The 134,310-nt window shown below is 50.9% G+C and overlaps 11 protein-coding genes across 23 annotated transcripts; 4 read left to right on the forward strand and 7 right to left on the reverse strand.

Moving 5' to 3' along the window:
- Nucleotides 1-688: 688 nt before the first annotated feature.
- Nucleotides 689-15,913, reverse strand: Ppp1r10 (protein phosphatase 1 regulatory subunit 10). 2 transcript variants are annotated; one of them, XM_041634678.1, is made up of 20 exons: nt 15,781-15,913; nt 14,735-15,250; nt 9,090-9,207; nt 8,412-8,498; nt 8,150-8,285; nt 7,358-7,409; nt 6,438-6,515; nt 6,124-6,297; nt 5,845-5,950; nt 5,647-5,759; nt 5,155-5,255; nt 4,467-4,614; nt 4,209-4,367; nt 3,876-4,122; nt 3,674-3,737; nt 3,379-3,573; nt 3,050-3,125; nt 2,692-2,805; nt 1,874-2,554; nt 689-1,733 (listed from the first exon to the last, which is right to left on the reverse strand). In XM_041634678.1, the coding sequence occupies exons 3-20, from the start codon at nt 9,194-9,196 to the stop codon at nt 1,624-1,626; spliced, it is 2,748 nt and encodes a 915-aa protein (XP_041490612.1). In that variant the 5' UTR covers nt 9,197-9,207; nt 14,735-15,250; nt 15,781-15,913; the 3' UTR covers nt 689-1,623. The 2 variants fall into 2 exon arrangements, with proteins under 2 accessions (XP_041490612.1, XP_041490614.1); XM_041634680.1 differs by lacking the exon at nt 15,781-15,913 and adding an exon at nt 15,462-15,545.
- Nucleotides 15,914-16,064: 151 nt separating this feature from the next.
- Mrps18b (mitochondrial ribosomal protein S18B) lies at nt 16,065-22,642 on the forward strand. 2 transcript variants are annotated; one of them, XM_041634681.1, is made up of 7 exons: nt 16,065-16,187; nt 17,270-17,378; nt 17,487-17,584; nt 17,702-17,770; nt 20,226-20,292; nt 21,105-21,164; nt 22,137-22,642. In XM_041634681.1, exons 1-7 carry the CDS (start codon nt 16,065-16,067, stop codon nt 22,424-22,426), a joined length of 816 nt encoding a protein of 271 aa, XP_041490615.1. In that variant the 3' UTR covers nt 22,427-22,642. The 2 variants fall into 2 exon arrangements, with proteins under 2 accessions (XP_041490615.1, XP_041490616.1); XM_041634682.1 differs by lacking the exons at nt 20,226-20,292; nt 21,105-21,164.
- A 394-nt stretch (nt 22,643-23,036) lies between these two features.
- On the forward strand, nt 23,037-36,064 carry Atat1 (alpha tubulin acetyltransferase 1). 6 transcript variants are annotated; one of them, XM_041634726.1, is made up of 13 exons: nt 23,037-23,162; nt 23,556-23,616; nt 23,696-23,787; nt 23,904-23,964; nt 24,077-24,190; nt 24,321-24,422; nt 29,730-29,775; nt 29,890-29,958; nt 32,118-32,189; nt 32,372-32,615; nt 35,108-35,187; nt 35,274-35,316; nt 35,620-36,064. In XM_041634726.1, the coding sequence occupies exons 1-13, from the start codon at nt 23,056-23,058 to the stop codon at nt 35,801-35,803; spliced, it is 1,275 nt and encodes a 424-aa protein (XP_041490660.1). In that variant the 5' UTR covers nt 23,037-23,055; the 3' UTR covers nt 35,804-36,064. The 6 variants fall into 6 exon arrangements, with proteins under 6 accessions (XP_041490660.1, XP_041490662.1, XP_041490661.1 ...); XM_041634728.1 differs by lacking the exon at nt 35,274-35,316; XM_041634727.1 differs by lacking the exon at nt 29,890-29,958.
- Nucleotides 36,065-36,181: 117 nt separating this feature from the next.
- CUNH6orf136 (chromosome unknown C6orf136 homolog) lies at nt 36,182-41,500 on the forward strand. Its single transcript, XM_041634733.1, has 6 exons — nt 36,182-36,395; nt 37,532-37,936; nt 38,204-38,292; nt 38,465-38,665; nt 41,062-41,131; nt 41,212-41,500. Exons 1-6 carry the CDS (start codon nt 36,324-36,326, stop codon nt 41,323-41,325), a joined length of 951 nt encoding a protein of 316 aa, XP_041490667.1. The 5' UTR covers nt 36,182-36,323; the 3' UTR covers nt 41,326-41,500.
- Nucleotides 41,501-41,520: 20 nt separating this feature from the next.
- On the reverse strand, nt 41,521-52,975 carry Dhx16 (DEAH-box helicase 16). The gene is made up of 20 exons (XM_041634715.1): nt 52,615-52,975; nt 51,065-51,309; nt 50,798-50,963; nt 50,491-50,547; nt 49,842-50,096; nt 49,545-49,748; nt 49,274-49,468; nt 48,883-48,993; nt 48,602-48,717; nt 47,252-47,462; nt 46,984-47,082; nt 46,722-46,874; nt 45,113-45,253; nt 44,811-44,973; nt 44,590-44,708; nt 44,387-44,454; nt 43,965-44,127; nt 43,538-43,699; nt 43,000-43,173; nt 41,521-41,767 (listed from the first exon to the last, which is right to left on the reverse strand). The coding sequence occupies exons 1-20, from the start codon at nt 52,819-52,821 to the stop codon at nt 41,639-41,641; spliced, it is 3,138 nt and encodes a 1,045-aa protein (XP_041490649.1). The 5' UTR covers nt 52,822-52,975; the 3' UTR covers nt 41,521-41,638.
- Nucleotides 52,976-55,189: 2,214 nt separating this feature from the next.
- Nucleotides 55,190-65,290, reverse strand: Ppp1r18 (protein phosphatase 1 regulatory subunit 18). 2 transcript variants are annotated; one of them, XM_041634718.1, is made up of 4 exons: nt 65,168-65,290; nt 62,599-64,169; nt 57,591-57,804; nt 55,190-56,067 (listed from the first exon to the last, which is right to left on the reverse strand). In XM_041634718.1, the coding sequence occupies exons 2-4, from the start codon at nt 64,162-64,164 to the stop codon at nt 56,048-56,050; spliced, it is 1,800 nt and encodes a 599-aa protein (XP_041490652.1). In that variant the 5' UTR covers nt 64,165-64,169; nt 65,168-65,290; the 3' UTR covers nt 55,190-56,047. The 2 variants fall into 2 exon arrangements, with proteins under 2 accessions (XP_041490652.1, XP_041490651.1); XM_041634717.1 differs by lacking the exon at nt 65,168-65,290 and having other exon boundaries at nt 62,599-64,815.
- Nucleotides 65,291-65,981: 691 nt separating this feature from the next.
- Nucleotides 65,982-69,405, reverse strand: Nrm (nurim). The gene is made up of 4 exons (XM_041634734.1): nt 69,223-69,405; nt 67,785-67,981; nt 66,944-67,120; nt 65,982-66,776 (listed from the first exon to the last, which is right to left on the reverse strand). The coding sequence occupies exons 1-4, from the start codon at nt 69,353-69,355 to the stop codon at nt 66,495-66,497; spliced, it is 789 nt and encodes a 262-aa protein (XP_041490668.1). The 5' UTR covers nt 69,356-69,405; the 3' UTR covers nt 65,982-66,494.
- A 1,990-nt stretch (nt 69,406-71,395) lies between these two features.
- Nucleotides 71,396-89,052, reverse strand: Mdc1 (mediator of DNA damage checkpoint 1). 5 transcript variants are annotated; one of them, XM_041634708.1, is made up of 15 exons: nt 89,018-89,052; nt 85,871-86,006; nt 83,931-84,311; nt 83,772-83,847; nt 82,041-83,257; nt 81,851-81,916; nt 81,641-81,730; nt 78,866-79,582; nt 78,716-78,759; nt 75,923-77,635; nt 75,732-75,854; nt 75,473-75,655; nt 75,094-75,219; nt 74,890-75,000; nt 71,396-73,614 (listed from the first exon to the last, which is right to left on the reverse strand). In XM_041634708.1, exons 2-15 carry the CDS (start codon nt 86,001-86,003, stop codon nt 73,447-73,449), a joined length of 5,148 nt encoding a protein of 1,715 aa, XP_041490642.1. In that variant the 5' UTR covers nt 86,004-86,006; nt 89,018-89,052; the 3' UTR covers nt 71,396-73,446. The 5 variants fall into 5 exon arrangements, with proteins under 5 accessions (XP_041490642.1, XP_041490643.1, XP_041490644.1 ...); XM_041634709.1 differs by lacking the exon at nt 89,018-89,052 and adding an exon at nt 88,722-88,839; XM_041634711.1 differs by having other exon boundaries at nt 71,398-73,614; nt 82,485-83,257.
- Nucleotides 89,053-92,588: 3,536 nt separating this feature from the next.
- On the forward strand, nt 92,589-96,047 carry Tubb (tubulin beta class I). Its single transcript, XM_041634724.1, has 4 exons — nt 92,589-92,818; nt 94,132-94,240; nt 94,603-94,713; nt 94,804-96,047. The coding sequence occupies exons 1-4, from the start codon at nt 92,762-92,764 to the stop codon at nt 95,859-95,861; spliced, it is 1,335 nt and encodes a 444-aa protein (XP_041490658.1). The 5' UTR covers nt 92,589-92,761; the 3' UTR covers nt 95,862-96,047.
- Nucleotides 96,048-97,671: 1,624 nt separating this feature from the next.
- Nucleotides 97,672-106,168, reverse strand: Flot1 (flotillin 1). Its single transcript, XM_041634725.1, has 13 exons — nt 105,990-106,168; nt 105,647-105,703; nt 105,323-105,398; nt 105,154-105,244; nt 104,846-104,989; nt 104,623-104,742; nt 104,218-104,313; nt 103,899-104,051; nt 100,194-100,375; nt 100,060-100,105; nt 99,527-99,664; nt 99,235-99,399; nt 97,672-97,937 (listed from the first exon to the last, which is right to left on the reverse strand). The coding sequence occupies exons 2-13, from the start codon at nt 105,687-105,689 to the stop codon at nt 97,908-97,910; spliced, it is 1,284 nt and encodes a 427-aa protein (XP_041490659.1). The 5' UTR covers nt 105,690-105,703; nt 105,990-106,168; the 3' UTR covers nt 97,672-97,907.
- A 414-nt stretch (nt 106,169-106,582) lies between these two features.
- Ier3 (immediate early response 3) lies at nt 106,583-107,829 on the reverse strand. Its single transcript, XM_041634735.1, has 2 exons — nt 107,589-107,829; nt 106,583-107,478 (listed from the first exon to the last, which is right to left on the reverse strand). The coding sequence occupies exons 1-2, from the start codon at nt 107,796-107,798 to the stop codon at nt 107,206-107,208; spliced, it is 483 nt and encodes a 160-aa protein (XP_041490669.1). The 5' UTR covers nt 107,799-107,829; the 3' UTR covers nt 106,583-107,205.
- Between the last annotated feature and the right edge of the window lie 26,481 nt (nt 107,830-134,310).

Below are 134,310 nucleotides of genomic sequence, written 5' to 3' on the forward strand. Positions count from 1 at the left end.
TTTGATGACTCTAGCTGATGTCAAGTTGACATAAAACGGTTAGGGCTGGGCGGTGGTGGCGCACGCCTTTAATCCCAGCACTTGGGAGGCAGAGACAGGCGGATCTCTATGAGTTCGAGGCCAGCCTGGTCTACAAGAGCTAGTTCCAGGACAGGCACCAAAAACTACGGAGAAACCCTATCTCGAAAAATCAAAAAAAAAAAAAAAAAAAAAAAAACAAAAACAAAAAAACCCCTAGCGTTAGGGTGGTTATAAGCCATCACGTAGATGCTAGGAATTGAACTGCGGTCCTCTGCAAGTGCTCTAAGCCAAACCCGCTCTCCACCACCACCCTGCTTTTATTAAAAGCAAGAATCGCCAGGCGGTGGTGGCGCACACCTTTAATCCCAGCACTCGGGAGGCAGAGGCAGGTGGATCTCTGTGAGTTCGAGACCTGCCTGGTCTACAGAGCTAGTTCCAGGACAGGCTCCAAAGCCACAGAGAAACCCTGTTTCAAAAAACCAAAAAAAAAAAAAAAAAAAAAAAGCAAGAATCACTGGATGGTGGTGGCATATGCCTTTAATCCCAGCACTCAGCAGGCAGATCTCTGAATTTTGAGGCCAGCTTGGTCTACAAAGTGAGTACAGGACAGCCTGTTAACAGAGAAACCTTGTTTCAGAAAAAAGCAAGAGTCAAAACACACCAGGGGTTAAATAAGCTGCTTCTCTTTCCACTGTTTATTATTAATGTACAAAATATACAAAATCAAAAGAAAAAACTCCTCAAATCCATTGTGGTTCTAACCCAAGACCCTGCACAAAACCAACCCACTGTTTTCATAGAAAACAACTGATGCCAAGACAGGGAAAGGAGGACGGACAGGACCACTCCTGCTGACCTGGCCAGGAAGCCTCACACTGACAGGGTTCTGTAGGGGTAAGGAGCAAGCCCACTCCCACAGGCAGTGCATGTAGTGCGTCAGGCCTGGTATACCCGGTGAAGCTGATGAAAACTGGTCTCACGGAAATGTTTAATGGAGTCTCTAAAATGGCTGCAGGCAAGAGTGGCCTAACACTGCAGGCCTGCCCTCTGCCAGCTACATTTAACTGGATGTGGCTGTGAATGCGCCATCACTGAACCTAGCTGACCCACAACGACCTGGGTCCTAACAGTTGCAGTCTTCCTTGAGAAAGGACTCACCAGTGACTGGCCCATGCGGGCACAAGGGGGATGGTGCCAGCTTGAGCCCTCAGTGCAGTGGGCTATATGGTACTCCTGTGAGGATATGGACTGTGTGCGAGTGGAGAGCAGAGGTCTCCAGTGTGACCAGCGTTAGGTTCTCAGGCATCGGGGCTAATACTGGAAGGGGTTTGGGGCACAGGGCAGATCTCGCCACAAAGTGAAGCCAGCCGTCTCAGCAGTCCAGCATCTAGAGTGTGTCCAGTCTCTCTCCTCTCCAGACTGGAGGGGAATATGTACATCAATGTGCACCAGTGATCAGAAACCCCCCGGAACCCAACCAGGTAGGAACTGAGGGGGCCGGCTCCTCATCAGCTGGGGAAAAGGGGAAGTGGGCCTCACAGAAGCCATAACCGAGTGGAAGGAGCAAGGCTGCAGTCCACAGGGGCGGGAGGGGCAGGAAGCCTAGGGCAGCGGGGGTCCATTGACCCCCGGGTGATAGAAGGCACAGTTGTTCTCATAGCGGCAGCTGCCCTTCATCATGAAGTGTCGACAGACGGGGCGGTTGGACATATCTGCGGGACGATGGCAGAAGGTTAGACGTCAGCTGAGAGACCACCCCCTCCCACCGCAAACCTCAGAGACAGTGTGTAAAGACAAAGGACAGAAACTGCCCTCCTTATACACAGAGAAGGCCAGGAGACAGAACCCTCACCTCCTCCATGACTGTGGCCTCCATCATGCCCTCGGTGGCCGCCTCCTCCGTGGCCATCATGACCGCGGTGCTCATGAGGTGGTGGCCCTCGATGGTCATGGCCTCGATGACTAGGACCATCATGTGGCCGGTGGCCATGGGGTCCCCCGTGTCCAGGTCCTTCATGGGGACGATGTCCACCACTACCACCCATTCCTCCTCCAGGGCCATCATGGGATCTATGTCCACTGCCCATTCCTCCTCCGGGGCCATCATGGGATCTATGTCCACTGCCCATTCCTCCTCCGGGGCCATCATGGGATCTATGTCCACTGCCCATTCCTCCTCCGGGGCCATCATGGGATCTATGTCCACTGCCCATTCCTCCTCCAGGGCCGTCATGAGGGCGATGTCCACCACCTCCAACCATGCCTCCTCCACCAGGACCCCCGCGGCCATTTGGGGGTCCTCCTCCAGAACGACCTCCTCTGGCTCCTCGGAATGGAGGGGGTGGCGGCGGCTCATTTCCTCCACGACCTCCTCGGCCTCTGTGGTATGGTCCAGGACCAGGTCCAGGACCCCCACGCATTGGGCCACCTCGCATGGGGTCACCTGGGCCATCCCAGAAGGGATCACCTCCCCGAGGGGGTGGGGGACCCAGGAGACGTGGACCCACTGGTCCACCAGGGCCTCCATGGGGACCTGGAAAGGAAAAGACCTCAGTTATCTGTTACATTCTAGAGCGGCCACCTCTAACCTGACCTTGTCCACCTCCTACCATCCCTGGCTGTGGCCATGCTGAAACAATGAAGTAAGCCCATTGAATCCTTCTCACCTACCTGGCATCGGCCCTCCAGGACCAGGAGGGAAATGCTGCATCCCCTTGGGACCCCCGGGGCCTCCTGGTGGGAAGCCGTTGGCTACAGGACCAGGACCTAGGAGTCCATGTGGCACTGCAAATGTAAATAGGAGCCCAACAGTCAGAGAGAGAATTCTAAAAAGAACGGCATGGCCCCCACACAAGTGTGCCCAACTAATCTCAGACCAACCTGCAGAGCCATGCTCTCTGTCCAGTTTCCCCACCCCATTTCTTGCTCAGTGGCAACAGTCCCATGCTTTTCAGCATCTGGAAACCCTGTTTCCCCTTCTACCACAGGGCGTCCTCTCCAGGCCCCTGGGGTTGGCTCTGAGGATTACCCAGCATCTGCTTGAGCTTGTCGGAGTAGTCTGGCTGCTTCAGCAGTTCCTCTGAAGGGTGGCTGTTTGGACTGCCCTGTGAGCAAGCAAAATGGCAGTTCAAGAGATAAAGCAAGAACGTGTATGCAAATGGAAGACAAAGAACTGGGTAAGCTGGGTACAGGGTGCAGGCTGAGTCCCAGACCAGCTTGGGCTACACCATGAGACCTTTTTACAAAACTGAAACCAAACAACATAAGCAAACATATCCAAAAAATCTAAAGTGAAGAGTGGGAGAGAGAATCTGAAGACAACACACGGAGATCACTTGAGGAAGAGGGCTCACATACCATGATGGAGGTGAGGATCTCCTGGACATTGATGCCTCCTCCTCCAGGGCCCTGGGGGCTCTTCCCAGCTCCCATGCTTCCCATAAGATTAGCCAGAACAGGAGGCAGCTTGGAGCCTCCTGCCCCATCAGGTGAGCCACAAGACACTCCAGGCTCCAGGGTCTCAACATATGGTGTCTCATCCATGGAACACTCCTAAGAAGAGAAGAAAACAAATCAGGGCTGTGGAAAACAACACAGAGGTGTCCTCACCCTGCACCGCCGTCCCACCACACTGCTGTGTCCAAAGACTCACCTCATCCAAGGGGATGAGTTTTGGGGGTATAGGCTCATAGGGCTCAGGATCAGGCTCATGTGGACTGTGAGACAGAGAGAAAAAGAATACAATCGCATCAATTCAGCTCCCTGAAGTTCTTAGTAGTTAGTGCCTCCCAAAGCTACCCACCACAGTCCCATGGTACAGACAATCCACACCAGGTACTGACACCTGAACTCACCTCTCCTTGTTCAGGAAGAGCTCCTGAAGGATGCCTTTTTCCCGCTCAGCCTGGATGTATCGCTCCTGGCTATTGCTTCCAGGGATAACGAGAGGTGAGGGTAGAACCAGAGGCCGGGGACACACCCAGGGCACTTTCTCCTCCATGTTGTCGTGGCTTAGTCGTCGGGCTGTCTCAAAAGCATGCCGGTCTGACAGAATCTCACGCTTAGCTGCCTCACCAAAGTCTTTGATCTTGTTCACATTCACTGCAAGGGAGGCAGAGGACGACTGAGCATGAGCGAAATTGCCTGTGTTCAGACTCTAGGAACCTACGCACGGAACCGCATCGCACCTCGCTCAGTTTCATCCAGTTCAAAGTAGAAATACTCTCTCAGCTTGCCCTCCTCAGGCCACGTTACAGTTTTCCTCTTTCTGCCCTTCCGAGTCAGCTGGCTGGGGTCACCAGGGCTCTCCACAGGCTTTGCGTCCAGAGCTCCTGGCTCTGAGGAGGCTGAAAACAAGCGCATTTCAGAAGAGGCTGTAAGCGACCTAAGATCCAGCCCAAGATCCCATCTTTCAGAAAACACCCAAACCAGGCAGAGTAGGCTACCTGCATCCATGAGCTCTGGGACTTCAACGGGCGGCACCGGGGTGCCAGGGCGGTCTGTGTCCATGGGCTCAGCAGGAGGTGCTGGCTCTGGAGAAGAAGGTTTGGCTGTGCTTGGTTCAGTGTTTGTTTTCCCTTCAAAGGGGCTGGGCTGTTATGAAAGAGAAAGCATCCAATGAGCTTACAAGACACTCAGAGGCAAGTCCAGGATCCTGGAAGTCCAGTGTCACACAGAACACACTGCTGGAATCACCCCACACGTCCTGTCACTGAACACACTGCTGGAGTCACCCCACAGCTCCTGTAGACACCCCACAGCTCCTGTCACTAAACACACTGCTGCAGTCACCCCACAGCTCCTGTAGACACCCCACATGTCCTGTCACTGAACACACTGCTGGAGTCACCCCACAGCTCCTGTCACTAAACACACTGCTGGAGTCACCCCACAGCTCCTTTCCTGTAGACACCCCACAGCTCCTGTCACTAAACACACTGCTGCAGTCACCCCACAGCTCCTTTCCTGTAGACACCCCACACGTCCTGTCACTGAACACACTGCTGGAGTCACCCCACAGCTCCTGTCACTAAACACACTGCTGGAGTCACCCCACAGCTCCTGCAGTCACCCCACAGCTCCTGCAGTCACCCCACACGTCCTGTCACTGAAATGCGCTGCCAGAGCTCATACCTTGGCAGCAGTCGGCGACAGAACCTTCTTCTTCTTCTTAATTTTGATGCCTGGGACAGGAGCTGAATTGAGAGCATCCAGGAAACCCAGGCCTTCCATAGCTACAGGGAAAAGAGCGCAGTGAATGAACTTCCTTCACAACCCTGTTCCAGTGAGGTCCGCTGCCCACAGTGACAAGGAAGCAGGGTTCACACAGAAGTTCCCATTAATCTTTCTTTTGGCAACCATGACTTTGATCACAGTTTTAGAATGCAAAATTCATGAAACAAGCTGCTGAAAACACCAGAGGGTCCAGCCACGAGGGAGGGAGGTGATAAGGTTATCACTTGAGAGGGACACTTTCCGGCCACCTATCTAACATGACTCTTACGGAAGGGCAATTCCAGAGGCACAAAATTTTAGGACGCCAAGAGATCGAAGGCAAAGTAAAGAAAACTGGTGAAGGGCACACCTTCCCCCACCCTGTGCCGAGGGCACTCCAGGAGGACTCACGCTGTGGGGGGATGATCTTCACTTTGATTTCTTTGGTGGTGTTGGGGGTTGTGTTGAGGGGCTTATACTTCTTCTCTGCAGGTGGGGCAGCATCTCCTGGAGCCGTTGTGGCACTGCAAAAGAGGGACAGTCAACAACCTCCCCACTCTCCCTTTTCTCCAAAGGCCCCTCCATAGGAACCTACACCAGAGCTCATACCTCTGCCGCTTGAGGGGGATGGGCTTCAGATTGTATTTGTCTGATACCACCACAGTGCTGGAGTTCTTCTTCACAGGCACCAAAGATGGGGTGTCCAGCTCTAATCCTGGGGAGAAACATGTTGATGGCAGTTCAACTTTGACCCTCACTGTTGCCCCCCCCAGATGGTCCAGCCTTGAGTTAAGTTCCCCCAGCTCTTCCTTTAGCCTCTTGCTTCCTCACAGCCTGAAGTTACGATCAGACTATTGGCTGCACACACTGATGCCCGCAAAGCCTCACCAGTGGAACGGAACTTGGCATGACTGGGTGCCGTGGTTCGCAGTGACTTGGGCTTCTCCTTCTTTTTCTCTGGGGCCTCCTCAGCCCGGGTCTCAGCCTTCACCTCAGTCAAAGGTCGCTCAGGAAGCGTAGTTCGGCTTTTCCCTTCTTCTTTCCGTTTCTTCTTATCCTTCTCTGTATGGAAAAACAAAGCAGGTGAGAATTTCATTCAATACAGAGAAGACTGCCAGAGGCAAAGAACCAACCTAGGGACACTTGAGAGCTGCAGTCTAAATGGGAAGAGAACACGTGGGGTACAGGGCCGAGGAGCTTACCTGCAGGCTGGGTACTACTCTGAGAGCGGATGACAGCCATCCAGTCGCTGACAAGGACTGAGGCCAATTTCCGGAGCTCTGCAAGTGAAAAAGGAAAAAAAACTACTTAATTAGTAATAATTCATTAATACTTTGAGTAACAGAAAATATGCTTTAAAAATTGTTAAATTTGTTCAATGGGAAAAAGTCTTAATATGGCGTGCTTTAAAACAGAGAAACTAAAAAGCCTCCAAGGGACTACTTGCTGTGGGGAACGGTGAAGTAGGAACACACCAGCAGGCACTCATGCTAAGAAGCAGTTTATACAGAGAAAACGGACACCTGATAATCTAAGGGATATGAGAACTTTTCTGTAGCCTCTCCTGGAGGACGTGGCCACAGCAGCTCTCCTTCGCGGTTCTGCAGTCATGCAGACTCATTTAGCAAGCAACTCTAAATAGCTAAAGGAATTAGAGCGGCGTGGTGTGGCACATGCATTTAATTCCAGTAGTTGGGAGGCAAACTTTGTGAGTTTGAGGCCAGTCTGGTCTACAGTGTTACAGCCAGGGTCACACAGAGAAACCCTGTCTTGGAAAATCAAAATCAAACCAAAGCGTGAGTTCCATGTCAGCCAGGGTTATAAAGAGAAACCCTACCTCAAAAAAAAAAAAAAAAAAAAAAAAAAAAAAAAAAACCAAAGAACCACTCCTATAGAAGTATTTTCTGGTAGGCACATTCAATGTTTAGAAATGAGTAAGTTTCATGTGGAATCAAGATGAAGAGGGACTGGATTAATCGACTTAAATCTTTAAGAGAGAAACAAGTTGGGCAGTGGTGGCGCACGCCTTTAATCCTGCACTTTTGAGGCAAAGGCACGAGTCTCTTGCCATAACATAAAAGAGACACTGGGGAGTCCAGGTCCAGGTGACAGTGGCACTCACCTTCATCCTCACTTGACTTGCTCAGCTGCTTCACGAGTTTTGCTGTGTTGTTCTATACGAGAAGGAAGGAAATGGCAGAAAGGTAAATGCAGGGACTAGAACAAGCTCACTCAGTGCTCACTAACTATGCCACCTTTTAACAATAGTGGCATACTTTAGTCTCCAAAACCTGTAGATACTTGTTTTTTTTTTTTTTTTAAGAAAGGGTCTCTCAGCCAGGCAGTGGTGGCACACGCCTTTAATTCCAGCACTTGGGAAACAGAGGCAGGTGGATCTCTGAATTTGAGGCCAACCTGGTCTACAAAGTGAGTTCTAGGACAGTCAAGACTGTTACATAGAGAAATCCTGTCTTGAAAAAACATAACAAAACAAAACAAAGAAAGGGTCTGTCTTTATAATCTTGGATGGCCTGGAACTCACAGAGACCCATGTGTCCCAGCCTCCGAAATGTTGGGGTTAAAGGCGTGAGAGCCACCATGCCAGCTACAGAAACATTCTTACTTAACCCTAGAACTCTAGTTATGACGGCTGGCAATACAACTCAGTTGGTAGAGGGCTAGCCTAAACCCAATCACAAAACAACTTATTCCCACTTTAGAGATGAGAAACCAAGCCTCAGATATACAAAGGGTTCTGCCACACACCTGATAAAGGAAATAAACCCACATCGAGTCTTCCCACTCCAATTCCCACTTTTCCCTGCCATTCTACTTCATAAATTCCAGACTGGAGTGGTTCTAATCAGTTAGGCTAACCCAGAAAGGAAGCGTGGGTGATGCAGCATGGCAGTACCTGCTTGAGATGGTCCACAGTAAGTGGGAGGTGCTGCAGGGTCAGCAGAATCTGCTGTAGGAGAGGAATGTTGTTGGTCGTCTTTGAATATGTTAACCAGTTGTTCAGAAGCTTGTAGCCACCAACATCAATAAACCTGCAGGCAGGTGGAGTCAGAATCTGTTAATCCTTTCCTAATTTTAGAACTAGCAAGCTCACATGTCTGGTGACCCAGAAACCCTATGCCTCCCCTCCCCATGCCAGCCCCTCCAATCCCACTTACTTGACTAGCACTTCTGGGGCCCGGGTCTGCAGGATGATGTTCAGATATGTACAGCGACTCACCATCTTTCGTGCTTCCTTCATCAGACTGCAAGGAGGAGTCACGTTAGATGCAGAGCGGAGCACCTGCTCTCAGCACCGCACTGTCCCAGTCAGGGTCCTGTCACACTGCCCACGCCAGCCTCCCCTCTTGAGTGCTGGGATGACAGGCACGAGGAATACTATGCCAGCTCATGTCCCACAGCAGAGGACCTAATCCTGGGAGTCCTGGTGCCCCCTGATGACTCTCTTTGCTCCACAGGATGGAAGGTAGCAGTCACTGAGAGAGTATCCCTCCTGTCCCAACACACATTTCCCCTGGGAATCTAAGACTGCCTCAGTAGTTTGCTTTTCTCTGGAAAACCTCAGATCTCCGAAGGAAAAAGACATTTTGGATAGGCACATGACCCCAAACAGAACCAAGAATTCTGTTATAGGTCCCCTGGTTGCATCCCATAACTCTCTTGGGGTTATGAAACAAATCCCCAGCTTCTGTCATGGCCAATGGCCATGTTCCTCTTGTCACAATCTGCCTGCATGTGGCTTCTTCCTTTCCCATTTATTCTTCTCTATTACTGATTTCAACTCAGTCACAAGTAGTCTCCTCTTCTGACTAGAAACCCCAGAAAAGCAGACTTACCTGAAGATCTTAGAAATTCCATCCACACTCTTCACTTCTCCATCCCGAGTAAGGAAGCTATCCAGGCCCTTGAGAAGTTCTTTGGGGTCTATGGGACCTGAACCCATGATGGTGGTTTCTGAGGTAAAAAGAAAAAAAAATCCATAGGATATATGATAGCAAAGACAGCCTCACTAACTTATGCCTTTAATAAATCCTACTGGCATATTTAAGACAAAGTGACTCATCTATGTTCAACTGCACTATTCTCTAGGTCAGTAAAATCAAGTCTGTGCTCACAAAACAGCCTTGGCGACTTAAGCTTGGGGTCAATGCAGGATTGACAGGAAGGGTAACGTGAGTGAAGGCCCTGGCAGCCTACCTCTCATTCCCAGTTAAAACCCTTTCCACAACAGTTACACTTCAGGAGAGTGGGCTAAGACCCAAGATAAGATGCTCAGTTCTTTATGCTTCCAAGGTCCTGTCTCCAGTTGGCAGCTGCTAATTTTGATAAGGGGGCAGCTGTAGCTTCCTAAGGTAATCGAGCCAACCCTGGGTATCTGGGTAAACATTTTCAAGAACCAATCACCCTCTCTCCAGAAATCAATTCCCTTTTATCTTGGATGCTTAAGTCATAAGCACAAGTGGTAGAATGCGTCAGCCGGGGTAGTTGATGAGAAAACAAGTCGGCCCTGACTGAGCAGGGCCCTTCCCCAGGGAACTCAGCAGCGCTCAGAACAAGAGTGACTGAACAAAGTAGGCAGGCTCTCATTAGGCCTGAATAATGCCACTCGCTTAACAAACACCAAACAAGCTTTTATTGTTCCAAAGTTCAGGAGAAACTCGGCTTGTGATTTCAGAAGCAAAGATGCAAACCTGACCTCAAAACTCACCACTGGCCAAGACTCCCAAGAAAAACCCAAAGCCGAGAGAACTGGAGATGGGGAAGGAACCATCAAAAGTAATGAAGGTGAAGTTGTGGAAAGTGGACACCAGATCAGGCTGGGAAAGGAGCGAGTTAAAAGCTACACTCCATGGAAAGGGACCGATTTCTAGGCCAGAGCTCCAGAGAGATTAGGGCTGATATGGCTCTGATCAGGAGTTTTAGCCATAACTCAATCACTAGCTTCAGAGAACCAAAACCATGAGCCTCACCACCAGGCCGGGATGGGCAGGACAAGGCAAGGGTCCCTGTGCGTCTCATCACATAAGCAGCAGAGGTACCCTTACAAGGATGAGCACCAGTCTTTAACAAAAAAACAAACAATAGGATTCTTGCAATATAACAGTTGTCTGTTCTCAAAGCAGAAAAGACGTGTGACAAGTGTGGCTGTTTTCCTGGCTTAGACATGTTTAACCTGATTAAGAGGCTGTCAAAGACAAGAGTGGTTCTCCACATACAACAAGATAAAAATTTAGTGTTAAAAAGGCCCAGGGAAAAGGGGAGGGGGGGGGAAGGCAGCAGTATCTGCTCTGGAGGCTGAAGCCTGCAGGCTCAACACAGGAAGAGGTGCTAAGCATTGAACAAAACCTGCTAACTGCTGTCACCCAATACCCTGGAACCTGAGGTCAAAGGAGAAAAACGGTCAAGAACATTTACAGGTCAGGGGACAAACTCAATGTGTACATGTACAGAGAGGAAACCTCCCTGTCTTAAGACAGCAGTGATTTTTGAGTTTCCGGTATAGTAACAGATTTTCCATCTGTTACACTGAAAAAGCACTGAATGGGCCCAAAGTAATACATTTAAGCAATCCAGCCCAGAAAATTTTTAAATCTTTATACATACATAAACCTATTAGAACCCCAAATGACAATGTATGCAATTTGACAAGTCTTGGATTAAACATTACTTCATTCCAGACCTTCTGAACATGGTTGACTGAAACCCAGAGCTAAAAATTACCCCCATTGTATGTCTATCGAGGAACTAATAAGCCTAAACCAAATGTTCCTTGTTCAATTGTCAGAAAAGAGAGGACAGCCACCTTGCGCGAAACAAAGCTGAGCTGTCTAGTGCCCTCTGATGGAAACGGGACCTAGGTACTGTAAATTCCTGTCTGTATAAACAAAAAGGCACAACAGTAAGGGAAGCTGGGAGACAAAACAAACATGCTAAGATGCATGGTTATTCCCGCTGTTGTTACATCTGGATGACTGAACTTGTCTCCTCACAGTAAAATGTGCATTTTCTTTGTGCCTTGTCCTCAGTGGTATTCATTCCTTATCAGGGACCCCCGAGTACCTTACAACCAGGTCCCCATTTTCACAGGCAAGCTGTAAGGTCTTCCAATAGGAACAAAGGAAGAATCCATCATGCTTGGAACAGGCCTACATTGAAGGCCCAAAGCGGCATTGACCAGAGTGGGCAGGGACTGTGCCCAAGCACTCCCCACGCCTGCTCTGCAGTTTGAAGCCGAGGAAACTTTCTGTAGCCATAAAGAACTCAGGTCATGGTTTTGTTTTGTTTTTATCCAGTTGCTATTCTCCTTGAAGGCCACAGACAAAAGGAGACAAGGGAAGGAAGTCCGTGATGTACCTCCGTCTTCGGAGCACTGGGGAACATTCTACAGTTCTTACTAGAGATATCAAATTCTGAATTTGACTTATTTGGTTTAAAAAGGTAGAAAAGCATCCAGACTGGCTGGTCACTAAACATCTAGCACCGCTGAATCCTGAATTAGTTCAGGAAACAAGGCCCATGCAAGCCAGGGTGCTTTAAATAGGTCTTCTGTCAGAGGACAAAGAATTGCCAGTTCTTCTTTGCTGGGACCTGAGCACCCCATAGAGCAAAATGCCTTGCTTCTTCCCTCAGTGTCTCAAGAGCTGCCTGGTGTGACCCAGTAGTAGAGTGGACTGTCTCAGGTGGTTCAGATTTTATACCTCTGCACAGTAAGGCCCTACTCCTCCCTCATCGTTATTCTTAAAACCAGGTAATCCTGGTCCCAGGAAGATGACTTGGCTTTCAATAAAGATGTAAAATTATGTCCACCACCCTAACCCTCAGGGAAAGCCCCTCAAATAGAACTCTGGCCACGCCCTAAGAATCAGGCTTCCCCCTAAAGCCTTGCTTTTCATCTCCCATGCAAGGAAGGTCTTCTTTACTAATCCCCTGCTCACTAGCGGTCGGGAGCCCCAGTGGCTGGAATGTTCAGCTCCCAGGGTAGATATGCTGCAGAAACACCTGGCAAACTGCTTAAAAGATAAAAAAGACGTGTGGTAAATAGACATATGGAAGAGGCCTTCCCATTCAATCAGAAGTCCAAGTAATAATGAGAATCCCCAGACAGCAGGAAATGAGCCCTGTTACAGCACCCAAGTCACCATAGGACAGGACAAAAGGCTTACAAACTCTGCCTAAAAACTCCACACTCCAATACAGGACTTAAATACAAAAATGAAAACTTTAAGAAGAAACTGTCAAAGACTTGACTTTGAAAAGTTGGGGAAAAGAGGTAAAAGAACCAGACACCCAATACCACCCTCAAGGGTGTGGCTTTTCATGCACCGACTGCCACAGCACTGACCAGGGAGGAGACCAAGAGGACATTCTCTTCCTCAATGATTTAAGGGAATTTCTTTTTAGAAAGGAAGGAAAAAGAAATTCAAAAAGGTGGCTCTTTGGAAAAAAGAAAGGTTGTGAAATGTAATACCAGAAATGTTTTGCTTACCAGAAACCGTAGCTTGACTCCCCCTGCCTCGAGTTTACAACTGCAGCCTCCTTTCCTAAAGATTCACTTCTCATCCTAGTGCCAACATACGGGAACTAAGCAACTGCAGAGGTGATGGCACTGAGCACAAAGAGTTTATTCCCAAACTGAGAGGTGAGAATAAGGATGATTTATAAGAAATCCTACAAGTACCAACCCTCCCCCAGACATTCGGAAGCACAAGGGCTTTGAGCAGAATGGCACATTCCAGCTCCAGCAGGCCCAATTGTCTACTCCAGTTACAAGACCTGTGTCTTGCCCCAGTCTCCCAACCCTAAAGCACAGTTTGAGTTTAGTTTTTCACACCTGTCAATTGAATGAAGCAAGGTGCATGTCCAAGCTTGTGATGAGTAGGTGAAAATAAAAGCAATGGGCTGATTGTTAAACACACAAACTATAACTTCACGATTAGAACAGTAAGTTCTTATCCCTATAAGATACTCCATAAGAGATAAGAGAAACGAAAAGCGTATTCTCCCCAGCAGCAGTCTGCACAGGGAGAGAAAGCAACTGCTCGGGGGTGGAGTTTTCAGAGGAAGCAAGCTGATTACATCACCTTTCAAAGTGGCTCCTCCCCCTTGACCAAGTTTCTAGGACAGCCCTAAGCTGACTGGCAAAAGAGAAAAACAAAGGAGAGGGACGCCATTTTGTTATGGAGAGGACGACTCAAAATTTAAAAAGCCATCCGGATCTGCCGGTAGCTTTACTTACACTATAAAGCACTAAATAAAAAAACAGAAGCCATACCTCCGCCCCCATCCTCAATCTGACCTACTTGAATTCAGTTTAAAAGAGTTTACTGAAAGTAAAATCAATTAATATACAATTTTCTGCGGGTTAAGAATTTGAATTTGCAATTGAAGTTCAATTTGCTACTACCGCCGACCACCCCGATCCTCCCTATAACCGGAAAGGGGGAGGACTTGGACCCCTCAACAAATAGGGTTCAGGTGGGAGGACAGGAGAAAAAGGGGTCAAGACACAACCTGCAACGCCGCTTGGAAGACAAAAGGACAAGGAAAAGTCGCCATATTTGAAGCAGGGAAGAAAAAAACTCTTTTTAACGACACAAATCTAGAAAGCTAGCATTCAATTGCACTAATGGCTTTTTAAAATTATACTTCTGAGCTTTCACATCCCCAACCTTTCCACCCTCTTAACTGTATCCACGAACCACTAAAAAGTATCAAGTTCAAATGTTAAATCACTTTTGCCTTTAAAAAACCTATGCAATCTGAAACAATTACAAGACATTCTTTACCTCCCCAAATGTTATATTGTATGTACTTGATACTAAGATTATTTTGCCCTAAATTTAAGTGTCTTGCAATCTTTATTCCTAGATTGCCACCTATTTTAACCATACAATATACCCCAAGCAAATTACATTAAAATTGAGAGGATTTAACCATCACTTTAAAAGACATAGCTAATACTTCTCTGCCCATCTCCTTACCCTGCAATCTTTATGTACAGATTGCTTATTAATCTGGCAAATTGAAAGGCGCTCTGCTTGTCTCACACACAAAGAAGTGGGACTTCTGGGCCACAAGATCCACCATCTTTTGTATGTGAGCTCATTAACCCTTTTGAAGACTGCTAACCAGAGGAAGGTAACCATTCCTCCTTATAATAGCAAAGGCTTATGCTTTGGCAGTCTGGAAATTTGCTGGATTATCAAGGGTTAACCGTCAATATCCTCACTTGCTGGCCCTCCCTTCACCCTCTCCTTGCCTGCTCCACAGCAGGGAAGAGGCAGGTGGTAGGGGAGAGAGCAAAGACTGTTTAGACCCACAGGACCTTTTTAATGGAGACTTAAAAGAGACCCGATTGGTCCTTCTCCAGTACAATACATTTGTTCTATGGTCTCATTGCTTCCTCTCATTATTTTTGGTTTCACAACGGGAAACGTTGATTTCTTGTTGCAAGGCTGGTTTTTGAAAATTCGACACTTACTATCCAATTTTTTTGCGACGTCAGCACCACGGGCTCAGGGGGGGAGGGGTAAAATTTTGGAGGAAAAAAAACCAAAACAACCAACCAGGACCCAAACTCAATTACTTGGGGGGCCTCATTGGATCAAAAAGTCTCTTAAAAAAGTAAAGACCAACTCAGTATTCACATTCCCCCCACCCAACTCCATTTAGGGAGGGGGGGTCGTTGAAAAAAATCCTGAGTGGATTCCAAAAAGGAAATGCTGGATGAGTGAGATTGGGTGGGTTTGGGCGGGGAGGGTGGTTTTTTTGCAGTTATGTGGTGACGGTCCTTCGGCCACAGATCTCAAGTCCCAAGCAGCGTGGGCTGGTGGGGTGGGCAAATAGGTGGGAAGGGGTAGAAGACACAAGTGGTTGGGCTGGTGGCTGCTCTTTTCCCTTTCCCCCCTCTCTCAGGATCCTTTCATGGGCTTAAGACGTTGCGGAGGCTTGTTTGTTTTCCTGATGGCCGGCCTGTCTTTCTCCGAGAAAATTCAACCTGGGGTAAAAAAAAGAACACAAAAGGAGAAAGGTGTAATCAGTACGGGTCGCCTTAAAACATCCCCACGTGCCATTACTCGTCGTCCCAGAACGCAGCGGCACTCGGCAGAGCGCGGCTGCCGAATAAATCCATCCCCTCTCCGCTTCCCCGGGCCGCCCGTCCTCGGAAAAAAACGTTACCGTCCAAGCGACGGAGCACCCAAACTTACCTCTAAACGAACCCCAGAATGGCGGCCGCCCGCTCGGGCGGAGTCTTTTATACCCGGCCGCCGCCCAACGCACCCTAACGTGATGGAGAAACGCCCTCGGCGCGAGGCATCGAGCGCGAGGCGGAGGCTGATTGGCCACCGCGAGGGCCAGGCCGCCCGCCGATTGGACGCCGCCCCTCAGCCTTCGGGAAGCCCCGGCCCTCGTTGCTCCCCCCACTTCCGTCTCCTTCAGTGCCCTCCGCGCCAGCGCGTGACCGCCGCGTCCGGCGCCGCCCTCTTCCCCGCCGCCACCACTTCCGCCCCGGAGGACGAGCCTCACCCCGGGTTGGTCGGCGCGACCCGGCGCGTGCGCACTGAGAGCGGCCCGGCCCAAATCGCCCTCGAAACTCCTTCTGGGTCATACGCTAGGCATGGCATCTATGAGTCACCGTGACCGGTCCGGGCGAAAATCAATTTCGACGGCTGCTTCGATTGTGACGCAGCTCAAATTCGCGTGACTCCTCTGCCGGCCCCGCCCTCCGACGCTTCCGTCCTGACGCACGTGAGCACCGGCTTCCGCATTGCGAGCCTCCGCCTCGGCCCCGCCCTAGCCAGGCTCCGCACATGCGCAGTCGCTCCGCCTTCGGGCCGGCCGTACGCCGGCCGTGCGTCAAGATGGCTGCCTCCGTGCCGCGCACGCTGCTGAGGCTGTTGCCTAACCTCTTGCGAAGTTCTTATGGCGTGCAGGTAACCCCTCGGAGGGCTTTCTCCGCATCCCCACGCTGTCTGCGCGTTTCCGCCTTCGCCCCGCGGGGAGGACTCAAGGCGCACAGCTCTTCCCGTCTGTTTACGTCTCCGTCCTGCACCACCCTCTGTCCCCCATGGCGCGCGTTTCCTACTACTGAGCCTTAGGGGAAGATCCTGGGTTACAAGTCGTCTTCCCTAAGTACCAGACAGAGGATGAGGTGATTGGATTGCTCCCGGACATGCACAACTAATTTCTAACTTTGTTGTTGGAAGTGTCCTCGTATCAAAGGATCCTAATTTTAATTCCCCCCGCCCCCCGGTATTCCGGAAACTCTCACTCCGCCCAGGTAGACAGGTTGACCTCTTAAAGTGACCTTGAATTCCTGATCTTTCTGCCTTCACTCCGCAGCTGAGGCGTGATCCACGACTCCCTACCCCACCTGCTAACACGTCATTTTCTTACAAGAGCTTGCAGGAGCGTTTAATTCTGCTCCCTGGATCGAAGTTGCCCTCTAGGCTAAGGTACTCACCTCCCTGGAGGTTCTTGCAGGGCAGGGAAAAATAGCTTGAAGGCTTGTCGCGACGACGCTCCTTAAAGTAGGACTAAAGAGTGGTGACAGAGGTCACAACCGCAGTAATAACAGGCTTGGTAGCGTTCAAGCTGGCGTTAGCACTCAGATTTTGTTTTGCCCTGTGGAATGCTGACCTGCAGCATTTTCTAAAACTGGGCAACACAGTGCCTTTGGCTTTTTCTCCCTTGTCTGATGCATCCCTTGCGCTCCATAAATCTTATTTCCGAAAGGTTAGCAATCTTTTCTCTCTTCACCAGATCCAACTAATGCCCATCAAGCACAGATCTTTGTTTGCCACCCCCCTAACACCCTGATTATTCCTTTGTCTGGTTGACTTGTTATTGGAGCTAGAGAGGTATCAGTTTAACACCAGAAGAAATGCTCCAGTCAGGTCTCTTTCTGATGAATTATTCTGATGTTTTGGACACATATCCCTCCTCCCCGAAGAATAATAAACTAAATAGTTACATCCTTTTCTTAACTCACCCTCTCATTTGACTCCCTTTATAGGTTCCCCTCCGGGCACTTTGCACTAAAGATCCTCCGGAAGAAGGTTCTCCATCCTCACTTCCTGTGTCCCCTTATGAGAATGAGCCTTGGAAATACCTGGAATCAGAAGGTACCCCAGATTGGGGGGAAGCGAGAAAAAGTGGGGCCTGGAGTAACTGGCTTGGGAAGATCCATGCCACTTGCATGAATGAATAAACTCATATGGTTTCTTTTTAAGAATACCAGGACCGCTACGGTTCTCGACCTGTGTGGGCTGACTACCGCCGCAACCACAAAGGTGGTATACCGCCACAGCGGACCCGAAAGACATGCATTGTAAGATTTTAAGGTTTTCATGGTGGTGGGATGTGACAAGGAGGCCATAGGGTGGGTGACATCGGTCCTTTCTGTGACTATGTTTTGTGTCTTTAACTACCAGTTTCTTTTCTACAGCGTAAAAATAAAGTTGCTGGGAACCCTTGCCCCATCTGCCGCGATCACAAGTTGCATGTTGACTTTAGGGTAAGCAGAATCTTTTATCCAGAATTGAGACTTGGATCCTCTCTGCAGTGCTAAGGAAATTATCAGGATGTGTCTCCCATGTTTTCGTACCTGTATGCTCACAGTCCCAACGCTGCCATTGTAAAAACACCCCTCTTTACAGGCTTTCACCCTCTGCTGTGGAGTTCCTTATGAGGATTTAGTTCACTCTCTTAAAATTCATAGTCTAAATTCTGAGTAAGAAAAACACATTTGAGCTGGGTGGTGGTGGCACCCGCCTTTAATCCCAGCACTCGGGAGACAGAGGCAAGCGGATCTCTGAGTTCAAGGCCAGCCTGGTCTACAAGAGCTAGTTCCAGGACAGGAACCAAAAAAGCTACGGAGAAACCCTGTCTCGAAAAAATTCAGAAAAAGAAAAAAAGAAAAGAAAAACACATTTGCCGGTAGATGGTGGCTCACTCCTTTAATCCCAGCACTAGGGAGGCAGAAGTAGGCAGATCTCTGTGATCTGTGAGTTTGAGGTCAGCCTGGTTTACAGAACTAGTTCCAGGACAGGCTCCAAAGCTAAAGAGAAACTCTTTCTCAAAACAAAACAAAAAAACACACACATTTGAGCTGGACTCAATGATGCAGGCTTTTAATCCCAGCACTAAGGAGGCAAAGGCCAGCAGATTTTTCTGAGTTTGAGAACAGGCTGGGCTACATAGAAAAACCTGTCTTAGAAAACAAACAGAAAGACATGTATTTGAAAGCAGATTTGGTTAGCATGTCTGTGATCCCACACTGGCAAGGCTAAAGCCGAAGTATGAGTTCCAAGTTCAGGCTCTGTCATCCCCTACCCCACCAGTTACAAAAGTCTAAGTATCCCAAGTGGCCTCGGACTTGTTAGCTATGTAGCTAATTTTTTTAAAAAGATTTTCTTTAATTTTATGTATCTTGGTGTTTTGCCTACATCCATATCTGCATGAAGGTGTTAGATTTCTTAGAACTCTAGTTACAGACAGTTGTGAGTTGCCATATGGGTGCTGGGATTTGAACCCGCGTCCTCTGGAAGAGCAGTCAGTGCTATTAACCACAAAGGCATCTCCAGCCCCACAGCTAAACTTCTGGTCCTCCTGCCTTCCTAAGGGCTATGAGTAAGGGTGTGTGCTAGTGTGTGATGATGCCACACCTAGCTCAGAGGTCAACTTGTTATTTTAAGGGAAAGAACTTAACTTGAAAAAAACTTCCAAAGTCAGGAGGGGTTCAAGGGAAAGTGCCCTATCTACCTACTACAGTTATTAACAGATATATTGCCCTCTTTGGGGGCAGAGGGGGTGAGGAACGTTCCTCCGTTTTCCTCTTTTGAGAAAGGGTCTGTTTATATGGCCCAACCTGAGCTCAGCTCACTGTCCTCCTGGCTCAGCAGGCTGAGTTCTCGGGTTGTCTACTTGCTTAGCTGTTTGCTTGGCCTCCCGTGTGAGATGCTGGGGCCTAGGGCTAGAGCACAGGTGAGAGGAGATTTCCTCTCCCCTCCCCACTTCAAAATGATAAGGCCTGGTGTTTTTGGTTGGTTGGTTTTTTTAAAACAGGGTTTCTCTGTAGCTTTGGAGCCTGTCCTGGAACTCTCCCTGTAGACCAGGCTGGCCTCGAACTCACAAATATCCGCCTGCCTCTGCCTCCCAAGTACTGGGATTAAAGGCGTGCGCCACTGCCCTGTTTTGTTTTTCAAGACAGGGTTTCTCTGCATAGCTCTGGAGACTGTCCTGGAACTCACTCTGTAGACCAGGCTGGCCTCAAACTCAGAGATCGCCTGCCTCTGCCTCCTGAGTGCTGAGATTATAAAGGCGTGCTCCACCACCATATAGGTGCTCATGGGAGCCAAAGCAATGACTGCGCATTGAGGATGCTGGGGATCCTGGATGTCTGTTGATGAGGTTCATGTCCTTCCAGAGCATCACAGAGGATGCTTCCCAGTCTCTTGTATGCAGGAGGTTAGGAAAAGGAGGCAGGGATTAGGCTGGGCATGCTGGTAGGTGTGTCTGCTTCTTCTCTGCTCACCTCCTGTGATTGGTTTGCCTGGTTTTATACAATTAGAATTGTTAAATTGCTCCTAGCTACATGCTGTATTTTATTCACTATATTCGGCATGCTATTGTATTGCTTACTCATTACATACCCGTCTTGTTGTTTCTGGGTAATTTCTAGGACCTTGATGACTGTCCCCAATTTTTTACCCAAAGGTGTACATTTTGAAGCATGCTTCTCCATACCTGAGTGCCAGAATGTCAGCTTTTATGTGAAATGAATTGATGAGGCTAAAACTGAAGGAAGCATCAAGAGACACACAGGGCAGCTATGGGGCTGGCCTCGAACTCTCAGAGAGCCACTTTGCTCTGCTCCTAAGTGCTGGGATGTAGCAACTGTAGGTGTGTAAGGTGTCTGCACGCAGCCTCCAGACCACCTCCTCACGTGTCTGTTCATCTCTCCCATGCAGAATGTGAAACTCTTGGAACAGTTCGTTTGTGCCCACACGGGTATCATCTTCCACGCCCCGTACACAGGTTAGCTTGGCGCTCCTGTTTATGTTGTTGGGTGGTAGGTGTGCGGTAGCTCGTATATGTAGCGCACAGAAGTGTGGTTGCAGCTTTTGGAGATTGTACTAATGAGGATACTCATTAGGCTGGAATAGTTATGTGTGCTCAAAAGACTCAGGTGAGCCCAGCCCTGGGACGGTGGAGGCAGAGGCAGCCTGGTCCACTTAGTGTGCGTTCCAAGACAGCCTGACAGAAACAGATAACCCAGAAGGGACAACAAAAACAACTAAAATAACAGTTCGGGATTGTCTCTACTTTTACTCCCTGTTGGCCTGTAGCCATGTCCAGTTTCTCATGTAGTCCATAGCTGCTTCCAAGCAACAGTAGCCAAGTTGAGTGTCACACATCATAGAAAGAGAAGGAAGGACAAGAATAATCTGAGCTCACTGTTTATGGGAGAACATGGCCCCAGAATTAGGTCCTTTGTGAGGAAGATTTTACTATCAGTCTCCAGAATGGAGAGGAGATAGGCTGATCATTGCTACTCTGACCGCATTCCCTGATTTGAAATCACTTCTTCCCTTATGGGATCTTTCTCTGTGGACTGTCCAAGGAAGCCTTTAGCCACTTGTCCATTGAATCATCATCTGGCCTGTCTGCAGGCTTTCTCAGTGACATCTCTATAGGGCTGGTCATCTGAGCTCGTCTTTTCAGGCAGCTACAGATGAGGCCGATGGGAAACTGGCTGTGCAGGAAGGTCGGGTCATTTAAAGCCAGCTCCTCCACAGTCAGCTAGCTGTCTCTGTATAGAAGACTTTTGCTAACTCTGCTGTCTCTAGGGGTCTGTATGAAGCAGCACAAGAAACTGACCCAGGCCATCCAGAAAGCCAGGGAGTGTGGTAAGTGAGAGCAAGGGGGGGAAGGTCTTCTCAGGTGTAGCAGTGATGTGGGCTGGAAGGCGCTTATGTGCTCCCCCGACTCCTGGAGTTTCTTCGGAATTGGGTGTGGTGCTGGAGCCTGGAGTCCCAGCTGCAGATTGCTGGCTCCTAGGACCTGCTACATCTCACCCGGAGGAAGCAGTGTTTCCTAGGACCTGCTACATCTCACCCGGAGGAAGCAGTGTTTCCTAGGACCTGCTACATCTCACCCGGAGGAAGCAGTGTTTTCTAGGACCTGCTACATCTCAGGGAGGAAGCAGTGTTTCCTAGGACCTGCTACATCTCAGGGAGGAAGCAGTGTTTCCTAGGACCTGCTACATCTCAGGGAGGAAGCAGTGTTTCCTAGGACCTGCTACATCTCAGGGAGGAAGCAGTGTTTCTTAAGACCTGCTACATCTCACACGGAGGAAGCAGTGTTTCCTAGGACCTGCTACATCTCAGGGAGGAAGCAGTGTTTCCTAGGACCTGCTACATCTCAGGGAGGAAGCAGTGTTTCCTAGGACCTGCTACATCTCAGGGAGGAAGCAGTGTTTCTTAAGACCTGCTACATCTCACACGGAGGAAGCAGTGTTTCCTAGGACCGACTCCATGTGACACAGAGAAAGCAATAGTTTTTTTGGTGGCTCTACGCTGTGTATCCTGAATCCTGACAGTCTTGAGTTCTTTGTTCTCAATTCTGTCGTCTTCTGACCTGGCTGACACACAGCACCTTTGCACAGATGAGTGAGCAGTACCCTTCAGCAGTGTGTACAGAGACTGAACGTAGCTTTGCAGGGGCCCGGGCAGTGCTGTTGTCTCCTCCACAGGTTGTGCAGTGGTTGGCCTGAAATGTGCCTGGTACTTTTAGTTGGTCCCTCCATCCTGGTGCCTTTCTCTTGTCCCAGGATCTGAATTCCCCTTCTTCATCCTCCCTTATTTCCTTTAATTCCTTAGGTCTTCTCAGTTACTACATTCCCCAGGTTGAGCCCCGAGATGGTGACTTCCGAACTGTTCATGGAGCTGTCAGTGTTACTCCGCCAGCCCCCACATTGTTGTCCGGCGAGCCTTGGTACCCGTGGTACAGCTGGCAACAGCCACCAGAGAGAGAACTGTCCCGCCTTCGCCGGCTCTATCAAGGAAACCTCCTAGAAGAAAGTGGCCCCCCGCCTGAGTCGATGCCACAGGTGCCCGCTGCACCTGCAGCAGAAACCTCCGCCGAGCAGACGGGCTCCCAGAGTGCTTAGGGCTTATGGGCCGGGAGGGATAGTGTCTGGGTTCTGTGATGGCATGTGTCTGAGACCCTAAGGAAGTGACTGCTGCAGAGGACAAACACGTGAGAAATTGGAGAGGGGTTCGGATATGAACGGGAGTCTGGACTGGTGTGCACTTGAAAGTCTGTCTCTATTTTAAACCTGCTGGCCCAGCGTTTCTACAATAAAGCTGACTCTTCTGTCCCTGGCTTCCGTTGGGCTGACTTTTCAGAGCATGGGGGTGAAGTGTATGAGTTGGGGTGCTGGCTGCTGTGCGGTGGGAGTGTGTTCGGCCAAACTCACCCTGCCTGCAACTCCATCAAGGAAAGGGTGCATGAAGACGATCCTGTCTTGTGGGTCCCCTTAGCTGTTCTCCAAGGGCCAGTCCCGGTGAAATCTGCGTGGTTGCCCTGGCTTCTACCAGGGGCACAGACCGACAAGAGGAGTCCTGTTGCTGGGAGACCACCAGTTTGGCCAGACAAATGGGGTCTTCTAGGCTGCTGGACCCCGCTGTGGGGGCGGGACGATCCTTGGAGGCGGGTCCTGGAAATAAAGACAGGGTGTGCGCTCCTGGTAGCGGAAGTGACGTTGTGTGGGGCGTGTCCGGTCCCGCACAATGGGCCATGGAGTTCCCGTTCGATGTGGATGCGCTGTTCCCGGAGCGGATCACCGTGCTGGACCAGCACCTGCGGCCTCCGGCCCGCCGACCCGGAACCACAACGCCGGCCCGGTGACATTTCAAACCCGCCCCGTGGCCCTTCTGTCCCGGTTCCTTTCCAAACCTGGTCAAGGCACCACGCCCCCTTCTCACTGACTGCTGGCCATTCTTTCTGCATTCACAGCTTGGTTTTTGGTTACCTTTGACCCTGAACCTTGCTGGATTAATCGGCCAGCATCCATAGCCTTTCACCCCTTGGCCCTATGTGGCCTCACCTTGAGGCTATGGGCGACCCACCTTTCCCACTGCCCCACAATAATCTTGACAGTTTGGGATCTGCCTGGAGGGGAGGTGGGAGGGGAGGTCGAGTTCAGGCAAAGGCAGAGAGCCCATGGAGGCTGCCAGGAGTGACTCCTCAGGCCCTGTGACCCAGGCGCATAGCTGACCGGCCCCCTCTCTCTCTAGTGTGGATCTGCAGCAGCAAATCATGACTATTATAGACGAACTGGGCAAGGCCTCTGCCAAGGTACGGGGCACCCCCAGGAGTAAAGGGAAACTGGGTGGCAGATAAGGGGCCGGTAGAGAGTGTGTCTTCATGTCTGCAGGCCCAGCATCTCCCTGCACCCATCACCAGCGCTTCCAGGATGCAGAGTAACCGCCATGTTGTCTATATACTGAAGGATATTTCGGCCCGACCGTGAGTTCTAGTGTTCGTCCACCTGAATCAACCCCTTATCCCTCGCTGTCCTCCTTTCTTTACTGTCTGTCCCAGACAGTTGCTACTGCCCGTTCATTCTTCTCCCCGTCCCACAGGGCAGGGAAAGGAGCCATCATTGGTTTCCTCAAAGTTGGATACAAGAAACTCTTTGTACTGGTGAGTGTTGCTGCAAACTGGGCATTTGTAAGCTTTGATGGAGGAGGATGGGGTGGGGTGGGTAACAAAGAGGCCTGGCTCCTAAGAAGCCGCGTTGTTCTCGGCGCCATAGGATGACCGTGAAGCGCACAACGAGGTGGAACCGCTTTGCATTCTGGACTTTTACATCCACGAGTCAGTGCAACGGCACGGTCACGGGCGAGAGCTCTTTCAGTACATGTTACAGGTACCAGCCAGGTCCTGCAGCCTGCCCCACAGGGGCCCATTTCCCTCGTGTTCCCTTGCCAGGCTCCCAATTCCCCGCTAGCATGCTTCCCCCTCAACCCCCCTGCCCCCAAGTCTCCGGTTTCCTGCAGAAAGAGCGAGTTGAACCACACCAGCTGGCCATCGATCGACCGTCACCAAAGCTGCTTAAGTTCCTGAACAAGCACTACAACCTGGAGACCACAGTCCCACAGGTTAGAGGCTCCACACAGAGGCAGCACCTCGTGGTGCTGGGAGCAAAGCTAGGACCTTGGGCGGGCTATACTTGGTGCTCTGCTGCTGAACTGCATCTCTGCCCCCCTTTTTAGTTTTATTTTTTTTTTAAAGATTTATTTATTATGTATACAACATTCCTTCCATGTATGCTTGCATGCCAGAAGAGGGCACCAGATCTCATTACAGATGGCTGTGAGCCACCATGTGGTTGCTGGGAATTGAACTCAGGACCTCTGGAAGAGCAGTCAGTGCTCTTAACCTCTGAGCCATCTCTCCAGCCCTCTGCTCCCCTTTTTTTAGGAGACCTACATTTCCTTCCTTCCTTCCTTCCTTCCTCCCCCCCCCCTTTCTTTTTCTTCTTGAGACAGGGTTTTTCTGTAGCTTTGGAGCCTGTCCTGGAACTCCCTATGTACACAAGGCTGGCCTCGAACTCACAGAGATCTGCTGCCTCTGCCTCCCGAGTACTGGGATTAAAGGTGTGCGCCACCACCTCCAGGCTCCATTTTATTTTCTTACCGTGCAATCCTGTTCATGTGTAGAGATGAAAGACATAAGAACCAGTTTTTACCTTCTGCCACGTGGGTCCTGAGAACTGAACTTGAGACATCTGGCCAGTCCTACCTTGGGTTGTTCTGTTAGGCTTACGTCATTGTGTGTGTGTGAATGTTCTACCCGCATGTGTATGTGTGCATCATGTCCGTACCTGTGCACACAGAGAGAGGTCAGAACCATTGGAACTGGAGTTACAGATGGCTGTGAGCCACCATGTGCTGGGGACTGAACCTTAGTCCTCCGCGAGAGCAACAAGCACTGAAAACGGCTGAGCCAGCTCTCCAGCCGCTGACTTTTACTTTTTCAAGTAAGTTTGCACTGGGTTACTCTGGCTGTCCTGGAACTCACCTTGTACACCAGGCTGGCCTGGGACACACAATGATTTGCCTACTTCTATCTCCAGAGTGCTGGGATTAAAGGGGTGTGCCACCACCTCAGCTAATTTTTTTTTTTGAGAACTTCATACTCCTGTATCTATAGCACTGCTACCCCTTCAACTTCTCCCATGTTCCCACATTATCTCGTTATTGTTGTTACGTGTGCATGCACACACACACACACACACGATCTGCTGAAGCCCTTGAGTCTTGTTCCCACATTATCTCCTCGTTATTGTTGTTACGTGTGCATGCACACACACACACACACACACGATCTGCTGAAGCCCTTGAGTCTTGTTCCCACATTATCTCCTCGTTATTGTTGTTACGTGTACATGCATACACACACACACGATCTGCTGAAGCCCTTTAGCCTTGTTTATGTGTACTTGTGTCCAGGGTGCTACAGATTTTTGGAACAGGATCTCACTGTAGCTAAGGCTGGCCTTGAACTCGGGGTGACTCTCTGTCTCCACCTCCTGAGTTATGGGATAACAGGTACACCTTGATACCCAGCTGTTTTATTTCTGAAAGAGACTTGCTGCATAACCCCTCCTTTAGCCTGCCCACCTCAAACTGATGATCCTCCTGCCTCAGCCTCCCGAGAGTTAGGATTATGTCACACAGCCCAGTGTGATTTATTTTTACAATTAAATCTTTTCTTCTCACGCTGCCACATGTTCTGGAAACATTCATCCTGTCTTTTTTTGTTTAAAGAATTTTTTTTAAAGATTTATTTATTCATTATGTATACAGTGTTCTGCAGGCCAGAAGAGGGCACCAGATGTTACTAAATATGGTTGTGAGCCACTATGTGGTTGCTGGGAATTGAACTCAAGACCTCTGGAACAGCAGGCAGTGCTCTTAATGGCTGAGCCACTCCAGCCCCATCCTGTCTTCTTGTCTTTTTTCTTTTCCTGTTTTTTGTTTGTTTGTTTGAGATAGGGTCTCTCTCTCTATAGCTCTGACTGTCCTAGAACTCACTAGTAGAACAGGCTGACTTCAAATTCACAGAGATCCGCCCGTGTCAGCTCAGAGTGCGGGATGAAAGGGGTGCCACACGCACAGCTGGTTGTTGTTTTGACAGGCTCGTGTTTGCGAGCGTCTCGTTATGTAGTGTCGTGCCGGTTGGCTGGAACTCTGGGAACTTCTGCTCGTCTGTTTTCAGACAGGTTGTCATTCTGCAACTCAGCTGACCTGAAACTCCCAGTGTAGCCCGGGATGGCCTTACGCTCACAGTAATTCTCCTGCTCCAAACTCCTAACTGCTGGATCACCACACTTGTGGGAATTCATCCTGCCAATAGCACTTACCCACATTTATATGTATTCACTGGTTATTTTTATTCTTTTTTAAGATTATCCATTCTTTATTTATATCTGTGTGTATGTGAGTGTGCCTGCGTGAGAATATGTGTGTGGTGAGTGGGAATCATTGAGGCCAGCGTGCTGAGAACCTAAACTGCATTTTTGCAAGAGCAGTCAGGGTTCTTATCTGACAGACAGTCCTGGAGCTACCTAGGTAAATCAGGCTGGGTTCTCCACCACACCTGGACATGTTGTTCACTTCATTTTCATCCCCAGACTGAAGCAGCTTGTGTTCTCATTTAGTCAGTATTTATGGACAACACAGAAAACAGACATCCCAGCTCCGCAGGGAGCTTGTTTATCACGGGAGTGACTGTGAGTTAGAGATGGGTTACTAATGCGCTCACTGCTGTGGGCACTAGGAGTCCTTAACCATCAGAAGAACCTGCTTCCTAAATGTGGAGCCAGACAAACATAGTGTATTCTAGGGCCAGGTAAGGTGGTGCCTGCCTTTAACCCCAGCACTCGGGAGGCAGGGGCAGGTGGATCTGTGAGTTCAGGGCCAGCCTGGTCTACAGAGTGAGGTCCAGGACTTCCTTGAAAGTCTTTACTGTAGGTAAGGGTAAGTGCTGTGAGAAAATGACACCACTGTTGGTGCGGGTGAGTGAGATACGGAGGACACTGTCACCGAGAAGCTCCTTCATTTGTGCAACAGCGTGAAGAAAGTGTGTGAGGCCCAGTGTCCCAGAGAGGTAGTGGCCAGTACTAAGGCTGTGCAGTGGGAATATGCCCAGGTCGGTGCGGTATGGCTGTGCAGTGGGAATATGCCCAGGTCAGTGCAGTACGGCTTTGCAGTGGGAATATGCCCGGGTCAGTGCAGTACGGCTTTGCAGTGGGAATATGCCCAGGTCGGTGCGGTACGGCTTTGCAGTGGGAATATGCCCAGGTCGGTGCTATAAAAGGAATGCAGATGATGAGAGCTGAGGTGAAAGGAAGGGAGCACACTTGAGGCCCACACGGGTCACGGTAAAGGCTTTGGTTTCTACTGAGTGAAAAGCAAAATCAAAGCCAGGTGGTGGTGGCGCACGCCTTTAGTCTCAGCACTCGGGTGGCAGAGGCAGGTGGATCTCTTTGAGTTTGAGGCCAGCCTGGTCTACAGAGCAAGTTCCAGAACAGGCCAGAGCTATACATACGCTGTTTCCACAAGCAAGTGGAGCGGCTAGCTTGTATGTCAACAGATGTCCTCTATCCTGTGAGCTCTGGCTAAGATTTATATGTAGGTATGAGTACCTGCATGTATGTATGTGTGCTGTGTGCATGCAGTGTCTGCAGAGGTGGGAATAGGACATTGCATCCCCTGGAACACAGATGGTTGTGAGCCGCCATGTGGATGCTGGGAATGAAAGGGCCCAGCAGACCAGTGTCTCCGCTGCCCCTTCATTTACTCTGTGTCTGTGCTATGATCATGATTCTTGGGGATTTTCGTTTTTCCAAGAACCATTTGTTAAAGAAACTTTTGTTTATTCCCTGTTGAATGAGTGATCTTGGCATCTTTGTTGAAAATCACATGACCATGGACATGTAAGTTTATTCCTTCACCTTTGATTCTATTCTGTTGATTGACAACTGTTCTGTGCCACTGCTTCTCCTCCTCCTCCTCCTCCTCCTCCTCCTCCTCTTCCTCCTCCTCCTCCTCCTCTTCCTCCTCCTTCTTTCTTCTACAGGGTTTCTGAGTAGCCATGGAGCCAGTCCTGGAACTCACTCTGTAGATAAGGCTGACCTCAAACTCAATGAGATCCGCCTGCCTCTGCTTCCCGAGTGCTGGGATTAAAGGCGTGAGACACCACCGCCCGGCCTGTTTTGCTTTTTTGAGACAAGTTTTCTCTGTGTAACAGCCCCAGCTGTCCTAGAACTTGCTATGTACCCAAGGCTAGCCTTGGAATCACAGAGATCCGCCTGCCTCTACCTACCGAGTACTGGGATTAAAGGCATGCACCACCACTACCCAGCGTGTTTGGATTTTTGAGACAAGGTTTCCCTGTGTAACAGCCCTGCCTGTCCTGGAACTCACTCTGTAGACCTGGCTGGCCTCGAACTTAGACCTGGCTGGCCTCGAACTCACAGAGATCCACCTGCCTCTGCCTTCCGAGTGCTGGGATTAAAGGCGTGCACCACCATGCCCAGCTGTTTTTCTCTTTAAAAAATATTTAAAATAGATATGTTTTTGTTCATTTGGGTTCTTTTTAAGATTTATTTATTTATTATGCATACAACATTCTCTCTGACTGTATGCTTGCTGGCCAGAAGAGGGCACCAGATCTCATTAAAGATGGTTGTAAGCCACCATGTGGGTGCTGGGAATTGAACTCAGGACCTCTGGAAGAATAGTCAGTGCTCCTAACCTCTGAGCCATCTCCCCAGCCCCTGTTCATTTGTTTTTTTGACATAGGGTTTCTCTCTGTAGTCCTGGCTGTCCTGGAACTTACTCTGTAGACCAGGCTGGCCTCAAACCCAAGAGATCTGCCTGCCTTTGCCTCCCAAGTGCTGGCATTAAAACCATGTGATGCCACTGCCTGGCTAGATTTATTTTATTATGTGTATGAATATCTTGCCTGCATGAATATATGTGCAGTACAGGTGTGCCTGGTAAACACGGAGGAGGTCAGAAATAGCATTGGAAGGGCTAGGACTGGAGTTAGAGAGGGTTGTGAGCTGCCATGGTGGGTGCTAGGAAATAAACCAGTCTTCTGCAAGGGCAGCAAGTACCCTTAACCGCTGAACCATCTCTCCAGCCCTTTGTTTTTGTTTCCTGGGGCAGTGTCTCATGTAGCCCAGGCTGGCCTCCAGCTCTCTGTGTAGCTGAGGCTAACCTTGAACTTGAACTTCCTACTTTCTTTTCCAAGGGCTAGCATAGCAGGCATGCGCCACAGTACCCAGTGTATGTGGACTGAGGCTTGACGCCAGGGCCCCATGGTGGGCAAGCATGCACCCCCTGTGGCCGTCCTGACCCACTGTGTGCTGAGGCTTTGTTTGCTTCGTCTTCCAGGTGAACAACTTCGTGATCTTTGAAGGCTTCTTTGCCCACCAGCATCGTAAGTCTCCTTACCTTGCGTTCGTCTACAAGTTGGGGAGAGGGAAAGGAAAGAGGTGGGCTCTTGGTCCCACTGGGCCCCCACTGAGGGCCACCCCCTCTTCCTTCCTCACAGGGCCCCCCACTGCCTCTCTGAGGGCAACTCGACACTCTCGTGCTGCTGAGGTCGATGCCACACCCGCTGGTAAAGCCTGCGTGGACTGGGTGGAATTAAAGGGCAGTGAGGTCTCGTTTTTCAAGAGGTTCCTGCGTGCGCGGTGCTATCTGCTGCAATTCAGAATACCCTAAAGCCACCCGCGTACCCAGCAGTCCCCTCTATTTGCCTGAGCCCTGCTGGAAGCTCGTGCATTTTATAACTGGAAGGAACTCAGGTCCCGCTAATGCTGAAGCACATGCACTAACTACACTGATCTCGGCGAGGTGCACCCCAGCCCTGTTCTCAGCGAGGCGCACCCCAGCCCCGTCCTTGGTCCGGTGCACACCAGCCCCGTCCTCGGAGAGGCGCACCCCAGCCCCGTTCTCGGAGAGGCGCACCCCAGCCCCGTTCTCGGAGAGGCGCACTCCAGCCCCGTTCTTGGCAAGGGTTCTCAGGAAGCAAGCCCCTTCAGACCTTGGCTGACCACTGATGCCAGCATAGCCTCTTTTCTAGGTCAGCTCCCTCAAAACAGGCCTAAATCAAATTACTTTGTAAATGTTTCAGGGAGGGACAGGCGAGTGAGCCCAACAGTCCTCTGATTTCTGTTCCATGGTGTCGTGATGTGAACGGTCCAAAGATTTAATATGTGTTTTAGAAGAGAAAGCTCAAAATTTATAACATTCAGGTGGCGCACGCCTTTTATCCCAGCACTTGGGAGGCAGAGGCAGGTGAATCTCTGTGAGTTCAAGGCCAGTCTGGTCTACAAAGTTCCAGGACAGCCAGGGATACACAGAGAAACCTGTCTCTAAATAAATAAATAAAAATCGAGCCTGTTTGGCATGAAACTCACAGGCTGCCTCCTGCCTCCCCTGTTCCCTCTGCAGTACATCCTCAGGGAGAGGGCACAGCCCTCACCAGTGGTGTGGTGCTGCATGGCCCAGGCAGAATGGCCTCCTTCCTGGGATAGCCTTGTGGCTAGTTACCTTCCCCTTGGCCTAGTAACCGTGGCCCAAAGAACAGCTCATTGCTCCTTGTTAGTATTAGCCCAGGCTCCCAGAGGCCCCTCATGTCCATGACCCGCCACGGTTTCTGAGGCTACTGTCCAGCAGGCAGTAAGGTTGAGCTTCCATATGGGATGGATGCAGACCCACAGAGAGCTGCTTGGGGTCTCCATCCTTGTTTGTAATGCAGAACCTAAGAAAGGGAGGTAACCCACCCTTGCCATATAGTATTTCCCGCTTGCTGGAGCCATTTTGTAGATGCCCACATTTTTTTTCTCTTCTTTTTGGGGAGGAAGGGGTTGAGATAGGATCTCTCTGTATAGTTCTGACTGTCCTGGAACTCACTATGTAGACCAGGGTGGCCTGGAACTCAGAGATCCACCTGCCTCTTCTTCCGAGTGCTGGGATTACAGGTGTGTTCTCTGAGCCAGGGCCTCACTCTGGAACTCACCATGCCTGTCAGACCTGCCTCTCCCTTTCCAGCGCAGGTACTAAAGGCACGGCCGCCACATTCTTTTTTTTTTTTTTTTTTTTTTCGAGACAGGGTTTCTCTGTGGTTTTGGAGCCTGTCCTGGAACTAGCTCTTGTAGACCAGGCTGGTCTCGAACTCACAGAGATCTGCCTGCCTCTGCCTCCCGAGTGCTGGGATTAAAGGCGTGCGCCACCACCGCCCGGCGCGCCACATTCTTTTATTACCATTTTAAAACCTATAATAAACCTCAGTCTCCATATCTTTTATGTACAGAAAGGAGAGGTTCTGCACCTCCTCTCCCCGCCTCCCCAGAACAATTCCCAATTAACCAAGGGCTTTGTCCATCTCATCTAGAGGGACCCAGGGTCCTCACTGGCCCAGCTGGGACTATTCCACTGCCCCAGAACCCCAGGGGGGCCTGACAACACCCACGGACAGTAAGAGCTCACCTCCCCTCAGCCATCCTCTCCTGTGTTTCCCAGGCCCCAGCCTCCCCTGGATCTTTCTCCTGAAACTCCGTGTTTGGCCTGCTCCTTCTGGCTCCCCCGAAAGTGCTCCAGCATTCCTCCCCGACTCCCTCTGGTGTGCTGGCTTTGCCACAGCACGGCTTCTGTTCTGGCTTTCCCAGGAGGAGCTGTGGTGTCGGGGAGAGGAAGTTTGGGATCTTGGGGAAGCGGCAGGGAGGAGGTGTGGAACGTGCAGCTCCTAAAACTTCTTTGTGTCCCTACCACCAGCTCCAGCGCGGAAGCTGCCACCCAAAAGGGCAGAGGGAGACATTAAGCCATACTCCTCCAGTGACAGAGAATGTAAGGGGGTAGGGAGGGGGGTGGGGAGGAGGGTGGGCGGCGGGGAGACCAGGGGAGGAGCTGGGAGTGGCGAAGGGAAGGTAGCCCGAGACAGTAATAAGCTAAAGGCCATGGCTGCCTCTCCTGCCTGACCTTTATAGTTGTGACTCTCCCCTTTCTTCTCTCTCTCACCCGCTCCCCAGTCCTAAAGGTGGCTGTGGAGCCTCCTTGGCCCCTGAACAGGGCCCCTCGCCGGGCCACACCGCCAGCTCACCCACCTCCACGCTCTAGCAGCCTGGGAAACTCGCCGGATCGGGGTCCCCTCCGACCCTTTGTGCCAGAGCAGGAGCTGCTGCGCTCCCTGCGTCTCTGCCCCCCACACCCTACTGCCCGCCTTCTGCTGGCCTCTGACCCTGGGGGCAGCCCAGCTCAGCGCAGACGCACCAGGTAAGAGGGCCTGCAAGTTTGGGAGCCTCGGAATGTCTAAAAGTCAGGAGCCACGGTGAAGGATAAGACGAACCCCCAGGAATGTCAAATAGTGCAATCTTTACCAGAAACACAAATTTCTGTGACACGGGTCTGCCAGGCTTTATATAGAGCAGGGACCAGAGTGGTATTCCGAGGGTCATCAAAAGAACAGGAAGACAGGATCCATCGGGTGGGGGCCTTGAGCCTTTCAAACTGGGGAAATCTTGGCTTGACATTTGCCAGGGGTAGGTATGTGTCTCACAGATTGGGAACCATTGGGTTCCAGGGATAGGGCCTCTGTGCCAAGAGCCCTTTCAGACAGGCAGGGAGTGGGTGTGTCCTTTATGTCTCCTCTTAGCTTCTTCTTTGCCTCTGACATCTCTGTTTTTCTCTCTCCCTGCCTTCCCTCTCCCCTCCTCCTATCCATAACATCCCTCCACAGCTCCCTTCCCCGCTCTGATGAGAGTCGATACTGACAGCTGCCCCTTTCCCTCCCCCTTCCCAAACCCTGCAACCCACTCTTCCATCAGGATTCTTTTCTTCCCCTTCCCTGAACAGCTAGGTTGCCAGGGTTCTAAACAGCCTAACACTTTGTAGATTTTCTTACTGTAGAAGACACCCCCCACCTACGCCCCACCCTCCACACCCCGGCATATGCTCTCCCACAGGCAGCCCACTCTGCTCCTACCGACTCCCTAGAGAAGCAACAGTCTGCTTACGGTCAGACTCCAGACCATCAGGGAAGGAAGAAGGGCCTCCCCTGCCAGGGATACCCTGAAGGAGTGTCCTGTCAGTGGATACCCCCTCCACAGTGCCCACTGGCAGCTCTAACCCTGCTGCCAAACAGACCTGTCCGTTAGTCTGCTGACGGCAGCCTCCAAGCTGACAGGCTGCCGGGACAAGGACCCCTTGGCTTCCCAGCAGGGTCCTCCCAACATTGCCAAACTCTTACTTTCCGAGTGTTGTGTAGATGTCTCAGGTGTTGCTTTGGGGTCTCTACAGGAGACCCACAGACAACACCACTTACTTCAGATAACCTGAGCCTCTCTTGGCAGTAGATCCCAGCAAACTCCAGGACCACTTAGCTGTGTCTTTGAAGATAAGCCTGATCCATTAGATCCTGGATTCCCCTCTAACCTCCCTGCCTCCCGCTAAATAGACCCGGGAGACTGTCTTGAGATGATGTGGGGATCACCCTTCTGCTGCCCTCCCTCCCCCGCCCTCTGACTGCGTGGTAGATCAGGTGCCCCGCGTGTGTTCCCTCAAGTCCTTGGGAGCAGGACCTCCCTCTCCCCACTTGACTCTTCTCCCTCTCAGTGTTGTCTCAATAAAGTGTGGATTCTTCTGTTTTCTAAATTGACATTTTCAGTGAGAAGCGGTTAAGTTTCATTTATGCCTCACCTACTTTCCTGGGGCCCCTACCTCTCTTCCTCTCATCTTCAGATCTGAGATCTGCAGCTGAGCTCAGGGCTGCCTCCACCCACCCACCCCCTTCTCAGTCTGCCCTGCCCGGTCTTTATTGCTGGTTCTATCCTAGAGTTGCAATAAGTATGTAGACCTCGCTATCCACTTGGGAACCTTAGGTCCTCTCCCCGCCCACGACTTCTACCTCCTTCCCCTGGCCAGTCCTCCTCATGTCTGCCCCACTAATCCCTCAGTGCTCTCTTAAGACAGACGAGTCCTACCTACATCCATCCTCACAGGGCACCGGGCATGGTGGCACATGCCTTTAAGCCCAGCTCTTGGCGAACAGATCTTGATAAGAGTTTGGAGGGAGCCTGGTCCACATAGCAGGTTCCAGTCCAGCCAAGGCTGTACAGTGAGACCCCGTCTCAGTAATAGTAATATAATAATAATAGTCCAACAGAGTCTGTCACCCCCGTGAAAAGACAGCCTTTTCCTCCTAAATTCTGCCTTTTTATTCTGGTCTGAGATTTCTTTTTTTTTTTAAAGATTTATTTATTATGTATACAGCATTCTGCCTCGATGTATGCCCACACGCCAGAGGAGGGTGCCAGATCTCAGTACAGATGGTTATGAGCCACCATGTGGTTGCTGGGAATTGAACTCAGGACCTCTGGAAGAACAGCCAGTGCTCTTAACCTCTGAGCCATCTTTCCAGCCTGGTCTGAGATTTCTTATATCTAAGGGCAACCATGTTTTCCAAACATCAGGTCACATGGTCCAACAAGCTCTTCTCTTGCATGCATGAGTGTTTTGATGACATAACTGGATCACATCACATACCACATCACCCCAATTGGAATAAAGCAAGACAGCAGGGATGTGTCAGAAAATCGTGAGGTATAAAATGAGCCCTCCCCTACCTTTGCTGGGAAAAGCTTAGATAGGATCCTTCTGGGTGACAGCTGCCCGTCGTTCTGTTCCCATGCTGCTCCTCCTCTCTCCAACCCCTCCATGCCACCTTTCCTCCTGAGCCTCTTCCCCATCATCTCCCATTTCTTCTACAGGGGGACTCCCCAGGGGCTGGTAGCCCAGAGCTGCCACTACAGCCGCCATGGGGAAATCCATACCTCATCCCTGGGTACAGGTAAGTGGGCACTCCTTCTTATTCTCCAATCATGCGGGACACACACACACTACTACAGTCTCCCCAGATGCCTGGTATTTCCACAGGCAGCCAAGAACGGAAGCAGGGGGAAGAGGAAGCAGAGGATAGGTGAGGTCCACACATCCCCCTAACAGCTGCCAGCACCTCTGACACCGCCTAACGATACTCTCACTCGCTTCCTCTAAGTCTGTGAACCGGGTGCCGGTTCCCACGCATCTTTCTACCTAACACCGCACTAAGTCTTCTTCCTCATGGGCTGAGCTTTGGTGCTTCCTTCTGCCATGGTCTCAAGTTTGAACCTGTTAATTGTCCCAGTCTGACCTGACAACCCAACACGTCTTCTCTGCGACCTTGAAAGAACAGTAGCTCCCGTTAGCAACTCTAACCTGCTCTCCTCTCCCCGCCCACCAGGTCCAGGTCGCTCAGTGAGGATCAGGTCTTGTTACAGGATGGGTCTGGGGAGGAAGCTACTGCGCACACAGTTGCTCCGAGAGTCCGGGCTCCACCAGCTCAGTCGTGGACGGCGGGTGGGGACATAATCAACGCCAGGTTCATTCGAAACCTTCAGGAACGCCGCAGCACCAGGCCTTGGTGACCACAGTCCCCTGGCACTCTCTCCAAGTCCGTATTATTTCTCCTTCACTACAGGACACAGCCAAAGCTCGGCCCTCACAATGGATGCATTCATTCATTCATTCATTCATTCAACAGGCCTGTCAGCTTCAGATCGTTTGTATCTTATTTTTAACCAGAGCAATAAAAGTATTTATTTTTTATCTCGATAGCCATTGAAACAAGTGACTTGTCGTAGCTTCAGCTCACGTACCCCTCATTACACCACATTCAGCTCTACCTTCGCGAAGACTTCGCCAGGCCCGGCAGAGGCTGCGCAGGCGCTCTTGGAGCACCTCGGTCCGCCGAGCGCAGGCGCGCAACCCGCGCAGCAGCGGTCCCTCGGCGGCTGCGGGCCCACACTGCGCAGGCGCACGGCGTCTCCGTTTCCCTCCCTCGGCCCCGGCCCCCTCCCTGCTTCCCCTTCACGGAGCCGGCCCCGGGGCGCGCTGCCCAGTGAGGAGACGGGACGCGGGGAGGCGCCCGCTCACCCCCAGAACACCATGTACCGCCCGAGTCGGGGGGCCGCCCGGCGCCTCGGGCCCTGCCTCCGCGCCTACCAGGCTCGACCCCAGGTGAGGCAGAGGCGGCCGAGGGGCGGGAAGAAGACCCTCCGCGGAGCCGGCGAGGGGCGGGGCGCCGCGCCGCGCAGGCGCAATGGCCCCCGCAGCCCCTTCCCAGGCCGGCGCCGCACGCGTTAGGGGGCGCGGGCTTGGCGGAGATCAACGGGGTCCGGGGACTGGCGTCCCCGGTGAGGTGCAGCGCCGCGCGCCAGCCTCCCGCCGTTACCTGTGCCTGGAGGTGATTTGAAGGGCAGGGCGGAGAGACCGGAACTGCGGGCCTGCGCTGCACCTGCAGAGCGGTCCTCGATTGCTAGTCTGGCCCCGCGGACCCGTCCGGGCTCCCAAGTGCCACGCCCCCGGCAGGGAAGGCCCCTGGAGGGCAAGGCCGGGCACCGGAGTACCCCTGCCCCTGGGGTTCCCCGGGAGCCAAGGGACCTGGAATCAGTCGTGACCTAGGGTGACCTGCCATCCTTGTAGTAACAGTTAGCGACCGTAGGCGTTCACGCCTCAGCGGTCGGCCAGGATCACGTCATTCCGAGGAGCCCAAAATGATAATAGTTCCCTTATCCTGTATAGTCCTCATACTGTCACTGAGGTGCAGGGAGAGAGTCATGGAGGTTCCTGTAGAGTCGGAACAACATTCGTACCTTTCACCTGCGTGTTCTTTGCCCAGCACAGTTTGAGTCAGGAACACAGATGTGTGTGGGTCACATCATTTCATCCATGCTACAATAAACTGGTTCTTCATTCGTTCATAAAACATATTCTTATTAATTCGTGAAGTCAGAGATGCAAAACTGGCTCCGACTGGTAGGGGGGATTGGAAATGTAAAGGTGCTTTTTCTAAAGTTGGGGAGGTGGCCCTGGTCCTGTTGTCATGTGACTCCCTTTCCTTGTGTGTGCATTGGAGATAGTGATGAGGCCATCCTCTTTCCTCTAGTACTTCCCTCTTCTGCCAGAGGAGCAGGTAGGATGTGCAGCTCGTCAACAGACCAGCTTCAGTGAAGCATTATTTAATTTGTTTGGTTTTTGAAACTAGGTCTTACTGGCTGGGGACTCATGGGCAATCCTGCCTCTGCCTCCCTAATACCACCATGACTAGCTTAGACATCTGATTTTTTTTTTTTTAATTTCTGTTCTTATTCTAGGACCAGCTTTCTCCTCGGACTCTACCATTCCCACCCATGTGGTCCCACTCCACTCCACCCGCTTCTCCCTCTCTTCCTCTTCTCTGGTCACTCACACCCCCACATCCTCCCACCCACCCTCTTCCTCAGGCTCTCCCACCACCTCTCTCTCAGGTTCAGGCTCTCAACTCGTTGTGGGTGGTTCTTCCTCTGGGAAAGAGGGAGGAGGGACCAGGACCTGAGTTGCACAATGGTTGTCTGGATGGGCTTAGGAGCCTTTTTTTTGAGGGACCCCCTTGCCCCTATCCTGGGGCTTTGATACCTTTCCAAGCCCCTGGAGCCTCCCGTCCCTCCCCTGACACCCCGTCAAGAGATCAGAGTATGGAGGAGCACCTGGCTGTCATGCATGAGAAACTGAGACACGAGGTAAGCAGTCCACCGGGGGTGGGAAAGAATATGGAGGCAAGTTAGCCAACTGAAATCATGGCAGCGCGGGGCAGGCGTAGAACTGTGCCGTGAAGTAGCTTCCTGGGGAAACAGGACAGCTAAACTGGAGATGACCTTTTGGTCGTAGGTGGGAGTGGAAGTTAGACCCTAAAAATAGATAACCGAGAAATGAGCCAAACCAGGGTGACAGGGAGAAGATTCCAGGTTCAAGGTCAGACTGGGCTGACTCCATCTTCTTCCGCCTAGCTTCCTACTCTCTTTCTTCGCTCCCATGACTACACTCTCTATTCAATGGATGTGGAGTTCACCAATGAGATCCTGAACATCCGTACCAAGTGAGAGTCGGGGTGAGGGAGGGAGAAGAGGACCCAGTGCTCGACACTCGAGCTCTGTCTCAGAGAAGGTTCTAGGCTCCTTCTCGAGACTCTTTCCCCACTCCTTGGACAGAAGCCAGTTTGGCTTTCTAGTTCTGTAGTCCTGATGCCCCTGTGCCTTTGATTCTCACAGGGGCCGGACATGGTACGTTATGTCCCTGACCTTTTGCCGCTTCCTGGCTTGGAACTATTTTGCACAGTTTCGGTTGGAGATTCTACAGCTGACCCGCCACCCTGAGAACTGGACCCTGCAAGCCCGCTGGAGGCTCGTAGGTCTGCCCATACACATGCTCTTCCTGCGTTTCTACAGGCGTGATAAAGAGGAGCTCTACCGGTAAGAGGGGCCCGAGCTGCAGTGACTTCCCTAATGGTCCTCATTTGGGAGTTGGTCATCTTGTGATGTGCAATTAATAAAAACTCAGAGAAATTGGGGTTCAACCTTAAGATCTGAAAAGCAGAACAGCCAGCCACTGGCTCCTATCTCGACTTCAGTCCAAAGTGGCCATCCTACCTTCAGGAATCTTAGAATAAGAATGTCTGAGAGCTGTCTCCTCTCGTTTTATAATTCTCTCTAGGGCTGGGATTAAAGGTGTGTGTCACCTCTGTAAGGCTGACCAGTGGGGCTGTTTTACTCACTGATCTTCAGGCAAGCTTTATTTATGAAATGCCACTACAATCTTGTTTCCCAACAGTACTTGAGTTATTCTGATTTGACTATAGAGTTCCTGAGGGGAACTGGAGGGGCTGGAGAGAGGGGTCAGTAGTTAAGAGCACTGGCTGCTCCTCCAGAGGTCCTGAGTTCAATTCCCAGAGACTACATGGTAGCTTAGAACCATCTGAAATGAGGTCTGGTCCCCTCTTCTGGCATGCAGGCATACATACGGACAGAACATTGTATACTTAATAAATAAATAAATCTTAAAATTTCCTGGGGGTAGAGACTTTGTCTATTTTTTAAAATTTTTTAAAATTTTTTTAAAAAATAATTTTTTGGGGGGCTGGAGAGATGGCTCAGAGGTTAAGAGCACTGGTTGCTCTTCCAGAGGTCCTGGGTTCAATTCCCATAACCGCATGGTGGCTCACAACCATCTGTAATGAGATCTGGTGCCCTTTTCTGGCCTTCAGGAGTACACACAGACAGAACATTGTATACATTATAAATAAATAAATATTAAAAAAATCATTAAAAACTTTTTTGTGTTTATGTGCATGTGTAGTAAACATATCGTATAAGTTAAGGGTCAGGTGTGCATGTGGCGGTGCACATCATAGCATGTAAGTGATGGTTCAGAAGACAGCTGGGGAGAATCAGTTCTCTCTACCGTGTAGATCCTGGGAATTGAACTCAGTATACAGGCTTGCCTGCAAGTACCTGTACTCAAAACCATATCGATTGTCCAGTCTACTTTTAATAAAATTAATAGATTTTTGTGTTTATTAAGAAACCCCAGTCAGAGCTGGGCAGTGGTGGCACACGCCTTTAATCCCAGCACCTTGGAGGCAGAGGCAGGAGGATCTCCGTGAGTTCGAGGCCAGCCTGGCCTACAAAGTACATTCAGGACAGCTAGGACTGTACACAGAGAAACCCTGTCTCAAAAAAAAAAAAAAAAAAAAAAACAACAAAAAAGGGGGGGGGGAAGGAAGGAAGGAAGAGGCAGAAAGACAGACAGACAAACCCCGGCTGGGTGGTGTTGATAAATACCTTCATCCCAGCACTGCGGAGGAGAGACAAGCAGATCTCTGAGTTTGAGGCCAGCCTAGTCTCCACAGTGAGTTCTAGGTCAGCCTGTCTCAGAAGGAAAAGAAGAAATCCCTGAATTTCAGTTTCTTCTATGCTACTTGGACCTGACACGTGATACATTCTTAATGAACAAAATATTCCCGTTTCCTGGAGGATCAGGAGTTGACTATATGAAGCCATCTCAAAAACCAAATGAATAAAAATACTGCATCCTAAATTTAGTTTCACAACCCTGGGTGAACAACGTGGTTAAGTTTCTGGCTGGTACATCCCCCAAACTTATTAGGCTCAGCCTCCACCATTGTTTGTCAGAGTTTAAATGGTTTCTGGGTCGGTGGATGATTTGGTGGGTAAGTAAAGACACTTGCTTCCACGTCTGACAAGCAGCTCGCTCAATACCCGGTACCCGAGGAGGGGGACCCGCTCCCCAGATCGTCCTCTGCTCTGGCACATGCATCTGCCCGCCCACCCACACGGTAAAACAATGGTGAGCCACCAACTTGGCTGCACAGAGTAGTAATCTAGGTCTTCTGTAAAAGGGGAGTTATGATTTAATTGCTTTTAATTGCTCTGAATCCAACCTGAGCATTAGGAGGGTTTTGGGTTGTTTTTTTGTTTGTTTGTTTTTCAAGACAGGGTTTCTCTGTAACTTTGAATCCTGTCCTGGAACTCGCTCTGTAGACCAGATTGGCCTTGAACTCACAGAGATCCCCCTGCCTCTGCCTCCCGAGTGCTGGGATTAGAGACATGCACCACCTGCACCCGGCAGCATTAGGAGTTTTAAATTATTATTAGGTGGCTGGGCATAGTGGAGCGATTGATGGTCCCAGTATTCAAGCTGAGAGTAGGAAGTCAGCCTGGGATTCAAGATCCTGCTCAAGTAAAGCAGTTCAGGTGATGGAACACACGTGACCCTTAGGAACTCGTTTTAACAAATGCTTAAGTCTCAGGATGACTCGCCCCTCTCAAAAAGCTTCTCCCTTCTCCAGGACCTTTGATGCCTATTCCACCTTCTACCTGAATTCCAGTGGCCTCATTTGCCATCATCACCTAGACAAGGTGAGTGTTGGGACTGGGTGGAGTGGGGTGAGGGGTAGAACCGTCTGTGTACCCCCAGCCTCATTAACCTGTCTCTGCAGCTGACGCCCTCACACTCACCTTCGACGCCTGTGAAAAAGCTGCTGGTAGGCGCTCTGGTGGCCCTGGGGCTCTCAGAACCAGAGCCCAACTTACACCTGTGCTCCAAGGCCTGAGCCCTACTTGGGTGGAGGCGTCATGAAGAGTTTGCTGCGCACAAGAGGAGGTAAAGGTGGACAGGAATGTCCAGAGCCGGCCACCTCCCCTCCACTCTCCTGCCTTCTTCCCATCTCATGCTGTGTAAAGCTGCTGTGTAATTTAATTTGTAAATAATAAAGTTTAAGGAAACAACAAGGTACAGTTTCATGTCACTTTCTCTGGGTCCCAAAGTTCCCACACGCTTCATTCCAAAAATAATTTTATTTAGTAGGTATTAAATAAAGTATGGAAGAAATAGGAAGCTGTGTGGTCCAGTCCGTTCGTCATCTTCTAGCCCAGTTCTTCTCGTGTCTTGCCTATTTTTTTGGGCATTTTCTTAGCATGGGGATCTTCCAGTTCCTTGGCCTTGTAGTAGTGAGGAGCCACCTCCAAAAGCCAGCTGCTCTCGATCTCTAGTACCTAACGAGGGAACAGAGCAGTAGGATTCCTTTACTTCCAGCCAGAATCTTCATTGTGTGGTTAAAAAGGCTTTTCTTTCCCCTCTGACTGAGGCTGTTTCATGCCAACGGAAGACACACCCTGACATGCTCCGGACAGCAGGTGAGTCCCGAGAAGCCTTCTGTCGGGGCAGACGTCATCTGCTTCATTTGCTTCTCCAGCTCCACTACTGAGTGCACATTTTCTTTATTCAGGAGAGGAACCAAAGCTCTCGTGCTTGCTACAGAAGACTGTCACTGAGGTATCCTCAGCTCTCCCTCTAAGTTTCTTCCACATCTAAAACATTGTTTATGTGTATGGGTGCTTTGCCTGCACATGTTTATATATTACCTGCATACTTGGTGCCCAAGAAGGCCAGAAGAGGGTGTCAGATCCTCTGGAACTGGAGTTAGAGGCTGTTGTGAGCCACCATGTTCGGTGCTGGGGATTGAATCTAGGTCCTCTAGAAGAGCAGTCAGTGCTCTTAACTGTGAAACCATCTCTCTAGTTCTATTTCTTTTGATATGTGTGTGTAGGTGTCTGAGTGTGCATGAGTGCAGAGCCTGCAGAGACCAGGCAAGGCTGACGGAGGATCCCCTGGAACTGAACTGGAGTACAGGCTGTTGTGAGCTGCTTGATTTATGGATGCTGGGAACTGAACCTGGGTCCTCTGCAACAGCAGTGCATGCTCTAAATGACCGAGCCATTGCTCCAGACCCACATTCTACGTTACCTAGGCAGACCTTGAATGTGTGTTGTCCTGCCCCATCCTGAGCAGCAGGGACTACAGACCTCTGCCTGTAGACACAGCTTCAACTATTTATTGAATGAATTACAATTCTCAGATCTTGGAAGGCATTAACAATTGCAAGAAAAGATTTTTTATATTTATTTGTAATGGTGCCAAGGACTATCACTGACTACACCCCAAGCATACATTAAATTTGATTACATTTAAACTAATAAACCTTGTTTCAATGTCAGTCCCAGAAATATGAATTGAGCTTAAGATGCCAGCATACTGTCTCCCCGTCTCTCCCCACCTGAGCGAGCGGGTCCCTCACCTGTCTCATGAACTCCGGTCTCTCCCCACCTGAGCGAGCGGGTCCCTCACCTGTCTCATGAACTCCGGTCTCTCCCCACCTGAGCGAGCGGGTCCCTCACCTGTCTCATGAACTCTGGTCTCTCCCCACCTGAGCGAGCGGGTCCCTCACCTGTCTCATGAACTCCTTTGTTGTCAGGACAAGCTCGTGGTAGAGCAGCCAGCGTGGCTGCTGTTCAAAGAGAGAGGAGTTGGGATGGATAAACACCGTCTGCTGCTGCTTCACTGTGCGGTAGCCACTCCGAGTCAGCCTTGCAGTGTGGTAAAAATAACCCGAAGTGATGGCCTAAGGAGCAGGCGAGAAAATACCGTTAGGCACCATCTGGGGGCCTTCCACTTACCACCTCTGAGCTCAGCTTCCTGGAGAACTAGAAAGGTGAGGAACCCACTGACGTACTGTCTAGGCTCCAGTAAATACCAGGAAAGAGCTGAGGTAGGGGAACTGCTGTGTGCCCGCAAAAGTGGGTTTAAGAAGCACATGTCTCTAATCCCAGCACTTGGGAGGCAGAGACAGGTGGATCTCCACCTTTGAGGCCAGCCTGGTCTACAGAGCGAGTTCCAGGACAGCCAAGACTACACAACAGAATCCCCATCTTGAAAAAAACAAAAAGAGGAAAAAAAAAAGACAAAACATTAACAAGAACCCTGACCTTGCGCACACGAACATAGTCTCCTTGGCAGGAAGTCAAGCCGACTTCCACACGCTCCAAGAGCCCCTCCAGCTGCTCTCGCACATCCCGGGCTCGGCGCATGGACCTGAACTGTACGAAGTTCTCATAGCACCACTGGGAAGAGTAGCCGCTCTCAGCCCACTGCCAAGACAAAGGCCTAAGCTTTAACATCAGGACAGAAGGATCCCATCCTTGGGGGCTGGAGAGATGGCTCAGTGGCCAAGAGCACTGGCTGCTCGTCCAGAGGTCCTGGGTTCAATTCCCAGCACCCACATGGTGGCTCACAGCCATCTGTCATGGGGTCTGGTGCCCTCTACATGCAGGCAGAGGACTGTGTACATAATAATAAATAAATCTTTCAAAAAAGAAGTATCCCACGCTTCCCAAATTCCCCTTTCCCAGTGACCTGTGTGTACACATTTAGCAGAACCAGGTGGTCCCCACCAGGGAGGAAGAAGTTGACGCGGGCATTGTCTGCATGGACGACCTTGTCCTTGGGACGGTAGAAGATGGAGTTGTTGACAGACAGCATAGCGGCCACTGTCAGGATCTCTTCTGAGCAGCTGTACCTGGGGAGGGCAGCAAGAGATGAGGTCACAGCCAGACCTCAAAGGACAAACGAGAACGGATGGACAGAGCTCTCTGAGCTCTCTCTGTCTTACTTCTTTGTAACTGCCCTGGCTGCCCTGGAACTGTCTGGCCTTGAACTCACAGAGATCCGTCTGCCTCTGATTCCCAAGTGAGATTAAAGAAGAGAAGAGAGAGGTGGCACTTGAGACCGAGACGGTGTGGCCAGTTTGTGCCAGGAGTTGGGTGGGTCAGACTCACTTCTCGGACGCCAAGATCATTTTAGACAGCATAGGATCCACAGGCAGCTCTGCCATCTTTCGACCAGACTAAAAGAAAGGGAAAGGTGAGGCCGGTTTTCCTCAGGTTTCTTCCACCACTACAAGAGTCCTTGGCAACACCCAGGGGTTCCCAGAGCCTTCAGACTCTCCTTCACTCTGTCCCAGCCTACGCCGGCTCCTCACCGTGGTGAGTTCTCCAAGGTGGTTGAGGGCTCCAAGTGCATACAGCTGTTCCAGAGCCAACAGCAGGGTCTCATAGGGCGGAGGGTCCAGGAAGTCAAAGTGCATCAGGTCATGGATCCCTGGAGAGAAGGGAGCGTGGAAAGGAGTCCTCCCCGAGCTAGAGTCCCCCCCACACACCAGCTCCAGCACCCGCCCCCCACCCACCCTGGCAGCCCAGTCACCTAGGCTCTTCAGCAGTAGCACAACGTTGCCCAGGCTTGTCCTCTGGATCTCAGGAACTGTGGTCTCCTCCAGCTCATGCTGATAGGCCCAGGCTGTGTACAGGCGGAAACACTTCCCTGCAGCCACCCGACCTGCACGGCCAGCCCGCTGATTGGCTGAGGCCTAGAAAGAAAGCCGAGGCAAACACATGGCCAGGGCGGTGTTGACTCAAAAGTCTGGAGTATTTAGACCACTGAACTCTGTCCTCAAATACTCTGGGGGACAATCTGCCTCCCTGGACCTCACAGAGATGCGGGCTGACCTTGCTGCAGGGCGTGACGGTGAGAGACTCCATGCCTGTCCGGGGGTTGTAGCTCTTCTGCTTGCAGAACCCTGGGTCCAGCACATAAATGATGCCTTCGATGGTGAGCGAGGTTTCTGCAATGTTTGTCGCCACAACCACCTAAGTGAGAGGACAGAGTCAGCCAGAGACCAGCTCACTAGACACCTGGGAAAGTTCAATGCAATGAGGGACAGCGTCCAAAGGCCAAGCGATGAGGTGAGGCAGGTCTGGAGTGGCAGTCAGAGGGGCATACCAAAGAAGTAAAACTGAATTTAGGGGTTTTCTTCAGAGATGGAGGATGGGATGTCAAGGACCCTGCGCCACCTCTCCACCACCATCTGCTCCCGCCCTCCGCGCCAGTGATTCCTGATCCCCCCTCTAGCGCCCTCCCGCACCCCCCTGGGCTGCTCCTGCCCTCCATGTGTGCTTGCCCAGTGACTCCTGATCCCCCATCTAGCGCCCTCTAGCGCCCTCCCGCACCCCCCCTGGGCTGCTCAAGCCCTCCATGTGTGCTTGCCCAGTGACTCCTGATCCCCCCCTCTAGCGCCCTCCCGCACCCCCCCTGGGCTGCTCAAGCCCTCCATGTGTGCTTGCCCAGTGACTCCTGATCCCCCCATCTAGCGCCCTCTAGCGCCCTCCCGCACCCCCCCTGGGCTGCTCAAGCCCTCCATGTGTGCTTGCCCAGTGACTCCTGCAGGCACACTCTCCTATGAGATGATCTACACCAGCCTGTCTGTCAGCAGAGCAGTCCTCCTGGACAGCAGCCTGGGCCACCCCCTTTCCTCCACTCCACCCTGGCCTTTGGAGAGCAGCCTCCCTCCACCACTGGAAATAGACTTTCTGCTCTTCCTCCCTTCAGCCCTGATTCTGTTTCCACCTTCCCGTGCTGTCCTGAATCTCTTCACTGTCCTCAGTACAAACTGACACAGACTTACATGCCTACGTCTCCTCCCACCAGACTGTAAGTCTTACTTTGCCTATCGGAATATCCTCCCCACGCAGCAGTCCTGGGCCTCGGCGCCGGGGCCTCATGCATGCTGAGCGCGTGTTTACACTGAGCCACATCCCCAAGCCCTCGATAAATATTTGCTCAATGAGAACCATAAGTCTACTTAAAATCCTTTGGTTTTTAAAATCTGAGTGAAGCTAGACAATGACGGCATAGCCTTTAATCCCAGCACTTGAGAGATAGAGGCAGGCGGATCTGTGAGTTTGAGGCCAGCCTTGGTTACAGAGCTAGTTCCAGGACAGACAGGGCTGTTACAGCTTTGACTGCGGAAGCACTCAAAACCCTCAAACCCACTCCTGACTTCACAGGCACGCCTGCTTTCCTCCGGGTCCTCCCAGCCATTTTATCAAGGGTCACTCAGACCCTATGTCCTGGCAAACAAAGGCTTCCTCAGCCCACTAAACTTGAAGCTTCGCTATCTCTCAGCTACCGCTAACTTCACCTCTCTCCGACCGGAAGGTGAGGGCCTGGCTGCGCCTCAGCTGTGCCCGACAGCCGGGTAAACAAGGGCAGCATACGCCCTGTTCGATATTCACTGCCTGGGCAGCAGGGTGAGGAGCAAAGGCTTCCCCCACTGACCTTTCGGGCCCCGGGGGGTGTGGGCTGGAAGATGCGAGCCTGCATGTCGGAGGGCAGGTTCGCATAAATGGGCAGCACCAGGAGCTCCCGGATTTTGGAACCCAGTCTACGGCAGCGGTCCTGAAGCATCTCACAGGCAGCCTCAATCTCCTCCTGGATGGAGAGCAGGAGGGCAGGAGTCCTGGTCACAGGACCCACACACCAGCCCTGTCCTTCCCTGAAACAGTCCACCCATCCACCCGCTTCCCACCACAGCGCATACCTGCCCTGTCAGGAACACGAGTATATCCCCAGGGGGCTGCGTCACGTGGATCTGCAGCACAGACACAACACAGGCTTCGAGGTAGTCAGCCTCTGGGGCCTGAGGAGGAAGGTTCGGGTCACAAAGGGCCACCAGCTCAGACTCTTCTCCCTCCTCAGCATGTCTTTTACCCCCACCCTGGTGTCACATTAGACCCTTCCCTTGGACAGCATCCTAAACCGGCCCCAGCTCCTCCGCCTCACAGTGACGCCATCCTCCCAAGGGGCACCTTGGTATAGAAGATGTCAACTGGAAACCTGCGTCCAGGGATTCGGAAGACGGGGGCGTCATCAAAGAAGGTGGAAAAACGGGCCGTGTCCAGTGTGGCTGAAGCTACCAGGACCTTGAGCTCAGGGCGGAATCGAGCAACATCCTTAATTAACCCGAAGAGAATGTCCGTGTGCAGAGTCCGTTCGTGGGCTTCGTCCACCATCACCACACTGGGGGAGGAAAGGGGAGAGGGGTGAGGGAGAAGGGAAAGTGAGGGAAAGCAGGGAGCTGGATGGGAGAGGGGCGGGGCTAAGGAGTGGGTGGGACTAAAAAGGAGGAGGGGGAGGAGTCAAGTATTCCAGTCATAGGATTCTGACAGATGCTGAGAAGGGCCAGGGTTCTGTGAGCTATGACCCATCCTGGACTTGGTCAAGAAAAGCAGTCAAGCCGGGCGGTGGTGGCGCACGCCTTTAATCCCAGCACTCGGGAGGCAGAGGCAGGTGGATCTCTGTGAGTTCGAGACCAGCCTGGTCTACAAGAGCTAGTTCCAGGACAGGCTCCAAAACCACAGAGAAACCCTGTCTCGAAAAACCGAAAAAAAAAAAAAAAAAGAAAAAAGAAAAGCAGTCAAGATAGTACGGGTAAAATGATCCAGCAGTAAAGGTGCTGGCCATCAAGGCTGCGTGGTGAAAGGGGAGAATGGACCCCTGCAGGCTGCTTCCTGATCCACTACATATGCCATTGCACACACACGCATACACACATATACACACACACGCATACACATGCACTTACATACACACACACAAAAATAGGGATTTTTTTTTGTTGTTGTTTTTCAAGACAGGGTTTCTCTGTGAAACAGTGCTGGCTGTCCTGGAACTCACCCTGGAGACCAGGCTGGCCTCAAACTCAGCGATCTGACTGCCTCTGCCTCCCAAGTGCTGGGATTAAAGGCATGCACCACCACCGCCCAGCAAAATTTTCTTTTCAAATGTAATAAAGCCAAAAGGCAGGAAACTGCCTAGAAGCAGAAATGGAAGAAGTCAGACATCTCTGGGTCAGTCGGGAACAGCTATTCTACTGCAGAAGTGGAGTGGGACCGTGCCTTAAAGCACACACTGCTTGGCATGGTGGCTCTTTCTCATGAGCTCAGTGTTGAGACTACAAGACTGAGACCAGCTCAGCTTACACAGTGAGCTCCAGGCCTGCCTGGGCTATAAAGCAAAACCGTGTTTCAATACACTAAAAAGAACTGGTGTGTTAAGTGAACAGACAGCGGCCACCCTGCTCCGGGAAGAAAGTTGGGGGGAGCAGGCAGCCCAGCAGTTGGGCCGTGCATCCGCAGAGAGGCAGGTACAAAGCGTACCTGTAGCTTGCAAGGTCAGGCTCAGAGAGGAACTCCCGGAGCAGCATCCCATCTGTCATGTAGCGCAGAACGGTCCGCTCAGACGTGCAATCCTCAAACCGGATGCTGTAGCCAACCTGGTCAGAGACGGCGAGGTGGTAAAGACGACCGACTGGTGCCGAGACGGCGAGGCGGTAAGAAGGACCGACCGACCGGTGCCGAGACGGCGAGGCGGTAAGAAGGACCGACCGACCGGGGCCCAGACCTGAGGCTTCCCTCTCCTGGATCCCTGAAGAACTCACCTCATTCCCGAGCTTCACACCCATCTCGCGGGCCACTCGGGCAGCCACACTCATGGCCGCCACTCTCCGGGGCTGGGTGCACGCAATCTTCATACCCTTCTTCGTGTAGCCCTAAGAGGAGAGGAGAAAGAGGTAATCCTCTGACAGAGATGCTGTCCTGAGCCAGGCAAGGCAGGGAGAAGAGAAGAGACGAAAGATTTAAGTCAGGAGAGAGCAGGTGAGTGAAAACCAGGGCCCCGAGGGGTGCCGAGCCAGCTCCCCCAGCCTGTCTGAAAAGCCTCATGACTGGGTGGACAGGACAGGACTCCGCCAACCATCACACAAAGATCTGCCAGGTCTGACTCAAGGCCTGGGCCCTTGGCGACATTGGGCCTTGGCTGCAATGACTGACCTCCTCAAAGAGGTACTGTGGGATCTGTGTGGTCTTCCCAGAGCCAGTCTCGCCTTCGATGATGAGGACCTGGTGACTGGCAATGGCGGTCAGGAGCTCCTCTCTGAAGGGGAACACCGGCAGGCTGCGGCGCACGGCCTGGATGGATTCCTTCTGCTGGGCCTGGGCTGACGGGGCTGGAGCTGAGGTCGGCTCCTGAGGAAGGGGGTGGAGAGTGAAGTCCCCACCATCTTCAGAGGGCCCTCCCAACATCCCAGACTCCTCCTCTCACCTCGTCACCCTGGAGCTGAGCAGCACGGACAAACTCAATGGTCTCATCCTCCTCCAGCACCAGCTGGTACTTGGGCTCCTGCGAGGCGGCGTCTCGGGCCCCAAACTTAAGAGACGCGGCACCTAGCCGGGCCTCCTCCCAGCGCCGCTGCTCCTCTCCTGGGGCACCCGATTCCTCCTCCACGACGTCCACAGTTCGAGCTGGCTATGGAGAGAGGCAAACCGACGTGCCTGAAGATGGATGGCCCGGACCAGCCACCACAAGCACTTCGCTCAGGAGCAGCAAGGGCTCCCTCACCTGGCCTCGAGTCTCCTTGGGCATATGGTAGCGGTTCGTGGCCTCCAGCTTCTCCTGCTCGCCGGCCGCCCGGTACTCCCGGGCCAGGTCCCTCACTCGTCGCTTATACTTGAGTTCCCTGCGCTCGTGGCGGCTCAGCTCCACGTCCCCGAAGAGGACCTCCTCATCAGCCAGCTCTGCTTCCAGGTCCTCCAGCTTTTCCCGCTCCCGCTTCGCCAGGTATTCTCGGCGAGACTTCTTCCGGAGCTCAGGGACCTGGGTCGGGAAAGACAGTCAAATCCTCATCCTACAGGAGCAGCAACACAGTTCCCTACAAGAGGAGTGTGGGAAACTGGAAAGAGGGCAGCAGTGAGACATTTGATACTAGCTGCTTCGTGTATGCATCAAGTCCTGGGGACAGGAAAAGTCAGATTTTATTCACAAACACTATGACTTGATCTTACAGAGTCAAGAGGGTTTGTCACTTTCTTCTTTTTACAAACCAAGCCCATTCTTTGCTGGTTCCTGTCATCCAGGCCCCCTCTTTTAGAGACTGACCATCCACCCGCATTTCACCGGAATCCCTCTGAAACACTTCCTGCTACGGCCAAACAACTCCATCAGTCTTTCTCTTGTCTTTGGATCTTGCTTCTTGAACACAGGGTCTCACCATGGCTTTCCGGTCTTCTTCAGCCATCTTGAGGCGTTTCTGAGCCTCTTCATAAGCCTAGAAGAAGAAATCAAGTAGAGGGTCATGAGGCCAAAGATACCCACATCTCTGACCATTCCCTCAGAATGACAAACGTCCTTCACTGCCCTTCTCAGTGAGGAGCCTCTGTGATTTCAACCAGGCAGGGAGAGCCCTAACCAGAAAGCCCACAGGACCCTGTTGCCCCACACAGAAAGCCTAGCGACAACCCTTGTCTTTCCAGAGACATCTCTGCAACCACATCCAGGTTTATCGTTCTTCAGCTCACCTTCTTGTCTGACCGCTCCAGAACATTCCGGGTCCGGTCCTTGTCCCGTTGACGAACCCGCTCGGCAAAGGCATCCCGTTCCTCCAGGTCCTGAAGACGCTCGCGCTCCGTCCGTTCCCACTCATCCTCTGAGGCTGGCTTGTCCTCCGCGGGTGACTTACTCCCCCTGAACCCAGCCCAGCGCGTCAAAGAGGGGTATCGAGGAAGCTTATCCTCCCTGCAGCCAAACACCTGCTCCGATTCCCTCTCTCCCCGCTTCAGACTTACCCTGACTTTCCCTTTCCTACTTCGGAAACCTCTTCCTCTTCTTCTTCCTCCTCCCCGTGGTGCTTCTTCCTGAGGTGTTTCCGTCTTCTCCGCTTCTTTTGGAGACTGCTCGCGTCCCTGCCCACTGCCTCCTCATCGCTCTCGCTGTCTTCCAGCAACTTATACGATCGGTTCTTCTCCAGCAGGGCGCGGGCCTCTCGCTCAGCTGCCCGAGCTGGCTTTTCCACCACGGCCTTCCGTGGCACCTGCCAGTAGAAAACACGCTGGTGTGGCAGCTCCTGACTTCACCACTCTCGTTTGCCTTTATCTTTTGTTTGTTTGTTTGTCTTTGTTTTTAGAGACAGGGTTTCTCTGTAGCTTTGGAGCCTGTCCTGGAACTAGCTCTGTAGACCAGGCTGGCCTTGAACTCAGAGATCCACCAGCCCCTGCCTCCTGAGTTCTGGGATTAAAGACAAGTGCCACCACTGCCCGGCTCATTTGCCTTTATCTTAAACCAATCTTCATCATTCTCTGCTCCATGTTCTCAGCTCAACAGGGCCCTTCGCTTCTGAACTTCCTTCCGGGAACCCATCTATCAAATGATTATTAAAAACTACCCTATGGTGGAGAGCGAGACTCAGCACCCACAGGCTGTCCTCTGATATCCACACACAATGGAATTTTTTGAAACTTTAATGATTATTTTTACTTTTATGTGCCTTGTGTTTTTCCAGCATGTGTATCTATGTGAGGGTGTCAAATTCCCTGGAACTAGAGTTACAGACAGCTGTAAGCTGCCATGTGGGTGCTGGGAATTGAACCAGAGATCTCTGGAAGAGCAGCCAGCGATCTTGATCTCTGAGTCATCTCTCCAGTCCCACAATAGAATAAAAAAAAAGGCTCAGAGTTCAAGTAGTTTACATTCCACAACCCACTTTCTTTTTAAGATTTATTGTTATCCATTTATGTGTATGGGTATGGAGCCCTGGCAAAGGCCGGAAGGCGCATCAGATCCCCTTGGAGCTGTAATTACAGGTCGTTGTGTGCCACTAGAGCTGGCTGCTGGGAACTTAAGTCCTCTGGAAGAGCAGCAAGGGTTTTTAACTGCTAAGCCATCTCTCCCAGCCTCCATCCTAACTTTTAATTGCTAATTCCCATAGCTCTGTTCTCAGTGACTTTTTCCCAGGACTTGAAACTTAACCCAAGACTTACTGTATGCTAGACAAGACTCTACCACCTGAGAGACATCCTCAGCGCTGGAGTATGTGGGTAACTAACAAGGGCTCTAGGTTTAAAGACGTTCGCAGATCCCTCTCTCCTAAGTCTTCTCCACAGAGCTGTATGCCCCGCACCTACCACAGTAGCTAGGTAACGGGAGAAAGACAGATGTTTGGCGGAGCCAGGAATGGTGGGTCTCTCTGCAAGTTCGAAGCCAGCTTGTGTACTACATTTTCAAAGTTCCAGGCATCCCTAGAAGAGACAGCTACACTCGGTCTCGAAAAGCAAGATGCGTGTACTTGAAGCGGTCCCCCTGAGCTGCGAGTGGCCCGCCCCGCCCCGGCGGCACACACCTTGCTCCAGAGCCTCAACGCGAAGTCCCGTGCCGGCCCTCCCAGGTCCAGCGTTTCGGTGTCGCGCAGGCGCTGCACAAACTCCTCAGCCGAGGCGCAGCGCTGCGCCGTGCCGATCAGGAACTGCGCGACGTGCCGCTCGCTCAGCCCCAGCACCGAGTGCAGCTCCTCCTGCACCCATCGCTCCAGCCCCGCCGGCGTCGCCATGGCGACGCGTCCCGCTTCGGGCGCGCAGGCTGCAGAGCAGCCAGGACGGCGGCGGGGCCAGGAAGAGATCTGCAGCGCCACGGGCCCGCGCCGGCGGCCGTAAACAATCCTAGTCCAGAGTGCCGGACTGGGTAGCCCCAAATTGGCTTTCAAAGCCGCGAAACCCGGAAAGAGTCGAGCTCTTCCGGATCGAGCTTAACGGTGGCTGGGAGGGTTCAAATCGCGCAGGCTCTTTGCGGACACTCCGGGGACCAGGTTTTCAGACACAAGCCCTCTGTTGCCCCCTGATGGTCGGTGCGCAAATGCTGCTCTCAGTGAACACAAGGCCCTATGTAGGAGACTATCCCATCGCGTGGGATAAAAGGAATAGGTAGGAATCAGGTTTAGGAAACAAGACATATAATAAGGTGCTGGGGAAGAATGCTCGGAGAGCTCGAGTTCGAGTCCCAGCGCCCACATTTCCTCGTAACCACTTGTAACTCCAGCTCCAGGGGGATCCAACACCTCTGGCCTCTACTGACCCCTGCACTCGTGTGCACATACACACAAGCGCATAATTAAAAATGTTAAAAATAATTTAAAGCTACTTAATAGCAATATGTAAGTTGGGTAGGAGTTCTGATATCTTAATTTCAAAAAGTAAGGTGTTTATTTTATTTATGCACCACGTGTGTGGAAGAGCCCTTTAGATCAGGGATATGGTGTCTCTCTGGAGCTGAAGTTACAGACAGTTGTGAGCTGCCTGATGTGGACCAAAAGCAGGTCCTCTGAAGGAGCAGCAAGTGCTCTTAACCACTGACTCATCTCTCCGGCCCCTCTTTCTGATTTTTTGTTTATGTATATATAAAAGTTTTACTTGCAAGTATGTATACCAGACAGAAGCCTGAAGAGGGCATTGGCTCTCTTAAAACGATGGTTACAGATGAGCCACCATGCAAGGAGATGCTCTTAACTGCTGAGCCGTCTCTCTCCCCAGCCACGCCCCCTTTCTCTCCAGCCACGCCCCCTTAAGCAGGGTCTCAGGCAGCACCTGCTGGCTTTGTGAGTACTGCTCAGCTAAAGACAACCTCGAACTCTAAATCCTCCTAACCCCACTTCCTAAGTGTTGGGATTATAGACAGTATCACACTTGGATGAAATATGTAATTTCTATACAAATCAAAAGTAATGAAAGGTTGCTGGTACTGATGTTGGGGAAGAGTAGCCAGTGTCCTGAGCCATCTCTCCAGCTCCTATATGATTTATTTTTTTGTGAATTTTTTTTCGAGGCAAGGTTTCTCTGAGCATTTCTGGCTGTCTTGGAACTCACTCCTTAAACCAGACTGGCCTCGAACTGAGAGAGATGTGCCTGTCTCTGCTTCCGAGTGCTGGGATTAGAGGCGCCACTATCGCCCAGCTGTGAATGTTTTGACCACATGTACGTCTGTGTACCATATGTGTGCGTGGTGCCCAGGGAGGACAGAAAAATGTCTGGTTCCATGGAACTGGATTTACAGACGGCTGTGAGCCACTCTATGGGTGCTCGGGACTGGAGCTTGGCCCAGCAAGAACAAGTGCTCTTAACTGCCAGGTCATCTCTCCACCCGTCCTTGTAAAGATTTTTTTTTTTTTTTTTTTGAGACAGGGTTTTTCTGTGTAACTTTGGAGCCTGTCCTGGAACTCACTGTGCAGATCAGGCTGGCCTCAAACTCACAGAGATCTGCTTGCCTTTCAGAGTGCTAGAATTGATGGTGTGTGCCACCACTACCCGGCAAGACATTTTTTTTAAAAAGCCAGATGTGGTGGTATAAGCCTTTAATTCCAGCACTCTGGAAGCAGAGGCAGAACCTCTGAGTTCCAGATCACCCTGTTCTGCACAGTAAGTTCCAACCTAGAACCTCTGGGTTCCAGCTCACCCTGTTCTACACAGTAAGTTCCAACCTGCCAGGGTCACGCAGTAACACCTACTCTCAAAAAAAGGGTGGGGCGGGGGGTATGGTGAGCTGGAAGCATACAAAACATAATTATACACAAAGTAAGTTAATTAATAAAGAGGAAGAGACCAGGCGATGATGGCACACGCCTGTAATCCCAGCACTCAGGAGGCAGAGGCAGACAGATCTCTGTGAGTTCAAGGCCAGCCTGGTCTACAGAGCAAGTTCCAGGACAGGCTCCAAAGCTGGGGCTGGAGAGATGGCTCAGTGGTTAAGTAGTGCATCAGTGACTCTTCTAGGGAATGTTTGATGCTCAGCACCCAGACAGTTCCAGGGTTCCAGGGGTTCCAACGTCCTCTGGCCTCCACAGACACCACATACACGCAGGCAAGACACTCATTCACACAAAATGGAAATAAAGGAAAATTTAAAAAGAAAAAAGCAGCAAGAGAGTTGAAAAGAGCTCCATTTTATTATGGAAAGTTACAAAAAGAAACAAATCAGGCAATTAATAAAGGAGCAATAGGCGAGAAACGAGGCACCTCCTTTAGTGCCCCCCACGCTGCAATTCAATTCAATGTGAACCACGTGGAGGAACAGAATTAAATAATTCTCATGGGGTTCAGAATTAGGACCCCTCAGCCTTCTCTCTTGGGAGAAACTGAGGCACAGTAATACTGAGCAAAGGTGAAGAAAGCCACACACACCTCCCCAGGTCACTCTCAATAAAACAAGAGGAGGGTAGAGGATTCCTCAGGAAGCCGGGTAGGCAGAGCTTGTAAACCTGGGACTTTGGCAGGCGGGACTGGGAGCTGGTGGGTATGTAAACCAGGCTGTGATCAAGGGAGGAGGAGGAGGCTGTAAACAAAGGGGCAGTGACCTAGGAAAAGGGTGCTTGTGGATGGAGTGGGATCAAGACCTCCCAGGGAGGTGAATGCTTAAATCCTGAGTGTCCCCGGGAGTGGCAGGAAGTCAAAGGCTGTGGGGACAGTGTACCCTGTCATGGGGCTGGAGGTGTTCCATCTATCTCAAACCCAGGTGAACCCTGTGTTCCGCCCGAGGACCTAATGCTCACTGTTAGCTCACGGAGGATGCTCCAGCCCACGTGACCACTCCCACAGGGAACCTTGGGGTAGGGGTAAATATAGGCTACTGGCTCTGCCCCAGAAACGGGATGGGAGAAGCAAGTTGGAATGTGCTCACAGCCCCTCCCTGTCAGGCTCATTGCCAGAGTCTGTCGGCTCTGAATCTTCCGAACTCCAGGATCTTCAGGTATGGGAAGCGGGGAGGTACAGGCCCAGACTGGAAGATGGTCACCGCCGGCAGGACTCATCTACAAAAGAAGGAGTGATCAAGACAGCGAAGTGGGGAGAGCCTCTGCCACCAGCCTCCCCACGTAACCCAGAGCTGAAGAGCGGCAGGTAGAAGTCCTTCACAGTGTGTGCGGTGTGTGTGTGCCTGTCACTAGCAGTTAGCTGCGTATCTTGTTTGATCTCACAATCATCTCAAGCAAAGGTGAAGTAATTTATTATCAGTCCCAGGTGCTTTGCAAAAGCTTTCTTAATTTTTTTTCTTCTGTTTTTTTTAAAAAATATTTATTTATTTATTATGTATACAATATTCTGAGGGCACCAGATGTCATTACAGATGGTTGTGAGCCACCATGTGGTTGCTGGGAATTGAGCTCAGGACCTTTGGAAGAGCAGGCAATGCTCTTAACCTCTGAGCCATCTCTCCAGCCCTCTTCTGGTTTTTCTTTTTTTTTTTTTTTTTTTTTTTTTTTTTTTTTTTTTTTTTTTTTTTAAAGATTTATTTATTTATTATGTATACAACATTCTGCCTCTGCCCGCATGCCAGAGGAGGGCACCAGATGTCAGTACAGATGGTTGTGAGCCACCATGTGGTTGCTGGGAATTGAACTCAGGACCTCTGGAAGAGCAGCCAGTGCTCTTAACCTCTGAGCCATCTCTCCAGCCCCCTCTTCTGGTTTTTCAAGACAGGGTTTCTCTGTAGCTTTGGAGCATGTCCTGGAACTCACTTTGTAGACCAGGCTGGCCTCCAACTCAGAGATCCACCTGCCTCTATCTCCTGAGTGCTGGGATTAAAGACGTGCGCCGCCACCACCCGGCACTTTCTCGATTCTTCCAACCACCTCAGGAGGTAGTGATCTTATCGAATGTTCATGCACTGGGATTAAAGCAGGACACACAGCCTTGTTTGTTCATTCGTTTCAGACAGGGTCTCAATCTGTACAGCCCAAGCTGCCCTGGAACTCATGGTGTAGACCAGGCTGTTCCTGTACTTCTACATCAGCTTGAGTGGTAGGGTGACAGGATGAGCCACCACACTCAGTTCTAGGCAGCGATCTTACCACTGAGCTACACACTCTGAAGCCCAGGACACAGTTACTAACTATATTTTAAAAGAATGACAAAATGCAGCCTGGTCCACAGAGTGAGTTCCAGGACAGCCAGGGCAACCCAGAGAAACCCTGTCTCAAACCAGCAAAGAATGATAAAATGAAGGCTGGGGATATTGATCAGAGCACTCGCCTAAAATGCTGAAAGCCCTGGATTCAATTCCTGGAGTGTGGGCGTGCACACCCCACACAAGATAAATTGAAACTAAGCCCAGATGGATCCGGGATCGCACCGTAAGTAACAGACGAGCTGGAATTCATACTCCAGGCCGTCTGACCCAACTCGGGTATTTTTAACCAGACTGGAGATCTGGAGAACCAGCGAGCTCTGGTTTTGAAATCTGGAGACTCCATCTGCAGGAGAGAATCAGGCCAAGCACCTTCAAAACACCACACCATGGACAGCAGGGGGCGCCCTCCGCCCGCCAGCTGCTTACCCACGATTAGGGCCTTGGTGCGCAGCCCGCCCTGGAGCCCAGGCTGCAGTAGCAACTCCTCTTCCTCCTCCTCGTCGTCGTCATCAGGCTGTGACGCCAAGGGGGTGGGCGCGCTGGGGGTCTCAGGCTCCGGGCCCAGATCCTCCAGTACCGAGCTCTCGGAAGGGTATTGGTACGTGGTCTCCAGGGCCGTCTCACTGAAGGAGATCTTGAGCTGAGGGTGGGAAGAGAGGGGAGAGGAAGCAAGTTCATTACTAAAGCACCCCAGGGAGGGAGGGCGCAGAGAGCAGATTCGAGTGCAGCTGGTCTTAAGCACCCCAAAGTTCGTTGTGTCCACCCCTACCCCGTTCCAGTTGGGGATTCGACTTTCTTTTACAGCTTGATTTTTTTTCCCCCTTCAAATGACATCAAACAAAACAATGGCTCAGGGGCTGGAGAGATGGCTCAGAGGTTAAGAGCATTGCCTGCTCTTCCAAAGGTCCTGAGTTCAATTCCCAGCAACCACATGGTGGCTCACAACCATCTGTAATGGGGTCCGGTGCCCTCTTCTGGCCTGCGGTCATGCACACAGACAGAATATTGTATACATAATAAATAAATAAATAAATAAATATTAAAAAAAAAGAAAACAATGGCTCAGTAGTTAACAGCACTGGACGCTCTTCCAGAGGACCTGGTTCAGTACCAGACCTCTCGCAATCATCGTGTTCCAGAGAAAACACGACTGAGGCCCTCTGCAGGCTCCAGGCATGCATGTAGTGCATAGACACATACAAGTAGGCAAACACTCAGACACATAAAATACATAAGTATTTGTTTGTTTTTCAAGAGAGGGGTTTCTCTGTGTAGCCTTGGCAATCCTGCAGCTCGCTCTGTAGACCACGCTGGGTAGGGATGTAGAGGAGGCCAGAGGATACCCACAAAAAGAGGCAGGAGGAAGCAAAGGACCAGAGAGAGACAGAAATCCTTAAAAACACAGGCTGTCTTCAGAGTCCTTCCACCCTTCCCTTTGCCCTCCTCCCCCGGGAGGACACAGTGGGATTAGCCCTGCAAACTGGAGGGTTTAGGGAGATAAACAGGTGATTCCAGGATGTCTGTGGCCCTTACCCCAGGGCCTCCATGTGACCTCCCGTGTCTGCAAGTCTTTTAGGGGCTGAATGAGAGAGACCTGACACCTCGGTCCCTAAGAAAGGGTCCAAACCCTAACCCTGAAAAGGCTTCTTTTTGGTTGCTGTTGTTTATTTCTTGAGACAGGGTTTCTCGGTGTAACAGCTCTGGCGACCAGGCTGGCCTCGAACTCACAGAGATCCGCCTGCCTCTGCCTCTGCCCAGCTGCAATGGCTTCTCATTTCATCTCACTTTGAACAACATCCAGAGCCTACACAAAGGCAGCAGGGTGATTTCCTTCCAGCTGCCCAGATGCACTTCCGCCTCTGGGCGTCTGGGAGACTCTTCCCCCAAATATCCCCCACACTCCTCTGCTTCAGGGCATCCTGTTTGGAAGTTGCCACACTTGCATCCTGCTCTATGTCCTGATCCTATTACACATACCCTAGTACTAATATTTGCATAAACACTAATCTCCTTACCCGTGAAAGAACCTGTTACTATCTTGGGGGAAGCCAAGCAGCGGTGGCGCACTTAATCCCAGCACTCGGACTCGGGAGGAAGAAACAGGTGGATCTTTTTGAGTTTGAGGCCAGCCTGTTCTACAGAGCGAGTTCCAGGGCAGGCTCCAAAGCTACAGAGAAACCCTGTCTCAAAACAAAACAAAAACAAAACAAACAAGGGGGGGGGGGCTGGAGAGATGGCTCAGCAGTTAAAGAGTACTGACTGCTCTTCCAGAGGTCCCTGGTTCAATTCCCAGCACCCACATAGCAGCTTACAACTGTCTGTAACTAAAATTTCAGGGAACCCGACACCCTCACATAAACATACACATCAATGCACATAAAGAAAATCTGGGGGGGGGGAGTTTATAGTAAAACCTCTTCACACACAATGCCCAAGCGCTCGGATCCTTACATAAAAAAAGGCACAGTGTTGCATATGACTCACGCAGCCACTCCCATACATTCTCAAGTCTATTACGCTTTAGAAACTTTTTTTTTTCCCTCCCTTTTTTGCTGGCATGTAAGGGCACCATGTGCATTCAGTGCCAGAGATGGCCAGAAGAGGGCATCAGATCTCCTGGAACCGGGGTGGAGGATGGCGAGCCACCGCTTAGTGCTGGGACCTGAATCCAGGTTCCCTGCAAGCAGCCAGTGCTCTTAAAGGCTGCACCAACTCTCCAGTCTTTTTTTTTTTTTAATTTTTTATGTCTGAGACTGGAGTTCACTAAATTAGCCCAGGCTAGCCTTGAGCTTGACACCATAGACGGAATTACAAGTCTGAACCACCAGCCTGGAGGGCCTGAATATTTTCGGTCTGTGCTTAGTTGAAATCATGTTTGCAGAAGGCTGACTGTACGTGGCTACTCATGTCCGTGGTTGCCAAGAAAGGAGTTTACAGGTTGTCACATTGCCTAAGGTAAAGGTTTGTCTAGACATCAGGGGAGGTCCCAACAGAGGAGCAAGGCTGTAGAATAGAGGGACAGCCTCCAGATGGCTCACACGCCAGCATCTGGAAAGGGACCCATACTGGTTCTGTTGCTGCCAGCTTTGCTCAAATTTGTAGAAGCCCATCCTCTCTCCTTTCCTAAGCAACCCCCCATCCCCACGCCAGACCTGTAGTTTATCGTTAGTTCTGTAAAACGGTTCTTTTCGTCCCTTCATCTACTTCAATATCTACTTCTGTCAACCGCCCCCCCTTGCCTCACTTCCCCCCAGCTTCTGACTGGGCTTCTCAGGAATGCATAACCCGAATGGGGCGCGCGGGGGGGGGGGTGCGCAGAGAGGGAAGTGACTCACTGGAACCTCTCTCATCAGCTATATAAGGTCACAAGGGGGCCAGGGAAGGAGGGGCAGGTCTCTAGCCCAAGAGTCTGCAGGGGCAGAGCACCAGCTACCAAGGCAGGCGTGGTGTCTCTCGTGGTGGCAGGAATCAGGTTGATGAAGCAGCCTGAAAAGGAACTATTCAGGAAGGGTGAGGGACGAGGGGCGGTGGTCATGGCTGGGACAGCGCAAGGCAGGCACAGTCATCCTTGCTGAGACTGTACAGACAGACAGGGTTGGGAGGTGCAGGTGTGGACTTAGAAAGAGGGCTGAGGGAGGTAGACAGTCATGCCTAGGGAACTTGGCTGCCTCCTCCCCACCCCCACCCCAGTGAGGCTGTTTCCTGATTCTCTCACCACATCCTGAGCACAGCTCTGGCAGGCCCCCAGGCCCAGTGTTCCCACTCTGTCCCACCAGCCTTCCGGCCCCCACCCCAGGCTTCCTGTTTGGAAGGTCTACTTCCGCCCCTCCTACTTGATGACCTAGGTATGGTGACCATCACAGGTCCTGCACCGCACCTAGGCTCCTTGGCTTCCCCCAGATGGTTCCTAGGTTTGGGCCACAAAGCCTTGAGCCTCCCTCTGCTCACTTCCCAAAGTCACAAGCCAGGGAGGAAGTGACTTTTCTGCATGCCTCACCCTGGGAGAATTTCCTTTATATCTGCCAAGTACAGAGAAGAGAGGGCCAATAGGAGCCTGAGGGCTCAGGGTGCACTCCTAGGTGCCACCCCGGGAGGGCTGGAGCTTTAGTGAAGCTGGGACAGAGGTGAGAGAACAAAAGTCATATTCAATAATGCTATCGTGACAATGAATACTCTGTCCATAAATTAAAAACACAAAGATGCATGGGGAGAATCAAATGATCCCTGAGCTCAGCCCTGATCTTCGGGCCTTATGATCTCCTACTGACACCAAACACACGCACACGCACGCACGCACACACACACACACACACACACACACACACACACACACAGGTTACAGAGAATAAGCAGGAGCAGGCGTCACGGGCAGGCCCTGGGAAGATGTGTGTTGGGTGGGGAACCTTTGGGTCTGAGGCGGCTGAGTGTGGCCCTTTCTTTCTCCAGAGATTTTTCTCACATAGAAAACTGATTGGTGCTTAGGAGGCAGGAGCTGGGCCGGGGCCAGAGGGAAAGTTACCCTGTCCAGTGTTTCCTTGCAGGTCTGCATTCCAGTCTAACCTCTGACCCTCTGCTGGCCTCGGCCCCACCCCCGCCCCCAACTCCCACAGGGCCAGGGCCAGTCCGTGTTCAGTTCAGTGCAAGTGAACTTCTCTCTTTTTCTACCCCAAGGGGAGGGAGAGGCCAGGGGGAGGAGGGACAGAGGGGAAAACCAAGGCTGAGCCAGTTCTGTGGGGGAAGGGAAGCCCAGGGAGGAAAGATGGGGGAAGGGACTGGGATATTTTGGAAGAGGAGAAGGCTTTGCTTGTCCCCAGAGAAAAGGAAAGCACTGTCTAACATTTGCCCAGTTGGGGGGGAACAGGCAACCCCGAGGTCACCCACTTCAAATGGCCTCTGTATGCCTTTCCGGGGGGGGGCGACTTGGGGTCTAAAAGCCTCTTCTCTGCTCTTCAGCCAGCTCAGCTCCATCTCACTCGCCCCTCTGTCCTGGGATGTCCTCGGGTAGGTCTGGTCTCCTCTTTCGTGGGGCTGAGACGCTCATTCCAACTTCCCTGAACTTCTTGCCTCAACATTCTCTGCCCTCCCGGGTATATTCACCCCGTTTTCACAAAGGTAGTCTCATCTCTCATACCAGCCGGGCTTGCCTGGATCAAAAGCTCAAAAGGAAAAGGAGGACTGAGCATGAGGGAGGGAGAAGGACCAGGGCCGGACACACCCTGAAAACCACACACCCCAACACAGCTGTTGACTGCTGGGCAGAATCCTTGGTGCTCTGAAATGAATGGAAAGGAGGGATAGCCGGAGGAAGGGTGTGTGTGCAGAGGGAGGAAGGGAGGTGGCAGGAGTAAAGAGTAGAAGACAGGAACATTTAAAAAGCCATCCAGTCAGAGCTAGAAGGAGACTTCTACGCAGTCAGGCGTGGCAGCTTTCCTACCTGTTTGTGATGTCTTTCAGGGGACCCCTTGACAAGGCAGCTGCGGCTGAGACGGAGGTAGCCCCCTAGCACCAAGATCTCCTCAGCAGTTGGGTACCGCTTCTTCCCGGATCCAGGCCCTGCAGCATCAGCTGTAGCTGAGGTGGCCGGTGGGGCTGGGCTGGCAGGGGGCACACACCTCCGTGGGTTGACAGTGAAGGTGTGTCCGCTACGGCGGGGGGCCCCCACCCCCGGTCCTGCCTTCACCCCATAGAACAGACGGCTCATGAGGGGATCCCCAGGGGGCTGGGGGGCAGTTGGGGCTGGGGGTGGGGGAGACAGAGGGGCTGTCTTTGGGGGCCGGGGTTCTGCTGCTTCCTCTTCCTGCTGTCTGGAGCCTTCCGTCCCTGCCCCGGCATGCTCTGGTGGGAGGGGGGAGGGCCCAGAGCGGAGGTTCTGCTGGGCTCTCAGAGGCCTGCTCTGAGCCCCCGCCTCCTCCTTAGCCTCCTCTTCAGCCTCCAAACCAGAAGGCCCCAGGTGCTTCTCTGAAGATGCTGGAGGATCCGGCTTCTGAGTTCGTGTCTCTATATCCCGGAATTCTCGGGCTTTCCCAGAGTTTAAGGTCCATTTCCAGCCTTCTGTGGGTCTTGAGATCCTGTCTCCATCCTCCACAGGGCTAGGTCTCCCCTCAGCAGCAGTCTCCACTTCTCCAGAGATGGTGTCTTGGCCCTCTTTTGTCACTGGAGAGTGTTCTAGGACAATCCCCGGACTCGGTTTTTCTTCCTTCCTCCCACACTCCTCCAAGTAGTCTTTCCCCTCGTCTCTTGAGTTCAGTCTCCACTCTGTGGCCTCCAGCTGTATTGAGCTCTGTTCCTGGGGTTCTTTCAGGTCAAGATTCCATTTATGGGCCTCTGTCAGGCAGGCCTTCTGGTCGCCAGATTCCCCGGGGCTCAGTCTGCTTTCCAATACCTCTTTTCTCTTGGGACTGTCGTCTCCGGGACTTGCTAATCTCAGACTCTCCTCTGGAGTTTCTCCAGGGCTCAGCCTCCATTTCTGAGCCTCTGCAGGGCTCTGCCTCCAGTCTCGAGCGTCCGAAGTCCTGGAACATGACTCTTGGGCTCCCCCTGTCAACAGCCTCTTATCTCTGGCCTCCCTGGGACTTAGCCTCTCTTCTCTTGACTCTCTTCCCTTGGGGCTCTGCTCTCTTAAATTACTAGGACTTGATCTCCGATCTAGAGCCTCCAGAGGCCCAGGCTTCCTATCAGCAAGTACTTCATTTCGCTGCTGCTGCTGCTGCCGTTGTCGCTCCTGCTGAATGAATCGGTTCTGATGTACTGGCCCAATAGCCTCCAAGAGGACAGCGGATTCATCTGGGTCCGGAGGTCCAGCCTCTGCGGTCCCAGGCACAGGGCTCGCCTCTCCAGGAGGCAGGCCCAACTTGGCCTTGCGACGTTCCAGGATTCCCCGCTTCCAGGCTGGCATCTGGGACAGGCGATCCCGTTCTGCTTTCTCACGGCCACGAACTGCTGCCTCCTCCTGCCGCCGCCGGGCTAGCAACTGTAGCTTCCAATCTGGGATAGCAGTCATGATCACTGGAAGTGAAGGAGAGAGCACTGGGGGACAGGAACAGAAAGGGTAGGCTTCAGAGGGGCCAGGGGATTGAGAATGGGGGTGGGAGAGGAGGAAGTGATGCGGGAATAGACTAAGAACTGAGGACAGTGGAACTAAGGATGAAGATAGAGGGGAACAGGGAGAGGAGGGAGGGCAGAAGAGGCGAGAGCTAAAAAAGTGAAGAGAAAAGCTGGGTGCCAAGTTGGGGGTGGGGATAATGGGAGAGGAAGAGTCGAGATTCCGGGCAGAGGCAGCGCCAGATTGGGGGTTTGTAGGCACTAGACAGTCCCTAAGATATGAGAAAGAGAGGGAAGGAAAAGCAGGAGAGAGAGAGAGAAGACGGGGAAACTGGGGCTGAGAAGTGAGCGGGTTCAATCGAGGCTGCCTACCCCCGGTACCCAGGGGAGGTAAGTGGGAAGAAAGAAAAGGGAACCGGCTGGCGAGGGGGCGGAGGGGTCGGAGGGGATGTGAGAAGGTGAGGATAAATGTAGAGGGCAGAGGTCCGGGGGAGAAGGGGAGAGCGGAAAGCCGGCAAGGGAGCGGGCGCCTCTACGCACGGGCCCCGCCGGTCCCGGCTGCCTTCCCGGCTGCGCTCGGCCCCGCCCCTCAGTCCGGCCCCCACCCCACCGCGTACTCCGCCCCAGAGGCGGGTCAGGGGAAATACCCTCCTCGGGGACTTTTGGTACCCGAGCGGGTGTGCTGCCTACGCATTCTCAGAACTCTGGCGTCCACCCGCGTCCAGTCCCTTCAACCTCGCCTGCCTCCCCACCAACTACGCCCTAGGACCCGGACGCTCGGAGGACCCGCTTCATGCCTCTGCTGTCCCCAACCAGGGACCCCGCTCTCAGGGGGACCTTGACCCAGAGGGCCATGCACCCGCGGGAACTGCACGGACATGCAATCTCTGCACAAAGGGGAGGCACTCCAAGGGAGATCAGGAGACACTTCTCTTAAAGTGGGAGCCCCACAGTCAACTTACACGCCTTGTGGTCCCTAGGAGGAGGTGCGGTGGAGCCAGGCGTTGGAAGAGGAGAGAGTCAAAGGGAGATCTGGAGGGAGGGTGGGAAGCAGAGGAGGAGGGAAGAGGGCGCCTAGGAGGAGGGACGGAGACTCAGACGGGGGCCAGGCGGGGGCGGCGACCGCTTTGTCTACGGACAATGGGGCGAGGGAAGGGGGCGCAGGGCGGAGCCGGGCGAAGGGCGGGGCTTCGCTGCCCTCCTTCCCGCGTGGGACTCTCGTGGCACTCCTCTCTTGCAGTGGCAATCCACAGCTCTTCGTTTTCTGTTTCCAGAGGCCCTCACCCACTTCCTCTGGCAGCCCTGGAGAAGCTGGGTGTCCAGACCTATTGCTCCAGCTGGCCGACCCGGGGCGGCGGCCCGTGACTCAGGCCCCCTGAGGGACATGGGGAGGAAGCGGCAGCTGCTTGGAGTCAGACCCGCCCTTCCCATCACTCGCCGCCCCTCCCCGTGCTTTTGCTTTCCCTGGCCAGTCTTTGTTACCGTGGTGGTGTGGGCGGCTGCCAGGCCCCAGAGTCTAAGGAAAAATGGCTTTGGGAGTTTGCTCCCCTCCCAGAGATACTCTGTCTCCCATGGGTTCCCTGATCTCTACGCGGAGAAACTGTAATATTTGGAAGAAGCAGGACTGGGTGACTGGGACATGGGGGCGGGCCCGTGGGGTGTGGCCCCACCCCAGCGGTCGTCAGAGGCTGCTGCCACAAGAACTTGGCCTCAGCTTCCTTCCCACACTTGGTCCGGCGGCTTGAAAGACATGGACAGACAACTGGGTACCATACGTAGAAATTTTTAATTTTTTGAGAGAGCAGGGAGCCCTGAGTCAGCCCGAGTTAAAAAACAGGAGACACCTAGGATCTGTAGGGCAGGACCTATAAGGAGGTAGAGAAATGATGGCAGGAGTGGGGAAGACGCACAGTGGTACAAGAGATATCCACTACCTGCAAACTTTGCGGGCTGGCCCTAGCATAGCTCTTGAAGTGGAAACTAGTAAGGGGATCCCTGAGGTGCAGAACCAATAACAGCACCAGAGGAGGGAGTGCTCAAGGCCTTGTGTTAACCCCAAGAGATGACATGACTTTGTACCCACTCTTGGTTGGTGAGAAATGGACCCTGGAGGCCAGTGACTGAAACTCTAAATTTAGAGTAGGGGATCTGGACCCTGGAACTGAGGTCTCAAGCAGGGGAAGTGACAGCCCCTTCAGCACATGGTTTCCAGCTTCTGGTCTGTATCAAAAGGTCTGGAAGCTAAGGGATTTTTGAGGAAGAACAGGACCTAGAAATGGAGCTAGCTCCTCACTCTGCTTCTCCATCCTGGGGTCTGGAGAGAAGCTGGAGTTTTCTTTGTAACTGAGACCGAAGGTAGCGGAGGTCTTGCTGGTCAAGCCCGTGAGCCAAGCCGAGGTAGAGGGTAAGGAGAAGAGCCAGGAGGAGGCGGTCAGTGCCCAGGGTGGGAACCACCCACAGCACCGTTAGAAGTTCCACACATACTGGGTGTCGAAGGTGGGAAAAGAGCCTCAGAGCCCGAGGAGACTTCAGAGCCAGCGGCTCACCCAGTCCTAGTACGTGGTAATATACCTAGGAGAGAGGGAAGAGCCCCGAAGTCAAGCCAGAGCCTCTGGCCCAGGCATCCTCCTCAAGCCCAGAGACGATCAGAAAAGGAGGCAAGGGACTAGAGAACCAAGAGCAATCAGAGTATGGGAGGGAGAGAATGGTAGACTCAGGCAGGGATGTGGGATCCTCACCTGTTTGAGGCCCATGAGTTCAGCGTAGTCAAAGACCAGAAGGATGCTGAAGATGAGGAGCCAGGAAATGACGTGGAGCACAAAGCAGAGGAGGGGCACCCAGGTGGCCCAAGGTTCAGCTCGAGCCTCCCACAACACTGGGCCCCTGGGTACAGTCTCCCAGTACCGCATCACCAGCTGGGGAAAGATGAGAAACCAAGCATGCCAGTGATCTCCCTGGCTCCACAGTAACCTACCGCTCTTTCCTCTGAGTATAAACAATAAATATCATGAAGAGAGCTCGGGATGGGGTATGGAGGATATGAGGATGATCCATTTCTATACAGGATTTACAAAACGGATGGGATGGGGGCTGCTGGATGCCTACCAAACTAGCCTATGACAAACACCCAGTGAGAAGACTAATTGGAAGGCTTCTTCTCTTGAAGACCTAGGTTTGGAAGACGGGAACTAAGAAGGATTTAAGATTTGAAGCAAACCAGGCAGTGGTGGCGCAGGCCTTTAATCCCAGCACTCAGGAAGCGGAGGCAGGTGGATCTCAAGGAGGCAGGAGGGAGTTTCAGGATACCCAGGGATATGCAGAGAAACAAAGAAACAAATTGAAACAAGACAACATGAACAAAGTTGCAAGGGTGAGACTCCTCAGGCTGTGCTGCGGAATGTCAGAAACACAGGACTCTGCTGATGAATGGAGCATGTGCTCTGGGGGAGCCGAGATTCGCGATTCGCATCTTCTGCTTTCTTTCTTTTTTTTTTTTTTCTTGGTTTTTCGAGACACTCGTCTTGTCCCTCCAGTGTAAGCACGCCACGAATTATGTCTCCCGTGGCCAAGGCCTCATACCTGCAAGGCCAGCGCAGTGCAGGCCACGTACAGTGACCTCTGAAGGACTCCAAAGTACCGGGATGTCCACGCCTTCACTGTCTCAGTTGCCATGAGGCTATGTTGCACCACAAACAATAGCAGAAGCCCAAGATCCCAAGCCAGGGAGGTAAGAACGCTTCGGTCCTGCAAGGCAGCCAACCACCCATAGCGGGCATCTGAGGGAGTTGGTTAGGGAAGACAGGGACAAAGGATCAGTTAAGGCTAGAACATTCCCCTTACCCTCATCTTCTTTTGGAGCCCTATTCCACGTCCCTGAAGTTTTCAAGATCTTGTCAAGGCCAAGCCCAGTTTAATTTCCTGTTCCTTCTCTAGCCTTCTTTGGGGAAGATTCTTAGAATGCCGGCAGGGTCATTATTAAAACCAATGCGGGAGTGCTGGAGAGATGGTTCAGTCCATGTAGTGCTATGTAAGCACCTGAATTCAATCCCTGGCACCCCTGCAAAAAGCCTGGCATGGTGGGGTATGCCGATAATCTCAGTGCTGGGGAGACAGAGGCAGGAGAACTCCAGAGGGGCTGGTGTCATGGATTGGCGGTTAAGAACACCTGCTGTTCTTCCGGAGGAACCAATTTGTTTCTCAGCACCCACATAGCAGCTCACAACCATCTATAACCCCAGATCCAGGGGACCCATCTGACCTAGTTGATAGGCTTCTGGTGTCAGTGACAGAATCTGTCCCCAAAATACATGGGAGGCGGAGGCAGGTGGACCTTTGAGTTCCAAGCCAGCTGAGGGTACATAGTAAGACCCTGTCTAAAATAAGGTGGCTAGACCCTGAAGACAGACACTCAAGGCTCCCTTCAGCTGCACCTGCACACACACAAACAGAAACACAAGCACACACTCCACATATTCTCTCTCTCTCTCTATTTCTCTCTCTCTCTCTTTCTCTCTCTCTCTCACACACACACACACACACACACACACACACACACACACACACAGAGCAAGGTTAGAGAAATTGCCTTTGGTGTAGTTTTCTTTTTTGTTTTTCTGAGACAGGGTCTCTCTACATACATAACCCTTACTCAATAGACCAGGCGGGCCTTGAACTGAGAGATCGCCTTGCCTCTGCCTCTGGAATGCTAGGATTAAAGGTGTGAGCTACCACAGGCCCACTGTCGCGGTTTCCTAATGTTTCCTCCTTTCATCTTTCCCGTTCCTAGTTTTCCCCACAAACGCTACCCCCACCGCGCCCTTACTCGGTCAGTCCTCACTCCCCAGCTTCTACACAGGACGGACTAATCTTGGAGTTTCTGATTTAGCCTTCTGTTCCCTTCCCGTTGGCGCCTCGCAGTTTTGGCCTTTCCCTGTCATTTGTTTCCACGCCCCGCCCTCTCCACGCTGCGCTGGCTCCTCCTCTCCGCTTCGGCTTGCCCAGGATCCCTGCGGCTCACCCGGACCACCGGACTCCGGGATCCCTCCGAGCAGCGGCCGCAGGGAGGTGAAGCGCACGAACTCCACTCCGGTGCCAAAGGCCAGGATGAAGGAGGCGAGGGCCGCTGGGACCAGCAGCAGCGCCGGGGCCATGGCGAGAGCCTAGGAGCTTGCGGAGGAGGCGGGCTCGGGGTTCCCGCGGCTGCTGGCCCCGCCCAGGTTCCGCCTTCGTGGGGCGCTGGCCTCAGGGCGGGGACCGCGAGAGGCGCGTCATAGCGCGGAGCCTGGAACCCTAGTCGTCGTCAGGGCAGCGGCTCTGCAGCCACCCGCGTGGGTCGAACCTCAGTGCGGCCGGTGTTCATGTGGAGTGGAAAGTGAAGACAGAGCCTCCCTTGCGTGCAAACCAGACCTCAGTCCCTGGTCTGCTGGGGTTGCAGGCGGCGCCACTACGCCCAACATAGATTTTTGTTTAGTGGTCGTTTTAGAGCTGTTCGTGATGGTTTGTGCCTGTAATTCCACTACTCAGAAGGCTGAGGCAGGGAGATTTGAAGTTAGCTTAGACTGCACATAGAGACCCGGTCCAAAAGGGCCATAAGAAATAAAAAAGACCAGGTGGTGAAAGGATCTGTCCCCACTGTAGCTATCCGAGTACATGGTCCTCAGAAGACACGAACTTATTCCTTTAGTTTTTTTTAAAAATATTTATTTATTTATTATGTATACAATATTCTGTCTGTGTGTATGTCTGCAGCCCAGAAGAGGGCACCAGACCTTATTACAGGTGGTTGTGAGCCACCATGTGGTTGCCGGGAATTGAACTCAGGACCTTTGGAAGACCAGGCAATGCTCTAAACCTCTGAGCCATCTCTCCAGCCCCTTATTCCTTTAGTTTACAGATAGAGCAGGGCCAGGGAGATAAAAATACCCACGACAAGCAAAGGCAAGGCCCTCAAGTTGAGGGATAGAGGAACATCCTAGCAGCACCCAGCCTGGGCGCTCCCACAGCCTCTGGATCAAACTGCCATGCATTGTAAAGCGCATTTCCTCCCCACCCTGCGCTCGGCTTGGGAAATTTGTACTGAATGGGCTGCGTCCGAGATATCAGTCTTTTTGAGTTTTGAGGAGGTTCTGTCTGCATACTGCTCTCTCCACTTATTTAAATAGCAGAATCTTCATGTAGCCCAAGCTAGTGTCAAACTTGGCAATTATGTAGCTGAGAATAGTCTTGAGCTGATTGATGTTCCTGCCTCTGCCGCCTAGTGCCAGGATTGCACTGGAGCACCACAGTCTAACTCCACTGTTCTAGGAGCTCTGAGCGGTCCCAGAAGGGCTTGTAGGTGGAAAACGAGGATTGCACTAAGCTTTGCGGTTTCTCTTTATCCTGCTTCACCCTTAAAAACATTCATAATTCAAGACCTAGAAGGGGGGGGGGAGCTGGAGAGATGGCTCAGAGGTTAAGAGCATTGCCTGCTCTTCCAAAGGTCCTGAGTTCAATTCCCAGCAACCACATGGTGGCTCACAACCATCTGTAATGGGGTCTGGTGCCCTCTTCTGGCCTGTGGGCATACACACAGACAGAATATTGTATACTAAATAAATATTTTTTTTTTTTTTACAAAAAAGACCTAGAAGGGCAGATGCCTAGGGCTCACTGGCCTAGCCAGCCTAGCCTAACCAGGAGCTTCAAGTCCCAGTGAGATACCCTGTCTCAAAGAAAAAATGGACTCCTGAGGAAGGACATTTAAGGCTGACTTCCGGTTTCCACAGGCACTATATTAATAAAGGTCCAGGACTAAAGTTTAGTGGTGAAACATTTACTTGAGCAATATTGCTGCAAGCCTTACCTTAGATTCAACCCCCAGCACCACCCCCCCAAAAGAAAAATCATAAAGTTTCAGCATATACTTGGGGTATAAATGAGTTGTAAAGCAATTGCCTAGCGAGAGCAGGGCTCAAAACGACGCCTACCACATGGAGAGAAAGCAGGCTATATATACTCCACCAAAGTAGTTTTCTTTTTTTTTTTTTTTTAAATTTATTTATTTATTATGTATACAACACTCTGCCTCTACCCGCATGCCAGAGGAGGGCGCCATATGTCAGAACAGATGGTTGTGAGCCACCATGTGGTTGCCGGGAACTGAACTCAGGACCTCCGGAAGAGCAGCCAGTGCTCCCAACCTCTGAGCCATCTCTCCAGCCCCCCAAAGTAGTTTTCTAACACAGTTCACAGCAGAAAAGTATACAAAGCTAGCAACTATGTTTTTATTGAAATGAAATTCATGTAGCAAAGCATTTAGTACAGTAGCATTTGATATTCTGCACTATGTACAACCACTTCCTCTTTCTGGCTCCCCACAGTGAAACTCTCCCCATCCTTGGAGTCTGGGATGCACTGATGTACTCTTAACTTGGTGCATTCACCTATCCTGGATATTATCACGCAGGTAGAATCAAATGTCCTGAGTGTCCCTGACACTCATCATCAAATACTGGGTTTTTACTTCATGTCTGAGCATTCCTTTTGGTACACACAGCATATTTCATCTTTGCTGGACAAACATCTACAGTTTCTCTTTTTGGTTTTTCAATACAGGGTTTCTCTGTGTAACAGCCCTCTTTGGCTGTCTTGGAACTAGCTCTGTAGACCAGGCTGGCCTCGAACTCAAGAGATCTAACTGCCTCTGCCTCCCAAGTGCTGTAATAAAAGGTGTGTGTTAACACTACCCAGTCATCTATACTATTTCTGTATTTATTTCTGTAATAAGGGACTGGGAATGAGGCATAGCGGCAAAATCATTGCTTATCAAGCATAAAGAAAAAAAGCCCCACCCAAAAAAACAAAAACATTTATCAAGTGCCTGTTTTCCACTGTTGAGTCTTGTAGTTTTAGATTGGGCTACTTTGCTAAGTAGCCAAAGCTGACCTTGAACTTCTGATCCCACTGGCCTCTACCTGGACTGTTCAGATAAGAGGTCAAGTATAGAATTTTCCAATAGGAGAAAGAACAGCATTGCTGGTCATATGGTAAGCAGGTAGGTCAAAAGAATACTGACCTATCGTAAAAATTATGAAAGCTAACCACAAAAAAACATTAAAAAAAAAAACTTTTCAAGGCAGGGGTTTTACTCTGTAGCCCAGTCTGAACTGGAATTTGTGAACTTCCTGCTTCAACCCTCCTAAGTAGTGGAACTACAGGAACTGAGCGAGTGACTTAACTTTGCCCTCAACTTTAAAGGAACTTTTCAACTGTTCATTGCGGAGGCTAAACCAAATACTAGCAGTGCCCAAGAGTTCTATGCTCTCCACATCTTGGAAAGTGGCCAACTCTTAAAAACAAATACAATTTGCTCTAAATCAATGTTGATGAAGGAGTGCAAGTTCAGACTGTCTGTGTTGCCACACCAGAAACTCGCCATCAGGCAGGCTGCGTGAGCGCCAACCTACAGAGACGACCACAGCTAACAGCAAGCATTGCAAAAGCACATGAACACCCTTTCTAACTGGGCCAGTCACAGACCAGAAAACATGCGGTGAGCCACTTGCATCTTCTCAGTCAGGCACTCCTGGGAGCTGCTTTACTTAGTAAAGTAAGAATCCTGGGAAGAGCCAGGCACTGGTGGCACATGCCTTTAATCCCAGCACTCGGCCTTTAATCCCAACAGGCAGGGGGATCTCCGGTGAGTTCGAGGCCAGCCTGGTCTACAAGAACTAGTTCCAGGACAGACTCCAAAAGCTACTGTCTAAAACAAAACAAACAAGAATCCTGGGAAGAAAAGGGAAGTGACAGCTTCCAAAGAACAGGCCCACCAGGGTGCTGGGCCTGGAACAGCAGTTTCACCAGAGCAGCTGCAGGCTGCTGACTGAAGCAGGGCCCTCACCACGACGACAAGTGCTCTGCCACACAACTACCCCCAGCTTGGGTTTGGACAATATAAAACTGGACATCTTAGGGAAAAAAGTCCTTTTTTATTTTTTTCTTTTTCAAAAGCTCTGTGGCCTTACCCGCACATTCCCAATACCTTAGGTCTTTGTGAAGGCCTGAGGGTTTTTTGTTTGTTTGTTTTTTGGGAAAGGATCTTATTATGTAGCCCTGGCTGGCCTGGAACTCACAAAAATCTGCCTACCTCTGCCTCTCAAGTGCTCAGATTAAAGGTGTGGACTACCATGCTGGGTCTTAATTGTGTATTTATGTTTCTTTTCCAAGTGTTTTCTAGGAGTGTTTGCTGGTAGATTTGTATTTTTTAGGAAGATAACATTTCTAAATTGGAGAGGACAAAGGCCTCTGGTGTGGCTTCCTGCTTCAGCACTCCAGTCAGGAGGAACTCAGAAGAGAGGAGGGGCAGCCCCAGGCGAGTGGGGACAGCACAGCAAGGAAGGTCTTCAGTGCAGGTCACGACAACTCGCTGAGGCTGTGAGGAGCAGAAGAGACAGAGTTAGGAAGAAAGGAACCTAGGAATGGATCAGGATGCCCTAAGCAGCCTCAGAACCGAGACTATATATATCTACAGTCATACACACAGACATGCGCGCACAAACATACAAAGCATACATGAAGTACACTGGCCTGCCTATCAAGTATTCTTGCCCCAAAGGTTAACTCAAAACAGATCAGCCTACCTTCCACTTTCTTTTTTGAAAAGCGGTTTCATACTGAGCTGGCCTGAAATTTACTTCGTAGCTAAAGATGATCTTGAACTTCTGGTCTTCTTGCCTCTACCTCAGATGCTGGGATTACAGGCCAGTTTATGTGTGCTAGGCGTCAAACCCAGAGCTGCTATATATGCTACCTAGGCAAGCAGCTGCCATGTGAGCCCCCATTGCTGTTTTTATAATTATAATTTGCATACACCAAGCCGGGCGGTGGTGGCGCATGCCTTTAATCCCAGCACTCAGGAGGCAGAGGCAGGAGGATCTCTGTGAGTTTGAGGCCAGCCTGGTCTACAGAACTAGTCCAGGACAGGCTCCAAAGTTACAGAGAAACCATGTCTCGGAAAAAAAAACAAAAAACAAAACAAAAAAAACCTCCCACCAAAACCAAACCAAAAAAACCCTCCAGCAGTGTCAGAAGGTCGAGAACTGCTGGGTTAAGTGTAAGGGGCTGCTGCTAGATTGAGGCCACCCTGATTACAGACTTTTAAAAAAAAGGATACATGCCGGGCGGTGGTGGCGCACGCCTTTAATCCCAGCACTTGGGAGGCAGAGGCAGGCGGATCTTTGTGAGTTCGAGACCAGCCTGGTCTACAAGAGCTAGTTCCGGGACAGGCTCCAAAACCACAGAGAAACCCTGTCTCGAAAAACTAAAAAAAAAAAAAAAAAAAAAAAAAAAAAAAAAAAAAAAAAAAAAAAAAAAGGATACATAATCGAAACTGCTGAATATGGGCACAAAGTATATGGATTTTTTTTTAATTAAAAAAAAATGGGGGTTGGAGAGATGGTTCGCAATAACAGGTTTAGTTTCCAGCACTCACATGATGGCCCCTATTCTCTGTGCATAATATAGATCTTAAAAAACAGTTTGGGTGGGGGAACAGTCACGCGCAGTCCAGGCTGCTGTTTTATGAGTATATATCCACTGGTGCCAGCAGCTCTCTTCCCTCACTCCTGTCAGCCTTTGTCTCCACCCTGTCCTCATCCCCACCACCTCCTAGCTGTCCCCCTTCAGGCTGTGCACACGCCCATCATACCTTGTAGGAATGGGGCATGCTGGGCAGGACGGTGCCTCCACAGCAGCCAATGATCTCTGCCATCTGAGCTGGAGGTGGCTGCACGCGAGGGGTCACATGAATCTCATAGCCCTAACAAAGAGGAGAGGTGGAGACAGGTGTCTGCACTGAGAGGCGAAGGCCACTGGGCAGGACTCAGGCATGTTGCAGAAGGCAGCCCCTCACCTCCAGCAGTTTCCGTTCCCGAGCCCGGCTCAGGGCATCCCGAAGGCTGAAGCTAAAATTCTTCTCTTGTTCAGGATCAGTCACCAAGTAGTCATCAGGCGGCAAGAAGTGACCAGCCTTTCTGGACTAAGGGGAAGAACAGGCAGAACAACGGTTCATCTGAAGAGAACTCATTATGTCTTCTTTCTCCTTCCCAGTGCTGAGGACTCACCCAAGACTTCAAGCACTCTGGGCAAGTGTGCTACCACCGAGTCATTCAGGCCCTTACAATAAACCTCTTCAAAGCAGCCTCTGCCTCACTAACACACCATTCCCCACCTCCACTCCTGTCACTGCTTCCTGAGGGTAGGTGAGCAGTCTTTCCTTAGCATCTTCTTACCTCATACAGCCAGTTCAGGGAGAGAATGGGGATACCCTTCCCCAGAGCACACAAGAACTTGACTGTCCTGCGGATGCGATCGGTGACCAGGTGAGAGGCCTCATTTACTGAGCTGGCCAGACTGCCTCCCAGAGCCAGGACTGCACGCTCTCCACGAGAATCCACGACTCCTGTGAAGAGGACCTAGGGGACAGTGTGAAGATGGTCACAGCACCCACATCAGCTGCACTCACCTCAGCCCCCAGCCCTGGTTTCCTACCTTGGGAGCTACTGCTTCTTGGTTAGGTTTAGCCCGCCGACTTCGACTTGGGTTTCCCTGGGTCTCATCTTCCACACGGCCCCTCTTTCTCTTGCCTGGTACCGGAATTGCTCTCTCCTGAGGCTGAAAATCCTGTCAGTGGGCATTTGAGTCCTGTAGCTTTTGCTCCTAGTTAGGGGGCTGACTCTTACCTCTTCCTTCACTGGCATTTCTGGAGGATCTTCTTCCTTGGGGACGATGGTCATCTGGGGAACTTGTCTTCGGGGACGTTTCTGAAGTGGTGAGTCTGTGGTAGTGGAGGGCTTCTTGTGGACTCGAGAGGCCTCAGGCTGGGGTTTGGGAGTGAGCCCTGATCTCCCAGCTGCTTCCTTTTGCATCAGAAGAATGTGAGGGGGGGTCTCTGGAACCTGAGCAATGGCAGCCTCAGGAGCGACTGTAATCAACTCAGCTTCTTCTAATGTCCCTGAGCTTTGGTTGGTTGAAGACTGGGACTCGGGTTTAGAGGGTGCAGAGTGAGGCTCATGGTCAATGGGAACTATGTGGGAGCCCTGTTTCCCCACAGCCTTGCGCCTCCTTCGGCGACTGCCTTGAGGAACGGGCTCTGGGGGACCAGGTTCCAGTTCAGGGGTAGTGGACACTGTGGAAGCACTTAGCGGTGAAGACTTTAGTGTTGTGCTCTGATCTGTCACCTCAGGGGTAACAAGATGGGCTGTGGAGATGGGAGGGTCAAAATTAGGGGCTACTGGTTCAACTGATTTAGACTCTTCAATGGAGGGCTTACGTGTCCTTCCCCGAGTGCCCAGAGCTGTGGGCTTGGGGGCAGGAGGTTTTCTAGATGTGAAAGGGTTAAGTTCAGGGGCTGTGGAGATGCTGGCTTCAGTTCTGACAGAAGACCTACGTGCCCTTCCCTGAGATGAGAGCTCAGGGGTGACAGGCTCTTCTGTGGAGATGGCAGGCTGGAATTCAGGGCCAGTGGGGACAACTGGGGTCCTGATAGATTTACGTGACCTGCCCTGAGAGGACTGAGATGTGAGATTAGGGGTGACAGGCTCTTCTGTGGAGATGACAGGCTGGAGTTCGGGACCGGTGGGGACGACTGGTTCTGGGGTCCTGATAGACTTACGTGGCCTGCCCCGGGTGGCCCGAGATGTGGGTTTAGGTATGACAGCTTGTTCTGTGGAGGTGGGAAGCTGAATTTCAGAGACAGTGGGGACAACTGGTTCTGGGGTTCTGATAGGAGACTTACGTGCCCTGCCCCGGGTGGCCCGAGATGTGGGCTTAGGTATGACAGCTTGTTCTGTGGAGGTGGGAGGCTGGAGTTCAGAGCTAGTGGGGACATTTAGTTCTGGAGTCTTGATGGAAGACCTACTTGGCCTGCCCCGAGTGGCCCGAGGTGTAGGGTTTGGGGTAACAGGCTGTTCTGTGGTGGGAGGCTGGATTTCGGGACCTGTGAGAACTGATTCAGGTGTCTTATCAAAGGAACTATCTGTGCTGCCCTGAGTGACCTGAGATGTGGGTCTGGGGATGGCAGGTTGTTCTGTGGAGGTGGGAGGCTGGAGCTCAGAGTCTATACGGACAATCACTTCTGGGGTCCTGGCAGAGGACTTATTTGCCCTGCTCCGAGTGACCTGAGATGTGGGTCTGGGGGCAGCAGGCAGGTCTGTGGGGCAGGCAGTGTAAGGCTTAAGGGCAGCAGAGGATGAGGGGGTCATCCTGGAGGACCGCCGAGGCCTGACATGAGGCTCTGTGTGAAGACTCTCAGGAAGGTGTGGCTCAGAAGGGGAAGACATCAAAGGTGGAGATGGAGACTGCTTTGGGCTCTGAGAGGTGAGGAGACTCTGAGGTGGAGCTGAAGCTTCAGGCACTGGAGAAAGCAGGCAATGGGCTTGGGGTTCTGGATCACCCTGAGGAGGAGGAGAGGCAAGTGATAAAAGGTAGCAAGAAAGAGGTCAGTGGGCCTGGAGAGATAGCTCAGTGACTAAGAGCACTAGCTGCTCTTCCAGAGGACCTGAGTTCAATTTCCAGCACCCACATGGCAGCTCATACCTGTTTGTAACTCCATTCCCAGAAGATCTGACACCCTCACATAGATATACATGCAGGCAAAACACCAATGAATTATAAAATAAAACTAGTTAAAAAAAAAAAAAGAAAGAGGTGGGCATGAATCTTGATCTTTCTCAGTGTTCCTGAAGGGCCTCATGTGATTGCTGTGTCCTCCCTCCACTCATCTTCCTGCCTTTACTGCCCAGTACTGGGATGACAGGCCCATTAGTATGTCTGGCTTTGATTCTATTTATGGTCATGACATGCTCACTGGCACTTCTTTCTGTGACCTCTCTTTAGGCTAGGAACTCCTTGGGAGAAGAAGCAATCTTTTGGATACCATAAGAGGCCTCTCTCTCTTCATAACTCTAGTACAGTGTTCTGCACCGGTGGGTGGGCAGAGGGCAGAAGCACAGACTTCTGAGTCAATAAAGGAAAACGGCCACTTGGGAACAATGGGTGGCAGAACAGGAACAGAAGTTAACTAATGAGTGATGAAGAAAACGGAGAACATGGGATTGCAGAGTTCAGTAAACAAGGCAAGCAACTAGGATCTGAATCTGAGCTTCAGAAGCCATGTAAAAAAGTCAGGGATCGTGACATAAGCTTGCGATCCCAGAGCCATGTGGGTAGAGACAGGATGGTCCCGGGACCTTGCTGGCCAAGCAGCCTAGTCTACTTTAACAGATTCTAACCCAGCTCAAGGTCCTGACTCCCACCCTTCCCAAAAGTTGGGTGGTTCCTGATGAACACCACACCAGTTGTTACTTGGCTTCCTCATGCACCTCCCCAAACACACACCCTCAGCCATGCACAAATGTACATGCAGTGAGAAAACAGCAATAGATTAAAGGCAGGCTGGGTAGACAAAGAAGCTGCTAGGGTTGGGGGTGACTTGTGAAGTAGGGGCAGGACAAAAAGCAGCTGAGCTAGCTCACCCCGGAAGCCTTTCCAGCAGACATCATCTTGCAACTCAAGCGGCCTAGTCAGAGAGTGGAAACAGGAGTGGCTGAGTGCTGTGCAGCCTGCAGTGTAGGACCAATGCCATGAGGGCTGCACAGCACACTGCCTCCCTCGACCTCACTTACCTCTCTGCTGCCTCCCGGAGCTCACAGGGTCTCCCTTGCCTCCATCTCCCTGGCTCCCACAGACTGGCGGGGCTGATGTCAGTCCCTCAAGGTCCCCCATGCCAAGTCCAGGCTTTAGTGTTGGACTGGCAACCTGCTCTTTCTGATCATGGCTCCCTCCCTCAGCCACCCCTCTATCTAGGTTTTCTAAACCAGCTGGCTCCCATTCTCTCTCTGGTTCTGGTTTCCCCACTTCTCTCTCTCTCTTCTGTGTGTCTTTGGACATCTCCATTTCTACCTTCAAACTCTCCCTATTTCCTTCAGGATCCCCACCCTTCCCCTTGTTAGACTCCTGTCCATCTCTAGCCAGCACCGTCTTTGGCTCTCTGTCCTCTGTCACCTGAGGTAGTTCCTCCCCCATCACATCCTCTCTCTCACTGTCTGATGCTCTTTCCCTGACTTTCCTTTCCAATGGCTCTCTCTCAGGGGTCACCCTGTCTGCTGTTTCCTTTGGTATACCCATGGCTTTCTCCATAGTTTGTATCTCTCTGTCTTGAACTCCCGACAGCCCTGTGTGAACCGAATACTGGTGTCCTGGTGGTGCACTAGGTAGAGATGGAGGAGATCCATGAGCTTCAAGGTGGGTGGTGGCGAGCTGGGGTTCCGAGGCCTCAGGTTCTCTCAGACAAAATGGCTGTGTAGCCAAAACCTCCCAAGGCACATCCAGGGCACCTGCACCTAGAGAGGATCAGAAAAAGGAGATGGGGATGCAGGTAAAGGAGGCAATAAGGGACTGGCGAGATGCCTCAATGGTTAAGAGCACTGATTGCTTTTCCAGGGGACCCGGGTTCAATTCCCAGTATCCACATAGGCAGCTCACAGCTGTCTGTAACTCCTGTTCCAGAGAATCTGACATCATTATACCAATGCCCATAAAATAAAGTTAAATAAAGTTGTTTTTTTTTTTTTAAAGGCAATAAGGGAAAGAGCTAGGGCACACTCACAAATGGCTAAATGGGTTACTAAAGGCAAGCCTGGAACAGGGTGGCAGTTAAAACACTATGTGCTATTTAGGAGATTATAATCTCTGAAAAACAAGGATTGGGTATGTGCCCGAGGAGAGTACTCCTGGGCATGTGTAAGGCCCTGAGTTCCCCTGCAGAGGGGAAAAATTGACTTCTGGGCCAATCCCAAATCTTCTGAACTAGAATCAGGGTAAGGCCCAGTAACCTGCTTTTATTTGTTGTCTTGTTTTGTTTTCTGACATAGGGTTTCTCTGTGTAACAGTTCTGACGGGCCTGAAACTCATTTTTATAGATCAGGCTAGCCTCAAATTTACTGAGATACGCCTGCCTCTACCTCCCATGTGCTGGGATTAAAGGCGTGTGCTATCACTGCCCAGCTTACTGTCTTATTTTTTAAGATATATTTTTAAATTTTTATTTACATGTATGTGCGTATATTATGTGTGTGGGTGCCCATGGATCTCCAGAAGCTGGGCGTACAGTTGTCAGCTCCTGACATGGGAGCCAGAACTGAACTCTTGTCCTCCGAACAGTTGCCACTCTTAACCATTCAGCCATTTCTCTAGCCCATCTCCCCACCCCCCACCCTCCCCACGACAGGGTTTCTCTGTGTATCCCTGGCTGTCCTGGAACTCACTCTGTATGCTAAACTGGCCTCAAACTCACAGAGATCTGCCTGCCTCTGCCTCTCAAGTGCTGGGATTAAAGGTGTGCACCAGCACTGCCCCAGCTCCATCTTTTTTTTCTTTTTTTGAGACAAGGTCTAACGTACTTTCTATATAGTTTAGGCTAGTTCTGAGCTCCTGCCTCTGCGTCCCAAGTGTGTATCACATGTCTGCTATGGATTTCTTTTCCTCATGAAATGGAGAGCACCAGTAGAACAGCAAAAGAGTATGAATGGTGGTGCTGGAGATGCAGCTCAGCTGCTAGAGAGCTCATCCAGCACTCATGAAGCCCTGTCCATCCTAGGACACCTATAATCCCACCACTCGGAGGACCAGAAGTTCAAGCTCATCCTCAGCTGTATGGACTCTTTGTCTCCAAACAAACAAACAAGCAAATTAAAATGAATGAGGGGCTGGAGAGATGGCTCAGAATTTAATAGTACTGGTTGCTCTAGCAGAGGACCTGGGTTCAGTTCTGAAATCACATGGTGACTCACTACTGTTCTTAACTCCAGTTCCAGGGGCTAAGACAACCTCTCCTGACCTCTGTGAGCAGCAGGCATGCACATGGTGAACGTAAGTACATGCAAGCAAACACTTATACACATAAAAATAGATAAATTTAAAATAAGACTTGTAATTCCTGCGCTACGTGGTACTATGGTCATGTAGCGACTGTACTTCTTGTACTACAGTAATAAGGCTGTAGCGTACTGTCTGCACTACTGCAAGGTTCGCAAGCTGGGCAAGGGGCTGCCGAATGAAACACACACACACACACACACACACACACACACACACACACGTCACTCTTGAAACAAGAACACCACAAATGCCTCAAGAATGCCAACTGTATTGTGTTCCAGGGCAGCTTATATAGGGTCTCCTTGACAAATGGCTATGCCCTAACTCTCAGCTGCAAGCCCACCAGAAACCACTCTCCTGTCTTGTGTTCAAAGCAGCTGCAAGCAGAAGAAAACAAGTTGTTTACAGAAAATTCAGGGTCTGGGGGTCCACAGTTCCCAACAAGACAGACCATGAAAGGATGTAGAGGAAGAAAACAAGAAAGAATACGAAGCTGAGGGTTCAGAGAGGCTTTGTTATACCTGGAGTCTGAAGGCTAAAATGGGAAGGCCCAGGCTCTTGGGGCAGAGTACATGGGAAGCCCTGGGTAGGCTCATCTTCCAAACTCTGAGCTGCACAAGAAAAAGATGGCTGGAACACAGCTCCCCCAGAATGCCAGGCCCCACTCCCCATCTAGGCCGTACCGTCTTTCAAGGACCACCAGTCTAATCACCAGCTTCTACTGTCCTTACCTTCTGAGCTCTGGCTCTCCCTTTCTACAAAGCACTGGGTAGCTGGAAGGCACAGATCGTCAGATTCTGTGGGAAGAGATATGAGACAGATAAAGTATCAGCTCTCATCCTCAAGACCTTTACAGTTCTCCTCTAACCTTATAGACAGCCTATTTCAAGGGTCAAGGGCAGAGCAGAGGGCAGCACTTACCGTCAGAGCAGTCTTTGGCAGTCTTGGTTCTGCCCATTTGTGCTCCCTCTCTCTGTGGCTGTGTGGGATCCCCTAGAGTACCCATATACACCACCACCTGCTCCACTGGTGCAATAGGTGACCTGCTTTGGGCCCCCACCTCAAGAGTGCGCTCCGCCTCAGAAACAGCTGTGGCACACTCTCTCCCAGCATCTTCTGCTACCGGCTGCTGGCTCTTTCTTACATCTGCCACTGCTGAAGAGGAGCCTTCCCCCACAGCTGCTTCCCAGGCCTCCTCAGAAGGCTGGGCTTCCTCTAGAGGCAGCTGGTGCTTCTCCCCCAGGGTAACAGCTGGCTCTGGCGGGACTTCCTCCTCCACTTGTGTAGCATTGTTGTCTACTGTGGCAGAGGAGGCCTGATTTCCCTCTAGGTGGCCACCAGGGGAGTTCATGTCCACATCCTCACCTCCATCTCTGGCTCTATGGGGAGGCTGGCTCTCTGTGTCCATGGGGCTGTCAGGGACCATTTCTCTCTTTCCCTCCTCCACGTCCGTGTCACTGTCTCTTCCAGAGGCAGCACTCTGGCTTCGCTCTACAAGGACCTGGGGTTGGGACTTGACCTCTTCCATGCCCGAGTCTCTGCTCCACAAAGTAATTCCCCTCTCTTTCAGATGGGCCAAGGTGAGTGCTGCTGAGACTTCACCCTCCTCGTCTGTGTCGCTGTCAATCACCATGGGTGTGTGGTTTGTCTCTGAAGGGACAGCCACTGGCACCCTGCTCTCCTCCACAGCTGAGGCTGGGCTGCCCTGCACATGTCGCACTCCAGGTCCTCCAGGGTCCCCTGTACCAACTCCAAGCAGGATTTGCTTCTTCTTCCCAGGACCTACACATGGGGTCATAGGAACCCCCTCTCCTTCCACATCTGTGTCGCTGTCCTCCCCAAGAGCGAGGCTCCTCTCCAGAACTGACCCAACCTGAGCTGCTCCACTGCCAGCCTCACTCTTGACTTTCGTGTCCTTGAACTTTGGCTCAGTAGGCTGTGCCTGTCCCAGCTGGATGCCAGCTGTCATTCCTTTAACTCCAGGCTGCTCAGCCTCTGCAGCAGCAGCACCTGCCCTAGCTGAAGAGGATCCCCCCACTGCCGGCTGCTGACCCTGCTCTTCATCTGTGTCACTGCCCACGTCAAAGGGCAGAGACAGCCCAGGGACTCTCGGGGCTGGAGAAGATGCCTCTTCATCACTGCAAAGACAAAGAATCCACAGGATGACTTCCATGAGTGCCGTAAGAGCAGGCACTCTACTGCTGGCAGCTGCTTTTCCTGTCTCCACCGAGTATACCAGAAATGCTCATCATAATTTAATTTAGCTGAGGAAATGATTATGCCTAGGCTCTCAGCTCCACCTTTCAAGAGAATCATCTTGGAGGCTGGAGAGATGGCTCAGAGGTTAAGAGCATTGCCTGCTCTTCCAGAGATCCAGAGTTCAATTCCCAGCAACCACATGGTGGCTCACAACCATCTGTAATGAGATCTGGTGACATACATGCAGACAGAACACTGTATACATAATAAATAAATACATCTTTAAAAAAAGTCATCTCATCTCTTCAAGATTGACACTTTAACTCCTTATTCAAAAGTGCAGGTGTCTAAAACCAGGTAAGATGGCTCAAACCTGTTATCTCAATACTCAAACTGAACCCAGAGGATTGCCAAACAAATGAAAGACTCGGTTATCTGGTGGTTGGTACTCACCTCTCCGGAACAACTGTTGCTGATGGGGATGTTGGATTTCTTGATCCATTTGCCACACACCTTCCAGAAGGAAAATCTGGCAGGAACGGGAAGGAATAAATGGAAAGCTTACATCTCCATCCCTGTCTATTTACACACACTCCCAAGGCACAAACTTACCCACTTCCTCCTCTGAGTCCTCAGCCAGTAAAACTCGGGAGGTCTGGGATTCTCCCTGTATTCTGGGGGTCCCTTCTATAGTTAGAAATCCCCGAGAGACCAAAGGTGGAGGAACATCCAAGCGACGGTATTGGCAGGGAAAGTCTGCAAACAGAATTAATTCCTGGTCCTTCAGACGATGGCTCACTCCAGGGGTTAGGACCTTAGGGGGCTTTACGAGCTGAGTGCCATTGAGGCTCCCACAATCCTGGAGGATAGGGGCTTTGTTGTAAGCAGAGATCTCAATCACGGCATGCTGTTTAGAGATGGATGGAAAAGGCAGGGTCACAGAGCAGTCAGGGCTTCTGCCAACTACATTCTTGCCAAGGTAGAGAGGGAAATCTAAGGATTGAAAAGAAATATAAAAGAATAGGTCAAACAGAAATATTAAAATCAGAGGAGTCCTGGCCTAAAGATGGTACCCTACTATTCACTCAAAGCTCTTACAGGGATTAAAAAATAACCAGCATAGGAGAGCATTTACTTTTGGTCAGAGTGGGTTTTTTGTTTGTTTATTTTGGGTTTTTTTTTTGGGGGGGGGAAACAGGGTTTCATTATGTGGCTTTGGAGCCTGTCCTGGAACTAGCGTTGTAGACCAGGCTGGCCTCGAACTCACAGGGATCTGCCTGCCTCTGCCTCCTGAGTGCTGGGATTAAAATCAGGTTTGCGCCACCACCACCTGACTAAAGAGCACTTACAATCATTACTCACCTGCAGTATTTTATCTACTCACACTATTCTTGTTTTCTAATTGCTCAAACTTGAAAACAGAGTTTTATGCATGCTAGCTAAGCACTCCTCCCTGAACTACAGCCCTTGCTGTGTTTTTGATCCAGGGTCTCATTATGTAGCCCAGATTGGTTTCAAACTTACTATGTGGTCTAGGTTACCCTCAAACTCTAGATTCACCCCCTCAATACAGGAGTCACAGATACTACCATGCCCAAGGGGTGTTTTCCGTTGGATAAAGTACACAATACGGCTGGGCGTAGTGGCACAGGCCTTTAATTCTAGCATTTGAGAGGCAGAGGTAAGTGGATCTCTGTGAGTTTGAAGCTGGTCTACATAGTGAGTCCAGGACAAAAAGAACTACATAGAAAAACAAAAACATAGACAATACAAATATAAGCATCTCAATCATTGTGAATATACCGTTCAGTTGTATTACATATCCATTGTCCTTCCACAATCACCAACACCCATATCTAAGCCACAATGTATTTTAATTTTTCAAAAATTATATGCCTGGCCGAGTTTTTTCTTTGTAGGTCTAAAAGCTAGAGAAACCCTGTCTCAAAAAACAAAAAAACCCAAAAAACAAAAAAGAAATTTCTTTATTATGTATTTGTGTGCACCTGTATGAGTGTATGTCCACCATGTCTGTGCAGGTGCCCTGGAGCTACAGGTACATATAACCCATCATGTGGGTGCTCTGACTGTAAACCAGGTCCTCTACAAGAGGAGGAAAGTACCTTAATCACTGAGTCATCTCTTCAGCACCCATACTGCATTTTTATTTCAAGTTCTTAATTTCTAGCAAAAGAAAATCAACTCTTAGAAAATGCAGGCCACCAGCCTGAATCACATGGCCTCTCTGCCATCCCTAGTAGAATTAATTATTCACACTGGGTGGTGGTGGCGCATGTCTTTAATCCCAGCACTCGGGAGGCAGAGGCAGGCGGATCTCTGGGAGTTCAAGGCTAGCCTGGTCTACAAGAGCTAGTTCCAGGACAGGCTCCAAAGCTACAGAGAAACCCTGTCTCGGGAAAAAAAAATTTAAAAAAAAAAGAATAATTATTCATATCCCTTTTGAAACATATAAAGTTCTACCAATGATCCAACAACCTCTAAGGCAAAGAAAAAACCCATATTCATATTTCAGCTGCCAACAATCCCCTGACCTCTTTCTGGTCCATGAGCACTACTGAAGAGACGTAGCCGCCCTATAGGCTCCAAGCTATGCCCCAGGGACCCATTGGATATTTCTGTCTCCTCTTCTTCAGCATCCCAATCAATAACCTGGGTGTTTTCCATGATCTGTAAAGAAAACACATTATCATTGTTCCTGTTATTAGTTTATATAAGTGCTTATAGAGAAAATCATAACTGGAGGTAAGCCTGGATACATATGGAGATGGTGCTTTTCTTTCTCTTTTTCTGTTTTTCCACAGACACAGTTTCTCTATGTAGGGCTCTCCTGGAACTCACTCTGTAGACCAGGCTGGCCTTAAACTCAAAGATCCACCTGTCTCTGTCTACTGAGTGCTAGGATTAAAGATGGGAGCCACCATGAGGTGACTGATGCTTTTCTGTCAGTCATTCTTAAGTATGTAAAAATACTGGGGGGGGGGGGTGTGGGCTGGAGAGATGGCTCAGTGGTTAAGAGCATTGCCTGCTCTTCCAAAGGTCCTGAGTTCAATTCCCAGCAACCACATGGTGGCTCACAACCATCTGTGATGAGGTCTGGTGCCCTCTTCTGGCCTTCAGGCATACACACAGAGAAAATATTATATACATAATAAATATTTAAAAAAAAATACTGAGGCCGGGCGGTGGTGGCGCACGCCTTTAATCCCAGCACTCGGGAGGCAGAGGCAGGCGGATCTCTGTGAGTGCGAGACCAACCTGGTCTACAAGAGCTAGTTCCAGGACAGGCTCCAAAACCACAGAGAAACCCTGTCTCAAAAAACCAAAAAAAAAAAAAAAATACTGGGGGGGCAGATTGTAAGAATATGTCAGTGGTAAACTGTTTGGCTAGCCTATTTGAGGGCATATGTTCAACACTTAAAACTACTAATACAAAATAAAAAACAACAAATTTTTTGGGGGCTAGGTAGTAAATGGCATACCCCTTTAATCCCAGCACTTGAGAGGTAGAGATGGGTGATCTCCAAGTTCAAGGCTAGACTAGTCTATATAGTGGGTTCCAGGACAGTCAGGGCTACACCGAGAAACCCTGTCTAAAAACAAACAAACAAACAAAAATCTTTGATTCAAACATGTTGTCATATGTCTGTAATCCCAGCACTTGGGGTGCTGAGGCAGGAAGATGAAGAGTTGGGAGACTTAGCCAGGCACGATGATACACACGTGGTATAGCACTTGGGAGGCAGAGGCAGCCAGAGTTCTGTGAGTTCAAGATTAGTCTTGTATTTATAGTCTATGTAGTTAGACCCTGTCTGTGGAAACCAGCCTTGGGTACTAAGACCTTGTCCTCCAAAATGAAACAAACGATACATATGTGCATATTTATACTTTTGGTCATGACAAAGAATTAAGGTCCAAGAATACCATTACATACAAAGGGGTATTTTATGGGATTTTAGGTACCAGAGACTAAACTTAGGCCTCACACAAGGCAAATGCTCTACCACTGAGCTAGACTTTAAAGTATATAAAAGCATGAGAAACTGGATTGAGCTGGTGTAAGTCCACAGCACCAGCTACTGAGCATGCTGAAGCAGTGCAACTGCTCGAGTCCAGGAGCTCCAGGTTCGCTCCAACATGTTAAGACCCTTTTTTAAGTTGGACGGAGGTGGCACACGCCTTTAATTGCAGCATGTGGGAGGCAGAGGCAGGAGGATCTGTGTGAGTTTGAGGCCTGCCTGATCTACAGAATGAGTTCCAGGACAACCAAGGCTACAGAGAAACCCCACTTCAAAACAAACAAACAAGACCCTGTTTAAAAAAAAAAAATAGCAAGTTGAGCTGGGCGGTGGTGGCACACCTTTAATCCCAGCACTTGGGAGGCAGAGGCAGGTGGATCTCTGTGAGTTCGAGGCCAGTCTGGACTATAAGAGCTAGTTCCAGCGCAGGCTCCAAAGCTACAGAGAAACCGTGTCTCAAAAAAACAAAAAATAAAAATAAAAAAATAGCAAGTTTAGCGGTTGAAGGGATGGCTCAGTGGTTAAGAAAGAGTTCAACATGCTCTTCAAGAGGACCTGGGTTCAGTGCCCAAAACCCACATAGCCCATAAGTTTGTAATTCAAGTTCCAGGGGATCTGACACCTTCCTTAGAACCAGGCCTCGCCTGTGTGTAAGTGTGGTGTTGAGAAATTGCTATAAGAAATATACTGTTTTCTATTTTATATCTAACCACTAAGGACACAGAGAACTGTACAAAGTCCATGGTTTATACACTCTTGTCAGTATACCTCAGCTTGAAGTGCAAAGAACCACAGATGCAACAGAGATGTACGTGTGTTAAACTGTTTCCATTCCCCGCCCCCAAGACAGGTTTCTCTGTAGCCCTAGCTGTCCTGGGACTCACTCCGTAGACCAGGCTGGCCTTGAACTAAGAGATCCGCCTGCCTCTGCCCTGAGTGCTGGGATTAAAGGCGTGCGCCACCTTGCCCGGGTCAAAAAGTTGACTGATTTAGTCTTCCGAAGAATCCTGTGGATATAACCATTACTTTTTCATATGAGAAACGACACAGATGGGTTTTAAGAATCCTGATAACGCCTTGGCAATAGCCTACGTGATCTCAACACTGTTTGGATTAAATTCAAACACGTCTTTCACAAATCCCTCCAGATCGGAACAGGTGAGACTGTATCTGCATCTCCCCACCCCCACACAGGGGTCCGCTTCTCTACTTTACAACATTATGGACACCTGGTCCCTTTCGCGGTATTTGGCACACAGCCTCAACCAAAATAAACCCTGCTCTCATGGGAGCTCCATCTCCAGAGCTCCAGACTAAGGGGAAAAAATTAAAGACAAAAATTCAAAATTGCATGGGTAGGTTTTACCTATAAAGATGCCACACAAGGGGAAACCGTTGACAGGGAAAGTAGGGAACCCCAAGAAGGAAACTCCGTCCTGTCAACCCAGCCGATGCCTACGACTCTCGCTCCAATCTGACCCACGCGCGAGTGTGTTCCTTCGTGGCCTAAAGACTCCGCGTCACCGAACCTACGCCGGGGCCATAATTAGCGTGAGGATCTAAATGGGCAGCCCACATTACCTCCGCCCAGTGACACCTAAGGCACGCCCCTCCGGCCCGCGGGAGGCGTGGAGGAGGTAAGCGGGGCGCGGGCGAACTCACCTACGAAACCCCGCGCGCGCGCCACCAGTAACGGCCGCCGGCAAGGTGGCGGGAACGCGGATCCCGGAAGAGGGCCGATGCGCTGATTGGCTCCCGGAGCTGTCTTTCACAGCTCGGAGCGCGCCGATTGGTTCAAATCCCGCGCAGGAAGCCCCGCCCCCGCCTCTCCCCTCACAGCTTTAAAGTGTGGCTAGCGGCGGGAAACACGCCGGAGGAAACGCGGGGGGCGGGAAGGGGTGGGAACCTAAGAACCCGGCCCGGTGATTGGCCAGCGCCCTGGCCCAACCCACCGGCGCGACGTCATCCACCCGCACACTTCCCGCGCAGATTTCCAAATGCCTACCAGAGAGTCTGGCGCCAGTTGCCGGCGGCTAGAAGGGCTGTACCGTCGACGTCGTCCCGGGGCCAGAGCGCCCTTCTCGGTCATCCCAGAAATGGCGCCGGCCGGCTCAAGAGAAATGAGGGGTTGCAGGCTGCAGTCGTGGCTGGAGGTTGCAGATTGGAAAACTGCCCGTAGGCGTGACTCTTGAGAACTCTCCATTGCAGAGGAATTTCATTTCTTTTTGGTTTGGACTACTTAGTAGAAATATATATATATATATGTCTAAGATTACGGACATTTTGAGGTCACCTTCCTAAATGGAAAATCCTAAATAAAACAAACGTGGCTAGGCAAACTGTTTTGCTAAAACTTCAAAGGTGTCATCTTTCAAAACACGGAAAAGGGAAAAATATGATAAAACAATTTGTTTCATTATCATAATAAAAGATGAAAGCATAGCAAGAAATTGGACTTGGGTAGTTTAGAGTTCTTTCCCATCGGTTATCTCTCGGTATGTTCACAATAAAATCGGCACACGTTGAAGCTCTAAGTTGGATTCCTTCCCCATGTTCCTACTGTTTATGGGACAAATTCAAATTCAAGAAACCAAAAGTAATTACTTTTATTGTTAGCATCACCAAAATCAAAACATTTTTTAATGAACAAGGCGACATTAGTGCTATTTAGTGTTCTTTTATTTAAAAGATGACTTGATCTGGGTATTGATTGAATATTAACAATGTTTTTGATACATTTTCTTTCTGACAGAGAAAGGGTCTCACTGTGTACCTCACCGATGTGCATAGTGAAGCTTAGAACTGACACATCAGGTCAGCCTCGAACTCCCTGGTCCTCCAGCCTTTGTCTGGGCCAAAACACTTCTACATACTGCTTATCACAGCTCTCTATTAAATACTTCATTTAACTTTATGTGTTGCTATAAAGGTATCAGATCCCCTGGAACTGGAGTTAAAGACAGTTGTGAGCTGCATGTGGATGCTGGGAATTGAACTCAAGTCCTCTGAAAGAACAGCCAGTGCTCTTAACCACTGACCCATCGCTCCAGCCTCATTTCCTTTTTTTTTTTTTGTTTGTTTTTGTTTTTTGAGACAGGGTGTCTCTGTAGCTTTAGAGCATGTCCAGGAGACCAGAGCTGGCCTAGAGCTCACAAAGATCATCCTGAGTGCTGGGATTAAAGGCGTATGCGGCTTTCCTCATTTTCTTTTGGTTTTTCGAGACGGGGTTTCTCGGTAGCTTTGGAGCTCGTCCTGGAACTTGCTCTGTTGACCAGGTTGGCCTTGAACTCACAGAGATCCGCCTGCCTCTGCCTCCCGAGTGCTGGGATTAAAGGGGTGCGCCACCACTGCCCGATTTCCTATTTTTTTTTAAGTTTTTATTTATTAATTATGTATACAGCGTTCTGTCTGCACACCAGAAGAGGGCACCAGATCTCATTATAGATGGTTGTGAGCCACCATGTGGTTGCTGGGAATTGAACTCAGGACCTCTAGAAGAACAGTCAGTGCTCTTAACCTCTGAGCCATCTCTCCAGCCCCCGGTTTCCTATTTTTTAAAAAGAGATATTTATGTGTATTAGTACCTTGCTTGGATAGCTGTCTGTGCACTATTTGTGTTCCACGTGCCTGCAGAGGACAGAAAAGGGTGTTGGGTCCCTTGAAACTGGACTCATGGATAGTTGAAAGCCTTTCTGTGGGTGATGGGAATTGAACCTGGGTCTTCTCGAAAACAGCAAATACTCTTAATTGCTGAGTCATCTCTCCAGCTGAATGTGTTTTGTTTTCAAGACAGACTCTCATTTTGTAGACCAGGTTAGCCTTCAACGTCAAGAATCCTGCTTCAGGGGCTGGAGAGATGGCTCAGAGGTTAAGAGCATTGCCTGCTATTCCAAAGGTCCTGAGTTCAATTCCCAGCAACCACATGGTGGCTCACAACCATCTGTAATGGGGTCTGGTGCCCTCTTCTGGCATGCAGGCATACACACAGACAGAATATTGTATACATAATAAATAAATAATTATTAAAAAAAAAAAAGAATCCTGCTTCAACCTCCCTACTGCTTGGGAAGTTGGGCACGAGCTAATTTTACAGTCTGAAGCTGCACCTCGGGCTGTCTAGGAACTCTCTTAATTAGCCCAGGTTGACCTTGAACTTCCTTAGATCCTTCTGCCTCTAAATTGGAAAACACCAGTGCGAACCACACCTGTTCAGACTCTAGTTAATCATTTTGTTTTCTGCGCTGGGATTAAAGGCGAGCGCCACCACTGCCTGGCTCCCTTTACAGCTTTTTGGGTACTTAGTTTCTATCAGATGAAACCCTGGGAAGCTTATGGGCTCTGATCTGAGTCCATTCAGTTCCCCTATCCCCTTTTTCACAATTGCAGGATTCTGCCACAGCCACGCCTAGTGAATAAAATCAACCAACCAAAAACCCAGGTGTCTTGAAAGGCACCAGAAGACGCTGATATTCAATTATGAATTCTAATTCACAATCTATAATGACAAGAAGACCAGGATGTCTTCACCGTGGTCCTAAAGGCTCAACCCCACCTCACCACCCCCAAGCACAGATTTACACCTTCACCCTTTATGAGCATCCCTCCCAGGCAACATTTCTAGTCTGAAAAGTCCTTGCAATTTTGTTTCTCTTTCGAAACATCCTTGGGACAACTCCCTTAGAAACAGGAGGGATGCGAGGGAGTGAGTGGTGCTTACTGAAGTTCCTGTCTTGGGACCACAAAGAGCTAGATAGTATGTATCAGGGCAGGACGCCACATTTCTCGGGACTTTCCGCTGAGCTATGCAGTCTGCCCTGACCAGATAGATCTACTGCGGTGGGCAGCTTGCTGGGCGTGCCTATCCCATCTCCCAATTGAGGACACCTCAGACCTCCCAAAACTTCTTAGCACAAAAAACCTCTCTCAGGACTAGAGGACAGGAATCTCGTGAGAGGTCACTTTCCCTTAAAAATAAATACAATCACACCCACGCGCAAGCTACCCACTAAGCCTCCCACAGTACCCACCCATGCCTAACTTCATTTTGCAGCGTGGACAACAATAGAGAACTACAACTCCCGAAAAGGACTGCGCTCGCCACTGGCTCCTAGACCAATGGTCGTCTCGCACGTGATCGAGTGGTCGAATCAGCGCCGGGCTGGAGATGCTTTGTCTGCGACCAGGGGCTCCCGCCTATCTCCCGCCCCCGACCGCGCGAACGCGCGCCCCGCCCTGCGCGCCTTCCCTCCTGCGCTCGCCGGCCTCTCCTGCCTCTTAGAACCTTCCTGCGGTCGTGGTCGCATCTCGCTGCTGCAGCCTCCGGGGCCACGTTCCATCCTTTCAGCCTGAGACCAGCCCAGAAAGAAAAATAATTATCTTTTCTTGCTCGGTACCTATCTTAAAGCCATGAGGGAAATCGTGCACATCCAGGCCGGACAGTGTGGCAACCAGATCGGTGCTAAGGTAAGGATTTTAAAATTTAGGTGAAATATGTGAACACGAAAAATCCAGGTTAGTCATGGGTAATGTTACCAGTGGCTTGCATTCTCCATTCGTTAGCTTTGCCCCTTAAAGTTTTGCACGTATGAATATAGCCCATATTTGTGGCTAGCATTCTGATGCTGAGAAATTGAGAAATATTTTTTTGGGCACATTTTCGGAAAGCTGTTAAAAGAGACTTAAGTATTTAGGGAACCGGGAGTCTGTGGAACTGTAAAGTACCTATTTAGAGGGGTTTTCTAACGGTTCGAGAACTGGAGAGGAGGGATGCGGAAACGATCCGAGACAAAGCCGAAGCGAGGTTTTCCCCTTGCGCCACCCCCACCTCGCCTGGAGGGCCTTAGTGGAGCAGGGCTGGAGGGGGAAGGGGAGAGGTTGGGCGGGCAGCTGCGGAGATCCCTACGACGTGGTCCGGTGCGCGTTACCTCTCAACAAAGGCTTGGAGACCGAAGAGCATTCACCACCCCCAGGCTTGATTTAGCTTCTAGGTAGATGATGGTTCTGTGTGGGGGCTACTTTTACTTTTCATTGCCTTTAAGAAATCTTAGGGTGTGACCTCATGGAAAAGTGAGAGGCTTGTGTGTCTATAAGTCTCGGAACGAAGTGTGTGTGCGAGAGACTATTTAGGAGAGGGAAGCTAGCAAAGGAAAAAAAATCTGCAGCCATGCTTTTTTTTTTCTTTTGCGCGCAATTACAATGTAGCGGGGGAGGGGTGGGGAGGAGGAAGTGCGGCCGCTAAATTGTAGCCGAAGGGTGGGACCCTCCGGGGGCGGGGCTACCGCCCGTGGCGCGCAGGGACAATGCAGCCTTAGCCGGCGGGGGCGTACTGGTCCCGCCCCTCGTGCCAGGCCCCGCCCACGCTGCTCCCGCCTTTGTGGGCTGCTGGAAGACCGGACCGCCACCGCAGTCACGTGGAACGCGTAAGGGGTGGGCGACTGCAGTGGCCGCACCTTTCTCCCCCCCCCCCCCCAACCTCTTTTGTGCAGGCCTAGAGGGGCGGTGCCCATCCTGAAGCGCTTGGCTGGGTGCTGGTCAAATGGGCGGGTGGCTGTCCAGTCCGTCCGTCCATATGAATGCTCGCAACTCTCAGCCCCCTGAACTTAATTCTAGCCACAAATGCGGTGATTTTTTTCCCTGGTGGAGGTTCGGCAGGCAGATAACGGGATTGCAGTTTCTGCACCTCTGCTTCGTTTGAGCATGTCTAGAATTGAAATGCGGGCGAGGAGTCATCCCTTAGGACTTGAGCCATTGACGGCTCATTGCTCTTCCCTGTGCAGTTCTGGGAGGTGATAAGCGATGAACACGGCATCGACCCCACCGGTACCTACCACGGTGACAGCGACCTGCAGCTGGACCGAATCTCCGTCTACTACAATGAAGCCACAGGTAAGGGCGAAAATCCGCTCCTTTTTCGCTGTTAACACATTTCCCGGGTATTTTTAAACCCTACGCTATCGAGACAGGGTCTGATTTTGCAGTCTGGAACTTACAAAGATCGGGTTACCTCCCAAGGGCAGGACGTAAAGGCGGCATCCCCATGCCCTGATTTCCTACATTAAATAACTTAAACCGTTTGCATGAAGAATCTCCCTTTTCCATTAGACACCCACCATAAGGGGCCAGAGATGAGCTCTACTGCCACCAGGTGGCAGTTCTTGGAATGACAAGTTTAGTGGTTTGTGGCATTTCCCACCCAAAATTGATCTTCACTGCAGAGGGCTCTCAAACGTCTACTTGAATCTCTTTAGGTGGCAAGTATGTCCCTCGAGCTATCTTGGTGGATCTAGAACCCGGGACCATGGACTCCGTTCGATCAGGTCCTTTTGGCCAGATCTTCAGACCAGACAACTTTGTTTTTGGTGAGTTACATAAAATTTATTTTCATATACCAAGGGGGATTATTCCAAAAGTTGGAAGATTAGTGATATTCATTCATGTCCACATTCCAGGTCAGTCTGGGGCAGGCAACAACTGGGCTAAGGGTCACTACACAGAGGGAGCTGAGTTGGTTGACTCCGTTCTGGATGTGGTGCGGAAGGAGGCAGAGAGCTGTGACTGCCTGCAGGGCTTTCAGCTGACCCACTCTCTGGGTGGAGGCACAGGCTCTGGCATGGGCACCCTGCTCATCAGCAAGATCCGAGAAGAGTACCCCGACCGTATCATGAATACCTTCAGCGTGGTGCCTTCACCCAAAGTGTCCGACACCGTGGTTGAGCCCTATAACGCCACCCTCTCCGTCCATCAGCTGGTTGAAAACACTGATGAGACCTACTGCATTGACAACGAGGCCCTCTATGACATCTGCTTCCGTACCCTCAAGCTCACCACGCCAACCTACGGAGACCTGAACCACCTTGTCTCTGCCACCATGAGCGGTGTCACCACCTGCCTCCGCTTCCCGGGCCAGCTCAATGCTGACCTCCGAAAGTTGGCTGTCAACATGGTGCCCTTCCCGCGTCTCCACTTCTTCATGCCCGGCTTTGCCCCGCTCACCAGCCGTGGAAGCCAGCAGTACCGGGCCCTCACTGTGCCTGAACTTACCCAGCAGGTCTTCGATGCCAAGAATATGATGGCTGCCTGCGACCCCCGCCATGGCCGATACCTCACCGTTGCAGCTGTCTTCCGCGGGCGGATGTCCATGAAGGAGGTAGATGAGCAAATGCTCAACGTGCAGAATAAGAATAGCAGCTACTTTGTGGAATGGATCCCCAACAATGTCAAGACGGCGGTCTGTGACATCCCACCCCGCGGCCTCAAGATGGCAGTCACCTTCATCGGAAACAGCACGGCCATCCAGGAGCTCTTCAAGCGCATCTCGGAGCAGTTCACAGCCATGTTCCGCCGGAAGGCCTTCCTCCACTGGTACACAGGTGAGGGCATGGACGAGATGGAGTTCACCGAAGCCGAGAGCAACATGAATGACCTCGTCTCAGAGTACCAGCAGTACCAGGATGCCACTGCGGAAGAGGAGGAGGATTTCGGGGAGGAGGCAGAAGAAGAGGCCTAAGGCAGAGAGCCCCGCATCACCTCAGGCTGCTTAGTTCCCTCAGCTTTCTTCAGCTGCCCATTTTTCTCCTTCAGAGTTTTCTTTCTGCTGCCTCTGTCCTGTTTTTTCGTTTTTTTCACTGGGGCGGGGGGGAAGTGAACGGTGCCCAGCACACAGTAGGCGCTCAATAAATATTTGTTTGTGGAATGTCTCCTTTCTCTTTTCCACTCTGACAAACCTACACTTCTGCCATTCTGAGTGTTGCCCTGTTACCTTCTGGTACCCATTTCTCATGACTGTCAATGTTTCCATTATATTCCCCAGGAACCTGAGTTCTGCTCCAGAGTCCGCCTAGAACAAGTCCATTACTAAAGACACAGATAGTGGCCACCATCCTAAAGTTAAGGAGATCAGGAAGGGAAGGGTGCCAGGTAGAGGTCACTGGGAAGAGGGGGGTGGGTTTTCCAGTCAAGGCCATTTCCACAAGGGAATCCACTGAGGCTTTTTCAATTGACAGGTTTTTCTCTGCCTCATCTCTCAGCCTCAGGGGAAGGATTAACAGTATTATCTCCATTTATAACCTCCAGCTGTCCTGAGCCAAATCTGCCATTGGAGGTGTCTTCCCTGTATTCCTTCTTTCTCTAAGGTGGGAGTGGAACAGAGCCTTGGTCTCTGGCTGTCCAGAAACCGCCCCGTCCATTGACCTCCAAACCTGGAAAGGTGTGCTGCCACCGGGGTATCTGGGACCTGTCTCTGCTTCTGCCATTTTCTTCCTGGTTTGGTCCTACCCTTCTTTTTTGTGTTGAACTTGGCTGCTTTTTTTTCATATTGAAAAGATGACATTGCCCCAAGAGCCGACAAATAAATGGGAGTTGGAAAAAAGGTGTGAGGTGTGATCATTCAGGGTTAGGTCAAGTCACGGTCGGTCGAGGCGTTGTGAGGTGTGGTCATTCAGGTTGAGGTCAAGTCACGGTAGAGGCATTGGGGCCCAGCGCATGGGGATGTCACGGGACTTCATTTTATCTCGAATTCTTGGTAAGCAAAGTGTCCCATCCTATCAGACAGTGCCCTATGCTCTAGCACTGACCTAATGTGCCCAGGCTACCCTTAACTAGGTGATTAGGTCTGCCTTTGCATGCCCAGCAGTTTGCTGGTGACGGCTAGCTCTCTGGGGGAGGGGGAAGACAACTAGTAAAGCAAGGTTAGGTAAACCTCAAATGCCAGCACTCAGCAGAGGGTGGTGGGGTGCAGAGCTGCTTGGGCCATATTAGTGCCTGTGAATTGACTCCCATGTTCCATTTTCAAACTTCTAGCCCATTCCAGATCCCTCTGGGGCTAGTCCCCCACCTCCCCAGGTTTCTCTGTAGCCTTGGCTGTCCTGGAACTCTAGATCAGGTTGGCTCTGCCTCTCAGCATCAGGCATTAAGGAGTACACTGCCACCACTAGGTTTTAACCTGTGATTCCTTTACCTCTGGTCAGAAAGCCATAGGTGGTCAGGGGTTTTGTCTCTGCAGGCTGGAGCTACCACAATGCTAGTTGTATAGCATAATGGGCTTTGAATGTATAAAGCAGGATGTTAGGGTTACAGATGAAGACCATGTCATGAACTCTGGTATTTGCTGTGATACCCCAGATGGTGTCTTCTTGCTTGCAGGAGTCTGATGCCCGGTGTGCCCCACAGCCCATTTCCAGTGAGTTGGGTTCTTGCTGGGTAGTTCAGGCTGATGTGGAATTTGTGATTCTCATGCTTCTGGCATGCTGCAAACTCAGTACTTGGTTATTTAACAAGGGTCATTTTGGTGTTGGTGAAGAAAGAAGCCTCCAAACAGGTTCACACAGTCTAGTTTAATCAGGAAGTTAAATAGTTGGGATGGGCTTAAGTGGGATCTGTAAAATCTGGTGCCAGACACCAGATTTTGAAAATCTGGGTGCTGGCAATGGGCTGAGAAGGGAGCAGACCCCTCCAAGGCAAGGCACAGACTTTGGCAAGGAGATATGGTGCACCTCTGCCAGAGGCATGCTCAGGGCCAGGAGAGGTGCATGCAATGGCCACTGCAGCTGATGGCTCACGCTGTGCGCAAAGGCTTGTGATTCACCTAGAGGGAAAAAAAAGGCACTCGTGGGACTAGGTACCTGCTCTCCCCAGCAACCACTTGGAAGGATGGGTTCAGGAGGGCACTGAAAAGGCCAACGGTCTTGTTAGGCGAGGTGGCATCTACTCAGATCTCTGAGTTTAAGGCCAGTCTGGTCTACAAAGCAAGTTCAGGCATCAATGTAGTCAGGGAGATCTGTCACTGAAGGTCAGAGGGACCAGAGCTTTGCATACTCTCCATAGCAAGGATCCTAGCTCAGGCTTCAAGGATGGTCCAACAAACCCAGCTTGGTGAAGGTTGCTTTTATTTTTAAGATGGTTTTAGCCTGGCAGTGGTAGCTCACACCTTTAATCTCAGCACTTGGGAGGCAGAGACAGGTGAATCTCTTGAGTTCAAGGATAGGCTCCAAAGCTACACAGTGAAACCCTAATTCAAAAAACACAACAAGACAGGGTCTTGCCTGGCAGTGGGGGTGCCCGCCTTTATCCCCAGCACTGAGGAGGCAGAGGTAGGTGGATCTCTGAGTCTGAAGCCAGCTTGGTATACAGAGTGAGTTTCAGAATAGCCTCCCAAACAGGGTCACACTATGTGGCCCCAGATGGCCTCAAACTCACAGATCAGCCTTCTTCTGCCCCCTGTGTGCAGAGATTAGAGGTTTATACTACTACACCCAGCTACATGTTTTTGTTTACAGACCAGCCTGCTTTTGCCCCCCGTGTGCAGAGATTAGAGTTTATATTACTACACCCAACTACATGTTTTTGTGGCACTCTGGAGGCAATCTCCCCAATGCCCCGGCAAGGGGGCTGTGACTTACATCATTCTGACCTTTGCCGTAACCCACAGTGGGTAAACTCAAGGAAAGCAATGATTGCCATGAAATGAGCTATCACCAGGCAGCAGCCAATTCTCTGCTCTCCTGTGGTGCCCAGGCAGTCTGGCTGAAGTTCTGCTTCCCAGCCGTGGGGGGAGGGGCACACTATTTAACAAGCTGGAGGGAGTTCTCGTGTCTGGAAGGTGAAGAATAACCGCAGCTGCTGTTCCTCAAGCACTGTTCACCAATTTGTTGTCAGGGTCTCACTGGCCTGGAACTTGCCAAGCAAGAAAGAACCTGACATGGTAGGTTCTGGGAATTGAACCTGGGTCCTCAGCAGGGTGACTTGGGCACCAAGGAAGCACCGTCTGTGATTTCCTGGGCTCCTGGATGCCCATCAAGCACTTAGCCTACTGTATCACATCACACACTCACACACACACACACACACACACGCGCGCGCGCGCGTGCGGCATCCACCCTCACCTGGGAGATGCTGACGCCCGTGAGTCTCTCCACACTCTCTGGCAAGCGGCTTAGGATGTCCAGGACTTCCCCAGTCACTTTGGCTGCCCCCATTGTTCCACTTCCACTAGATACCAGCGTAATCTTATTGGCTGAGGTCAGGGGACCACTGATCTCTTCTGCCACCTGGTGAGTACAGATAGCTCAGACCACACTGCCCATCAAACTCGCCCAACTACTGACCGGAATTCCTCACTCTGGTCGCTGGCTTACAGTTGACACCCCTCTCCCAGAGCCCCACCCACTCCCAGACCTGGGGCAGCTTCTCTAGCAGCATGTCCAGCTGGGCAGCCTCCTGGTACATCTGGAAGGCTTCTGCCTTCTTAGCCATTTGCTCAGCCTCCGCACGGGCGCGCGCCGCTATGGCAAAGGCCTCAGCTTCCCCACGCATCTGTAGAGGGTACAGGGTATTTGAGAATGACGGCACTCTTTAAGAATATGAAATTCCGAGGCCAATGAGTTGACTCAAAGGGTAAAGTGCTTGTCGGCAAGGTCAACAACCTAAGTCAAAATCCCCGGGACTCACATGTATGGAAGAAGAGATCTGGTACATGCACCATCCTGTCCTCCATATTAAACAACAAAAAAATAGACAGCTGGGTGCAATTGAGCATGCCTTTAATCCCAGAACTTGGGAGGAAGAGGAGGGCGGATCTGTGTGAATTTGAACCCAGTCTGCTGTTTTACACAGTGAGACAGTCTCAAAAACCCAAAACAAGCAAAAAGGAATAAGAAACCCTGACCAAGCCCTTCCCTGTGCCAAACAGGAGCCATGCCCTAACTCACCCTCACAGACTCAGCTTCGGCCTCTGCCTGCATGATCAGCTGGGCCCTGGGGATAGAAGGGAAGTGGGCTCATTGCAGGACCCACCTTGCCTGCCTGTCAAGGGGGCAGGAGGGGCGCGGGAAAGGGGCGTTACTTCTCTGCTTCCGCCAGGCGTTCAAGCCGGTAGCGCTCAGCCTCCGCAGGCTTGCGTACGCGGGCCTCCAGCTCCTTCTCTCGCCGAGCGATTTCCTGCTCCTGCACTGCCACCTGCTGGGCGCGCTCCACCACCTGCACCTGCACCCGCTGCTCCTCGATCTGCTGCTTGGTCTTGGCCACCTAGAGGGCAAGGGGCACTCTAGGCAGGGCTGGGGAGCAGATGCCCTACCCGTCCCTTAGATGCCCTAATACCCCACCCCTCCACACACACACCGAGCCCGGCAGAAAAGCCAGCGGTACGGCGTGGAAAAGGCCCATGAAGTCACTTCCTGGTCTGCTCAGTCAACTGGGTACTGGGATCCATTTCAGGGACAGAATTAAGAGCAGGTAAAGGCCTTAGCATTAGAATGGGTAAGGTTGTAAGGTTGTGACCAGGTACCGGGCCTCCCTTGGGTAAAACTAAGCGTCCCTCCCAGGTCTTCCACTTGGGTAACTCTCTAGAGTACACTGAGCCCCTAGTGATCATCTTCTACCTCCACAGACCTGTGCACACTTCCCTCTGCAGCGATTCTTAGGGGAAGCTCAATGGTCACTACCACCTTTTCCACCCTGCCAGCAGGTATTTTTTCCCCATCTTTTGCACACAAAATAAATTCAAAAGAAGTAGATAGGGAAAAAGTGGCTCCCCCTCCCTCTCGCCTCAAACCGCTTGGTTCCCTTCCTAGCAGCAACCGCTGTGACCAGCTTCCACAAATTGTGTATGTTCATATTTCTCTCTTTTTTTTTTCTCATTATTACTTTTATAGTTCTTCAAGACAGAGTTTCTCTGTGTTGCCCTGGCTGTCCTGGAACTCACTCTGTAGACCACGTTGGCCTTGAACTCAGAGATTTCCCTGTCTCAGCCTCCCAAGCGCTGGTGCTGGGATTAAAGGTGTGCTTGACTACCACAGGACTGCAGTGAACCTTTAGCCCCAGCTGTTGTGGAGTAGAATATCTGTTTAACTGTGTAAAGATGTGTCACGTTTGTTTATGCTGCGTTTGTTTAACTGTGTAAAGATGTGTTGCTGGTTCGGCTTGCCTGCCCAAGGTATCTGTTTGGACTAATAAAAAGCTGAAAACAGCTAGGACTAGGAAGGATACGCAGGGCAGGCGGGCAGAGAGAGGAGGGGTCCAGCCAGTCAGGCATGGAGGAAGCAGGAAAAGACTGTATGTAGATGAGGTAAACGAGCCTGGGGCGACAGGGAGATGAACAGAAAGGGGTTCATCTAATTTTAACACAAAAATAGAAAACTAGCCAGAAACAGGCTTAAGTTAAGGTCGAGCATTCATAATTAATAGTAAGTCTACATGTCATGATCTGAGGGCTGGCAGCCCAAGAAAGCTGGCTAACACAGCATTTGGAGGCAGAGGCAGGAGGATCTCTGTGAGTTCAAGGAGCAGCCTAGTCTACATCCTTTATCAGCCAATCAATGTTTAATTTTAAGTGTTTTTGTTTAAAAGATACCCTCTAGACAGGTGGGTGGCACACGCCTCTAATCCCAGCACTCGGGAGGCAGAGGTGGAGCCATGAGTTCCAGGACAGCCAGGGTTACACAGAGAAATCACGTCTTGAAAACCCAAAAGATACCTTCTAAACTAGGCATGGTGGACACGCCTGTAATCCCTGCAGTAAAGAGGCTGAAATAGGGAGCTGGAGAGGTGGCTCAGAGGTTAATAGCAGTGGCTGCTCATCCAGAGGTCCTGAGTTTAGTTCCCAGCAACCACATGGTGGCGCACAACCATCTACAGTGGTATCTGGTGCCCTCTTCTGTATAAACTTGTACATGCAGAATAGAGAATCATCTACAGAAGACAAATCTTAAAGAAAAAAGGAAGAGGATGAAACAGGAGGCTTACTGCAAGTTTGAGCCTGGTTTGGGTTACCGTGTGAGACATGGTGGTGCACAATGTTAATCCTAGCCCTCAGTTGAGGGTAGAGGCAGGTGAGTTTGAGGCCAGTCAATGGTCTATATAGTCAGTTCCAGACAGGAATATAGCGAGTCCCTGTCTTGAAGAACAAAAGAACAGTGATAAAGACGCCTTCTATTGCACTCCTGCGGAACAGTAGCCACTGTACTTGAATTCCTGTCTGAACAAAGGTAACTGAGCACACACTTTCTCCATAAGGCACATCACTGCGTCGGCGCTAAGGGACCCCACCCAGCACTTTAGTACTACTTGGGTGTGGTTTCTCATCACCGCGTTGGCACTAAGGGACCCCACACGGCACTTTAGTACTACTTGAGTGTTGTTTCACTGTGAGTGTGTGTGTTATACCCTCAGTCCCAAGAGTCATTTGAAACAGCAAGATTACTAACAAAAAGCCCAAAAATGCAGAAATGGTCTTCATGATACCAGGTGAAATCGTTTGAGGCCCACGAGCTGACACAAGGCAGCATGTTCTAGTCTGAGCTCATCTGCAGACGGCTTCAGGAACTAGAATTCCTCAGCATCCCGTGCCTGCTCTGCTTTACACGAATGCTGCAAGCACGGATTGGGGGCCTACTAATCCCAGATTCGCAACTGTGCAACCCATGAATGACAGGGACCGGCTATTCCTCTTGTAATACAAAGGGCTGCCCATAGAACACTTTCTACTATTCAAGGCCCACGCCTGCTTCCTTCTCACCCTCTTCTTTGATTAAGTTTTGGGGTACCCTCCACAAGTGAGAGAAAACTTCTTTTCTTCTGAACAGGTGCAGACTCCTAACACACAGCTTGGTGAATGGAGCACAGGGTGGCTCATCAGTCTGGCTTCTACCTGCAGCCAGGTGCCCTCACGGACAGGCACAGGCTAGCCCAAACATGGTGACCCTCTTGATCGACCAGATTTATGGCTTTTCTTTCTTTCTTTTTTTTTTTGTTTTTGTTTTTGTTTTTTTTTTTTTTTCGTTTTTCGAGACAGGGTTTCTCTGTGGCTTTGGAGCCTGTCCTGGAACTAGCTCTGTAGACCAGGCTGGTCTTGAACTCACAGAGATCCGCCTGCCTCTGCTTCCCGAGTGCTGGGATTAAAGGCGTGTGCCACCACCGCCCGGCTCTTTCTTCCTTCCTTTCTTTCTTTCTTTCTTTCTTTTTCTTTCTTTCTTATTTTGTTTGTTTTTTGAGACAGGGTATATCTGTGTAACAGCCCTGGATGTCATGGAACTCATTCTGTAGACCAGGCTGGCCTCAAACTCAGAAAGATCCGCCTGCCTCTGCCTCCTGAGTGCTGGGATTAAAGGAGTGTGCCACCACCGCCCAGCTCTTTTTTGGGAGGTTTTCAGCTGAATGCTCTATTCTACATGTGTGTGCAGATACACATGCATGTATAGGTGTGCCTGTACATGTGTGTTTGGGAGGCCAGAAGACATTCCTCTCCAGGCACCATCTACCTTTAAACTGAGACAACTGGCCTGAGGTTCAACGATTTATACTAGCCCAGCTGACTGGTGATTCCCCCAAGATCTACCTGTCTCTGTCCCTCCGGCATGGGGAGTGCGGGGATCACATGTGTGCCACTGAGCATGCCTGCCAACTGAGCTTCCTCTCCGGCCTCTGCCCGAGACTCTTCTGTCACTGATCATATGGGGAAGATGGGTCAAAACTGATCCAAGTCTCTCCCAGTCCAGACGGAAGAGAGAAGGGTTACTGGGCAGCCCAGACTCGCCCAGTTTGGTCCACTTACCTGTAGCTGATAGGCCAGGTCAGCCTGTGCTCGGCGGGTGTTGACCTCGATGTCATAGGTGGCCTTCTTCAGCTCATAGTCTCTCTGTGCCTTGGCCATCTCTATTTCACTAAGACACTGGGCAGACACCTTCTCCTGCTTGGCCTTAGCCTCCTAGGTCAGATTAACGAGAAAGGCCAAAGGGTAAGGGCCTGCTCTCCGCCAGATGTCTCTACTGTCACCCCCAATGACCCAGCTGGACTCTCCAAACCCCCTTGTGCCCTTGTCCACTGGGTGTCTAACAAGCCAGCGGAGACCAAGCAGCCCCCATCTCCCTCACCCGTATCCCGGCATCTCTTTTGGCCTCTGCTTCCCCAATCCGAGCATCCTTCTGGACTTGCGCTGTACGAGCCTTCCCCAAAGAGTGCAAGTAGTCCTGTGGGAGAACGAAAACAGAGTCTTGGGAGGGCTTGAAAGAGGGGGTCGAGGCTTCTGTCTGCTCTGTGGTGCAGGGGTTGAGCCAGAGGCCCAGCACGCAGGCCTGGGTCAGTGCTTTACCACTAAACTTGTTCTTTGCTTTCCCAGACAGGGTCTCTCTATTACATAGCTCTGGCTGTCTGGCCTGGAACTCACGATGCAGCCCAGATGACCTATGGAGTCCTTCTGCCTTAGTTCCCACAACCTACCCCCAGGGATGTGATGATGAGCTCCAGCCACCAAGCCTGCCTCAACTGTATATTTTCACCTGGTCATCATGAATGTCCTTCAAGGTGTAGCTAACCACGCTGATGCCCATGTTGACCAGGTCTGAGGAGGCCACTTTGAAAACTTGCTCTGAGAATTTCTGTCTGTCCTTATAGATCTCCTAGAGAGAAGAGTGAGGAGGAGAAGGAGGAGGTCGGATTCATCATCTGTCACAGACAAGCTGGTCCTCAGGTGCCACTCAGCCTGGCATCCCCCAGTCCCACCTCCACAGTCATGTGGGCCATGATTGCCCTCTGGTGGCCCTCCAGTGTCTCCAGGGCAATGTGGGCAATCTCGGCCTCTGTCTTCCCCAGGAACATCTGGCAGGCGGCTGCCAGCATCTCCTTGTTCTGGCCCTGGATTTTCACCTGCAGCCACAGTAGAGAGAGGAGGAAAGGTGGGTGCCTTGGGAGCATGGCTGGAGGAGGTGAGAGCAGCAGAAAGGCAGATTAGAGAAGCCTGTGGTCAGAGGTACTGAGTGGCCAGGGAAAGGTGGGTGTGGGCTTTGGGAGGAAGGCTCCGATAGCCTCACCTGGGCAATGCCCGTGACTGAGATGGGGACCCCATGGCGGGTATAGACCTTCTCACTCTTGACATTGAGGGTCAGTGTGTTGAGAGAGATCCTAGGGGGAAAGGAGAGACAGTAAGGGAAAGAGCGGAGAGGAAAATCGGTTGCCTCCCGGGGTTCTGTGACTACCTACCTCTGGATTTGTTGGATGCAGGGCAGGACAAAAACTCGGCCCCCAGCCACCATGACTGGGGGGCTCCTGCAGAACCCTGTAAGGTGAGGGCATAATGTGGCCATGGCAGAGCCAAAATGACAACAGGGTGAGGGTGATGGGTGGAAGGAACACACTCAAGGGAGAATCTGGGAACTGAGGGACAGCATTACAAAAGCATTCTTGGAAAATAGAGGCTGGGAATCACGGTGGTTTGCGCCCAGCGTGGCCAGAAGGTTGGGGCTGGTAAGGAGAGGAGGGGGGCTTAGGGGTGGAGCGGGTGTCACGGGCTGGGACAAGACTTACCGGAGACCACCATGGCCTCATTTGGGCCACAAGTGAAAAACATGATTGAAGCTGCGGCTGGGGGAGGGAGAGAAAGCCTTTGCAGAGGGGAAGGGGCCTTGTGGCACCTCCTCCTCCATCAGGAGCACGCTCTGCCTGTGCCACAGTCCCTTAAGCGCCCCACGACAGTCCTAAGATCCCCAGAGACTACTTCCTTGTGTCTGCTGATTCTCACGGCCTTCCTCTCCTGCGCCCCCTAGCCCCTCCATCCCACAAAGCTCTCCCGCGCCCAGGGGTCTGCAGACCGTTCCGCATTCTCCCCTCTACTCGGCCGCCTGTGGCTCCGCCTCCCCTCCCCACTCACCTTCCGCTACGCGGGTAGCAACCTTACTGGGGGGTCTTGGGAAGCGCGCGCGGAGGCGCCCAGAGCCCTAGAATGAGGCAGGGGCAGCTCGGGCACCCAGCTAACTGGAAGCTGCGCTGGCGCCCCCAACCCGACCGCACCCTGTTGCTGCAGCAGACGTGACCCCGCCCCCGACCAACCCCCTCGGTCCGCCCCTTTCCCGGCAGGCCCCGCTCGGGTCCGCAGCACTCCACCTCTCTGCTGTGCAGGGGGCCGCCAGTCGCTCCCCACTCAGCTCCCCGCTCCCGAGGAAGCCCCGCCCCACGAGGCCACGCCCTCCATGTCAGGTCGTTGGGTACCCGCCGTCCACCGTGAGTAAGCAGGTTACCACACTACCGGCTAACCGGGAAAACCGCAGACCCAGCAATGTATGACAGCATCCGGTGACCGGATATAGGTCTGGAACTCCAAGAAAAAGAGCTCGGGCCCCAAGAAGGGGTGTGGACAAGGGACCTAGTCACATCCTCTCGCCACCTCCTTTTTTAATTTTTTATTTTTCGTCTTTTTAATTTTTGGTCGCTTGGGGAAAAAAAAAACACTTGGAGAACTGCTGATAATAATAACCGGCAATCAAGTTTATTCGTGTTCACAGAACATACTAGGCGACCCCCGACATCCGCCCTCTGACTATCCATGGACCCAAGACTCCCGTAGCCGCTCCTGAGAAGCAACCAGGGAGACAAAGGCCACAGGCCAGATTCCCAAGGGTCTGCCGAAAGCCTTACAACAGACTACAGAGTTGGGGTGCTGGAAGACGGAGTGTTACCCTAAACCTACGAACTACCACCAAGTCTAACTCCTAGGTGCTCCCTCCCGCCACTCTGTCTCCCCGACCCTATAACTCATTAATAAATAATCCAGACATCTGTGTTACAGCAAGGGGGCATATCTCGCACCCCTGCATAAATTAGAATAAATATTACATACACCCCCTCCTTCACCTAGGAGGATATACATAAATACATAAATATTCATTAGGACACTGGGAAGGCCTCTGTCCTTCTCCAGTAGGTCTAGCCGGGACGCACGGTGCCTCGGGCTCCCCAAGCACTGGCATCTTGGCTGTAGTGTTCTGAGCTGGCGTTGCCTTATAAGTCCCAGTTTGGGATACGCTCTGGCGCACCAGGTACGGCTGGTGCCTCTTTCGTTTTTTCGGACTGAGTGTGACCGGTCGCATTTAGAAGGCCGCTGGGTGTTGCTGAAGAAAAGCTTTGAGGTCCAGAGCGTAGTCCGAGGACTCGGAGGTCAGATTGAAGGGCTCGAAGAAGGGCGGCGCAGTGACGGGCGCAGAGATGGGTTCAGGTGACGCGGCACCGGTAGCATCCTCTGCGGCCAGGGTCTGCGATACACCTTCCTCAGCCATCAAGATCTGGCAGAAGACGATGGTGAGCAGGAGAAAGAGGACCCTCTTGGCAATGTTGGGTTCCTCGGTTGGCAACTGGCGCCGGACCTGGGAAGAGATAAAAGAGGGAAAAAGTCAGATCAAGGTCTCCGCGTCTAGTTGTTCCCGGTAAGTACCACAGCGACGCGAGCTCTGATGCCCACTCCGGCGATACTCACCACTCGAGGGTAGAGCACCCTTCGGCTGCGTTTTCGGTGTCCGCGGGAAGTGTTCAGACGCGTGGCGGACGCTACCGCCGGCTCCGGGAGAGGGTCGAAGGTGAAAATCTCGGGACCGGAGCCCCGCCGGAGTTCCGAGCTGGCGGAGGGAGCGGGAGCCGGGGCCCGCAGGGCAGTCATGGTGTGGAGATGGTTGCGCGAGTGGCACATAGTTTCAGCGCTGTGCAGAGAGCGAGGAAGAATGCAGATCTCCGGCGAGGCGGCGCTAGTTATATAGTCAAAGAAGGGGACGGTCCCACGGAACTCCGCCCTTCTCAGCTGGGGAGCAGTTGGCTGCGAAGGCCTGGAAATTCCGTGGAGGAAGCAAAAAGTGTAGGTGGAGCCTTGACTGCCTACTCCTTAGGTGCCCCAGTGCACGTTTTTGCCCCGAAGTAGTGAATGCGGGTGGGTGCAATCGCTGGAAGAAAGCACATGTCCGGACATGCGGTGTCTAGAGGGGGCTCTCAGACGTGTAGCAGATGGTTCAGCCAGCATGGTTAGAGACGCCCCGCAAGATCAAGGGAGCACAGAAAACACATCCACGTACTTGAAAGTATGCGTAGAAAAATTGCACAAACTTCCAAGAAGACTAAGAACACACTAAAACCCACAGACCCAGCTTTGCTTGCCTAGGCATACGTGAGAACGCAGACACACATCACATGTATTTCACAAGCACACACGTGTGTGCAATGACTGTTAGTGACAACCCGGTGAAGTTATTCAAAGAGGGGTAGAGCGGGGACAAGAAGTCAGCAGCCTCTGTTGGATGGGTCACAAAAGGAGCCGTAAAATGAAGAGCTTTCTGAAATTGTGAGACATCGTGCCATGTGTCGCAGGCAGCATCATTCAGAACCCACAGGAATTCTCTGCTGCTTTGGAGACCTCTCTCTTCCTGGACACAGAAGTCAACATTTCGGGGGACCCGGAACAGTTTGAGTAAAGGTGTTGTGGAAGTCACCCAGCACAATATGAAACTGTGACCCTCTTCCCTGAGGCTTGCCAAGGAGGGTATCCTGAACCCCGGAGTTTGGGACCAGTCTAGGGAACGTAGCAAGATCAGTTTCTTTTTTTTTTTTTTTTTTTTTTTTTAATATTTATTTATTTATTATGTATACAGTATACAATATTCTGTGTGTATGTCTGCAGACCAGAAGAGGGCACCAGACCTCATTACAGATGGTTGTGAGCCACCATGTGGTTGCCGGGAATTGAACTCATGACCTTTGGAAGAGCAGGCAATGCTCTTAACCGCTGAGCCATCTCTCCAGCCCCCAAGATCAGTTTCAAAACAAACAACAACAACAAAACAAAATAAAAAAAAAAAAACAAAAAAGGGGCTGGAGAGATGGCACAGTGGTTAAGAGCACTTGCTGCTCTTGCAGTGGTCCTGGGATCAGTTCCCAGAACTCAAAGGGCAGCTCACAACCAGTCCCAGGGGATCTGGTGCCCTTTCCTGGACTCTGTAGGCACCAGGTATGCATGCAGCGCACAGACAGACAGACAGACAGATAAAATACTCATATACATAAAATAAAAGTGAAATGTTTTAAAATGAAGCCAAACAACCCCCCCCCCAAAAAAAAGCCAGGTGAGATGGCTCAGAGGGTGGTGATTGTTGCTAGGTCTGATGACCCGAATTTGACCCCTAGGATCCACATGGTAGAAGTGGTTCTTAGAAAGCCACCCTCTGACTTCCACGTGTGGTCTACATATGCCCACGCGTACACACATCCAAATAAATAATCAAATTACATACAAATATACATGTGCTGTTGAAAGCTCCCAGGTTAGCATTGCAGGAGGGAAGCAAACCAGATACAGCTGTCACTTAGGTCTGGGCTTACAAGGCAGCCATGACCAGAACTCTTCTGAGGGTCCTAAGAAGACTATCAAAGGGGACCCCGAGGAGCTGGTGTTCATCTCTGACTAATCAGTCAGGAAGACTTCAGCCAAGAGTGACCTTTGAGATGACCCAATAGGTGGGATATGACACATTCAGATGGGAAGAGGTGACTGTGGAAAAAAAACAGAGCTGGAAAAGTACAGGACTCATCTGGAGGAAAGCAATGTCACAGTAAGTTTCCTGGGAAGTGCTAATGGCGGGTGAGGAACTAGACAGAGAGGAGCACTCACAGGGCAGACCCCAGACTGGAGCACAATCCAGGAGAAGAGCAATCTAAGCTGGGAACTGTCTGGGATGGGGACTAAGGGGCCATGAGCTACTGGAGGGGCTCAGGTAAAGGTAACAGCAGCCCAAAACAAGACCGGAAGACACATTGCTGGCATGAGATCACCAGATTTGGGTGATTTGGGTAAATACGTTGGCGTATCGTCGGAGGAAGAACACATAGGAAGCCGGGCGATGGTGCCGCACGCCTTTAATCCCAGCACTCGGGAGGCAGAGGCAGGCGAATCTCTGTGAGTTCGAGACCGCCTGGTCTACAAGAGCTAGTTCCAGGACAGGCTCCAAAGCCACAGAGAAACCCTGTCTCGAAAAACCAAAAAAAAAAAAAAAAAAAAAAAAAAGAACACATAGGAGCCTTAAAATAGAACTGGCTCCAGGGTGAGCCTGGCCCAGAACTTTATCTCATTTTGAGCCCCGTGAGTACATGTGAGTCCCATCATTCGGTCAGAAGCTGTGCTACACACGCTTGTCCTTCATAGAACCCAGCACAGTGGAGCCAAAGGAGAGAGAAGAGGGTGCTGGAAGCCCTAGAACTGGGTATAAACTGCCTGTTATGGGTGTTGGGAGCCAAACTGCAGCCTTCCGCAAGAGCGAGAAGTGCTCCTACCTCCTGAGCCTTCTCTCTAGCCCTCAATAATCTTACTAAGTAAAGATGAAAATACAGAGCTATAAGGGTACACATAATATTCTCAGACTGGCTAGGGCCTCCAGGCTTCTGGAACATGAATATGTTCCTTTAAACTTCACAGAGAAACAGTGTCTTAGGAAAAGCTGGGGAGCTTCTGCTCTTGTTGAGGATCTGGCTTTGACCAGCATCTGCATGGTGGCCAACCTTAACTCCAGTTCCAGGGGCTCTAATAGTGTCTGGAACCAGAGATGCACGTGGGTGCACAGACACACACATAAAAAACAGATTTATTTATTTTTAAGATTTGTTTATCATGTATACAGTGTTCTGCCTGCACATATGTTTGGCAGAAGAGGGCACCGGATCTCATTACAGATGGTTGCGAGCCTCCATGTGGTTGCTGGGAATTGAACTCAGGATCTCTGGAAGAACAGTTAGTGCTTTTAACCGCTGAGCCATCCCTCCAGCCCAGAACAAATAACTTTAATTAATTTGTGTGTGTGTGTGTGTGTGTGTGTGTTTCAAGACAGAGTTTCTCTGTAGCTTTGGAGCCTGTCCTGGAACTCTCTTTGTAGAGTAGGCTGGCCTTGAACTCACAGAGAAACGACTGTCTAGTCTCTGTCTCCCTAGTGCTGGGATTAAAGGCTGTGCCACCACTGCCTGGCTAATTAAAACTTTTTTTTTTTTTTTAAGGAAAAGCTGAAATTTCTTTTTTTAAACTTAAAAACAAAACCCAAAAAACTGGAAACTGAAAATGGGGCCTCTGTCTGCTAGGCTAATGCTTTACCACTGAGCTATATTCAACCTAGAAGTTTTCTGTTTATTTATTTATTTGACTTTTCAAGACAGGGTTTCTCTGTGTAGTCCTGGCTGTCCTGGAACTAGCTCTGTAGACCAGGCTGGCCTTGAACTCACAGAGCTCTACCTGCCTGTCTCCTGAGTGCTGGGATTAAAGCCATACACTGCCATGACTTCCAACTTAACCTGGAAGTTTTAAACATTATTATTACATTTATTTGGGGGTGGATGGGTCACCGGAGAACTTTCCTTCCTCCATGTGGGCTTCACAGGGCTGAGCTCAGGCCTCCAGGCTTGGTAGTGAGTACCTTTTCCTCCTGAGCCATCTCATCAGCCCTAGAACTGCGTTTACACCAAACAGGAAACACAGGGGCATTTTTTTTCAACCAAGGATGCTTAGGAAAGCACATAAGCCTCACACTTGTGCTATAAGTAGAGGTTTCACTGCTGTGTATGTGACTGTTTCCTGGGATTAGTATCCCCATCTAAACACGGGGGACAGCTCCCACATCACATACACCTCTTCCTGTAGGGGAAGCAACCCTCCTTCTCATATCTGCCTTGCCTATCGGCCAGTGTCCCCAGGTTTGCACCTGAGCGAAGGCTACTGCACACCTGCCCACACTCTCCTCCCGGGTAACTCACACGTGGAGAGGATGAGAGGAAACTGTTTGGTGGGGGAGAGGGGGAGCCCCCCAGGTTAGGAATGCTTCACTGTTTGTGATGGAAAATTTCTTCAGGGCTTCAGTCAGGGAGGGGAAAGAAAAGAGACCTCGGGTTCAGGTTTCAACACAAACTCCCACATCTGAATTCTGGCTCCAGCTGGGCCTAGTTAGCTTTACCGTCCTCCCCAAACAGGGACATTTCTTGTGGCCGTAGCAGCACGGGATGGCGAGATGACCCAGAGAACCCAGCTTGTTGCCGTTCCTTCTCCCCCAGTCTCATCCCATTCTCCAGAGTCTCTGGAATCTGCCACCCAGAAAGCTGGGGAAGGTAGAGAGTGAGTCATTAAACCAAGGAGGGGGCGTGGGAGTGGGGGCTGGGGGGAGTTAAAGCCAGGAAGTACCAGAGGCTGAGAGCATCAGCTGGGCCAGTGCCCAGTGCTCTCATCCTAGAGACACAGGCCCCTGGCTTCCCTTCCTCTCCCAGGCCAGCGTGCTCCTTCATTTCCTCCCTCTGACCTGGGGTCTTGTTTCCCACCAGCACCTCCTTCTCAGCCTCTTGTTTTACTTCACAAACCAACAAAAGTAGTTGGAAAAAAATTTTATATCTTGGTTTACATCTTTAATAATTCTTTTGGTGCTGGAGATTGAACCGAGAACTTGTTGAATGCTCACCCTGTACTCCATCTCTGAACTACACCCCAAGGCTGGGTCTAATCTCATCTTCAGGAGTGGACAAGTCACACACGCTCTTCACCTCCATGCGGCTCCCTGGTATCCTCAGTAGCTGGCCTGGTGCCTCGATGGGGTTAATACAAAGTTTTACCTTCGAAAAACAAAAGACCCCACTTGTTTCGTGTGTATGGATGTTTGGCCTGTATGTGGGTCTATACACCATGTGCAGTGCCCTTGGGGGCAGAAGGCAGTGCCAATCCCCTGGGATTAGAATTACGGAAGGTTGTGAGCTTCTGTGGGTGTTGTGGATCTGATGAGGGTCCTTCGGAAGAATAGCTAGCACTCGTACGTACGGAGCCATTGCTCCAGCCCTGAACACATTGTTTTCAGTCTGTCCCTTCCAAACTTCATTCCGGTGTTTGTCCAGGTTTATCCCTTCAGAACCTTGCTTGCGCTTCCTCTTCCAAGCAGAAGTTGGAGTCTACTCAGCTGTGGCTCAGGTTCATCTGCCCCTCCTGCAGATAAGGAAGCCCCTACCTTCTCCTTCACCAGGACTAGGCCAGGGTTGTGTCCCACCTGGAGTGCTACAATGTAGCTTTCCATAGCCTAATGGCAACCCAGGGACCTGGGAAATGGCTGCAGACAGAAGAGGGGAACAGTAGACCTTTGAAAGTGTGTGCTTCTGAGATAGAGAAGCAGGGCAGAGAGATGCAGCCAGAGATTTGGGGGCTGAGAAGGACAGCCAAAGGCTCCTACTTGCACGGCATGTCGATATGTTGCTGACCGAGACAAGTTTGAGGCGGAAACCAAGGGAGGCAAAAGGAACATATTACAAGCTAGTGGCACTGAGGAAATCCGGTTCTGTTATTTGTTAACCATGCCATGCTAGGCCGGTTACTCTTTGAAAACCTGTTTCCTCAATTAGCAAGTGGGCGGGCTGGTCTTTCAGTTAGGCAGAGATTAAATGCTTGGTGCACAAGTTATCATCACGTTACAAGATATGTTGCATGCTTTCTCTCACATTTGCTATCGAGATCATAAAACCTAAAAAAAGAAAATGAAAGAAGAAACAGGGATTCACTGAGAGAAAAGAGCCAGTGGGAAGACGAGGAGGAGGAAGGTGAATCTGAACAAAGCATATGATACAGACAATGCCGTAATAAAACAAAACCCTTCCCTCTAGACAATGAATGCACACTATTAAAAATAACCAAGGCGCTGGCTCAGTGGTCACGTGCGTTTGCTTCTCTTCCAGAGGTCTCTAGCACCCATAACCAGCAACTCACACCAGCCTACTCCAGCTCGACACCCAGTGGCCTCTTCTGATCCTAGGGGGCACCTGCATTCATGTGTGTATACACCCCAATAGCCGCACATACAGCCACAGAATTAAAAATAAAATGAATCTTAGAAAAAAATGAATTGAGTACGCCGGCACACGCCTTTAATGCTAGGTGGTCTCTGTGAGTTGGAATCAACCTATTGACATAGCAAGTTCCTGGACAGCCAGGTCTACATGGACAAACCCTGACTAAAAAGCAAAAAATAAAAAGGACAGAGGAAGGAGGCTAGTGACCCTATTCACCCCCCGAAGAAAGAGCCAAAAATAATAAATAAACTTGGGTAGCAGCCATTGATGTGAGTCTAGGGGCAGGAGCTTTTGGGAGCAAAGATGGGTGGGCACTGTGAGCGGGCTCCAGCAGGAAAGCAGCCTAACTTGGTAAGATTCTAGGAGATGCAATCTGCAGTTCCTTCTCCCTTCCCCTTCACTGTCTATCTCAGGCAGTTTTTGTGGCTCTTTGTTTATCACCGAGAAAGGAGGCTTCTGCATTCCTGCTTCTTGCTCAGCCAATGCAAGCGATTTTACACGCTCACCCTTGCGCACACACAGTCCAGCAGGAACAATTCTGGCCAGAGGCATACACTCCCTGACAGGAGTAGAGCACAGCGTGTGTCTTAGGCAGTTAATAAATGACCCCTGAAGTCAACTGTTAGCTTCGACCAGGCCCTGGCAATTTCCTATGACGTAAAAGCGAAGCAAGTGTGCCTGGAGCACCGGGCGAGCTGCGGCAGTAAGTGGACCACCTGCTCCGTGATGCAGCTCTGCCTGGCCCAGCCCAGCTCTGTCCAGCTGCATCTCAGGTGAGATCCAACTCTCCACACCCCTGCTCTCAAACCAGGGCAGGCAGCCGAGATCCAACTCTCCACACCCCTGCTCTCCCACCACAGCAGCCTTCCCAAACCAGCTTTCAGGACCCAGGTTTTCTCTTTGCCTCTCAGTTTCTTTCTTGCCAGATTATAATTCTTTTGTTTGTTTACTTTGGTTTGTTTTTTTCTTCAAGACAGGGTTTCTCTGCAGCTTTAGATCCTGTCCTACAACTCACTCTGTAGACCAGGCTGGCCTCGAACTCACAGAGATCTGCCTGTCTCTGCCTCCCGAGTGCTGGGATTAAAGGCGTGTGCCACCATAGTCGGGCACCAGATTATCATTCTACGAAGGTTGACTTGTCCATTTTGTTGGCTGCTGTTTCCAATTTTCCTGTTCCCAGGAATAGTGGGAACATGGTGGAAGGGGAGGACCAACTCCCACAGATGGTCTTCTGATTTCCACTCACATACTGTGGCAGGAATGTTTACACACACACACACACACACACACACACACACACGCTCACACGAGTTTAAAAAAAAGGCAGGGACTAGTGTAGACCAAGTTTACCTTGAACTCTGACAGGGCTGAGGATGACCTTGAACTGATTGACCCTCCAGCCTCTACCTTCTGAATGCTGGGGTTACAGGGAAGTGTGACCACCATGCCCAGTTTATGGGGTACTGAACTTTGAACTCAGGGCCTCCTGTATGCTAGGCCAGCACTCTACCAACTACTCTACAAGGCCTCACATAGCTCTCTGACACAGATCTTGCTTTGTAGTTCAGCTTGGCTTCCAGTTCTTCTTGATTTAGCCAAAATCAGGCCAAAGGCTAAAGAGGGATAGTGATGCTCCCTCACCTCCCTGCCTATGTCTCCTGAGTGTTCCTCACTCGGCTTAACTGAAATTTTAAAGCCCCCCCTGGTGGGTGGGGTGGGATTCAACCCAGTGCCTTACACGTGCTAGGCCAGCACTTTCCCCAGTGAGCCACACCGCAGCCCTCTAGAGCTGGGCGTCAACAGGGACTGAGCTAGAGACCGAATCATGTGGGAGTCCGTCTGCCGCTCCCTTCACTACTCCCGCGTCAGCCCTCGGAGAGGGGGCTGAACCTAGGGCACTCTCCCGCTGAGCCACAGCCTCCCCCACCCCCCGCACACCTTTTTGAGACAAGATCAAAATATAATCACGGGGGAAAGGTACAAGGAATAAAGTCGTCTCTTGCCTTTTCCGGCACCCTGTATTTACTGGCGACTGACCTCTACAGTCGAAGGCCTGTCACCGAAGGCCCGCCAGCCGCCAGCTGAGGTTCTATTTCCGAAGCCCCGTGATTCAGCAGCATCTCTCACAGACGTGCCTCCCTCCCCCTTTCACAACAACCGCCAAAGGCCCTTTTCTTTAAAGGTTCGAAGGGAATGTCCCCTCCCAGGGAGGCCTGGGGCCAGAGGTGATGCTCTGTGGAGGGCTGGCCAGATGCCAGCGGGGATCGCGTGTTAGGACAGGCTTGATCTGCTGCCAAGGGTGAGCCCTGCCGTGGTTTTCTGGGAAGAGTAGATGCCATGTGACTCAGAACCAAGTTAGGGAAAAAACAACCTCACTAAATCCCTGGCACCCTGCCGCCCCAGTATGGCTTTGGCTGTGACCTCATGAAAGAGGAAGCTGGGCCGGGCAGACTGGATGTAGCTTTGTTTCCCCTTCGGGTTTTCTCTCCCCGCCCCACAGTTTCCCTAGAGTGTCTGGGCCTGAAGCTGCCGTCATCCCGGCTCCCGAGCCGACTTTCCCTGCCTCACCCAGCACGGTGGGTGGGTGGCTCACAGGGGGAACGTGGAGGACAGCATGCGCTTTTCTCTTGGTCAGCGCTGAACTCCCTCCCTGGATGGTGCCTGCCCATTTAGAGTTGCTCCTGTCTGCTGAATCTCAAGATGAACCCCAGAATATAGGAGTGGTTGTATAGCTACATTCCGCGGTTCAGAAAAGAAAACAGGGGCTCCCACATTCCCGCGCAGCTGAGCCACACTTGGAACTGCTGAATCTCAGCCGAGACCAACTTATCTAATGATGTTGGTATTCACAACTATTCACGAGGACAGTGATGGGCCACAAAGAACCTTCCGAAATCCAGGTGTGTGTGTAGTGTGAGCTTGAAGTCTACGAGGCTACACAAGATCTTGACTCAAAAGACAAAAGCTAAGTGTTGGTAATCACCTGGCCGACTGAGGCAGGAAGCCCATTCTGAGTTCTAGGCCAGTCTGATTTAAATATAGAGGCTTAGGCCACTCAGGATGACATAGTAAGACACTGTTTCAAAAAAAAAACCAATGACAGAAGAAATGCCTCAGTGCCCAAAGGTACTTTGCCTCCAAGCCTGAAAAACCTGATTTCGTCCAGGTCCCACATGACGAAAGGAGAGAATCAGTTCTTAGAGTTTCCTGTCTACTTCCCTCTTTCTCGTGCATGCACCTATACACAGCACACTAAATACATAAATGCACTGTAATGATAATTTTTAAGAAACCATTGAGCCATCAAGATGGCTCGGAGGGTGGAAGAGCTGGCTGCCAATCCTGCCACGGCCCACACGGTAAAGGAGACAACAGACTCCCACAAACCGAATAACTGGATATTTTTAAATTTTCTCTCTTGGGATACTTTTTGTCCTAAAAGCTTTAAGAAAAGATTTACTTATTTTATGTGTCTTAGTGTTTTCCAGCCATATGCATGTCTGGTACCCACATAGGTCAAAAGGATGCATCAGATCCTCTGGAACTGGAGTTACCGGTGGTTGTGAGCCGCCATGTGGGTGCCTAGATTGCGGAGCCATCTCTTTAGACCTAATTTATTCTTTAAGAGATTTATTTGTGTGTGTGTGTGTATAAATGTTTCATCTGCAGTATGCAAATACACCTTATACATGTCTAGTGCTCATGGATGCTAGAAGAAGGTGCTGGATTCCCTGGAACTGGAGTTGCAGAAGGTTGTGATCCACAGATATGGGTACTAAGAATTATAGCTGAGTCCTCTGCAAGAGCAGTCAGTGCTCTTAATAAGACCATCTCCCCAGTCCCTGTTTTGTTTCTCTCTCTCTCTCTCTCTCTCTCTCTCTCTCTCTCTCTCTCTCTCGGGGGGGGGGGGGGTTGAGACATGGTTTCTTGGTGCAGTCCTGGCTGTCCTGGAACTAGCTCTTGTAAACCAAGCTGGCCCCGAACTCACAGAGATCCACCTGCCTTTGCCTCCTGGATGCTGGGATTAAAGGTGTGCACCACCATCACCCAGCTGTAACTCTCTTTTTTATTATTTGATTTTTTTTGAGACAGGGTTTCTCTGTAGCTTTGGAGCCTGTCCTGGAACTTGCTCTGTAGACCAGGCTGGCCTCGAACTCACAAAGATCTACCTGTTTCTACATCACAAGTGTTGGGATTAAAGGTGTGTGCCACCACCACCCGGCCTACTCTCTTTTTGTAGAAAAAGATGTATTTATTTTCATCTAATGTGTATCTTATGTGTGAGTGTCTATATGTATGTACATCATGTGCTTAGTGAGCGGAGGTCAGAAAAGGGCGCTGGATTCCCTAGAACTGAAGTAACAAGTGTTTGTGAGCTGACCTGTGGGTGCCGGGAATCCAAGCCTGGTCCTCCGCAAGGGCAGCAAGTGCTCTTAACCTCTGGCTTCTCTGGGGCCCTTATTTTTATTCTTTTGTTTGTTTGTTTGTTTAGTAGGAAAATATCACACCAATGAGCCACAAACCCAGCTTACTGGTATATGTTTAACTTCAGGAAAATTGTCAACCGTTTTTTCCCAAAGTGGTTTGGTTCTTGAGCTAGGTCTTACTTTGTGTTTCAGGTCTCGAACTTTTCTGCTTTCGCCTGATGACAGGCAAGGCTGCAATTGCCATGCCCAGTTTCGCAAGACTGTTAAAGAGATGGCGTTGAAATGTCCCCGAGGTAAAGTCTTGCTTTAAAAATACAAGCCAAAGCATTTTCTTTGTCAAAGACAGGTTCCTACCTGGGTTACCTCAGGGGACAGAAATGGGCTGGCATGTTACCAGAAGCTTCTTCAGACCTGCACATCCTGGGAGCCCACAGCAGCTTCAGCACCAGCCTCTCCCCATTGGCTTCACACCAGTGCTGGGTGTGTGTGACGTTACCAGCCCAGGTCCTGCAGCTCACATGACGTCCTGCGTAAAGGCACGGTGCTAAGGGCTGAAATCCAATCTCGCCCCCAGTTACTGTCTATGTCTTTGTTTCGTGGTTGATGGACTTTCTCACGACTATACATCCACACAGTGGGTGTCGGTTTGAATCCAAGTCTCCCTCATTTAACACATGGGCTGCAGCAGGGTAGGATGGAGTAGGGGAGGCTAGAACCGGTTCATCATGGTCCACTTCCACGTTTTAACCCGTTTCCTTTTCCAGTGAGCTCTGGAGAAGGTAAGGTTGGCCCTCTGTTGGCGTTTTGGGAGAGGGCCCTGGAGGCGCTGAAGAGCTGGTTGAGGCAAGCTGGATTTGGCTCCCAGGAACTTTGGCTTCAGGAATGAAACTAAACAATGCCCTTGCTTTCCTGCCTCTCTGAGGCCCTCAGACTTGCAGCGTGCTGCTCACTGCCCTCAGGCTGAGGCTTGGTGGTTTGTGCCTCTCTAAAGGCTTAGTCTCAAAGGTCGTGTATAGAACTCCCTGGGCTACAGTTATCCGGTTGGTTATTCTGACCCAATGCCAGCCCTTGGGGAGAAGTCAGTACCCCTAGCTTGGGTCCTGGTTTAGGGGGCAAGACAGCCAGTGAGTATGAACTTTCCTTCAACTGAGGTGAGACTCTTACAGGTCTGGAGGTCATTTCAGAGGACCATTTGCAGCCATGGGGGAGGGCATAGCACCAGAAGGCAAAGGCATAAAAATCGAGTTCAAGGTCACCCTGGACTACAGGAGACCTGTCTTTAAAACAACAACAACAAACAAAACCAATTAGTCTAAACACAAAAAGATTAGAGCCAATAATGATCAATCAGCAAGTGTGCTGTTGATCTGGCAGGAAAGAGCAGAGACACAACATTCCCATCTCACATAAAGCCATGGTACTGACACTAGGCTGGAGAGGACCTGGGAAGACATGGGTGCAGACCGATGGGGTTAATTTTGTGTGCCTTTCTGAGGATAAGCCCAGAGAGTGACGCGCGCCAAGCAAGCGATGTACGGCACCATCTCGCCTCATCCCCAGCTCTTCTGCTTCTTCCAAGAGTCAGGTTCATCCCCTCTCTTTTCTTTTCTTCCACTGACTATTCAAGAGTCTGGAAACCACTTCCTAAGAAATCTCTGAAGAAAGGGAAACACTTACGGTCACATCCATGACCACACTTCTACGGAAAGGAAGCCCAGAGTGCGAAAGGGAACCCAGGCCACTGAGTTCCCATTCTCACTGGCCATCTGGAAAATCAACTAGTCCAGAGCGTTCTCAGCTCGTGAGCACTGCAGTCCTCCCAGCAGCCCTAGAGGACACAGGTGTGTGGCAGAGGACATGGCTGCAGGCCCCAGGGTGGCTGTTTGTGCTGTGAACCCCACACTCACAGGCTGACTGTCAATGCCTCTCAACTAAGAGCATAGGGAGGTTAGGACATGAAATACAGCTCCTGGACCAGTTATAGGACACACACCTTTAAATATAGCACCGGGGAGTTAGAAGAAGTTTGAGGTCAGCCTGGTCTGTGTATCAAGTTCCAAGCCAATTTAGGGCTACATAGTGAGACTGTCTTTTAAAAAAATGTTTATAGGTCAGGCAGTGGTGGCGCACTCCTTTAATCCTACTACTCAGGAGGAAAGGCAAGCAGATCTCTGTGAGTTTGAGGCCAGCCTAATCTACAGAATTAGCCCCAGGACAGGCTCCAACAGTACAGAGAAACCCTGTATTGAAAAACCAAAAAAAAAAATAAAAAATAAAAATAAAATTCTAACCTAGTTAAGGGAACATAAGCGATAAAAATATCTACATAAAAGTGTTCTATATTTCCGTGTGCCTCCATCTCACACATAGTAATGAACATTATTTCGGATATTAGACCCTAACAAGTACTTTTCTCCCCCTATGATGATGCAACAGAGCTAGGCATGAGGGCCAGTGCCTATGAATCCCAGAGCTTGGAAGCTGAGGCAGGGGAATTGTTACACATATGAGGTCAGCTTGTTCTCCACAGTGAGACCTTGTCTCACCCCCTACACACACTCCCCACAGAACAAAAAAGGGAGATGGAGCCGGTGACAGAGCTGGCTGAGCGTGATCGGAATGCTAAGGCAGAAAGCAAATGTCCCGGAATTCCCTTGGAATTCCCTGACCGTGGCACAGGGTCTTGGGTGAAGCAGGGTCAGCAAGAGGGCCATTGTGACACCAACCTGGATGAGACTCCTTGCTCTCTTACTGAAAATAAAACTTGCCCATTTTTCCCTTAGAGTTTCTTTTCTTTTCTTTCTTTCTTTTTCTTTTTGGTGTTTTTTGTTTTGTTTTCCGAGACAGAGATTTTCTGTGTATCCCTGGCTGTCCTGGAATTTGCTCTATAGACCAGGCTGGCCTCAGACTCACAGAGATCCACCTGCCTCTGCCTCCCGAGGGCTGGGATCAAAGGCGTGCGCCACCACAGCCCGGCTTCCCTTGTAGTTTTTTTTTTTTAATATTTTTATTTATTATTATGTTTACAATATTCTGTCTGTGTGTATGTCTGCAGGCCAGAAGAGGACATCAGACGTCATTACAGATGGTTGTGAGCCACCATGTGGTTGCCGGGAATTGAACTCAGGACCTTTGGAAGAGCAGGCAATGCTCTTAACCACTGAGCCATCTCTCCAGCCCTCCCTTGTAGTTTTTAAGGAGATAATTGAAAAATCTATTTTAATTTCTAGAAGATAAAATTCAGATTGACAATACTTAGTGGTCTCTTTTCTCTCCATCTAAATGATCAGCATATTAAAAACAAAGCCAGCACCACCCCCCTCCCCACGCATTCACAGAACTCTCTACACAGTGGTTTGGACACCCAGCTGCAATGGAGCACGAGCTGCCTTTATTTCATAACCCTATCCACGATGAGTTTCCACTGGCCTGTACCAGCACCCAACCCAACACGGTTATATAATTCCAGCTCTGCCCTCAGCTCCTGCCGCAAGGAACACAAGAAGCCCAGCCTCGCCCTCCGAGCAGGCTTGCCCAGCCTGGTACACAGCCACTTTCTTGCCAGTAGGGATTAGGAAAGATCCTGAGGTTCCGAGCCTCTCACCTCAGCTTCCTTATATTTTCCCAATGCTTTTACTTTTCTTCTTCCTCTGTGTGAGCCTGCGCAGGCCAGAGGTCAACTTCTGTCCACCCTCCTCACCCTCCACCCCCTCGTTTTTCTTTGAAACAGGAACTTTTACTGAGGCCTGGAACTTAGGCATTGGGCAAGATTGGCTGGCATGCTGTCCCAGACATGAGCCTGTCTCCACTTCCTCAGCACTGAGATTGCAAGGGGGTGGCCAGGTGCCCAATCATGGTTTTTTCTTTCTTTCTTTCTTTCTTTCTTTCTTTCTTCCTTCCTTCCTTCCTTCCTTCCTTCTTTTCTTTTTTTGTTATCATTGTTGTCGTTCTGAGACATGGTCTCACATGCAACTCTAAATGGTAGACCAGGTTAGCCTGGAACTCACAGAGATCCACCTGCCTCTGCCTCCCAAGTGCAGAGACTAAAGGAGTGTACTAGCGTATCTAACTAATTGATTTTATTTAGTGAATTGGAAAGACGCTCAGTTGAGAGCACTGGCTGCTCTTCCACGGAACCCAGGTTCAATTCCTGGCACCCACATGGTAGCTCACAGCTGTCTGAAACTCCAGTTCCGTGGGGTCTGACAACCTCTCCCGGTCTTTCAGGGCACCAGGCACACATATGTGTACAGACATACATTCAGGCAAAACACTCAAACACAGAAAATAACAAAGTAATAAAATATTTTAAAAGATTTTAATCTGAAAAATATTTCTATCTATTATCTATCTATCTATCTATCTATCTATCTATCTATCTATCTATCTATCATCTGTCTGTCTGTCTATCTGTGTTTGTGTGAAGGTATGCCACATGTGTGGGTGCCCATGGAGGCCAGAAGAAGGTGTCTGATCCCCTGGACCTGGAGTTATGGGAGGTTGTGAGCCACTCACATGGATGTTAGGCCTCCAATCCAGGTCCTCTACAAGAGCAGCAAGCCCTCTCAACTGCAGAGCCATCTCTCCAGACCTGATTTTTTTGGCATTTTGGAGACAGACAGAGTCTCATTCTGTAACCCAGGCTGCAGTGGAACTCACTGTGTAGCCCACATTGGCTTCTAACTTGCAGCAATTCCCCACAACCCACCCAGTGTTCAGTGTGGTATTCAGTTCGTGGTGACCATTTAAAGCCTCAGGAGTCTCTGAGGTCAGGACAGGGTAAAAAGGAGAAGACGCCTACCAGGAGTGCTTGCAAGGCCTGTGATCCCAGCACACTGAGTTCAAGTCCAGGCTAGGCTGCAGGATAGCCCTTGTCTCAGAAAAGCTACAGCAAGCTGATAATTGGCACACTACAGAGATGGATGTAGGGGGTGAGTAACTCAAGGATGGCCTGGGTACTTGAGACACCACTTCAATAAAGCAAAATCCAAAATAATTGGAAAAGGACATATTAATTTTTTTTTTTTTTGGTTTTTTGTGACAGGGTTTCTCTGTAGCTTTGGTGCCTGTCCCGGAACTAGCTCTGTAGACCAGGCTGGCCTCGAACTCGCAGAGATCTGCCTGCCTCTGCCTCCCGAGTGCTGGGATTAAAGGCGTGCGCCACCACCGTCCGGCAGGACACATTAATTAATAGCTCTCTGGTTGTTTTGGTTTTGAGGCAGGGTCTCTTGTAGCCCAGCCTGTATGTGAGCTTCCAATCTTCCCGCCTCTCTCAGGTTCCGAGATTTAAGGAATGTGCCGCCATGCCTGACTTTTGTGGTATCAACTGATTTTGAGACAGGTTCTTACTATGCAAAATGCGTGGCCTGAAATTTGGTATGTAAAACAGGCCTCAAAGTGACAGCGATCCTCTGCCTCTCCAGGGCTGGGATTAAGGTGTGAGCCACCATGGGCAGCAATAGTTTTGGTGTTTTGAGGCAGGGTCTTATGTAACTCAGGCTGGCCTGGAACTCACGGACTTTGAAGTCATGATCCTCCTACCTTTTCTCCACTAGAATTACAAGCAGTGCACACAGGTAACTCCTCACAAGGACACCACTGTTACCAGAGGAGGAGAGAACGGGTATAGGATGGCCAGAACTCAGAGAACACACACAGCATTCCCAGCCCCCACCCCCAGCTTCTAAATACCCCTGCTAGGGGTAGCCAATGAATCTACCAAAGGTTTTTTGTTTTGTATTTTGTTTTTTTTGAGACAGGGTCTCTCTCTGTAACCCTGGCTGTCCTGGAACTCACTCTGTAGACCAAACTGTCCTTGAACTCAGAACCTGCCTCTGCCTCCCAAGTGCTAGCATTAAAGGCATGCTCCACCACCACCAGGCCCAGAGTTGTTTAAAAAGATACATAAAAATAAACCTATCTGTGCTGGATTTTTTAAGTTATTTATTTATCTTTTATTTTTATGCGTGTGTGACTTTATGTGCCTCACATGAATTCAGGATCCTGCAGAAGAGGGCATTGGATCCCCTGGAACTGGAGATACAGAGAGTTGTGAGGCACCATGTGGTTGCTGGGAATTGAAGAGCAGCCACTGCTCTTAACCACTAAGCTATCTCTCCAGCCCTTTGTGCTGGATTTTTCCTAAGAAGACAAATGGCTAAACAGTTTTGGCTTTTCTTCCTCTCAGTACTGAACGTAAGGATAAGGAGGCCCTGGCTGGGACTTGTTTGTTACGGGGCCTGTGCGTGGTGAACTGAGTTAGCCGTCTGTCTTCTAGCCCTTGCTGCTGTCCCCAGGGCCAGGGGACACCATGTTGGACTTACAGTTCTTTTAGTTACTATTTCTAAGGGTGTGTTTATTTTCATGCATGCTTACGTGTGTCTGAGATGCATGTGCACATACATGCTTGGTGCCTAGGGAGGTCAGGGGACTGGGATTGCAGGCAGTGTGAGCTGAATGTGGAGCTGGGAACCACGCCCCAGTCCTCTTAGCCATGGAGCCATCTCTCCTGCTTCGTCATTTTTTTATGTTTATTTGAGTGTGTGTGCTCCTGTATGTGTTTCCGTGTGTGCTCCCATGTGTTCTTCCGTGTATGCTCCTGTGTGTGCTCCCGTGTGTGCTCCTGTATGTGCTCCTGTGTGTGCTCTGTGTGTGCTCCTGTGTGTGTTTCCGTGTGTGCTCCTGTATGTGCTCCCGTGTGTGCTCCCGTGTGTGCTCCTGTATGTGTTTCCATGTGTGGTCCCGTGTGTTCTCCTGTGTGTGCTCCCGTGTGTACTCCTGTGTGTGCTCCTGTGTGTGCTCCTGTGTGTGCTCCTGTGTGGGCTCCTGTGTGTACTCCTGTGTGTGCTCCTGTATGTGCTCCCGTGTGTGCTCCTGTATGTGCTTCCATGGGTGCTCCTGTGTGTGCTCTGTGTGTGATCCAGTGTGTTCTCCCGTGTGTGCTCCTGTGTGTGCTCATGTGTGTGCTCCCGTGTGTGCTCCCGTGTGTGCTCCTGTGTGTGCTCCTGTGTGTGCTCCCGTGTGTGCTCCCGTGTGTGCTCCTGTGTGTGCTCCTGTGTGTGCTCCCATGTGTGCTCCTGTGTGTGCTCCCGTGTGTGCTCCCGTGTGTGCTCCTGTGTGTGCTCCCATGTGTGCTCCCATGTGTGCTCCCATGTGTGCTCCTGTGTGTGCTCCTGTGTGTGCTCCCGTGTGTGCTCCCGTGTGTGCTCCTGTATGTGTTTCCGTGTGTGCTCCTGTGTGTGCTCCCGTGTATTCTCCCGTGTGTGCTCCCGTGTATGCTCCTGTGTGTGCTCCCATGTGTGTGCTCCTGTGTATGCTCTGGTGTGTGCTCCTGTGTGTGCTCCTGTGTGTGCTCCCGTGTGTGCTCCTGTGTGTGCTCCCATGTGTGTGCTCCTGTGTGTGCTCCTGTGTGTGCTCCTGTGTGTGCTCCTGTGTGTGCTCCTGTGTGTGCTCTGTGTGTGCTCTGTGTGTGCTCTGTGTGTGCTCCTGTGTGTGCTCCTGTGTGTACTCCTGTGTATGCTCCTGTGTGCTCCTGTGTGTGCTCCTGTGTGTGCTCCCGTGTGTGCTCCCATGTGTGTGCTCCTGTGTGTGCTCCTGTGTGTGCTCCTGTGTGTGCTCTGTGTGTGCTCTGTGTGTGCTCCTGTGTGTGCTCCAGTGTGTGCTCCCGTGTGTGCTCCTGTGTGTACTCCTGTGTATGCTCCTGTGTGTGCTCCTGTGTGTGCTCCTGTGTGTACTCCTGTGTGTGCTCCTGTGTGTGTACTGTGTGTGCTCTGTGTGTGCTCCCGTGTGTGCTCCCGTGTGTGCTCCTGTGTGTGCTCCTGTGTGTGCTCCCGTGTGTGCTCCCGTGTGTGCTCCTGTGTGTGCTCCTGTGTGTGCTCCCATGTGTGCTCCTGTGTGTGCTCCTGTGTGTGCTCCCGTGTGTGCTCCTGTGTGTGCTCCCATGTGTGCTCCCATGTGTGCTCCCATGTGTGCTCCTGTGTGTGCTCCTGTGTGTGCTCCTGTGTGTGCTCCCGTGTGTGCTCCTGTATGTGTTTCCGTGTGTGCTCCTGTGTGTGCTCCCGTGTATTCTCCCGTGTGTGCTCCCGTGTATGCTCCTGTGTGTGCTCCCATGTGTGTGCTCCTGTGTATGCTCTGGTGTGTGCTCCTGTGTGTGCTCCTGTGTGTGCTCCCGTGTGTGCTCCTGTGTGTGCTCCCATGTGTGTGCTCCTGTGTGTGCTCCTGTGTGTGCTCCTGTGTGTGCTCCTGTGTGTGCTCCTGTGTGTGCTCTGTGTGTGCTCTGTGTGTGCTCCTGTGTGTGCTCCTGTGTGTACTCCTGTGTATGCTCCTGTGTGCTCCTGTGTGTGCTCCTGTGTGTGCTCCCGTGTGTGCTCCCATGTGTGTGCTCCTGTGTGTGCTCCTGTGTGTGCTCCTGTGTGTGCTCTGTGTGTGCTCTGTGTGTGCTCCTGTGTGTGCTCCTGTGTGTGCTCCCGTGTGTGCTCCCGTGTGTACTCCTGTGTATGCTCCTGTGTGTGCTCCTGTGTGTGCTCCTGTGTGTGCTCTGTGTTGCTCCTGTGTGTGCTCCTGTGTGTACTCCTGTGTGTGCTCTGTGTGTGATCCCATGTGTGCTCCTGTGTGTGCTCTGTGTGTGCTGTGTGTGCTCCTGTGTGTGCTCCCATGTGTTCTCCCGTGTGTGCTCCCGTGTGTGCTCCCGTGTGTGCTCCTGTGTGTGCTCCTGTGTGTGCTTCTGTGTGTGCTCCTGTGTGTGCTCCCGTGTGTGCTCCCGTGTGTGCTCCTGTATGTGTTTCCGTGTGTGCTCCTGTGTGTGCTCCCGTGTGTTCTCCCGTGTGTGCTCCCGTGTATGCTCCTGTGTGTGCTCCCATGTGTGTGCTCCTGTGTGTGCTCCCATGTGTGTGCTCCTGTGTGTGCTCCTGTGTGTGCTCTGTGTGTGCTCTGTGTGTGCTCCTGTGTGCCCTGTGTGTGCTCCCGTGTGTTCTCCCATGTGTGCTCCTGTGTATGCTCCTGTGTGTGCTCTGTGTGTGATCCCATGTGTGCTCCTGTGTGTGCTCTGTGTGTGCTCTGTGTGTGCTCCTGTGTGTGCTCCTATGTGTGCTCCCGTGTGTGCTCCTGTGTGTACTCCTGTGTATGCTCCTGTGTGTGCTCCCGTGTGTGCTCCCGTGTGTGCTCCTGTATGTGTTTCCGTGTGTGCTCCTGTGTGTGCTCCCGTGTGTTCTCCCGTGTGTGCTCCCGTGTATGCTCCTGTGTGTGCTCCCATGTGTGTGCTCCTGTGTGTGCTCCCGTGTGTGCTCCCGTGTGTGCTCCCGTGTGTGCTCCTGTGTGTGCTCCCGTGTGTGCTCCCGTGTGTGTTCCCATGTGTGTGCTCCTGTGTGTGATCCTGTGTGTGCTCCTGTGTGTGCTCTGTGTGTGCTCTGTGTGTGCTCCTGTGTGTGCTCCTGTGTGTACTCCTGTGTGTGCTCTGTGTGTGATCCCATGTGTGCTCCTGTGTGTGCTCTGTGTGTGCTGTGTGTGCTCCTGTGTGTGCTCCCGTGTGTGCTCCTGTGTGTACTCCTGTGTATGCTCCTGTGTGTGCTCCTGTGTGTGCTCCTGTGTGTGCTCTGTGTGTGCTCTGTGTGTGCTCCTGTGTGTGCTCCTGTGTGTACTGTGTGTGCTCTGTGTGTGATCCCATGTGTGCTCCTGTGTGTGCTCTGTGTGTGCTCCTGTGTGTGCTCCTGTGTGTGCTCCCGTGTGTGCTCCTGTGTGTACTCCTGTGTATGCTCCTGTGTGTGCTCCCGTGTGTGCTCCTGTATGTGTTTCCGTGTGTGCTCCTGTGTGTTCTCCTGTGTATGCTCCTGTGTGTGCTCCCGTGTGTGCTCCTGTGTGTGCTCCTGTATGTGTTTCCGTGTGTGCTCCTGTGTGTGCTCCCGTGTGTTCTCCCGTGTGTTCTCCCGTGTGTGCTCCCATGTGTGTGCTCCTGTGTGTGCTCTGTGTGTGCTCCTGTGTGTACTCCTGTGTGTACTCCTGTGTGTGCTCAGTGTGTGATCCCATGTGTGCTCCTGTGTGTGCTCCTGTGTGTGCTCCTGTGTGTACTCCTGTGTGTGCTCTGTGTGTGCTCTGTGTGTGCTCCTGTGTGTGCTCTGTGTGTGATCCCATGTGTGCTCCTGTGTGTGCTCTGTGTGTGCTGTGTGTGCTCCTGTGTGTGCTCCCGTGTGTGCTCCTGTGTGTACTCCTGTGTATGCTCCTGTGTGTGCTCCTGTGTGTGCTCCTGTGTGTGCTCTGTGTGTGCTCTGTGTGTGCTCCTGTGTGTGCTCCTGTGTGTACTGTGTGTGCTCTGTGTGTGATCCCATGTGTGCTCCTGTGTGTGCTCTGTGTGTGCTCCTGTGTGTGCTCCTGTGTGTGCTCCCATGTGTGCTCCTGTGTGTACTCCTGTGTATGCTCCTGTGTGTGCTCCCGTGTGTGCTCCTGTATGTGTTTCCGTGTGTGCTCCTGTGTGTTCTCCTGTGTATGCTCCTGTGTGTGCTCCCGTGTGTGCTCCTGTGTGTGCTCCTGTATGTGTTTCCGTGTGTGCTCCTGTGTGTGCTCCCGTGTGTTCTCCCGTGTGTTCTCCCGTGTGTGCTCCCATGTGTGTGCTCCTGTGTGTGCTCTGTGTGTGCTCCTGTGTGTACTCCTGTGTGTACTCCTGTGTGTGCTCAGTGTGTGATCCCATGTGTGCTCCTGTTTGTGCTCCTGTGTGTGCTCCTGTGTGTGCTCCTGTGTGTGCTCTGTGTGTGCTCTGTGTGTGCTCCTGTGTGTGCTCCTGTGTGTACTCCTGTGTGTGCTCTGTGTGTGATCCCATGTGTGCTCCTGTGTGTTCTCTGTGTGTGCTCTGTGTGTGCTCCTGTGTGTGCTCCCGTGTGTGCTCCTGTGTGTGCTCCTGTGTGTGCTCCTGTGTGTACCACAGTATGCACATGAATAACTCTGTGTGTGTGGTCCAGGAATTAAACTCAGGTTATCAGGTTTGGTGGCAAGTGGTGCTCAGAATTATCCTGGCAACCCCTGGCAATTTAGTACTGACTCTGGTAGCTCCATCCTCTTGCCAACGGGGTGGGGGACACACTCCTATTAAGACCCCTTACAGAAGAAGCTCACAGGTGTGTGTACTTTGAAGGGTTGCAGTGAAGTCCCGAGCCCGTCTGGCTGCAGGTGGAGGTCTAGAGAAGACCGAGTTGACCTTGTGTGAAGTAATAAGAGCGGCGGGGCTGCGTCCCCAGCACCCCGGCTGTCTGCCCGGCTAGCTTATGCCCCAAAATAATTACACAGACACTGTATTCTTTTAAGCACTGCTTGGCCCTTTCTCTTCTAGGCTAATTCTCACATATTAATTTAGCCCACCTCTAATCATCTGTGAGAACCGGTCTTACCGGGAAGATTCTAGCCTAGTCCATCCTGGGTCGGAGCTTCATGCCGGGAGCGGGCATGGCGTCTCTCTCAGGCGTCTGCTCCCTAGAGGAGAGCGGTGGAGTCTCTGACCTCACTTCCTCTTCCTCCCAGCATTCTGTCCTGTTTTCTCCTCCCACCTATCCTCTAACCAATTAAATGGGCCAGGGCAGTGCCTTTATTAGCCAATGACCTTCCTCCATCATTTCCCCTTTTTCGGTTTAAACAAAAAAAAGGCTTTAACATAACAAAATTACATATAACAAAACAGTTATCAAGTAAAAGTTACAACAATCTTTATCATAACTAAGGAAAACTATAACTATAACTAACTATTCTTAACTCCATCAAAGACTCCAGAAAGATACACTACTACCTAAGCAAACAAGAAAAAAGCAACTTTTAAAACTCTAGAAATGACAGAGACATCTCGCTGCCTGAACAGTCACCCAAAGTTCCTCTGTATCGTTGGGGCATCCGTCTTCAGCCTTCAGGAACCCTGAAAGATCATCTCACCTTAGGCAAGTTCAGTAGTCCTCTCTCTGTGGGTTCTCTGTGTCCAGTTTATGCAATAGTCCAGGCAAGAGCAGTTTCTTGCCCAAATGGCTATCAAACTCCATAACGAGCCTCTTCGATGCCCATCTTCCTCTTGAAGTAGATTGGTGCTGCCAGGAGCAGAGTGTCTCATTGTCATGAAAAGTCCTAAGCTATTAAAACATTTAAAATGCCATATTCTATAATCTTTGAAAAATATGAAGAATGCCTATCTAAAATATATCTACACACATCTAGAAAATATTAACTAACATGACTACAAACTTGACTATTATTTATGATTATCCATCAACAACCTATATTTCCTAATTCTACATTTCATTTTAATAATGAACTACACAATCACAATACCTTAATCAATATCAGAAACACTTATATATAACAAAATTGACCGTAAATCTCTATCAATAAAGCAAAAGCTATACTAATGCAAATTATTCATACCTATATCATATCCCCCTTTAAATGTAAAAGAACGTTTATAAACCATATTTGGGAACATGGGCGCAGTTATTTCTCCCCAAACTGCTTCCTGCTGAATGGGGGCGTCGTTAATTAGGTCTTTCACGGTATAACCTGTGTGCTAGTTTCATCTCAGTTGGCAGTTGAGCGAAGCAATTTTCTGAAGATGTTCACTGCAACGCTTCAGGAGGGCGTGGTCCATCATACCAAATCGGAATAGAAGAAATGAACAGCGTCTCATCCTCTGTGAAAACAAAATAAAAAACTCCTTTCCAAAGTATCATATCCTTAGATCCAAATTCATAATATCTATGTTGGATTAGTTCAGCAGTATTTATAAATAAATATCTTTTAACAGCTGTTGCTCCTTCCTCAGCATTCAAACAATTCAAAGAGAGCATAATAGCATATAGTATCAAGATTCTCTGTGTATTTTCCATCTTTGTTCGTTTTATTTTAACCTCTATTTTATTTATTTTTACTTTTAACTCTTTGCTTTTTGAGACAGGTTCTCTGTATCTTTGACCTGAAGTAACCCTGTAAACCAGGCTGTCTTTGAACTCTCAGAGATCTGCCTGTCTCTGCCTCCCAGGCATTCGGGATTAAAGGTGTACACTACTACACCTTGAACTCACAGAGAACTGTTTGTCTCTGCCTTCTAGGCACTGGGATTAAAGGCGTGTGCTACCACACACAACTCTCTTCCTTTTTTTGTTTTTTACTTTATGAACTTCAACTTTTAGTCTGCATATATTTTTAACACACTTTAAACCATTCAGAAATTTTCTCTGTCTTTGAATCTCTCTTTACTGTATATCTCTCTTTTTCTGACCACATGAATCTTTAATTTACCAAGCAATCTCAGTAGGACTAAAGGCGTGGCTTTGCCAGCTAGATCCAGTCCTTTCCTTAGCTTTCCAGCCTCATGGCGGATACACAGGCTGTAGCCATGTTTACTGCAACAACTGTATGGCATTTCAAGGTCCCTGCCAGCAAGTGAGCTACAACAGACAACACTCAAGTCCTCTCTAGGTAGCCGGCCCTCCTGCCTCAAACAGTCAGAGTTTGCCCTGGCAGGATGGCCCAGAAAGCCGGCATTTTTAAACGGCGCAGCTTTTTTCCTGCTATGGCTGAAAACCGAAAAGCATGTGTTCAGCTTTTCGTCAACACCGTTTAAGTGTTTCGTGGCAGGACCTCTTAATGAGCTGCAGGCTTTGCAGCTAAAGCTGAGTCAGGAAGCCTCTCTTAGATGAGGCGCTTGCTTGCCTCTAGCAAGCAGAGTAGAACCGAGAAATTGCTGCTACCAAGAAACCAGGCACAATGCTTTCATTTTGTTCTAGAATTACTTCCCAAGCTGTCTCAGGCTTTATGTGGAAGCAGTTGTCCACGTGGGCGCCATATGAAGTAATAAGAGCGGCGGGGCTGCGTCCCCAGCACCCCGGCTGTCTGCCCGGCTAGCTTATGCCCCAAAATAATTACACAGACACTGTATTCTTTTAAGCACTGCTTGGCCCTTTCTCTTCTAGGCTAATTCTCACATATTAATTTAGCCCACCTCTAATCATCTGTGAGAACCGGTCTTACCGGGAAGATTCTAGCCTAGTCCATCCTGGGTCGGAGCTTCATGCCGGGAGCGGGCATGGCGTCTCTCTCAGGCGTCTGCTCCCTAGAGGAGAGCGGTGGAGTCTCTGACCTCACTTCCTCTTCCTCCCAGCATTCTGTCCTGTTTTCTCCTCCCACCTATCCTCTAACCAATTAAATGGGCCAGGGCAGTGCCTTTATTAGCCAATGACCTTCCTCCATCACTTGTGTCCTCTGGGACCTGGGAGGAGGAGGTGGATCCTGGATGGCTTGGGCAGGCAGCCACCCCACCCACAAAGGAGCAGTACTTGTAAACCTGTGGGAGAGGGAAAGGCAAGCTGGTCTGCCAGGAAGAAGGGGAGTTTGTGCTTTAAAGGAGCTAACTGGAAGAGAGATAGGAACATTGACAAATGAGGTTAAGTAAATAAGGTGGAGGCCTGCTCTCTGTGAGGATCTTGGAAAGGACACAGAAAAACCTTTCATCTCTTGCCATTTCGTTCCTCAAGGCAGTGAACTTTTCTGCATGGAGACAAACCGGCAGAGGCATTTTGGAATTTTAATCTGACACACATGCGTGCTGAACCTGGTGGAGAAGGAAGAGACACAGGAAGTAGCAGGGAATGGATGAGAAGTGAGAAGCCGTTGCTAGGAGACACATTGGGATGGATGGATGGTCTCATAACAAACTTCCAGTTATGGGGCTTGAGGGCCAGGCTCCCGAGGAGAAAGGGAAAAGAACATGACTTGGTAGGTGTTTGAGACTGAGTTACCTAGAAGCACAACCATGGGCAGGGACTTGTGTTCAAGGGATTCACTGGAGGGAGCTGTCAGGAGTGAGAAACTGAGGGAAATGGAGTGGTAAAGGGGAGAAAGCTAAGCTGGTGCGCACTTAAACTGCATCAGAGGGTCAGGAGTTAGGTTCACCTTGGTGCAAGGGCTGTGTGTGTGTGTGTGTGTGTGTGTGTGTATGAGGTATGTTCCAGGGAGGCTGCCAACAAGAGGTGGCTGAGTGCTGGGAACAGGATCTTGGCCCATGTGGCAGCAGTGAAGCTCACCCTTACAGCCTGTGTTAGATTTGAGGTCGTAAGGAAGCAGATTATTGGCAATGGCTAATGTGAACCCGGAGGCCCAAGGTCAGGGTTCACATCTGAAGAATGGGAATAGATGCCCAGGTTGGACTGGGGGACCATGGCACACAGGTGACGTTTCGAACGATCTTGGAGCTCTTAGAAGGTCACAGACGGACAGAGGGTGCTCCTTTCAGAAGACGTTGACGCGGTGGAAGAAAAGGCTGGTAGGGGAAGCATGCTGTGTGGTGAGCGGCTCTTTGTTAGGACGATGTTGAGGGACACCGAGTGGGAGAAAAGGTCGAAGTGTTTTTCTTCAGTTCAGTGGTTGGCCTTTGAGAGAAGAGCTTGAGGCAAACTGGGTGAGAGGCCGCAGTGAGCTCACGGTCTGGTCCATGGCCTGACATTATGATAAACTCGAACCTTCCCCAGGGCGCTTTATTTTCTGTTCCTTTTTGGGGCTGGGGCTGAACTTTGGGCTCACACATGTTAGACAAGAGCTCTTCCCCTGAGCTGTAGTTTCAGCTTCTTACAGTTTTTTTTTTAAAGTTTACTTTTATTTTAGGTGTGTGTGCGTGTTTACCTGCATAGATGTGTGTGCACTAAGTGTGTGCAGTGCCTGGAGAGGCCAGAAAAGGCATGAGATTCTCTGGACCCGGATCCATCACATGGACTCTGGGAACTGAACCCGATACTCTGTAAGAGCAGCCAGTGCTCTTCACTGCTGAGCCATCCGTCCAGCCCACTCTTTAAAAATTTGGGACAAGGTCTTACTAAGCTGCCCAGGCTTGTCTTGAGCTCACTCTGTAGCCCAGGCAGGCCTTGAACTTGCCATCTGCCTTAACCTCCCAAGTAGCTGGGGTTACAGCCCTGCTCTCAAGGG

Source organism: Microtus oregoni, unplaced genomic scaffold (genome assembly GCF_018167655.1).
Source record: "Microtus oregoni isolate MIOR12 unplaced genomic scaffold, Mior012 000046F_ref0000063, whole genome shotgun sequence".
Taxonomy (NCBI): domain Eukaryota; kingdom Metazoa; phylum Chordata; class Mammalia; order Rodentia; family Cricetidae; genus Microtus; species Microtus oregoni.

Excerpts from the sequence above, each read along its gene's own strand:
- Ppp1r10 (XM_041634678.1), bottom strand. The coding sequence starts at position 9,196 with ATGGGTTCAGGTCCCATAGACCCCAAAGAACTTCTCAAGGGCCTGGAT. Across the intron at positions 3,574-3,673 it reads AACTCATCCCCTTGGATGAG|GAGTGTTCCATGGATGAGAC; the intron begins GTGAGTCTTTGG and ends TTCTCTTCTTAG. Across the intron at positions 1,734-1,873 it reads AGGCCACAGTCATGGAGGAG|ATATGTCCAACCGCCCCGTC; the intron begins GTGAGGGTTCTG and ends ATCGTCCCGCAG.
- Mrps18b (XM_041634681.1), top strand. The coding sequence starts at position 16,065 with ATGCGCAGTCGCTCCGCCTTCGGGCCGGCCGTACGCCGGCCGTGCGTC. Across the intron at positions 16,188-17,269 it reads GAAGTTCTTATGGCGTGCAG|GTTCCCCTCCGGGCACTTTG; the intron begins GTAACCCCTCGG and ends CTCCCTTTATAG. Across the intron at positions 17,379-17,486 it reads GAAATACCTGGAATCAGAAG|AATACCAGGACCGCTACGGT; the intron begins GTACCCCAGATT and ends TTTCTTTTTAAG.
- Atat1 (XM_041634726.1), top strand. The coding sequence starts at position 23,056 with ATGGAGTTCCCGTTCGATGTGGATGCGCTGTTCCCGGAGCGGATCACC. Across the intron at positions 32,190-32,371 it reads CTCCTCCAGTGACAGAGAAT|TCCTAAAGGTGGCTGTGGAG; the intron begins GTAAGGGGGTAG and ends CCCGCTCCCCAG. Across the intron at positions 35,317-35,619 it reads GAAGAGGAAGCAGAGGATAG|GTCCAGGTCGCTCAGTGAGG; the intron begins GTGAGGTCCACA and ends CCCGCCCACCAG.
- CUNH6orf136 (XM_041634733.1), top strand. The coding sequence starts at position 36,324 with ATGTACCGCCCGAGTCGGGGGGCCGCCCGGCGCCTCGGGCCCTGCCTC. Across the intron at positions 36,396-37,531 it reads CCTACCAGGCTCGACCCCAG|GACCAGCTTTCTCCTCGGAC; the intron begins GTGAGGCAGAGG and ends TTCTTATTCTAG. Across the intron at positions 38,293-38,464 it reads ATCCTGAACATCCGTACCAA|GGGCCGGACATGGTACGTTA; the intron begins GTGAGAGTCGGG and ends TGATTCTCACAG.
- Dhx16 (XM_041634715.1), bottom strand. The coding sequence starts at position 52,821 with ATGGCGACGCCGGCGGGGCTGGAGCGATGGGTGCAGGAGGAGCTGCAC. Across the intron at positions 51,310-52,614 it reads CGTTGAGGCTCTGGAGCAAG|GTGCCACGGAAGGCCGTGGT; the intron begins GTGTGTGCCGCC and ends TTCTACTGGCAG. Across the intron at positions 48,994-49,273 it reads CACAGTACCTCTTTGAGGAG|GGCTACACGAAGAAGGGTAT; the intron begins GTCAGTCATTGC and ends CTCTCCTCTTAG.
- Ppp1r18 (XM_041634718.1), bottom strand. The coding sequence starts at position 64,164 with ATGACTGCTATCCCAGATTGGAAGCTACAGTTGCTAGCCCGGCGGCGG. Across the intron at positions 57,805-62,598 it reads CTGAAAGACATCACAAACAG|CTCAAGATCTCCTTCAGTGA; the intron begins GTAGGAAAGCTG and ends TCCCACCCTCAG. Across the intron at positions 56,068-57,590 it reads CACCAAGGCCCTAATCGTGG|ATGAGTCCTGCCGGCGGTGA; the intron begins GTAAGCAGCTGG and ends CTTCTTTTGTAG.
- Nrm (XM_041634734.1), bottom strand. The coding sequence starts at position 69,355 with ATGGCCCCGGCGCTGCTGCTGGTCCCAGCGGCCCTCGCCTCCTTCATC. Across the intron at positions 67,982-69,222 it reads CCCGGAGTCCGGTGGTCCGG|ATGCCCGCTATGGGTGGTTG; the intron begins GTGAGCCGCAGG and ends CAACTCCCTCAG. Across the intron at positions 67,121-67,784 it reads GCACTGCGCTGGCCTTGCAG|CTGGTGATGCGGTACTGGGA; the intron begins GTATGAGGCCTT and ends ATCTTTCCCCAG.
- Mdc1 (XM_041634708.1), bottom strand. The coding sequence starts at position 86,003 with ATGGAAAACACCCAGGTTATTGATTGGGATGCTGAAGAAGAGGAGACA. Across the intron at positions 83,848-83,930 it reads GGACTCAGAGGAGGAAGTGG|ATTTTCCTTCTGGAAGGTGT; the intron begins GTAAGTTTGTGC and ends CGTTCCTGCCAG. Across the intron at positions 81,731-81,850 it reads GGAGAGCCAGAGCTCAGAAG|CTCAGAGTTTGGAAGATGAG; the intron begins GTAAGGACAGTA and ends TTTCTTGTGCAG.
- Tubb (XM_041634724.1), top strand. The coding sequence starts at position 92,762 with ATGAGGGAAATCGTGCACATCCAGGCCGGACAGTGTGGCAACCAGATC. Across the intron at positions 92,819-94,131 it reads GCAACCAGATCGGTGCTAAG|TTCTGGGAGGTGATAAGCGA; the intron begins GTAAGGATTTTA and ends TTCCCTGTGCAG. Across the intron at positions 94,241-94,602 it reads CTACTACAATGAAGCCACAG|GTGGCAAGTATGTCCCTCGA; the intron begins GTAAGGGCGAAA and ends GAATCTCTTTAG.
- Flot1 (XM_041634725.1), bottom strand. The coding sequence starts at position 105,689 with ATGTTTTTCACTTGTGGCCCAAATGAGGCCATGGTGGTCTCCG. Across the intron at positions 100,106-100,193 it reads CGCCTGGCGGAAGCAGAGAA|GGCCCAGCTGATCATGCAGG; the intron begins GTAACGCCCCTT and ends TTCTATCCCCAG. Across the intron at positions 99,400-99,526 it reads TGCTAGAGAAGCTGCCCCAG|GTGGCAGAAGAGATCAGTGG; the intron begins GTCTGGGAGTGG and ends TGTACTCACCAG.
- Ier3 (XM_041634735.1), bottom strand. The coding sequence starts at position 107,798 with ATGTGCCACTCGCGCAACCATCTCCACACCATGACTGCCCTGCGGGCC. Across the intron at positions 107,479-107,588 it reads GGGTGCTCTACCCTCGAGTG|GTCCGGCGCCAGTTGCCAAC; the intron begins GTGAGTATCGCC and ends ATCTCTTCCCAG.